Source organism: Telmatherina bonti, assembly GCF_933228915.1.
Source record: "Telmatherina bonti genome assembly, chromosome: 10".
NCBI lineage: Eukaryota > Metazoa > Chordata > Actinopteri > Atheriniformes > Telmatherinidae > Telmatherina > Telmatherina bonti.
Genome location: NC_136628.1, coordinates 22,981,627 through 23,125,805, shown reverse-complemented (window position 1 = coordinate 23,125,805; position 144,179 = coordinate 22,981,627). Strand labels below are relative to the sequence as shown.

The 144,179-nt window shown below is 37.8% G+C and overlaps 6 protein-coding genes across 8 annotated transcripts in view; 2 read left to right on the top strand and 4 right to left on the bottom strand.

Moving 5' to 3' along the window:
* The window catches only part of LOC306761627 (uncharacterized protein), a 17,802-nt gene extending 13,802 nt beyond the window's left edge, over positions 1 to 4,000 (bottom strand). Inside the window, exons 1-2 of the mRNA XM_079247876.1 lie at positions 3,918 to 4,000; positions 2,668 to 3,208 (exon numbers count right to left, since the gene is read on the bottom strand). Of these exons, the coding sequence (XP_079104002.1) occupies positions 2,668 to 2,854 (187 nt within the window). The 5' untranslated portion in view covers positions 2,855 to 3,208; positions 3,918 to 4,000. The remainder of the gene's footprint in view (positions 1 to 2,667; positions 3,209 to 3,917) is intronic.
* Positions 4,001 to 6,096: 2,096 nt separating this feature from the next.
* On the bottom strand, positions 6,097 to 13,942 carry puraa (purine-rich element binding protein Aa). The gene is made up of 2 exons (XM_079247114.1): positions 13,807 to 13,942; positions 6,097 to 10,146 (listed from the first exon to the last, which is right to left on the bottom strand). The coding sequence occupies exon 2, from the start codon at positions 10,065 to 10,067 to the stop codon at positions 9,210 to 9,212; it is 858 nt and encodes a 285-aa protein (XP_079103240.1). The 5' UTR covers positions 10,068 to 10,146; positions 13,807 to 13,942; the 3' UTR covers positions 6,097 to 9,209.
* A 22,212-nt stretch (positions 13,943 to 36,154) lies between these two features.
* Positions 36,155 to 81,367, top strand: nrg2a (neuregulin 2a). 3 transcript variants are annotated; one of them, XM_079248112.1, is made up of 11 exons: positions 36,155 to 36,300; positions 45,103 to 45,268; positions 46,438 to 46,556; positions 65,883 to 66,003; positions 69,147 to 69,205; positions 72,556 to 72,579; positions 74,160 to 74,262; positions 74,501 to 74,624; positions 74,765 to 74,892; positions 75,944 to 76,165; positions 80,506 to 81,367. In XM_079248112.1, exons 1-11 carry the CDS (start codon positions 36,213 to 36,215, stop codon positions 81,158 to 81,160), a joined length of 1,809 nt encoding a protein of 602 aa, XP_079104238.1. In that variant the 5' UTR covers positions 36,155 to 36,212; the 3' UTR covers positions 81,161 to 81,367. The 3 variants fall into 3 exon arrangements, with proteins under 3 accessions (XP_079104238.1, XP_079104240.1, XP_079104239.1); XM_079248114.1 differs by lacking the exon at positions 69,147 to 69,205 and adding an exon at positions 68,649 to 68,725; XM_079248113.1 differs by lacking the exon at positions 72,556 to 72,579.
* Positions 81,368 to 86,218: 4,851 nt separating this feature from the next.
* slc22a6l (solute carrier family 22 member 6, like) lies at positions 86,219 to 90,742 on the bottom strand (the record flags this gene model as incomplete). The annotated part of the gene is made up of 9 exons (XM_079247865.1): positions 86,219 to 86,426; positions 88,123 to 88,231; positions 88,353 to 88,567; positions 88,664 to 88,779; positions 88,904 to 89,027; positions 89,337 to 89,505; positions 89,825 to 89,979; positions 90,112 to 90,215; positions 90,338 to 90,742. The coding sequence occupies 9 exons, from the start codon at positions 90,740 to 90,742 to the stop codon at positions 86,219 to 86,221; spliced, it is 1,605 nt and encodes a 534-aa protein (XP_079103991.1).
* A 5,451-nt stretch (positions 90,743 to 96,193) lies between these two features.
* On the bottom strand, positions 96,194 to 106,534 carry pygma (phosphorylase, glycogen, muscle A). Its single transcript, XM_079247628.1, has 20 exons — positions 106,213 to 106,534; positions 103,936 to 104,037; positions 103,724 to 103,802; positions 103,495 to 103,598; positions 103,158 to 103,289; positions 102,949 to 103,060; positions 102,782 to 102,864; positions 101,607 to 101,750; positions 101,301 to 101,393; positions 100,960 to 101,106; positions 100,104 to 100,267; positions 99,792 to 99,906; positions 99,581 to 99,682; positions 98,483 to 98,630; positions 98,319 to 98,377; positions 98,104 to 98,245; positions 97,806 to 98,013; positions 97,107 to 97,241; positions 96,854 to 96,920; positions 96,194 to 96,724 (listed from the first exon to the last, which is right to left on the bottom strand). Exons 1-20 carry the CDS (start codon positions 106,453 to 106,455, stop codon positions 96,578 to 96,580), a joined length of 2,526 nt encoding a protein of 841 aa, XP_079103754.1. The 5' UTR covers positions 106,456 to 106,534; the 3' UTR covers positions 96,194 to 96,577.
* A 34,670-nt stretch (positions 106,535 to 141,204) lies between these two features.
* The window catches only part of nrxn2a (neurexin 2a), a gene marked incomplete at both ends in the record, with an annotated part of 106,316 nt that continues 103,341 nt past the window's right edge, over positions 141,205 to 144,179 (top strand). Inside the window, 2 exons of the mRNA XM_079247408.1 lie at positions 141,205 to 141,907; positions 143,901 to 143,921. Of these exons, the coding sequence (XP_079103534.1) occupies positions 141,205 to 141,907; positions 143,901 to 143,921 (724 nt within the window). The remainder of the gene's footprint in view (positions 141,908 to 143,900; positions 143,922 to 144,179) is intronic.

Here is a 144,179-nt window from a genome sequence, read left to right as displayed (position 1 = left end):
TTTTATTGTCATTTTTGATCATCGTTGTTGCCTTCTTGAATGCTTTCTTTGCACCATCTGTATTGCTTTTAATAGTTTATGTAAAGGACTTTGAATAGACTTGTACATAAAATGTGATATACAAATAAATTTTCATGCCTTTTTATCCACTTTTATTCTGCCTCATCCGGCCGGTATTTGGGTCCTGCCTCCACACACGTGTAACCAAGTCGTTCTAGTTATTTGCACCACACTATTCAATTCGTCAAAATTTTTGAAACAATGACTTTACTTCTCTGGGTTTCTTTTTTAAAAAAAAGTAAAGTCACCTTGTTAAATTCACAATGTTAGCGTCACCAAAACTTCACGCAGTGGCTTTGTAACTGTCTAGTAAATATGATTTTCTTTTCTTTCATGGACAAACTCCATTTTCCTGAAATGGTCTTTTATGTTTAATATTTTTGTGTAGGTCAACTATTCACTTATTTTTTGTCTAGTTTAAACAAAAAGTTTGTTCCAAATGCAGCCCAGACTCCCCAGTGCCAGTTTTCTTAACAGATGTGCCTAAATCTATTCCTGTATCTTTCGAGCCTTGTCATATTCAGAAAACTCTCAAGGCCTCTGACCAACCTCTCATCCAAAGGTTCCTGTGACAACAATGTCGTCAGCAGCTGATCATCATCAGAGACTTAAGCAAACTTGTTTCCACATCTTTTATGATTAAAAATTAACTTGGAAATTTCTATAATGCAGATGTTCCCAATTCCTAATATGAAGACTGTTGGACAATATTTCAACAGTGTTTTCAGATAATAATATTTTAGCTTGCTGTAGAACTACACGAAACAGAAGGTAAATAAGTGTTTCTTTAGGGTCTTGGGGGAAAAAACATTGTTCTATCAGTATGTAGTCGCAGTTAATTGAGAAAGGTCCTGAATTGATCCGCCAGCTTTCTGTCTATCTTTGAGTTTTTGGCAAATTAATGTACTTAAAATCCTCTATATGTATATATCAAAGTCATGGGGATCAGCCTTTTTGACATCAGAGTGATGTCATCAACACCTTTGACTCCGCCCCACTGTTCTGTCTGACCCAGTGCTGGCACTGGCCGACAGATGCAGCAAGTTAATCCATTAGGAACATAATGGAATCAGAACCGGAATATTGATTTTACTGACACTGCACAAGGTTCATTCAGTAAAACACCAGTCATACCAACACACACACAAATCCACACACACACAAACAAACAAAAAAGAAGAACATTTAATGTGGGTGCCAGTGTTATGAGTACTAGTCACACAAATTACGATCAATTTGTCCGGAATGCTTAGACCAAAATGCGATTCTGATGTGTATTAAACTTGCCACCATTTAAGTTTTGATCACACTGGGGTAAAATAAAAAACACATCCATGCTGTCCTGAAAACCTTCTGGTTCTGATTGTTGAAGAAGTATTTTTGATACAACTCATTCTCCATCTTACACACACACACACACACCATACATACTGTAGGTGTTTCTGTATGTCAGACAGTCTGTCACAGCACCTCCCTAACATTCAATAGGACCTTTACTATCATCACAGGTGCTCCATCTCTATAAAACGACTGTCCCACTGGGACGCGGGGAGTAGCTGCATTTGCACACATCAAAATTTCTTCTGAAACTTTCTAGTTTGAAAATACAAAATAGAATTATACTATAATTATTATTATTATTATTTTTTTTCACATCAGAGTCGTCACACAATGCATGCTTAGATGAGAACTAGTCTTAGGACACACAAGAGAAAATGTAGACAGACGACATTCTATTATGTACGTCAAACCAGCCCCAAGATAGGTTTGTGACATCCTGAGTTTCAGGCTGCTTTGTTTGATTGCCCAAAACACACTGTCAACTCCAACTGTTGCTCTTGAGCAGTAGCCAATCTCCAATACGCAAGTTCCCCATTCACAGTGTTTACAAGTTTCCCGTTTGCTGGGACTTTTTGTTTTTTTGCAGCCTATGTGTGTCATGCCAATGTTATCATCTGGCATCTATTTCCCATAACCTTCCACACATAAGTGGAATCTCTTAGCCTTTCCTGTTACTCTAAGGCTGACATTGCATTGTGTGACCGGGCAAAAAATGACCTAAGTTAAGGGGGCTGAAAATGAAATGTTTCCTTGTCAACACTGCCCATAGTTTCGACTATCCTAAGCGCTCTACTTTAACATGATCAATATGCTGCATGACCCTTATAAAACAATGACTAATGGGTATTTCTAGTTTTTCTCATTGATTTAATTTGTCTGACGTTATTGCTTTATCAGCATCATTATTCAGCAATACTTGTTGAGGACTTAAAATATAAATCATATTTCATGTTTAAATGTTCTGTGCATGAGATGAGGGACAACATTAGTTAAAGAAAACAGCACTTCAATGCACATATGTCTCAACAGTCCTGTTTTCCAGCTGTGTAAGTCTTTCAGGTGACTCACAGGACACTGTGCAAATATCTAGACAAAAAGGATTCAAAATGCAGCTCTGCTAAAGTAAAATAATCTGTCTTAAGCTTTGGTAAACGCGTGACAGTTTGTATGCTTGAAGAACCAGAAGTTACACCCTGTCAGTCTGGATTGACAGGAAGAAGTAAAGTTAACAAAGGTGATGTGGAGGTGATGGGAAAGCATGCTTACCTTTTCTTGGCTTTGTTCTCTTAGACTCAGCGTCCCCACCTTCCCTCTCCAGTTTCTCCTCTCGCTCTTTCCAGCGCCGTACCTGCTCCTCGCGCATTTTCAGGAAAAGAGTCTTTTTCTGCTCCTCATTAAGAGCATTGAGCACATCAGGATCGATGTACATGTCCTTTAGGATCTGTTGCAGCATGTTGGCAACTCAGTGGCAGGTCAAGTTGGTACCACCAAGCCAAACTGTGAGCGGCGCGATGGAGGAGGTAGTGTCCTCCAGCCAGCAGCTTCTTGCAATGGACAACTTATCTTGATTTATAGCCTCATGTTTCTTGAGCCTCCTGGTTTCTTTATATTGTTTTTCACCTAACTAGAGTTATCACTGTGAATCAGTGTGAATACTCATTCTCATTCACCTCTGGACATATTGTACAATTTCACAAAGACACGCACACTGGCAAACACACAAAATCCTGTTTCCTTTCTGTGTTGGGCTTCCCGCCCCACTACGATGTCAGTTTACTTTGACTTTGGAGGCCATCTTTGGGTTAATCTGCGAGAAAACACACAGAGACATTTGAAAGATTATGCCTTGCCCCTTTAATAATCTGTAATGTCGTATATATTTCTAGATCCACCTTCATCACAGAAACTTGTTTTTGCTTGTGCTCATTCCTACAAATATGTTTTGTCATCTTGTTTTTCCTTTCACAGACAAGGAAGAGCCTGAAGCCTGTTCCTGAACTGACAGACTGTGGTCAAGAATGGGAGGAGATTCCAAAGATATGGGACTGTTTCTGTCATCAGAAGCCGACTTCACTCCTTCCCTTCCCCTCCCCACCTCACATCCCTTCAAAAATCCATGTTCCTTTCTTCCCCTTAGCTCCACAAGATCATGGCTTTTTTCCCCCCGGCTCTATATGTTTAGTGGCAGATTTTAGGGGAAAAAAAGGAAAAAGGATAATTCGGTCAAAGCTTTTAAAAGTGTGAAGCAGTTTCTGTAACAAGGCTAACAGAAGTGAGCTCCTCTGGCTTCACTGGTAAGTTAAACAATGGCTACCGCATAAGCAGCACTTGGAGGGAAGGAAAGCTTGTCTCAGACTATCAGTAGTAGTGGGATAGAGATCTTTGTCTGCCACACACTGAAGGATGCAGAGAAAGAAACCCGAGAAAAAGGGAGGAAAGTGATTGGAGAAAGTGAAGGATACGAAACGAAAATGGAGTCACAATAAAAAAGGGGGAGAATATGTTGAAGTACTCACAGTGGGATGTAGGCAGCCGCTCCACAGCAGTGTGTGCTAACTAAGCTGAGAGTCAGAGAGCCTGTGGGTCCTCCTTGTCTTTGTGTGTATTTGTGTGTGTGTGAGACTGCGCTGATGACATCACAGCATTCCATGGTTCACTCCCTGCCCTCCTCTCTCTCTCTCTCTCTCACACACACACATACACACACACACACACCGATGAACCCACACTTCACTTAAAAAATGGGAAGAGTGCAATTCAGGAAGTTGATCTCACATCTCAAATACGTTGCAAATATACTTATAGACTATCAGTATGTATGGTGGCCCTAAGGGGTCAAACTCACCAACATTGATTAAAACTATAAACCAAAAACACACATCTAAGGGGAAAAGCTTGTTTAGTGAACTTTTTTTTTTTTTTTTGCTTTAAGGAAACAACAAAATTTCCTAAATTTATTTATGGAATCTCACATGTTGTGAAATCTTGTGTTTTTCCAATTTGTCATTTAATTTTCCCCTTCTGTCAGTGTGTTACTTATCATTTAAATGCACTCTATCCAAATTCTGTGAAACATTATACACATATTCTTGAAAACTTTTATATCTTAGGGAAATCATAAATGCGAGGCAAGGATTACACCTCCACCTTCAGGCATAAAGTGTTGTTTTAAAAACTTACTAATCGTACTGTAAGTTTCTTTTCAGCTTTTGGATTCACTATTTTCTTTTTTTTAACCTGTTCATTAAATATTAAAACAATAAAAACTAAATTTAAAAATAAACAGCAGCATCTGCATATTTGTCATCTCTTAAACTTGCTGTTTACTCTCATAGTGACAAAAAAAAAAAAAAAAATCAAGTTTCAGCTTCTTCCTTTTGCTCTGAACCAGTCATTTGTTAGTTTAGAGCATCATCTAGTGGCTGCAGTCAGAGCTCTCCACAGTGAATTACGTCACCTCCACAGCCTCTACTGGACTACCTCAGACCATTCCAATGAATTAAAGTTGAATGAAATACCAGCGACATACGAGCAGAACAAAGCATTCTCACACATATGTTCCCACCTTATCTCCACATAAAGCTCAGCACCTTACACCACAAACAAATATATATTCAGGTGTTTTGTGATCAGAGGGCAAAAACTGTTACAGGCTATTTGTTGTGTGCTGTGCTATGAGAGTGGTCAGACGATTGTTGTCTTGTTAAAATTTGCGCTAGACCATTGTAGACAAATACAGCATACCAGCATAGATTGTACTATTCTGGGTTTTGGGTTCGGACTCTTGTGCTGCAAAAAACAATCCTTTATTTTGGATAAAAAGGCATGACAGAGTTGGCATCTGGCTACACTCCATTTAAGCTTTGCACACCACCTGCAGTTTTTATTTTTCTTCTATCTTTCTTCCTGGACAACAAGACCATTAACTTTTCTATCAAACCAAAGATGTGCATATGTCCAGCAGAAATTACTGTGAGCATGACTAAATGGTTCAAACAACCAGTTAGAAGAGTTCATGTTGCGTCTTTACAACATGGCTTCTTCTAGCAGGTGATTAGGAAGAACCTAGGTGAGTTTTCCATGGTTAAAGTATGAATTTTTTCTTTTTCAGTTTGCTTAGACGAGAATGTTTCACATCATTTTATCATCATATACTAAACAGTTAATCTGCATTATTAAACGTTAGGTAAATTAACAGGGAAAAGCTAACATAAAAAGAATAGGAAGCAGATTTTCTTATTCAAGTTACTGACAAACTAAAAACGAGTGAAAGAGAGAAAACACTTCTTGACAGTTTGCAGAATCTGTTGGGTCATGATCAATAAGCTCTATTTTCTTTCAACAGTAAAACTCAGAAAAGCAACTGAGGCCACCAGATAATCACAGACTGCATAGGCGGGATGATTAAATAAAAAAGTAATGCTTTATTTTACAGCCTGACATTTATTACATATGCAGTACTAATGTAGAAATGTTCAAGAAGACATTAGTGATCAAATAATTGTCACTGCAAGGTTTGCATTTTGGAGGCTGTAAAATGAAGCTTTAGTTATTAGTCTCATTGCAAATGTAGAGTTAGAACTCAAGGACAACACTACATCAAAATTAAAAATGTATTTTTCTTTAAAGAACTGTAAGTCCCCTCTCCCCAACAAGAAATGAAACATGACAGACGTGTACATTTTAAATGTCGATTTTCCCTCATCGGGTAAATTAAATTTATTTTTTTTTAATTTGTCAAATGTACATAAATTATATTTAATGCATCAAAACCAAATGAACAAATAAAAAATAAACTTAAAAAAAAATAAAAGAAAGAAAAAGAGGCGACATTAGAGAGAACGACATTCTTTGTTGAGATCACTTTAAACAAGTATTGGTCAGGCATTTCATTAACCTGGGAAAGCAACGTGCTACACACAACAACCATTGAAGACAGTTCATCATACACCTTAATGAGAATTGGACTGAAGCACCTTTTCTTAGCTTAAAGCTAAAATAGAAATTTCTTTTTTTTATTTCTTTTCACAAAAACTCTAGTAAGTTTAGTCTGGCTTCAACAAACCATAAGCCAAGTTGGCCCTTTTCTTGAAGAGGGGCATACTTGCAGTGACAATTTTCTGTTTCAAGTGAAAGTACATATGTGAACTGTTTGACCCAACAGGCTGCAAAGACCTCAGTTAGCCATATTTTTCTCCAGGGTGGAGCTTTGAGTGCAAATAAAGGTGTGCATCTCCTTCACAAGGAAAAAAAACAAAAAAACAACAAAAAAAACAACAACATGGAATTCAGCCACATGCTTTCAAATAGTACTCATATATTTAATTGATATACATATATTGCCACCATTGGCACATACGATATTGCACACAGTGATGAAATGTTGCACAAAAAAGGAACCGATATATTTTTTTTTTGTGGGCGAACACATTCCAGAATCACAAATAATGTGGAATAATGCTGGAAAGGTAAAACTGCATTTAAAAAAAATAACAAAAAAAAGGAAAAACAAACAAAAACAAGACATGCTTGCTACTCCCCATTAATTGAGCGACTTACGTTACTCTAGCCAGAAAAGGAGCAGATCCAGAGAGGCTGACCAACAAGAACGCATCGACTGAAGCCAGTACTAATGTTCTCCATCAGCTTCTGCTCTCCCTGCTAATGCTTTTGGCTAGTAAAGAGCCAACTCTTCTGCATCATCTTGCATCTAGGTGACCACCCCCTTCCATGTTTACATGTAGGCCGATACCTGGATGGCTGGAGAATGAGGATGGCAATGAGGTTAGGGAAGAAGAAAGGCAGCAGAAAAATAAAAATGTTAATAATTCTGCTCCTGTTTTCCTTAAAAGGTTTGTACCAAACCTTTTTAGCACCACGAGTTGTGCGCTAGCACAAAAAGGGGCTGAGACGCAAAAATGGAAGAAAGAAGAAACTGAAGAGAAAGAGGAAGCCAAACTGCGATCCAAAGCACCAGGCCAGCGTGTAAGCATGCGGAGTGTGTAAGGCACCAGGTTGTTTATATGCTGAAGAGGATGCTCCAAATCAGGTATAATTTAGGCTGTACCAGAGGCTCCAAAAATAGGTGGTCAAGGCCAGTCTAGTTTGCTGGTTTCCAGTCAATCTAAACATGGGAGCAATCGTTTAATTTAATGCTGAGGTAAATCTGACATAATCTGATTGTTGCCAGTTTCTCTGGAGTTTAGAGTTTATAAAACTGCTTTCACACATCTATGAGATGCGACTGAACTGGATTCGAACCAGTTGTTTTCCGTGTGGCAGCCCAAATATTTACAATTAGACCAAAACAGAATCTCAACACCACCAGGTAAGTAAATGGACATACAAATCTAAAGTAGAGTGGCAAATGTGCATCCGAAATGGCCTCACTGAGTTTAATGCCTTCACATCTTAAGCTTTTAAAGATGGGCACATCCGGTGACATAATAGAGACCTATCAACAGGGGAACTGAACTCCCTTCACCTCATCTGTGCAAGCCTTACCCCTCTGCGGCCCTTCTTATAAAGGTGATATTTTGATTGCTGTTTACATGGTCACTCGTTTTACAATCACGCTTTAGAAACAACTTCCAGTAGTTTTACCACAGCCTTCGAATGGAAATCATTCAGTACTCCAAATGGAGATTTTGTTTAATATAGGCAGATACACATGGAAGGGTCCTTGAGCCGATATTTTGGGAGACCAACGGAATCTAACATAGTGCAGGTTAACATGCAGCAACAGCACTCCTTGGCACCAATTAGACTTAGGACTAAACAAGAGCAGAAAAGGTTGCTGTTTCAGATACACTAACCAACAATACTCCTCAGAATTTAACTATGCCAATCAACACAGTACCTGGAGGGCGTTTTGTCTCATCAGATCATCTGCAATTCAGGCCATTTGCTACATGTCGTCACTGCATTTCCTCTATCATATACACATTTAGTACCTTTAAAATGAACACATTGCATTAACAACGAGACACAAAGGTAGTCTATAATATATCCATCTGCATGGCAATAATTTAAACTGAAACAAAAAATTACAATATTAATATTTCTTTGAATGCCTCTGGCAAAAGGTCATCATGTCAACATCCATTGACCAGTTAAATATAATTGATTTTTATGCAATGCATATTGCACAACAAATATAGCACTTATTTCATTTCATGAAAATGCCTATATATTCCTTTTTTTTTTTTTTTTTAAGACTGCATTACATCTAACCAGTTTCCAAAGCAGGCCTAGCCCTCATATGCTTTATGTGTAAACACATCTCTACTCACAGGTAAAGGTAAATAGGATGGCAAGTACATGTGACAACCTTTTACAAAGTTTTTTTGAATTTTGGTTTAAAAATGATAACATCTGATTTGTGCTGAAGTCATTAGCTCACATGTAAAGGAAACTTTTTTCCTCTGAACTCGGCAATAATTCCATTTGAACATTGCAAACACTTTTTTGTTTTTTTTTAACAATAGCTTTAACTGGTACAAAAGTTCTCTGTTAATAAGGGAAATAAACACTCAGTTCAATATCGTTTGTCAAGTAGGAAACCATGTTCAAATATAATGTTATTACTTTGTTTAGCAGCCTGTTACTGTATTAATGTGGATAAGTGGAGTAACATCCAGCGATGAGTGACAACATGTCATAACTGTCAGGTTGTGGAGGTTTCTTATATGGAGAGTGATGCTCCCTTGGAGTTAAACCTTTACAGTTAAATCTTTAGATTTCTTTCTTTATACAGTAGAGTTTGAATAATAATTCTCTTGTTATTTTCATTATCCTTGCTCTCTTTATCAATCCTCATCTCCATCGTCCGCCTGCATCTCCTCTTGTTGCTGCAGCTCGCATGCCCTTTTCTCCCGCTGTTTTTCCTGGATCTTCTTCATTTCCTCGGCGTATTTACAGAAAGTATTCCCAAATTTGGACCAAACTTTGTAGGGTACCGTAATTGAATTACGGTATGTTGGCTTCACTTCGCTTACCCTCATAAACACACCATACTTATTGGATCCAACGTCGAAGAAAAAGCGTTTGTTGTCCACAGTCAATGATGACCCTTCAGGCAACTCTGCAGGTTCGTCCTCTACACCATAATCGTCAATAAGTTTAGCCAAAGCGTCACGAAACTCAATTAGTCCCTGGGCAGGCAAAGCAATCGTTTGGCCTTGCGTGGATCCCAAACCGGGCCCCCGGTTGACGGTCTGTCGGATCCTCAGAAAGCGTCCTCTCTGGTTCTCTTTCAGATCCATGTAGTATTTGCGATTTTCTCGGACCAGGAACTCGCTTTTCAGCGCTCTCCTGGGTTCGTCTTGTACCATTCCCGGGTTGCTTGGACCCAGCTGGGCATAATGTTCGATGAAGTCCCCCAAGTAGTCTCGGAACTCGACTGCCACGGACATGGAGAGAGTAAGACGGCTCTTGTTTCCACCGGCCCCGACTTCAGCTATCTTTAAGAAGCGGCCCTTGGCGTTCTGCTTAACGTCCAAATAAAAGCGTTTGTTTTGGATGTCAACCCTCTTCGACGCCAGTTCTTGTGTCTCATGCTGGAGCCCGGAAGCCGAGCCCGCCCCTCCTGTCGCGAGGTGCACAGAACCAAAGCCTGGGCCCGTTGCTGCTCCTCCCTGCTCACTTCCACTGTCTCTGTCCGCCATGATGCTGCCTGCCTGCCTTCTCCCTCTGTCTGCTGCAAAGCCACGGCCAACCAAGGCACCGCCGGAGCTCTCGCGATATCTACAGGAAGGTAGAAAACAGCAAGGAGAGCGTGAATGCAGATCCGACACTGCTTTGTCTTGGTGTGTCCAATCGTCAGTTTCGTTTAGTTAGAAGTGAAAGTTCCGAAGAACTTTATAAATGTTTTATTTTGACTGCACAGCTTCTTGAAATACGGATTCTTTCTTTACATGGAAAGCCCCGAGCCTTCCAGTTCAGAATCAGGAGAAAGAAGGGAAAAAAAAGGGAGAAAAAAAATTAAAAAAAAAAAAAAGTATATATATATATATATATATATATATATATATATATATATATATATATATATATGTGTGTGTGTGTGTGTGCGCGTGTGTTTGTATATACAATAAGATTAGGATTAGTTGGCCAAGTAGTTCTGAGATTAAAACAGATAAAACGACATTTCTAAAACTGACAGCTGTATCCTTATTTAACTGAGCCACGTTAATCAGCACCATTCACTTATTTCAAAGTGACTGATTAAAATACATTGTTATAAATTATTCTCAGCCAACTAGGTTTTGATTTTCTTTCTCTGTTTAACTCAATTAATGAATCCGACAAAGGAGTAGATACAGTTCAACCTCTGTTTAAACGAACAGCCCCCCAAAAAAGAAACTTACATGCCAGCTGTAGAGCGTCATTATTAAAAAAAAAAAAAAAAAAAAAAAAAAAAGGTTGCTCTTTCCACTCCTCCACTTGAGCTGTCATCAAGTAATTTAAAACTTTTTGGGAAATATTTTTGAGAGACATACAACGGAGGATAAAAAACAAAAAACAAACAAACAAGCAAAGGCACTAAATCTTTTAAACCGCTAGGTAGGCCTACATGAACAGTTACTGCAGTTTTATTCATGTTTCACGTTCATGTTTTATTGACCTTTGGACGACAATGTGGTATTTTAGGACGATATTTCCAGAGACTTTACTTCTCACTTTGATTAAAGTGCACATTTAAAAAAAAAACCCTGTTCAGCAGATATCCACATTTGAAATTAAAGTTGAGTTGTAGCTGGAAGTTTCTCCTTAATATTTCAGCACGCAGGCCTCCCCATTCTCAGTTGGATTGTTCATTGGGGTAATTATATGTTAAATTAAATGACAATATGTACCAGTTTTAATAGGTCTTTAAATCCGTAACATGTGGTCGTTATTAGACAATACAGGCCCTTAACACCCAAAGGCCGTTGTGAACTATAGTTCAAACTGAAATAAGCTACATGCTGAGCGCCTGGCCTATGCTGGAAATATCGGAGCATTCAGTACATTTTTTTAAAATTTTAATTTCTCTTTATAAAAATGGAGAAAAATTCCGATAATGTACTTAAACGGTTGCAATGTCGTTGACGGATGTTTTGTCCAAAGTCATTCATCCTGTTAACCTGCAATAAATAAATAAAACACGATGCATTAGGTTAGATCTTTTTCATCTAAACAAATCCATCTGCAAGAATATCCGCGACAATGTTATAGACCACATACTGATGACCCTTACGGCCTCCATCCTTTATTTGACTTATTTCAAACGATACATGTTGAAGACGTTCTTTACAGGATAAACGTTTCAATGTGATCTCCTTTTTAACATTTTAATGTCAGGAGTGTTTTTTGGGCTGATTATTAATTAATCATTTCCCTAAATTTTCTGCACTTCACAAATGTTCCTCTTCATTAAGAATGCATTTACAGGCTTTGAACTTTAAACAGGCCACTCAAGGTGAATTTCATTTAAGTTGCCATTTCCCATCTTTTTTCAATTTTATCTTGCAAATCATTGCGACTTGTATTTTCCAATAATTTTTCTAATTAGGAAAAGAAAAGGGGGAGGCGTGGATGGGTACCATCTGTTAACAGAGGTAAAGAATCCACAGCCCGGATTGTTTGTCAACAATAACATCGACGGATAAAAGGCCTTTCTGGACTTCCGCTAGACGACAAAGGTAATCTGATAACCTGCTCACATTAATACATGTTTATTATTTTATTTATTTTTATTATTATTATTTTTAATATCTTATTATTTCGTGTTTTTTTGTTTCATTAAAAAAAATATTTGGCCATATCATATTATTTTATATTTGAAATGTTAGATTTGATTGTTGGAAAAAATAACAAAAACCTGTCTAAACGTCCATTTTATGCTTTTAATTTTTAGACAAAAAAATAAAACCTAGAGTAAAAATTCTGCTTAAAAGAATTAAAATATAGGTGTATTTATTTGCTGGACATATGATAAATAGTTTAAGCCATATGCGATTATATAATCTATTAAGGGCTTGAACATTTTTTTCTTTTTAAATAATAAAAACAAATAAATAAATAAAATAAATTGCCCAAAAATTCACATTGGGCTAAAACAGTCTGTAGCCACCGACGCGTCACGGTTCTTATCTTTCTTTTTCTTTTTTTTTTTTTTTTTTTTTTTTTTTTTTTAAAGAGCTGCAAGTGTATGAGGCAGGGTGAGATGAACATGTCGGTCTATTAAACTTTCTTAGTTTCTTTTTTATCTAAAAAAAATATTTACATGGCCCACTCATCTTATCAAAAATATATAGAAAGTTAAACTTAAATATTATTTAGCTGCACCGCAACATGCCCATCATGATGAGAGAAGCTAAATAAATAAATAAATTTAAAGAATAACACGGATTACAGTTATTGTTAGGCAACTTGTGTCATGACAATCCGCAATGGGCCTATAGACATATTTGATAGCCCTTTAGAAATTTAGACCGTCCCTGAACTTCCTTTTAAGTTTATTTTCCATAAAACTCTGTTAGGATATAAGCTTATAATTCCTAACAATAATTTACGTGCTATTGTTAAAACAAAGCGGACATGAATCTTAACATCTGCGGTGTTTAATAAATGCGTTCATGTTGTTCTCAACCAAGTAAATGAATGTAGTACTACTCTGGATGTAGAAATATGAATTATGTCCCAGATTTGTGAAGAACTTGTCATTTTGAGATTCACTTTCAGATTTAAGAAAGCATTAGTCGGATATAAAATTGTATTTCACACCTAAACTTACACAGAAAGAGAGAGAGAGAGAGAGAGAGAGAGAGAGAGAGAGAGAGAGAGAGAGTAAGAGGAGAGACAGACAGAGAGAGAGAGAGAGAGAGAGAGAGAGAGAGAGAGAGACGGATTCCGATTTGATATCCTAAACCTTACATGTTGCATTTCTGTTCTACATCCACCCTTTTTTTTGTTTTCAAGTTTGCAAATAACCTTGTAAGTGACAGCCCTTAATAGTCAAGTGAAACCTATCAGCTTATTTTTCAGGCCAATTTCAGCCATGAATATGCATCATACAGGCTAAATGCAGCTCCTTTTGGATCAAGAAGTCACGTCCAAAGCATATTTCAGTCTCACAAGGTGCTGTCGCAGTTTGCAAAAGATATAGCGGCTGCTCACACCTCACAAAGTTTTGCCCTACATCCTAACATTGGAATGTTGTGGCGTCGCACCCAAATGCAGCTCCGTTTCTATATCAGATCTGACACACTACTGCGTGTTGCAGACTATGTGATGCTTCTGTAAACTCTGCCAGGCGATGTCATATGCTTGGCTGCACGTTTGGACACTTAACAGGACAGCAACTATCCATATGACATGTACATAAAACGTCATTCCACCAAGCGATCTCCCGCAACCTACCTTCCCCCGCTCGGTCTGCAGGCGGAGCACCTTACAGCCTCGACGGCGTGCCGCAGAAGACGAGACGAGACAAAATACTCATGTAAATACGCACGGAGGCCTTTATGACAGCACAGTCGACCGCATCTGCTTGCTCTACAAGATGGACAAGAAACGGCAAGTCGTGGCACGGCGAGCTCCACACGCACAAGTTCAACGCTGCACGTTCCGCCTCTGATGTCAACACGCAATGTTGGTGAACGAGCGCCCCCATTTGGTGCAAATGAAGAGTTGCAGCTGTGCTTGCTCATGGTAACAGGTAGGGCATTTTTATTTTGCCCAACTGCTCTGGATGGCATCGTCGAGAGGTAATAGAGCAGTGCAAAAAAAAAAAAAAAAAAAAAAAAAATTGGGGTAAAATTTCTATATGATCTTTGTCTTAAAACATTTCGGAGAGGGCTGTCACCCACCCATTTGCAGAGGATGTGATCATTGTTTGTTAAGGATGTTTTAAAGAGTGAATGCACTTATAAGAGATCTATGTTTCACACATATTTACTACAGTGTGTAATGGGGACAATATTATTACGACTTTAGCTTTAATTTGGTCAATTTAAGTACCACAGAGAGCTGCAGCGTCTGTACCAGTAATGGCACTACTAACTTTATTACATTTAAGGGTTTAAACATATTACCAAAAGTTCAATCTTAGCTGAGAACATTTGGCTTCTTACTTACTTCTTGAAATAGCGTATAATCACTCATTGCCCAGAACAATGTGGTGCAGATGGATTTTTTTCCCCCCCCACGTTGGAAAGTTGTCACACTGTGCAGATTTTACTTAACAGAGTTTAAAATTTTAATCGTGTTGCTGACTTAGTTAATTAGGTCACTGTCTGATTAAAATCAGCCTTTACATTTAGTTTCTATGTGGACATTGCTCTTTAGTCCATTGCAAAGTGGTCAGCAGATGTCGCTCTTTGTGAATACTATTACTTTTACAGCCCGTATCCGCATTCTATTTGACATTTAAACCAAATATTTACTGTAGTAAGTCAAGTTGCATTGTCAGTGACAGCAATGAAACGTGACCCCTGCAAGGTCGTTTGCGTTACTGTCTGTAGTTTTTGCTCAAGTGTTCACTTATAACTTTGTTATTATATGAAAAATATTAAATTCAAACAATAAAAACGTAAAAAGAAGCACTTCATAGTGATTTTTCTCACTTACAGTGTTTACATTTTTATTTTATTTTATTTCTGCACATGACCTCTAGTATGCAGCTGATTTAGCTGTATAGATTTAATGCGGTTCTTCAACATCAGTTTTTTTTAGAGGCAGAGCAGCGAATGTGACCTGAATGCAGGGCATGACTTAATAGGATGAGACGCAAAACTCATTCAAAACAGCCTCTTGAAGACTCTGAAACGCTTTCGCAGCCTTAGTCATCGCAGCCGTATGATTTCTCCAGGCTCACCGGACTGTAAACAGCAGCATTTTTTCAGCAAAAACCTATTTCATTTTTTTGGAGAAATGCCTTGGCTACAGTAGGATGCGATTTTAAGGAGGGGAGAGCCATGGATTTAGAATTTTGTTTGTTTTATTATAACAGCAGATCAACGCCGATGAACACAATGGAGTGAGTGGCATGCAGTAACGGGGTTTTGGGAGTGAGGAGATCGACCCTGTGGTCCATCGGCTTGCTTTTATCTAAGTGACATCCTGTGTATTTGTTGACGGAGCCCCTTGGCAATCGGCGTTATTTTCTTACCGTCTGTGGCTGCTTGGGGAGGCGGAGAGAGAGCCGCGGTGGAAGGCGGCGTTTTAGCGTTGTGGCTGCTGATCAGAAATCATTGTTCTTTTATTATTTTTTACTGGGAATGAAACGCTTCTTTTGTTTTATGATCGGACTACACAACTTGTGCTTTACTGCAGCATTTTGTGTCTTTTCTCACCGCTGCAGATGATACAGAAAAGCCATCATAGCAGCACCTTACCACTGCAATTTTTTGGGGCAAAGATAAGAGTGGCGTCGTCTTGCAGTTACGGCTACTATGGCAGCATAGAAGGTATCTTCTGGAGGGGAGAATCCGCCAATTCCTTGCTTTGCCTGTCTACAATGTCTTATTAGCAGAAAAGCAGTGACTGGATTTGAAACCCAGCGTCCTCCCCGCGGTTTTACACCCCCCCCACCCCACCCCCCCCATCGTTTCAAAGCTGCTGTTTACCCACTGAAAATCATTCGGAAAAAAAAAGCAGCGGATCCCGATGGCATGGACACTTATGCAAGGTCTGCCGCGCTGCCGTGCTACTGGAGCCTACTTGCTGTCTCTTTATTTAACCCAGCTCCATCGCCATCGCCCCGCAGCCGAGAGAGCCCTGCCGCAACGCGACCAGCGACCACCGAGCCAAAGCAGGCGGCATGAGGCTTGATTCAGTACATTTATCCATGCTGGTCATCGGGGTCTCATTCGCCTGCTACTCCCCGAGTTTGAATTCCCTGCAGGACCAGGCTTACAAATCCGCTGTGGTGATCGAGGGCAAGGTGCAGTCTACGCCTGTGAACGTCTCTGCGGAGCCGTATCGCGTGAATGTCAAAGTGCTGGATGTTTGGCCCCTGAACAGCGGGGGTCTGGAGCGAGAACAGCTCGTCACTGTCGGGGAATTTGGATCTGAGGCTCCGTGCACCAAAGTGAAGAAGAATCATAAGTACATATTTTTCATGGACCCCACTGACGAGCCCTTGGTTTTCAAGGCATCGTTTGCGCCGGTTGACACGAGTGGAAAGAACCTCAAAAAGGATGTTGGGAAGATCTTGTGCGAGGACTGCGGTAAGTTAATGTAGCCTATTGTGGATTACCGGTGAAGTCTAACCCGGAAGAATGAACAGTGTGGTAACAGCCCCTTGCTTTAGAGGTTTTGCTAACAGGCATGCCGAGGAATGAGGGTTATATGGTCACAGCATGGCTTGGAGTCATTGGCTACCAGATAGGTGCCAAAGGGGCGTCTATGCAGCAATTTTCGACAACTCTCGCAGGCTCCTATAGCCCACATGATCAATCAAACTCTCTTTCTCTCTCATTCTCTCTCCCTAAACTGCATTAGCCCAGGCATGCGCCTCGCACTGATGCTTGTGAGAAATTGCACTTTTATGTGTGTCGATCTGCATCCAGCAAGCCAGCATTATTCTTTAAACGTTTTATTCTCCTTTTATAGGATCGTTTACATTCCCGGGACCCAGATCTTGATTTCTCTTTGCCAGATTTTTTATGGCCTCTTTTATGAACACCTAGCAGATACATTTAATGGACCGAATATAATTTCAGCACCAGGGACAGCGGCCTGTGTCGCCGGTAGCTATCACGTGTGGAAAATCGCGCTGCCCTGAGCGAATTGGTTCCTAGGCTATATTTAGGCCCATGCACAGCTTTAATGCTTTAATACAGCTTGATTTTGCAATATTAAAGTGTAAGTCTTTCTTATGCATCTATCTATTAATATGGTAGCAATGTTTACTTGCTTGCTTGGTGTTTTTGTTGAAATAGCAAAAATCAACTTTACCACAGTTGTAGTGTGACGTTTTCATATCCACGTTCAAGTATTTTTTAGGATAGATTTTGAATAGTACGTTCTGTTTTTATTAGCAATAATTATCTAAGTGTTTGTGTAGACCTGACACACATTTAACTAGATATTTATGCAATGTTTAGGCTAAATTCACTGGAGTAACTTATCAGCAGCTAAAAAAAAAAAAAAAAAAAACAGAAACAAGTTTTTTTTTTTTTTTTTTTACTTTCCCATGACCATGGCTGACATGTTTACACAGTTTTAATGGTAAAGTGATTGACTTAATACTTCTCAGTGCTTACGCTTAACATTCTGCAACTAATGTCTCTTGTTGATCAACTACAGTAGGTCAAAATATGAAAAACTCATTTTAAACTCTGAACACTGTTAATGCTTTGAACAGAATAGAGTATTTGTATTTGTCATATTAATATAAAAAAGATTCATTGCACAGTATGCACACAGTAAATTGAGAATTTTGTCCAAGAACATGAGATGTGCACTGCACTATTTTCTTTAATCCTCATAGGTTGAATCAATTCCTGGGTTCCCTAAACAGCCCCAAAAGATTGTAAGTGACTTGATCCAACAGGCATGGCTACCTATTATGTTACAAAGTGTGCCACACCCAGTTTATTGATAGTTTAGTCAGATTGCACAACAAATGAATGAATGGATGGATGGATGAATGGATGAATGGATGAATGAATGGATGAAAGAAAGCATTTTTTATGCTCTTTCACAATTCCTCAGAGTTTGGACTTTGTCCCAGACATTAAGCCCAGGTCCACTTTACAAACAAACTAAACACACTTTGTATTCCTCTGGTTAAATGTTACCTGAAAATGTCTGAAACAGGGACTTTATGTATGTACTGTATTACTCTCAGTTGTTGTCTTCTAATTCTTAATTGCTGTATGAAACTCAGACTTCTAACAGCACTTAGCACCTGCATCCCTTCCTTGAGACTTGGTCAGCTGGGAAATCTGGGTTCCTGCCAGAGAACAAAAGAAAACAACAAATAATTCTCTTCTGATGCGGATCACATCGAACACATGCGAGCAAAAGTACATGTTAAGATACCGGATCAGGCTTAATTCTGGCAGTCTGTGTTTTATGCATATCTGTGAAGTTGTCTCTGGCATTACTCTGCTGTAAAGAAGTACCATGAGCCATTAACATGTTAGACAAGTAATGTATTATAGAATTAATGCACAACAGCACAGTGAAGTCTAGTGCTGCTCAGTGAAAAGTTGTCAATTATGTCAAAACAGTGTTTTCTTTGAGAGAACCCAGCAGTAAATATATTTGGCAGTGCTGTTTAGCAGAGTGGGGTGGTGCACATTGGATCTTACAAGTTCAACTGCAGGCACCAGAAATGTCAAAAGGAGTGCACACTTTTTTTTTTTTTTTTTTTTTTTTTTTTTTTTTTACTATATTAACTCCTCTTTATGACTGAAAACATTAGTACTAAACCTGGGGGATTTTTCTCAGGAATACACTCTGAGTATGGTTTTTTTTTTTTTTTTTTGGCTGATATGGTTGGCAGTTGGTATGAATGTATCATGGTTGTCTTGTGATAGACTGGGGAACAGTCCAGGTTGCACAGTGTTTATGCTGTCAGCCGGGATAGGCTCAGTCACTCAGGCCAAATTGGTAACATAAAGAAAAAGTGGATGAAATTGAAAAAATGTTTTTTTTTTTTGTTTTTTTTTTTTAACTTATATTTTTTTTAGATTGCATTTCCTATCTTACTTGTTATACATAACTAAGCTTTTTTGAAAATACATTTAATACTGTGCTCACATAGAAATACAATTCTAATTTCTGTACCATAAGGTACAGGTCTAATAAAAGTACTCTGTATGGTACACATGTTTTACAAATACTGCAAAGCTTGGTTTAAATCTTAAGGTTAAAACAAACAAACAATATCTTTATATATAATATATATAAATAAAATACAAATATATCTTTTGATCCTCTTGAAGTTAGGACATTTGGAAAAGTGAAATTCTTTGGTTTGCAGTGATTACAGTCTGCATTTACGGTTTGATTGTTAATTCTGTACCTCTGTGGGTTTACTCCAGCCTCCTAAACATGAATTTTATCTAAATTCACATGGTAAATATAAATTAACTGCATGTAGCTTGATTAAAATTCAGCAAAAGAATGTAAAGGAATATTTACCTTTAAATTGAATGGGTATAGTTTTCTTGTTGAATATAAAAACATGCATAACTTTGTTGTTGAATAAATAAGTATGCATAGTTTTCTTGTGGTTATGTGTTGAAAAACATTTTTAGATAAACTGACAGTAAAGAAACAACTTCCACCTCAATGAAACTTACGTTTTTATTAGTAAGGAAGTTGGCATTGTTGTACTTTGAAGTCTAATTTTGGGTCTATCACATTTGCGTTATAACTTTTATTAGTTAGCATAGCAGTTGCGAACTGTCCCTTGTCACTCAGCCTGAATCAAAAGCTTCAATAATGGAGGCCTCTAACTTTTTGTCTAGCCATCGACTCCACTGATGAGACCTACATAAGGCATTTTGTTTATGCATATGTGTGGGTGTATTCAGCCTGTTGGAAGAACTGAATCAGGAAAAATGTTTTACAAATCAGTGCAGCTGAGTTAAGGAGTTGCTTTTCCTCACACAAATGCCTTCACATGTTAAAAGAACAAGAGTGTAGATTATTTTAATTTGAGTGGTTATTCAATTATTGCTTATTAGCTGGCTTATTTTGTTATGTAGATTATTGTAGTGAATGCTGTCATGAATGCACATACTCACTCTTACCAATCTGTTGCTGTTAAATTGTACTATTCAGGTCACAGCTGCTGCATTGAGGTAAGGTGGTAGACAGGCAGAATTGTGCCCCAAGCTATGCATCTTTCTGTGAACTGGAAGAGCTGCTTAGAAGAGCTAGACATAGAGCATGAGTGACAGCTGCTGATGGCTACTGGGTTCTGCTCCTGCCTCCCAAGTTTATCTGGTGGTGGCGCGAATCAACATGCATCTACAGATGAATGATTACACCCAAGCTGTTTACTCAAGAGCCATTTAACACCCAATATAATAATTGTGCTCACTTACTGTTTTAACCCACCAGAATTATTGCCTGATGTTACCGGTTGTGTATTTGTTTAAAAAAGATGTGCTGCGCTCAGTGAAAGCCTGCATTAATTTCAGGTGGTACTGCATGTTAGATTGTATTTTATGTTTATGGAGCCATTGATGCAGACATCATGCCCTTCTAACCCCCTTTGTCTACTCTGTGCTGAAAAAAATAGCCTGATGTATATTTATAAGATGTGTGGACAAAAAAAGGATGTGGTCATTTTCAGTAATTGGCCACTCATTTTCCTGTCCATTAGGCGCTTTCTTGTAATCACTCAGACTTTAACTCTACATTTTCAAAGCAAGAATTTTACAAGCAATTATTATGACAGTGTGAGGACACTGGCTCTCAATCTTTTGCGACTGCAGAAATTACAATCTTCTGGTGGCAGATCATCCATCAAGGTTTACTGATACCTGTGTGCACAACACTGCCAGTAACAATGTGATTCTATCTATCTATCTATCTATCTATCTATCTATCTATCTATCTATCTATCTATCTATCTATCTATCTATCTATCTATCTATCTATCTATCTATCTATCTATCTATCTATCTATCTATCTGTCTGTCTGTCTGTCTGTCTGTCTGTCTATCTGTCTATATGTCTATATGTCTATCTATCTATATCTATATCTGTGTGTGTGTGTGTGTGTGCATAGATATCAGGGTTGTGACTGTTTGCCAAAATCAAACTTTGTTATGTACTTTTGTTTTAAGGTCAGTAAATTCAGACTGAATGAAAATTCCTAATATAATTAACAGTATGGCATAAATAGGTATCTACCTGCTCCATATTAATGGGCAGTATGTGTAAATGAGGGAGCAAGTTATGTTTCAAGCAAAAAAATAAATATAAATTACTTAAACTTGTACAATGTTTTTTTTTTTTTTTTTAAGTAAAACTTTTATCACATTTAAGCTGTAAAAGTTTAAGAAACACAATTCGTTGCATGACTGACATGTTTGGACAATGAGACATTGTTTAAATGAGCCCATATTCTTCAAAGTGAAGACTCTTCTGCCGCTTTACATGTTTCATTTTTTTTTCAGTCAAGTCAAGTCAAATAATTTTATTGATTATTGTTGGACAGGTTTTCACAATATCAAAACAAAACAACAAAAGTTGTCTCAAAGTTTTCAGCATTTACTTGTAAGAAAGTCCCTTTTAATATGACTTTTAAAAAGACACAGCTGAACGGTTTGCGCAACCTACATTTTGAAAATACACAATTCAAAAGACATGTCATCATCCAGTCATTTACAACATGCCTGTTACAATGATAGGATAGTGTTTTGTTTTTAAAAAAAAAAAAAATCTTGTCCATTCCACGTGTTACTAGGTTGCGATTCTTCAGTGAAAGTGCAACTATCAACATGTGAAATGTATCTCAAACACAACTTGCCACGATAGAGGCAGACTGCTTTTCCATAAAAAAAAAATCACCCTGTCCACTCGTCTTTGTCCATTTACATACTTCACTAGGAAGCCAAAGTGCTGCCAAACAAGAGACAGAAGTCTTCAAGCTCTGGTTATTCCTTAAAGCCATAAGATGCCAGATGCTGTAGCAATAAGGCAGTTTGACTTCTTTTCGGGAACTTGGTACATAGCTGTTCTAGCTGAAAGACTTTCGATGAACATATCCAGTTTGTGATAACGTCATGGATCAAATCATTAGCACCTGACCGTGACAAAGTTCCAGAATAATCCTTTCAAAGGTTGTTATAAGAACAGTCATTATAATCTAGAAAAAAGAAATTAAGCATGTTCCATTTTTCGTCTTCCAAGTTGTAAAAGTTCATAATAAGTATTAATACATTTGATCATTTTCAATTACTTATTTTTTTTCTTTTGCTTTTCAGAATTGTGTCATTACAAATGCACTTTGAAGTGAAAGAATTCTAAAATCAGAATATGTTTGTTGGGCGATTATAAGGATTATCATCCTGAAAGACCTGCAAAAGTGAGAAAGCTGTTTTGTGTAGGATACAGCAAGTCCTGAAAATAACTAAGGTTTGACTGTAGTTAATCATACCACAACAAAGATTTACCCCTTGACACACTCCATTTAATGTGCCAAACCACTGTTTATGTTTCGTGATGCTCTGTGCGTAACATAAACATGAGTTCTTATCACTTTTTAACACTGCTCTGATGTGATGCGGTACAAACCTTAAGTCATCCAGGCTCAGTTCTATATGAGCCATCTAACAACTTCACCGTGCCAGACGTTTTGCAAAGTTTTGAGTGAGTATTTACCACGCTCTGCAATTGCACACGCACACACACTGAAACAATACTTTGGATGATTATACCGATCCGTGCAGTAATACAGAATTATGTCTGGGATCTTGGAGAACAATGAGCTTACTCTAAGTTAATCTAATTACGAACTAAGAGAACAAGTCCAAAATGTAGTGCAGGTTAAGACTTTGAATTCTACAAAAAAAAAAAAAAAAAAAAAAAAGAAAGAGTCAGAGCCATTAATAACAGCAAACTTTTTATTTGTGACAGTAGCAGTTTTCTCAGTGAGTAAGGAAAAGGTGTGGAAGGAATTACCTGCAACGTGACATGTCAGGACTCACTTGTTTAGGCCTGTATGGGAAAAATAAACCCTACTTTTACAGATATATATTTTCTTGTCATATATTTTTCTTTATCACCAAATAGTAAATGTAGAAATATTTACAAAATATCTCTTTAAGATATGGTACATGCATTATACCATAACAACATGAGAATAGCATTGAGAGCAGACATGCTTTCTTTATTCTTCTGCAATTTGAGAGCGCTTTCTGTCAACTCATAAGTATTTTGCATGAGATGGAAAATATGAATGTTGCATAAATAGCAGTAAATTTCTTTCTGAAACTCTTGCTATATGTCTCATAACTGCTGTACTGCAAACAGCTGAAATCAGACAGGATTGGGTAGGTTAACAGTGTGAATGCAGATTAGTGTTGCTGTTGGTACCTAATCTCCAAACAAATAATCTCTGTTAATCTCTTGCCTGAACTCATATACAGGGATCAAAAACAGCCTTTGGAAAAGGAAAACTATTAAGATCAGAATGTTATTATTTTCAGTGATGACAATTTGGTTCAGTATTAAGCCATGAGGTTGGATGATACAAATATGCAAGTCTACTTTAGATTCACGAAGATGAAGGGAAGAATTTACTTTCTAACACAGTGATGAAATATAGGTTTGAGCTGCTATCATAAGCAGCATAAGAGATAATACATCATATGACAAGAAGCATGTATGTCTTGAAATGTTTAAACAGACTTGCAATCCTAGGTTTTAAAAAAAAAAAAAGAAGAAAGAAAAAAAACACCACCCTGCACAATAAACATTTCTATAATCTGTTTTAACTGACTCTTAGACTCTTAAGACTTTGCCTCTTTGCTTATTCCTCACTTGGGATTTTTGAGACGATTGAAAAATATTGACTTCACCACAATGAGGCAGTATATGATCAGGATCAGGAAGCAGGAGAAACACTGAAAAGTTGAAAGGAATGAGTCCGTTGGGAATGTCACAGCAGTTGTTAGACTCACTGCCCCTGCAGCTGGAACAATGTCAAAAACATTCAAAAGCTCCCAGTCCCCGCTCGGTCCGGAAGATATGTCCAGTACAACAACTGTGAAAGTAACTGGCATGTGGATTTCAGTTTGACCACAGGAGAAAGCCAACTTTATAGTGTTACAGTAGATCAATGCTGTTAAATCTGCAGCCAGCTATGAGCGGATATATTATTTTGACCAAAGTAACCATTAATGTGTCTCTCGGGGAAAGACAATCCTGTGTAGTGTTAGACTGTGGAGGAAAAAACAGCCAGTAGCAGCTCCATGCTCCTGAATATTCCCAACACACAAGGAATCACTTGCTTTTAAACAATGCTGATCTTTCACAAACAGGACAACTTGAAGCTTGTGTCTTAAAAAACACATCTGTCCAACTGTCTTATGAAATGGGAAAAAAAAACAAACACGAGGGATAAAAATGCGTCATATTATGGCATGAATTTATGTTTAAACACCTAATGTAAGTATTTAATGTTTTCTTATCTGCTTGTGTTATATGACTTGTATCCTACCGGTTTGTGAAGGCAGTTAAAGTTTACCCAGCCTTTTGAATCATTCAGTAATTTGCAGCTATCTTGGGCTGCAATATTCTTCCTTCACAGGCCGCAGCCAGTGCATGTAATTAAATATTTAAAACTTTTTTTCTGTGCACAGCAGGAAAGGTTGTCATTAAAATGAACCCCTTATGCTCAAAACTCACGACAGTATTGAGGGAGAAATGAAGTCCCAGTTTACAAGGAAAGAACTTGTCATCAGATATGACATTTTTATGTACAATACACAACATGTTTATAAAATTTTTTTAATGGTTCTTGTGTGTTTGTGTTGAAAAACATGTGGATATTTATGGTAACTTTAGCATTAATGGTGAGCGGATTGATACAAATATAGATAATATTGATACACATATTGGCTGACACTACTGCAATAACATCAATACTTCAGTTTCAGTTCCTCTCCTCTATGCAGTATTGCTGCTACATTTCCTTGAGTAAAGTACCTTCCTTTTTTTTTCTTGTGTGTCTAAAATACCTCCCCTGCACAGACACTTGCCAGTTGGGCACAAACTGGTGAAGAGTGCAGACCACAATGTCAGAGGTGATGGCTGGGTGGTTAATTGTGTGATATATTGTGTGATATATGACATGGGTCATCTTGCAGCAATCCTTTAAATATAATTTTCAAAACTATAAGGAGGATAAATAAATAAGGAGGATGTAGTGGTTTTTGGTAAATTCAGTTCACTGTTGAGACGAAGCAGAAGCAGTCCCGAAATAAGCTTCTCTAGCCAAGATAATGCCAAATATGGATTTTTAATATGGCATGAGTAATAACTTACTTGATTATGTAATTAAAAATTAATGCATTAGTTCTGCAGATTAATATCTTTGCATCAATGCATTCATTTTGACTGTGTTCCTAAAATGTATTGGTATATATAATTCTGCTCCTTCATTTACTTGGTACCAGACTGATCCTGAATCTTGCAGTATCACACACCACCATTTAGCACATCTTAAATTTGAAGAATGATATATTGTGATACAGCTTATACAACGGACTGATAAATACTTGGATATTATAAAAAGACCACAAATTGTGTTTTCTATGCACTTGAATTTGTTTACATCAGCGCCTATATTAACCTAGGTAAAAATCTGGATCAAAGCAGAACTCAGCAGCTCATTTTCAAGTGATCTCAAACCTGTTTAACTTGCTTGGCTTGCTATAATATCAAATTGATTATCTTGGCATAAAAATCTGCTCCTCCATACTTATACTGCTTTGAATGAACTTGATCTTAACCAAAGGGAGCATCAAAATCACGCAAATGAAAGCTGAAGCCAACACTGTTTTGACATGCGGATAAAGCTGGCCGCAGCAGGTCTCCGTATTTGTTGGCTTGCAGATCTATGAAGCTGTTGGCACGCCACTGAAGAAAACAAGTTCTATATTTAATAAAGTGTTTTATGGATGACATTAATGTTTCTTAATCACAAATCACCACTAGATTTTCAAAGAGCTTTGGGTTTTTTAGAGTCATCATTAGCATGAATTATTTTGAGTCGAAGAATCCTACAAACTGAACAAAAGAGATTATGTGTATTGTCATTTTTTGTTCTTGCTGGTGTGGAGGACTGCAACGCTAGACAAGTGGTTTTCAAACTGAGGTTTGGGACCCTCACGGGGGTCACAAGACAAATTCATAGGGTTTCCAGATAATCACAAAAAATATGTAACCTTCATATATAATATAAATTTGGGACTTTTAAAAAAAAAATTAAACGATAAATGTAGAGATAACTCTATGAATTTTGCATCTTTATTTATGGATTGCACACGTAAACAACAAACTAAGTTCACCTGCCATATTTAAAATCTGAATTTGACATTATCTCAGTGAAAGTAGCTGACTTTGGTGTTGTTGATGCCTTGTCACCAGTGGGTAATTCCAACCAATAAAAGTTCTTTCTGGAATCAATACAGTTTACTATAACATATTTCTTATGATCTCTCCAAGTTGAAAGAGGCAGACTGAGTCGTCTAGGCAATGCTCCTCTCTGGATGTGTTTGGCCTGTGGGGCTAAATTAGATAAGTTCAAAGGTCTAAAGGTTTTAAAAGTTCATAAAGGCCATTGTTAAGTTTATGCAGCTTGGAGAATTGAAATTTCACAGCACCCTGGACAAAAACAGGCTTGTTGTTTACCTCTGTGGTTTAAGGTACCTCTTCATTGCAACATCTCCTCACCTAAGGGTCAGCTCGATTCACAGGAAGTAACATGACACTGAAGGATAATGCTAGTGATAACCTTTTGGTGCAGACTCCCTCCTTGGCATTTATTCAACATGAGCCCCAGGCCACAGTTTCACTCTCACCAAGCATCAGTTTCCAGTCCTCTCCTGGTCTTATCTGTAGAGTTTAACCTGTTTTGTTACGTCATGATTAAATGACAGGAGCAACTGAGTTTACTTGTTGTTATAACACACGGAGCATCACAGCTTGGAAAATGTCACCTGAAGTATAATACAAAAGCTCGAAGGCTTTATTTACTTTTTGTTAGAGTTTAATAGTTCAACTGTTTTCATCTAAAGCAAATACTCTTTAAAAAAATCTTTTTTTTTTTTTTTTTGCATGAAGTTTAGAGTTTAATAAGGATAAAAAGCCAATTAAGTAATTTGTTCCCAGGTCTCTGCTCCTGCTTGTTTTTGCTTGTGTGTAATTCTTTATGTACTTGTCTGAATTTCTATAAAGTAGATTTGCTATAATTCTTACCTGGCAAGCATATGCATGCTTTCGTGCATCAGCAAAAAAAAAAGCTACTTTCAGAAACTTGCTTTTGTCCAGTGATTAAGGCTTGATTTGTTTCATACAGTCCCAATGCCATATAACTAAAGTGAGCCTTCATCCAGAAGTGTAATAAAACTGTCAGTTATAAACGTCCATAGAAAGCTGACAGTGTCCATGACAGGAACTTCAACAAAACGATAGGGAACAAAAGGACCATGGGAAGGGCAACTGTGTTTGTGTGCAGCGTGCCGAAGTGTTGAAAAGAGGGGCTGCTGGCACTCCTGCTGGGCGCCTCCCGGTGTGTTTAAGGGACGTGTCCAGCCATGTTCACCCCACACACACAGCGCATATCCTGAGAGAAGGTTTGTTTCCTCAGGTATGTTGTAGGTGTGGATTGATGTGTGTCTTAACATGAAAAGACTTTACACAGAATGGAATGGCTTGTGAGCAGTGTTTGGAAGTGGACCAGGAGAAAATCATGTTTCCCTCAACAGGGGTCTCTTGCAATGAGACAGAGGTTTATTTCAGCAGGATTTAAGAGCACATATGCAGAGCAGAGCATAAACGAGTTGCTTAATTCCATGTTCTGATTTAATGTCAGTGTGAGGAGGCGCTGATAAAAGATTGTGACACCGCTGACTCACAGAGGAACAGCTTGTCAACAACTCAACACAGGCCTTTCTTCAGTATTTACTGGGTTAATGCTCATATTTAGACACATTAAAGTTTACTATCGTCCCACTAAAAGATGAATAAATACACACAGTGCTCACGTAGGCCGTGTTTCTTCTGTGACGCAATCAAGTTGTAAATTCTGGAAGTTCTCCAGTGTTAATGATTTGTGAAAGGAAGCAAAAGCAAATAAATCTTCAAAGGCTTGCACTCATGTGGAAATTTTTCTCAAAGTTCTCAAAAGGAAACATCAATTAACAAATGACTCATTTTTGGAGTTAAATTATAGCGCAAATTGAGTTGCAAATTTAGATGACTGCTTCATTGCTATAAAGCTGTAAAGATAACAGATAAGAGAATGCATGTCTGTCTGTGATTACTCATGTGTGTATGATGTGTGTGGGGTGTGTGTTTTGGTTGTAGGCTGTTCCTCTGTCCTTTACCCTTGCTTTCTTCTGACCTTCAACCAGTGCTCCTGCTCATTATTGTGTTGCTCTAATCAGGAGGGGACAGGACTGGGTGCAGAAGTGTATTTATCTTCCTGCACAAATAGGACCTCTTTCCGTCTGGTCTCTGCTCAGCTTGTTGTTGAAAGATAGCGAGGAACGTAAAGCAAGCGTCAGTATGTGCATGGTGTGTGCGGGTGCGTGGGGTGAACTGAGATGTGTCCCAGCTGGCCCACAGTCCAGCACACTAACCATCACCTCACTGCAGCAAATGCAGACAAAAGAGGAATATATCTCCCTTGTGATATTGATACCCTTTAACTCTGGGGGTGTTTTACCCTTAAATGAGAAAGCAACATTCCTCACAGAGGTCTGTTGTACTTGTAAAAGCTAAAAAGATCAGTGTTACAGAAAGTCCCCATAGTGTGAGGCCTGTAGCTCTGTTTCCGCTTTTTCCCCACCACATCTGTTGAGATGTGTACTTTTGCTCTGCATTGTCTAGGCATGTTTCTTTTCATTCGCTTGTTGTCTTCATGACATGAGGCTTACAAACCTACCTAAAATGGCCAAGAGCCAGGAAACCTCTGTAGGAGAGCCAGCATTACAAAACAATGAAAAATGACACAACGAATACCTAATCTTTCCACAGTATTCAACTTCTGCGAGATCCTTCTGATAAGACTGTGGAAATTTCAATCACCATAATTTAGCTTTGTCAAGCAGACTCCGATGTATGTTTCCATGTCGGATAGCTTCATTCACATGAACATGCTTTTGTATGGTACATAGTTTTTTAAGCAACATTAGTGCCCTCTTGGCTTAAACTGAACAATTATATTTCAGGCTAAAGCTTTGGTTCTGCACCTCCCTCACTAAGCTGCTCACGGTGGTGGTAGCTTGCCTCATAGAACTACTGTATTACAGCTTTAGCGAGCCTTGACCTCCTTTTTAGTCCCATGGTTCTCCGTCACTGTTGCATTTGGCCATGGATTTAACTACTTGTAGAGGGTTTTTGTGCGCCTGTGCAGTCATCTCGTCATTTTGAGATGACCTGGCCTCCTGTGAGCCACATCTGGCTTGCCAGAGTACTGTGTTAGGCCGTCTTGGCTTTATCATGTGGGCCTCTCTCTTGCCCACTTATCAAGCTCTCTTAATTTGAGTCCGCCTTGATCTGGGCTTATGCCTCCAAGGCATGACCTAAGCTTACACATGCGTACTGGCCTGTTTTCCAGGAAAAGCCTACATTGGTGAAAAACAAACAAAGAGATAAGACATACTTTTGATAAGCCCAAGCTCAGCCACGAGAGGCACAAGCAGAAATACAAATGACTTGACCAAGATGCTGGCTTGACTCTGTGTGAAACACCTCGTAGTGTCCTCATCATGACATGTTTGTGTTGTTCTAAAAGCACATTCTGGAGATAAAGGACAAGTGCAGAGCTCAAAAGGAATTTCATTTGACACGAAGAATGCAAAGCAGAGAGCGGATGCTCTTATGTTTTTGGAGGGGGGGGGGGGGGGGATGCTGATAAGAGCACAACCTTCCCATGTTTTCCCTCGTGTAAATGAACATCTCTGTCTCTTGTAAATGCATGAAAAGTTTATTGATACATGCACAGCACTTTGGTGATGTCTACCAAGTATTCACGCAAAATCCAAAGCTTTTGTCTTTATTTGTTAGTATCCCGAGTTTAAACTAAATAATGATGATTAAAAAATTACTTTTGAGCTCAACTTTGGTCAGTAAAAACAATCAAATTTAAATCTATGCTGATGTTTTGAACTTTTAAAAACTTTGCCAAAGTCAAAATGTGTGCGCAATGGAAAATACCCAGAACTTGTAATATCCTGTGATTCACAAGTGATGTTTTAAAAGTCCATTTGGTAAATGCAGTATGCTGTCATGCAGGCGAATAGTTTATATTTGCTACACTATGACTGGAAAAAGCTCCATTTTGAACGCATCCCTGACCCTGAGCTTCCTCTACAGTATTTACATGTGGATGCACCTGTGTGTTTGCAGGGGTGTATGTGCGTGTTTAAGAGGGTATGTTTGTATTTGAGTGTGACAGTGTATACTTTGTCAGCCTGAGGACACTTAGATTGAGTGCGTGTTGTTCTCTGCGGTGAGAGCGCACATATGTGTTTGCGTGAAGACCTGGTTCCATGTGGGTGTGTGTTTGATAAACTGTGAGAGCATGTGGGAGACTGTTTGTCTATTCATCTGGGCGAGAGCGGGAGAGAAAGAGCAGAATGAGGAGGTGGAGGAGATCTGCTTCAGCCTCTATCTTCATTACAATCTGCTCACAGTCGCACAAACCTCTTTGTCTCTTCTTTAGACAGGAGGAAGGGAGACGGGCTGAAAGACAGACAGGACACACTCAAAATAAATACATTGAAAAGCAGGAGAAAATACAGATGGAAGGAGACAGAGATTCAATCAAACAGCCTTAAGAAGATAGAGTGGATTTTTGTGTAAGAGGATCAAAGTCTAGCTCTCAGCATCTGTCATTAAAGATATTTGTTCTGTTTAAATGTCTTAACAATGCATCTCTTCAGTCAAATTTAGAGGCCTCTTGTCATTGGAAAATGTTTAATATTGGATTTATATCTGTAAATACATAAGCTCTGATAGTAGCTTTTGTCATAAGTGGTAACTTTGTTTTAAAGAGGAGCCTGAGGGGCGACTTGAACCTTTTCCGCCCACATTCACATACATGGTACAAGTGTTGTCTTTTTCACTCACACAAAAACCCACTCTCCATCACATGACCATGACAGATGCTGAAGATAGACAACAGTTTTCTGTCATAAAGCAAGTAAAAGCACACAGTCGTATCTGTGTGTAGCTGCATGTTTGTCTGAACAAGCATTAAGAGAAAAACCAAAAAGCAAAAAAAAAAAAGAAAAAGGAACAGAGAAACCGCCATCAGCTTAATTGCAAGTTGGACACAAATGTATCCCGGTCATTCACCTCTCAGCTGCGGTATCCATCCAGATAAAGAGGATGGTCAGTTAGAGTTTGAAGGCACAGAGATCACATCTGGTTGCAGGCCTGTGTGTGTGTGTGTGCGTGTGTGTGTGTGTGTCAGTGTGCTGCCCTGTTGTAGTATCATGCCCCATTGGCTGATGAGTTGCTATGCTCATCTCTTGTTCCTCTCAGCCCCAATCAGACCTGTCACAATATGAGTCAGCGTGGCCATAAGAAGGAAAGATGCCTCTTGCAATTAGATCAATCACCTATCAGACACATCAATCACTTTCTGTCCAGTGTGGGGCCACATCTGAAGTAGAGACCGGGTGTGGCGGTGTCATGTGCTTATCAAAGTATATAGTTTTAGCGGTAGATGGAGACTCGGGTAGAGTTGGAGAACTAAACAAACTAACAGCCTAAAGAGCTAAAATCTCATTTTCTCTCTGGCCTTGAGAGTGGAGCATGCTCAGTGCTGCTGTTTGTCATCTCTCCCTCTCTGAGATGCTACTGCAGTGCTTCCCAGCAGGCTTGGCACAGGCTTACTCATGGACATCTCTCTTATTGGAGCGATACAGTGCCCAGGCTGCAGCTGCACAGTAGATACCTCTCTCTGCGTTTCACTGTCTGTTTCTTGCTGTCTGGCTCATCTCTCCTTGCTGCATCCCGGTCTTGCCTTTCCTTTATTTCTGCTTTTCCCACTCTTCCCCACAGCATATTTCTTACACATTATCCCCCACTTTTCTCACTCGCATCCCCTTTTGTTCATCCTCACCCCACCCTCCACATCTCTCTCACACATTCAAGTTACTACCCTTAAGACTGTGGTTACCATGGTGACAGCTATGTGCTGCGGAAACGTCAAAGAGCAGAATCCACCCAGGATCACTTCCTTGTCTAACACTTTGAATCTTTCTTGTTGTGTCCCTTTATTTCCGGCAGCTCACTGTAAATACCAAGAAGCCATGTTTGCTTTGCATTCATTCACCTGCTTTCTCTGTTGTTGATAAGGAGGATTTCACCGATCCAGATCTCAGTTATCAGTGGGAGGAGTGACGAGTAACACTCAGATTTGGAACACTCAGTTCACCTTGGCACAACCGACCTTGAGAAAGCAGTCCCTTCCTCAGGCCTCCAGATGTCACTGACATTGATCTGTGTTATGTCTGTCCTAAAGGGGGCCACATCAGCCCACACACTGACATAAGTCCTCAGAGTCTCATCACATGCTTCTCATCTTTTTATCAGTCATTCACACATTTACGCTTACGCTGACACTTACAGTACATGCATAGAAACACACATGGAAAGCATCAAGAATGTCAACATCAGCTTGATCATATGTGCGCTGAGAATTGTGTGTTTTTCACATTCTCCTTTGTCTCTGCTAAAACACACACACTACACACTACTGAATGTGTGGGATTTCAGCACAGCCGTCAGACCACCTATATTTTGTTTTGTTACAACAGCACACCTCAGTGCACGGTCAGCTGAGGAAGCAGATGCACGTTTAGAGGGTGGATATCAGCAGGTGGGGCTGTTTTCTGTCATCTGATTAAGTCAACATTATTATACTCTTAAATCCCCTGTCATACTTTTTAACCCCCCCCCCCCCCCCCCCCACACACACACACACACACACACACACTTTCCATTTATTCTCTCTTTCATTTCCATCTCTCCACAAGGTTTTGTCCTTGTTCTCCCATGGTCCTTGCCTAATTTCAAAGAACTGAAATCACAGATGAGTTAAAGCAGCCACTATAAACTACCTTATCCCACCCAATCTCCCCCACACACACCCACACCCATGTCTACATTGCTGGTAAAAAAAAAAAAAAAGAAAAAAAAAAGAAAAAAGAAAAACAGACAGATGTAAACAACATAACATAATGGCTGTTTAAAGCCATTATGTCCAGAAAGATAAACTCTCATGCCTCTGAAAGGGTAGGAGTGCTGTTCTGCAGTATCAGTGTGACGATGTGCAGGTATGCTGGTGTTATGAGGGAGCTGCTAAACTCCATCATACAGAAGAGCTGTCTCCCCTTTTCTGGGAGCAGCAGGGAGGACTCAGGAGACAGGAATAGATGAGCCGGAGTCTGTGGAGCATTTATGAGCAAGAAATACAGAACACCCCTATCCATTTATTTTGAATGATTAGGTGCATGTTCATACATAGGACAGACTCGAGAACTTCGGGGAACTGACTCATTTTATTTAATGAAATGTCATTTTATTTTATTTGGATTTTTTTTTTTTGGAAATGGTTTTAAAGTTAGGCTCCTCCCACTTGGTCATCTGTGCCCCTCCACCCCAAAATCCTGGTCCAAGGACAGCCCACGACTTGAAAAACAGCAGATGCTTTCAGGTTGTGTGGAAAAAAAGAAGAGTAAGACATTTAGACATTTAGTCTATGGCCATATTTGTGTCTGGGTGTAAAAAATGTTCTTAAGTTTAGAAGTTTGAATCTTATTATGCCCCAATATGTCCAATATGAGGATCAGTCTTTTCCTTTTTTCTTCTAAATGTTCATGCAGCTATTACATATTTTATTCAACCCTGCAATATGGGGCAATATCGAGGTAACGGCTGATTTGACAACTTTTATATCAATGTTGCTAAGTGCTGCAAATTTCAGAATCTGTTGATAGTCCAACTAATTTGGGCAGGTTTGCTGAATCAGTATCACAAGACCTGCATATTAATATCCAAGGGTAATACGCTGCAAAATCTCTTTCAGTTGAGCACATTTTTTTTCTCATCATTCATCTCAATTAAGGTTGTTTTAATATGCATTGTGTGGGGCTCTGCTTGAAGACACACATGAGGTCTTGATAGAAGAAAAAAAAAACTTTTTGAAGAGGGAAATCTTGATCCAGATCTAAACCACAATGAAATTCACATCTTTCTTTGTCCTGACGTCACTTAAACTCACATTTCTGACACATCTATAAACCTTCTGTTCACACACAGACGTACCAGCCTGGATACGAGTCCCATCTTGTTGAACAGTGGTGGAGGAAGTGAGTCCAAAGATTGGGGAAGATAGGGTGGTGTACGGCGGTAGGAGAAGCTCCCTGTCGCACCAGTGCCTGCCAGTGTTCAGTTACTTCTGCTGACAGATTATATCATGAAGAACAAGCACTTGGGAGCAGACTCAGGGAAAGGAAAGAGCAATTTGCTTTTGAACCAGGAAAAGCCCTATATTGAAGGTTTTTTTGCGTGTCAAACCTTGGCCCTGATTTGACCTCTCTTGCCTACAAATGAGGCTTATACTATTGAGTGCAGTGACCTGTTAAGACATGACCCTTGTGCTGCCCCTTTCAATCCCTGCAGCCGCCGCCTACTCCCAAGAAACATCATGAATCCTCTAAGGGCTTGACAGAGACAAACCCCGGGATGGCCTCACAGATGACTCATCAACGAGTTTCATTGAGTCACTGCAGTTGTTTCAATCTTTTTTATGCCACTTAACAGAGGAGTTGAGTAAGCATGGTATTAAAACATGTTGCTATGATATAGTGGCTTGAAAAAAATGTTGAAAATGCGGTTACATTTTTAATGTGAAAGTAACTGCAGTATTCATGTGGAAGTTCATATTATTACACAAGAATATTCAGGAAGTCGATTGTCTTTGTTTGTAAGGTTTTATTCTGTTTTTGTCTGTTCCTGCTGGTTTTTATCTTTGTTCTGTCCTACTTTAATCTCATGCTACTACATTGCCCTATTTGTAATTATACTTTGAAGCTATTTTAGCAGATTAACAAAGGTATAAAAGGTGGATTTACCTACCTATTCTTTTTAAATGAAAAAAAAAAGTTATTCACAGAAATATTAATAGTCAATGAGAAGCTTGTTCTATTGGTTCTGGATCTTTACTCCTGCATGGACATTGACATCTGGCTAACAGCGACAGTGAAGGGAGAACGACGGCCACGGACATGCTGAAACTCGCCTTTAGAACCTAGAGAGGTACTGACAGACGAGAGAGGTGAAAAAGGGGAGCAACTCTGGAAAGCCAGGGATGATTTTGTGTAATTTTTGCACAGTCTGTCAGAGATTGTGATCTGACATTCGTCAACTCACAAATGCATATCCATAGAATCTGTGCTCAGCAAATGTAAAACAGATGTGAGGTTCTCTGGCACCCCAACATCAACCTGGCAATGGTAGGTCTCCGCCTGACTTTATCTGGGTGGGATCAGCAGTGCAAAGGGGACAGTTTAGCTGGTCTCATATCACTTTTGCATGGCTCATTAGAAAGGAGAGGATGCTGCTGGAGCAGGCGGTGTACAATTGGCAGCAAGTGTGGCCATGAAGCTGGAGATTTTTTTTTTTTACAATGTTTTTATGGAGACTCCATGGGATCAGTTTCCTTCTGTCCTCAGTTGTGACTGTAGGGCCTGGAAGAGTCACTGCTTATCTGAGAGATCCAGTGAGGGAAGAGTTGATTACCATAATGAAATGGGAAATGCCTTTTTTGTTCCCTCCTACTTTTTTCCCTCCCTCTTGTCTTCTGTTGCAACTCCCCTCTTTCCTCCTCTCCCTACCTTTTCTCCATGCTCCGTCCCTCCCTCTCTTTGCTTCTGCCCTGCTGTGAGTAGGTGGTTCCTCTGTGTACTTGATTGGGCAGAGTCTATATAGGAGGAGAGACGCTCTAACAGGCTCAGAGTCTGGTGGTGCCCACTTGCCACACGTTCCCAAAAGGACTACCATTTTTTTTTCCTGTCTATTCCGGAGAGGATTTACTTTATTCTGACAGCATGACGGAGAACAAGAAGAAAGATAAGAAAGGAAGAAAGAAGGGGGGAAAGAAAGGACAAAAGGAAAAAGAGGGAGATCCTGCTGCAGGTAAAATGATATTATTTCGTTTCTTTGTAAAATATTACTTGTGAATGTGGGATAGAAGCAGAGAAAGAGAGCTAGACTAAAAGAAACGATGGAGTGAGATGAAGTTTGTGTTAGTGTATTACACGGAAGTGTGGGGCAAAGTAAGTATACCCTAGTCTTGTCTAAACTTGCTGCCATGTTTTTGACTTGAATTGATCTTCCTGTGGTCAGCATAAAGGAAGTACATCTGGTTTTGGCAGCATTTCTGTTCTGTGTTGGAGTCAGACATGTGTACAAACTTTTGAAAGGAAGCTGATCTCAGAGCCAAAGTACAGTTTGTGTATGAGTTATCTGAAAATGTGTAACTGGCTGCAACCTTGCTTGTCAAGTCCCTATTGCTAATTCACTAATTCATGTGTACTGTCACACATCACAGGTTTGGAAAACAGGTTTAATAGGAAAGTGATGTGTGTCAGAAAACCATGTGGCGCTATGCAGTCTTTGACAGGGTTAATAATTCAAGGGCTGCTACAGTATTTTCACAGCTCATTTTATTTCTGAGCGTGCAGTGAGTCATCCAGCATGTTTTTTGCTAGAAGGCACTAATATTGGAATAAAATGGGAGTTGTTTGTCTTTCATATTCACAGAGGTAGCAATGTGCTTGCTCAGTAGTGGATCTTACAAGCTTCAGCATGTCACTGTAGTTTGACCTCAGGTCATGGGGGTTGGGGGGGTGACATTGTAGACCCCGATTTTAGTGACACTTAAGGACAAAAGTTTGACTATAAGCGCACTTCCTATATATCATTCCTGAGTTTATCAGCCCCCACATCTTAGACACTTCATCACCGTGATCTCGATAAGCATTTGTTCTTCATGATGTCACCCACATCAGCCTCCAGTAGAAAAACATCCAGACTGGTTATAATGCTCTAAACAAATAGTTTTTTTTTTTTTTTTGGCATCTTGGATACTTTAATGTTCCTTCTTTCCATGTCAAATAACCTAATGTAGTTGTTTTTGTTTAATGTTTGCATTTGTAGTTTATATAATTGTTTTGAATGAATGTAAAGTTGATATGTAATTAAATACTTGCACTTATTCCAAGTTTAATCGTGATCCATAAACATGTAAGATAAACAACTCGCAAAACTACACTGGACATAAAGTGCTTGAGGAATATTTTGTTGGTGTCATTCATCAGCAAAATTTCTAAACACAGTGAACGCAGCTGTGTGTAATTTTCTTATTCTGGTTTATTTTCTCTTATCTGTCCCAAAATTACACAAGTGAAAATAAACTGTTTGCTTGTTTTTATAACCTGGAAGACATATGTCACGTCAAATATATGATTGATTTAACCACAGAGCAAAGAGAATAGACAATCTGTGTGAAAGTATGTGGAACTTTTAAAAGTAAGTCAGATAGAAGTGACTGATCATAGGGCCTGAAACTCTAAAATAGAAGGAAAGAAACGTAACAGCTTTAGACATCAAGCTGCTGTTAGTTTAGTTAGTTTAGAAACAAAATAATACATTTTTGCTTTTAAATGCCCATAAATTTTCAGGATGGGGTTTATCAACTGTTCAAATGAGCCCAATAAGTATAAATGTTTTATGGTTATAGCATCACATCAGTTAAATAGATCCTTGTTTACCTTTTTCGTTGTATTTTCAAAAGTTGATCTCTCAACTTGTTTTGTTGTCCCTTGTCCTTGTAATGTGGTAAAAACAGAAAAAAGGGGGGATATGCTATCATATACAGTACATTTAATATATAATGTACATGTAATGATCTAATGTAGACAGTTGTGCCTTAATGCTACAATCTTTTTAGCATCTGCAGTCATGTTTTCAATATGACTTGATGCATACATACAAGAGTAATGATAACACAATGTTATACAACATGCTCTTCATGTGCATGTATACACGTGCCTGTCTGGATTAGGTGTGTCAGATTTTAATTGGATTTAAATAAGAGCTATCTGCTGAAACTCAGAGACAAAAACAGAGTTAAAGACAGGTTATGTGTCTTTTCTCTCACACATCTCAGTTTTGCACGATAGTTTAAAAGTTTATCTCACAATGGGCATTGCTCAGTTAAAATAGCCTTTAAACTGGCTATGACGTCTTGAAGATTAGGAAGACAGACATTTTTAAAGTGTTGATTTCGATCATACTGCTGCCATACTGTTACATGATAATTTTCTTTCTCATTTCCTTTTCTTTTCTTTTAAGCTGCGTGCATTGTGGCCGTAAGTTGATACCCTTTAGAGAAAGTTGCATGACTTCTACCGAAACAGGCCCAGGGTTAGAACAGGACCCCTTCTGCAGAACTTGACAAACACATTTTATGCCAAAATGCTGAAAAACGTTGACACCCTGGGAAGGGTAAAGTTGTGTAGCAACTTTGTTGTAGTAGTACTATTGTAATTAGATATCTCTGTCAGCCTGGCCTACATAAATTTACCGCTGCCATTGATGATAATTCATAAACTTGCACCTCCCTCTCATTTTATTTCAAGACGAAACAGGACAAGTTCTTTTCTGCGTGGATGGGTTTGCGTGCATAGTGAGAATGGTAATAATTAGTTGGTAAAGAGTTGACTTCCTTGTTTTGTGCAGGATGCTTTTGTCACGTACTCACACCTACCTCACCTTTAAAATAAAAAATGTGACTTTTAAATAATAGAGCAACAATATATGTTATGTATTTCAGTAATCAGATGAGGCAGTGATAAGGACTTCAACCATTTCAGGTGTGAATTTACTTCTTGCTATTGCTCTTACAATGAATGATATCACATCTTATATGATGCAATGGAAACAGAAACTTCTCCAAAAAGCCGGCTCACTCAGTTACCTAGAATCTGTGGCACCGAGGTGACATTGTTATATTTATACATACACAAAGGCTGGATAATAAAGAGAATTCATTTAAAACAATAGTAATAATAATATTTATTTTCATTCTAAGACAATCTCCAGATGAATATAACAAGTTCAACTTGAATCATTGTGAGGTTCTGCGCGTGTTAGCCAACTGCATAGGATTTCCTCAATCCATCAGCCATCCCCTTTTCTTCTAGGAAACATAATTTAGTATCAGAGTATTAAGAAAATGAGGAAAATAGCAGATAGACACAAATCAATATAGTGACCTGAAATGGTGCAATGTCACATCTAGCAAAAACAAAGAAATATGGGTATATCACTGATTTTCCGCAGTTATCTGCCTGAGATAGGATATATATTTTTAATTGTCATAATATTCCTATTTTTTTATTTAAACTATTTTAATCTAATTTAATATTTCTTCAATATTGAAAAAATCCATGTGACTTAGATTTTTTTAGGTTAATTTATTATGTCATGTCATTTGTCAAGCTTTATAGTGCCATTGTGCTTCTCTGTCGAATCAGAAGCTTTAACAGAGGCAGTCCTGCTCTTAAATATGACCTCATAGAAACTTGTTCATGCAAGGAAAACTACCTATAACTATATGTGAAAAATACACAAGCTCTAGTCAGAGAGCTGCTATGTGTAAATTTAAAATAATGATAAACTAAAATAATGGTTATGCTATAACTAAATAATTTTTAAAAAAGCTTTCAACAAAACTTCCACAGAAAAGGAGTTCATTTTATTATGGTTAAATTTACATACCTTTGTGTGTGGGAGCAGGACTAAACCGGTAAAACCAGTATACTGTTTTTATCTCAAACTTGTGAGAGCTGCAAAATTGTGATTACCAAACTGTCCTTTTTGCTAGGTGTTCACAATTTCCAAACAATCAACATTTTGTTGGTTACTATGGGTTACACCTGTTGGTTAAACCTGTGGCTCCCAAAGTCGTCAGTGCAGTTGCTTGTGCTATTAAGCTATATATTTGTGCATAAATCTTTACAAAAGGAATTGCAAAAACAACACTGTTGTCTTTCATCTTTTTTTTTCTCCATTGGCTTTCAGTTTAATTTTCCAAAAAATGTCAAATGACATCTTTGACGACCTTTGTTGAAGCGTTTTAGAATTTGCCTCAAATACTTTTTGTGACCAGGACATTAGAAAACTTAAGTTGCTCAAAGGGTTAACAGGCTATTCAGAGGGATCTAATTTAATTGGTATGATGAGAAATATAATGCAATTCACAAGCAATTTACAAAATGATCATGGTGGTCATGGGTTGATCACAAGTAAGCTGTTCAGGCTACCAAGTAGTCAAGGTACTATACTAAAATATTGTTAAATGTCATGCAGGTTTCTGTACCAAACCTGTACAAACTTATCATTGTTTTGAGCCACTGCTATCTGAATGTAACTAATGCCAAGCGCTGACATACAGTAAGGGAATGGGAAAAAAATATAACAAATGACGAGGTTTTTGCATTAAGCACAAACAAGTTTCTCCACACGTCAGCAACTATAACTGTTTGTGCTTCTTTGTACTTCTAATCCGAATGGATGTAAAAACCTTTACATTTTAACTTCTTCTGCTCACTTCTTTAGTTTTTACAGGATCGTTGATCCCTTTTCTTTCGAGCAATCTTTCACCTTCACCTCTATTTCTGTAAAGTCTTTTATGTTCTGTTGTGTAAAGTGACAGAAAATCCAAATGACAAATTTAGTTTGATTCCTAATACATTCAAATTACAGTTAGGATTTCATCAAGTCTCTCTTCTGACTTTTCATGTAATTTATGTGTTGTAAACATTTTAACTGAACTTAACTAAGCACTTAGGAAAATAGAATTTGCCTACTCTTAGTTCAGGACTCAAACTAGGCCCCCATGCTGAAAATCTCTATAATTTTAATCAGTACCCTGTGATTCTAAATGGAAACACAGTCTTTTGAAATGTGGAACTTTTTGTTTTCTGATTGGTTATCAGTAAAGATCAAGTTGGGAGAATTGAGAATATTTGCATTTGTTCTACTTCTATGCCTGTTTTGAATACATAATACATGCGCAAACGCTAATAAACATCTGGTGTCAGTGACGGATTGTTTGAAATTGCCCTAGACATGAGAAGCAATACAACTTGAAATTCCTGTTTGAAAATTGTCATAATGACTGCCATTTCCATGAAATTATGCTCATAAAATTCTTGCAGACAAAGTGCTGATAAAAGAAAATTGTAAAGAGTTTTAGTCCCCTGGATGGTAAGAAAAATCTAAATGTTTGTGCATGTAACAATTCTAAGAATGTGCCAGATAATTATTTGATGAAAGTGTATTGGATGTGGTGGGAAGCCATTGAAGTGATCTCTTTGAACAGATGTTTTGTTACAGTGAGTAGCGTGTATTGTCTGAAGTTCATTCCCACATGCAAAACCAATTTCTCTGGCTGCCTCACTATGCAATCTGTCTTTTGACAACGTGCAGTGAGGTGACATAACACCCCAGTAATCAGGGATACTTTGTCTAGAAGAAACACAAAGGCATGCCTTAGATTCCTTTTCTAAGCTCCTGGAAATGAAACAGAAATGTTAGCTCAATAATAAGAGCAATGCATTGTTAATTCATCAAGCAACTTTGTTTTTGAACGGCTCTGTGGGTTGAGGTCTCCAACTGTTACCCAAGGCATGAGCTGTTGACATGCCAGATAGGCCTCTATTCTCAAATTGGGTTTTTATAGTCCATGTCTGCAGCTGCCCCTGCGCTTCAAGAAAGAGAGAATCAGGCTGTTGTTGAGGCGAGGGTTTATCATTACTGCTGAACACTTTTTCCACTGTGGGTAATGGAAAATGAGCCAACCAGTTGTCTGCAAGAAATTATTATATTTACAGCTCTAACTCAAATCAGTGAAACTAACATGCAGTATGAACTTGCACTATATAGTCAAAAGAGTTCTTCAGTACAGACAAAAGTATTAATCTAGTCATGTACGAGATGTTACAATCAAACATCTCAAAGCTTTATTCTTTATCAGAGCTGCATGTTGTGTAGATGGAGCAGAAACCTCTTGCACATCTGGCTCTCTGGGCTGATGAAAAGTGCTGTGCCGTGTTTCTGTTACTTCTCCAGTCAAGGACAACGCTTGTTTAATTTGCTTGGCAAGGACAGTCTTGTGTCTAAACATTTTTCTATACGCTCGGTTCAGCCTCATTCCCGCAGCCCTCTGACTATGACTGACAAGGTTTTCCTCAGGCTGTGTGCATGGGTTTAGTCTGGCAGAGTTAAGTGTGTGTGGAAATCATGTGCAGAAGTTCAGTTATACAGATTTCAGAGCGTGGGCTAATGTATGCTTTGGGAAGATCTGGTCTGCATCTTTTTAAGTCATTAGAGAAATAGACAATAATTTTCTTACTAGATTGAAATGAAGTGTTCATGACAGTATCTGGGGAAGCTGCTTATCGAGCATGACACATGCACAATTTGGTGTTAGTACAGTAAAACTGATACAGTGTTTGTAATTTTCCATTTGAGAGTGTAATGTGAAAATTAGCTCTATGTGAAACAGTAGTTTCGACCAATGGATACTGTGTGCTGTTTAGCATCAAGTCCCATGTAGAACATTTCATTGTTAAACAGCTGAAAATGTTTAATGATGCACATCTGGAAGTTCTGGAGTCTAAAACACTCAGTATTTGGTCTTGCTGCAGGCTTTCAATAAACCCACACCACTTCCAGAGCTAATGTCAAAAGGCAATATGAAGTATATTCAGTCTATATAATGTTATAACTTTCAGCAGAGCCACATTTATGCCCAGCTACATAAATGGGAGGTTTATTCTCCTATGCTCTTGGGACACTAAAATCTTGGAGTAACAGCTTGAGCAGTTGCTGCACTGGTCTCCATCTTGAAGCTAAAAACCAATCAAAGTTACTAAATACCACATTGCAACACCATATCTGCCTCACCATGCATGTCACGATTTTTGCTATTATTTCCAAATATAATCAGTCATTTACAACAACGATGTCATTCAAAGTTTAAAGTATCCTCTTTCCAGAAACAGGATCAATTTAGTAACAAATTTTACCTGTTCAACCAAAAATCTCTACCTTTCTATTGATTTGTAAGCTAATTTAAATTTGACATTTTGCTATGATTTTTTTTTAAGAAACCGGTGTGTACTTTTAACAGAATATATTTTATAGGGTGGCACCATTATGCCTACTTAAAACATAATCTGCTGATCAATTATTAACCTCCAAATTGGTCATTTTTAAGCTGCTCTAGATGCAAAAATCAATGTCATCTCATAAGTGGGCAACAAAGTCAATAAATGTCCTGCTGTGAACGATTACCTAAAGACTGTTGTACAAATCATGTTAATTACATCAATTGCAAATATTTCTGAAACATTTTAATGGCATACGTTAGATAAGACTATATATCATATACAACAGCTGAAAGGTTGATCTTTTCCTTTACCAAATAAATACACTAAGAGTTACGATCTCTGACTCAGAAGCAATTGTGCCAAGTGACCAGAAAAGGCAAAACATAGCATTGGTGGTCTGAGGATACTTTGTTAGATGGATGACATACTCACAAACCTGGTTACCAAAGGCAGAGCTTCTCATTATCGATATCTGCCAACAGTCTGTGTGTAAATGCTTGTGTTAGCAGATCAATAACAGAACAGGGAGCTTTGCAGAACTCCTGATTCTTTCAAACGCTGCAAATTATGATCGCCCCGAATTTTTCAATAACTTATTCAAGTTTTTTAAAATAGTCATAAGCAAATGAATCTTTGGATGCAATCTGAGCTGTGCCCCATATTCATCGACAAATGAACTTAAGAACTGCAGCATCACTGGGGTTTGTCTTTCTGTGCAGACAAGTCGTCTTTACCAGGTCAGTGAAGTAGGACAGTCACTCAAAAAAAAAAACAAAAAAAAAAGAGGACAACAGGGGATAAATTTGGTGCGCCGCTATTTTGATGTTTAATTGAAGTCGTTACCTATGTGCACTTCATTTCGCTTGTCATGCTTTGTTTGTCTTCATTCAGCTGTCATCCTTTAGAGGTGATGCACAGCGAACAGCTGTAATTTGTGGGACAGCTCAGTTCAGCATATGCATGAAATTGTGAATGTTACACATGGAGAGAAAGAGTGTGCATTCCTGTGTGTTGGAGGGTAGGGTTGGGGGTTTGGGGGTGTCTTGGCCAGCCGCTGACTGACCACTGCTCACCCCCTTTTCTCTTGCTCCTCCCTGGATGAGTCTTCTCTTAAAGATGTGTGCAGCTGTCATCTGGAAAGTGTGTGTGTGTGTGTGTGTATGTACAGTATGTGTGTCTGGATGCGGATCATTTATACATTTCAGTTAAAACATGTTCCTACTGATGACAGCTGGAATAAATAAATAAACATAATAGATAATAAGGCAAAGTTTAGGAGCACATTATTAAGCCTATAAGAAATCACTGCATGTTTATGTTAGAAGTTATTAAGTTTTGCAAAGAGCTGCTTGTATTTTCTTGACTTTTTTACTCTCCTATACACAAAGTGGCTGTTGCAGTATTATGATGTGTTACTCCTTTTCTTGTTTACAGGATACCTTTAATTGTGAACAGGTTAATGGTTGCAGATTTTCTTCATGAGCTGGTGGATGTTTACCAAATATTGCTTCAGGTGTTGTTATAGCCGCAAAGACAGAGTGAACACGAGCTTGTTTATTAGTCTGAGGTGAAGTTGATGATGTCTCCAGTGACCACATCTGGAGGTTACATGAGAGAGCTGTCGGCTCAGTCCATTGAGATGGTTCCTGGCTCATGCTCTTGTGGTCCTATTTGTCTTCTCCTAAAAGTCACTATACATAACAACCCAAAATATGCACTGACTTTTTGTCCTTGTTTTTTTTTTTTCTTCTTTTAGCTGCAGCTCCAAGGTTAAAACCGATCAAGAATCCAATAATAGTGGACGAGGGAAGCAAGCTCATAGTGAAGTGTGAGGCCACAGGAAACCCTGTTCCTCGATACACATGGTTCAAAGATGGCAACGAACTGAAAAAGAGCAAAAAAGTCAAAATAAGGAGCACCCAGTAAGTATAAAACACTCATGTCTTCCAAATGTAACACAAGGAGTGTCAGACTGATAAAAAGAAAGGCTGATGTCTTCATCAGAATCCACCTTAATCATTTTTATTTATATGTTGGGAATTTTTTAACTGACATGTTGTGTCATCATTCAGTGGTTATATTAATTTGCTGCCCTTTCTTACTTTTTACTAATTATGTTGCACATCATATGCACTAAATTATGAGCATCAACTCTTTAATTTAGCAAAACTGTACATTTCTGTAAATCAATTTTCTTTTGGTTGAGTTCAACACAAGACTAAGAGGCACTTAGTCACAAAGCACAATGTTGTGAAAATTTTTTTTTTTAAAAAAAAGATCAAATTTCTGATGTATTATTTATTCCCATTTTCAAGTTTACTGCCCCACTGTTTTTTAAAGCAAGTTTTCTGAAATTTTATTTAATAGCATTTATTATGATTATTATTCTTTGTATTTTTCTAATTTTTGTTTTGTTTTTCACTTTAGGACCGTTGTACACAATGTTTATGTAAAGCACACTTCATTGTGTAAGGTCATTTTGATGAGTTTGTCTCAAGCTGTTCTGCAGCTACACAGCATTTTTTTCATATTTTGCTCTAAGATAAAAGTATTCAATCGCAACACTTCAGCTAGCAAAAGTACAAATGAAAATGCAGTCGCTGTTATCGACTCTGCCAGTTTTTTAAAGTTTGACATTGTTATTACAAAACTAATCTGAAAAATTAATAAGATCTTGTCCTTTTTTTTCTCATACCTTAGGCCTGTGCACATCTCTGACCCTACAATGTTATCATGATATAAAATGTAGAAGTCCTGCAGACAGTTTTACAGATGCTTATTTTCTGATAGGACTCGTTTTTTGGTTAATGATAATGATAATGCTGAAACCAGCACTTAAGGATGTGCAAGAAGATAAAAATCTATGTAACTCGTGCAAACGGTTCAAAGCAATGCTTTCACTTTGTAAGAAATCCTACCACCCCCACAAGTAATCAATCCTGTTCCTCTATCAGAGTAGAGTTGATGCCATGCTGCTGCTTGCCCTGTTTTTCCCTCTTAGTCCCCCATGTTTCCACTTGTTGCGTTTCCATGCTGTTTCCTCCCTGCCTTGATTCCCCTGACTTAGCTGTGTGAGTGTTGTCACCCACAGGAAATCCTCCAGAGTCCAGATCAACAAAGCAAAACTGGAGGATTCTGGGAATTACACATGTGTGGTGGAGAACTCACTGGGGAAGGACAATTCCACTGGCACTGTTAACGTCCAAAGCAGTGAGTATTGACTCCTAAGCAACAAGTCAAGTGACACAGATGAACCGGCATTGTTGTTGTTATGATTGTTCTCTTGCCAATCCAGTGGTCTAAATGAGCCATCACAAACAGGCATGCAGAAAGTTACACACCTGACGAACAACTGTCCACATCAGGCCCTGGCAAATTAATCAGCAGGATGGTTTGGCAGGAGAATGGATTTTAAATTCACTGGAGAGGTTGTGATTTATTCAAGGTCGGTGGCAATATGAGGTCCTATGAAACTACTTTGTTGATCACACAAGAAGAGCAGAACTATAGCATTGGAATATCAAACTCATCCCAACAGAATATTAAAGATACCAACAAAAAAAAAAGTCTTCCCAGTGTGTGATAGAACTGAACAGGTTTCTCGAGCAGCTAGTGTGTGTGCATTGCAGATTATTGCGAAGCACTGTAGCAGATGAAAGAGTTTTGATAACAGCTGCTTCCATTTGGTGAGGTGGTGAGTTTGTGTTTGTTCTTTGCGGAGCGGGTAGTGAGTTTGTAGCCACTTGTTGTTTTGAGTGGCTGGACCCAGAATAAAAAAAAGTTTTAAGGACCTTCCATGCTTCTGCATCTTTTTTAAGATTTGCTGAATAACGAATCAATATTGTCCAAATAAGATGCTCTGGTGACCTTCTTGAGAGAGTTGGCCAATGGTTATGCTATTGGAGGCTAACCATGTCTCAGTTAACTTTCTTCATATATCTGCAGTACTTTCACCGTTTCTAAATGAGTGGCACTTTGAGAGTTTCCTCATGTCACACCAGGAAAGGTTGTCATTCTCACTTCTGACCTTGAAAGCTGGTAGATTTTTGTGGATATCCCAGACAGAAAAAACTGCTGAGGTCAAAGGAGGGTCTTGAGTTTTATTCTGTGTCCTTGTGTTCACATTCAGGCATGGTAACCACTTCCTGTTCTTTCTTTACATTTGTCAAGGCCACCTGAGCAATTGTTTACTGGTAGCAGACTTAAGCTGAGCTATATTAGTTGCAGTTCTTTTCAAATAAAGAAAGGCCCCATTGTGTTTGGAAATGCAGAGATTCGTAGCGGTTCTTGCATGCAAGTTTAATAACAAGCAAACACTTTTGCAGAAAAAAAAGCCATCAACCTTGCATTTGAAATGTTTGCTGCATTTTCACATGCCTGTTTCATTTCCATGAAATCTAGAAGATTTAAGTTGATTTTTACCGGCAGATGGTGTGACTTCTACTGCATGCTTGTTTTAGCATTCGGCTGTTTATCAGTGTAGTGACACAGTTCTTTTTACTCATGAGCTTGCAATATTTATAGGGTCAGTGATGCATGTTTCAAACACATACAAATTATGTATAATGGCAATGATACAAAATAGGTTAAATCGTGCTCGACACCCAGGAAAAGGTTGGGGAATCCCTGGTGGTTGCACCTGTTTTCCTGAGTATTTATTGGAAGCTTATCAACATGTGACTGGTGGTCCATGAAACTGTATATGATGATCTTAGCAGGCCAAAGCGCTGATAATGCAGAAATATCAAAGAAAATATAATATTACAAAGCAGGGAGCAAGTGGGCTGATTCACACAGTAGCCTTAATGGATAAAACATGACTAGGCAATGATACGGTACAGTGTTTTCACTTGCGGCACACTCTGTTTAACATAAGTGGAACATGATATCCTTAAATCTGGTGCCAAATATGGAGTTTCTTTGGTAAAAGTTCATGTTAAAGTACATTTATTCCTGTTCCTGCCAATTGCCTTGAAAGTCACTCACTTTTTTGTTGATGCCTTTTTGTCTAAATGCCTGCTTGTGTGTTCTTCATGTGCACGCTTGTCAGCACAGACATTTCCTTAAATCACTCCTGGATACTTTAACAATGCCATGACTGTATTTCTTCACGTGTGTACTGATCACTAGATGTCTGTCACTGTGTGTGTTGTTTGTGCATATGTGGATATGTTGGTTCGTTGTTCAATAAAAAGTCTCATTGTGTTCCAACAGCACGCCCACTTCTGTCATGCTCCAGGGGAAAAGGCAAGAATCTGGGGTGATATGTCTATAGACAGGAGGAGGGCTACACTGAAAATAAATATGTTATTAAAAGGAGTTGGCAGCCAGCGGATGTTTCTCTGATTACTATATGCTGAGGAAAGGTTGACATAAGTTGATGCTGAAAGAAAGACTTGTTGCATGTGCAGGGAATGTGATGAGAGAGGGCTATTTCCTGTCTGTGACAACTATTTTACTTTTAAAACATCAGTTTGAATCAAATGGATTTTAATGCAGAGGACATTTAATTGATTTTGACCGAAAGCTATGTTGTGTCCTAAGGTCATGGAAGAAATGGCTGTTATAGGCCTGCAGTGGAGTAAAGTTTCCTGCTGCAGTGTGTTGCCAAAGCAGCTTGTAGCTGCAGTAATTATCTGTGTATGTTTGCTTCTAGGGAGGGAGAGCAAAAGAAGGGGTGCAGATGGAGACAGACAGTGAGAACCAAAAAATAACAAACAAACAAACAAAACCACAAATGCATGGATAAACATAGAAAAATATCAAATGAGGGCATGTCTGACAGAAAACAAAGATATTGGTGAGAGCAAGGCAGAGATACAGCTAGTAGGAAGAGAGACAGTGAGGTAGAAAAGTATGAAGAGATGGAAGACACAAGCCTGCTGTGTTGCAGAGGGGACTTTCACACCTATTTTAGAATGCAGTTAGTGCTTGCAAGCCTTTTTCAGGACAGCTTTCTACTGTATCTGATGTTTATATTCAGGTGTGTTGGTGGCATTTTCTGTCTGCGGTGCGTCTGTAACAGTAGCCTACCTCTCACCCAAGCTAGCTAACATTGTTTATCAGGGTGTCTGATGGAAAAATGAGAACACATATGGGGGTAAATACTTAGAAAAAGATAAAATCAAATAGCAGCTCAGCACAAGAACGTCAATATAACCCTCACACTTACTTGTAGTGAAGCACATGGCTGTGCTTGTTGTAGGAAACCAGCACTCAGCTCCACCACATGGTGAATACAGGCACCGCAACCTAGCTCAGCACCTTGCACAGACTTCTGCACTGTGCAGGACTCTGATCTGGCTCATTGTTGCATTTGTACGAGATAGATGAGAAAAGATGGTGCGGTCATTGCTAAATTATTATTTACCTTTTTACCTTTCATTTGGTCGTTTCTGCATTTATGGATGGGTGCAAGTAAACAACAGTTCAATGTTGAACCAAACTTAAGAAAAAATATGTTATCTGGAAGTCTGTTTAAGTTTTTTTGCCTAGCATAAATGATGCCAGCAGTGAAAGACAAAGCTGATGTGTAGCTTTGAGGTGTGGTTACATACAAGCTGCCTAAACATGGCTCAGTTTAGCACAGAATTATCCTGCAAAGAATCACTCCCTTTTTACCTATTAAAGCAAATACATTTAAGTCTTGTTGCAATCACTTCACAGCTCTTCACGGCTCAGACAAGTCTATATTTACATTTGTGTATAAAAACGTGCAACATCCATGGTTAATTGCATTGAAAAAGAAAAAAAAAAATCTGCCAGTGTGTTTAGAGCTGAACCTTTCCTCAAAATGAACCTCTCTCAGCATTCTTAGGCATGCAGTACGTCGTGGCCTCATGCCAGTTACAGAGTTTGCCAGTAACATTGATTGATTGGACTTGTGTGCAGATTTTACTCATGTTGTTTTGTTGGAGCAGTAGAAGAGAAACACACACTGATTAAGTGCCAGTTACTGTATAATCATTCAGCACAGATGGTTGGATGTTCTGCTGAGTTGAGTGTTTAAGTTTTGTGTTATCAATGTTTCGGCCTTAAAATCCATTTAATACTCTCTCCCTCTCTTTGGCTGCTCTGGCTCTGGTTTAGCTTCGTGGGAGATTTGAAACATGGGATTCAGACAGTGCAGCATTCGCATTCTTTTCTGAGTCCACAGGACCTTTCTCCATGTTTTATCATTTGGAATTTTACCAATTTTGGCATGTGGAAGAAGAAAACCTTCCAAAACCAAACAAAAATAAAGCACTTTGTGACTGTGTATTTTCTGACATTTTGGAAAATCTTACGTCTTTCAAAGCTGTCTCGGTAACAATTGCTGCTTTTTAGCGAATAGTGGTATTAGCTCCATGCCCAACCCCCAGTGTGGCCTCCCAGGGACCATTTGTTGTCCATGTGGTCTGACCTCTACCCTGTAATCAGTCTGGCATGGGGAGACCTGCTGGCCTTCTGCAGCATGGTGTAGTATATCATCAACTGTTTTCTATAAGGCCAGCTTGAAGGAGCAACACCAGTCAAAGTTTGCTTGTCTCCACGTGGCTTCAGATTAAGGCCTCCCATTATCCTGTGTTGTGATAAGCGCTTGTGAGGCAGCCATGTGTCTGCAGGCTGCAGGTCACATCCTTGGGGGGTGCTGTGTGCAGCTCCACTGAGAGAGTGTGTGAGCGTCCAGGAATGTGTTGATGGAAATCACAGCTGAACATATGATTGCTCCAACCTCAGCAGTCATGTTGAGGCCCACCAGCAACACTTTTGCACATGCATGCACAGCAAACCTCCCCTTCCCAAATCATACACGCAAATGCATCTGCACTAAGGCATATATATCTTGATGGGTTTTCACTTTCAATCCTAAAGTTACATACAGTCCTGCTGCTGTCAGAGTAGACATGATTATCAAACTCATAATGTCCTAATAACTCCATAAATGAGGGTATGCAGCATCTTTGTGACATCCTTATGTGGTCACAGCAACATTGTTTTGCATCCATGTGTCTTATGAAAAATTATATGTAATCAGATGTATTCAGAGGTTGAAAATGAGCTTAAAATATTAAGCCATCGAACAAGCCCTTTGAAATTACCTTTTTTTTATTTTATTTTTAAATATGAGGGACATACAAGTGGAAAAAATAGGATCAGTCAAAGTTTTAGATGTTTCTTCAGAAACGTTTTGTATGGTGAGACTGATTTGTGTGCTTGGACAACCCTTCCCTTGAAACAGAAATCTATTTTTGTCATAGCCATCAAACTCAATGTAAAAACATAATTTACACAAATAAAACAACATCAAACAAACAAAAAAAAAAAAAAACTCCCACTCTTTTTTTCTGTTTTCTTCCAGTAAGCCACAATATCTGGCTTACGTAAGTAAATTAGTAAGCACTTTGCTCAAGACAAACAACAACTTCCTTCACTCCTTCTATCGCTTCGGTCCTCATATTGAAAAACAAAACTTACTCCTACTATGCAAGTGACAAGATAAACTCATCTCCAGTGACGCACAGGATGTTAGTTGTGGCTTTTGGCTGAACATAGAGTATCTGTGAGCCAGTCAATTCTATTGATTGCTGTGGGTAAGCAGCAGAGGCAGAAGCAGCCATGTCTGAGAAGAACAGGCCTTTACATTTGCCAAGTGTTCTGTATTTACAGGCCACTGGAGAACAGCTTGTCAGGCTCTGAGGATCAAGCTGCTGTGCTATTAGTCATGCCCAGTTTTTCAAAAAGATCCTGAGTCCAGGGGTCTGGGCAGGAATTCCTCTGAGGTGGCCCTCTGCCTGAGCCAAAATCCCAGGTCTTTTCAACCAGTGACTTTGACCACAGATTCAAGATCATGTCCAGGCTCTGTAGAGCCAGCAGGATGTTGTAATCTAAAAGACATGTACAGCAGTGAGTGCATTTTCAGAGAGGCCACTACGCTCAAGAAAGGCATTTAAAATGTGCCTCTTTAAATAAGTAAAACACAAGGAATTTATCCTAATCTTGGTCTTTGAAGTCACCCGGATGCATAAAAACAAGAGCAGGATCTGCACTTCTCCTCTTAAAGCCGCTTTAAAAATAGTTCTCTCAGCTTCTTTGGAATAGTTTGTTTTTCTGTCAGACATTGTGACATGGCAGTTTAAGCATGTCATAGTTAAAGGTCTTATTTTCCGGAGCTGCTCTGAAAATCAAAGTTTCACTCACGCAGCAGTTTGTTTTTGTTTACTGATGTGGCCTTTCCGTGTTTGTCGGCAGCATCCGGCAGAGTGGGAAGATCCAGAGTAGATGGAAGTGTTTATGTCATGAGCCGATAAACACCTACACAATATCGTAAGGGCACGTCATACGCCAGTGGAGAAACTCTGAGCCATCGGGACATGACGTTGGATGATGTAAAAGTCTAAAACTCAACTTATTGGAACTTAAACAAATGTTTGTGCTTATTTCCAGTAGTTATAAATGGAAAGGAAAGCCATTGTATGAATAATAAATAAAAGAAATCCTTTGAATGGCCCAATGCTTTTTAGATTATTCTTACATGTCCAATTACTTTTTTTTTTTTTAGAATTATATTTCCAAACAGTTTATTCTCTATAACCTGAGGTATGATGCGCTTTCTAGCAATGCCAAATACCTCAATTTAATCTGACAGAAGACTGGTAATGTTTGACTCATAAAACATAAATCAGCTCTCTAATATGTCTGTAATTCATTGCTTTTTGACAGGGACTATGCATGGTATGAGTTGCTGGCTTTTATGCTCTGTATTTGTTAATGTGTTCGAGAAGATCCAGCTGTTGAATCATATCATTGGCAGAATCTGAGAGAAATCAGGGAAAGACATCGAATGAAGCAAGTTTCTCTACAGACCACTCCATTTTTTTGCTTGCTATCTAAAAATCTGTTTAATCCTGTTCAACCCTACGTTGTAAGTGGACACTCTTAATCAAGTCTTTGCAGAACAGCTTAATTTTAAAAAATCAAATCACATACCCCTTCATGTGATATCCATTAATCTCTCTGTGTTATGTGGGACAGTTAAGCCATCAGTGTGAATGGATGAGGATCTCGCTATGAATGAGGAAGGAAGCAGCTGTTACACTTGAAAAGCTGAGTGATGTGAGCAGGAGGTGACATGAGGTTTTGCTGTGTGCGGGGCTTTGTTAACTCTTCGAGTACTCTCGCACTGAACGTATCAGGGACTCAATTTGATAGCATAATAAAAGAATCCCTCTCAGCTGTCCTGGTGGTCTCTCCCCGTTGGTGACCCCAGCTGTGGATTACTGTGCATGGTTCTGTTTTAACATGCCAAATAAGCAACAAACACTGCTGTGTTTGTTTCTGCTTTCAACAAGGAGAAATTATTGCTTAAAATGTTTCATTGCATCATAAAGGCTTGTTTGTACTAAGTCAGTAATAATTCACAGTTGCTTGAAAGTTTTGTGAACAGGGCCAGGACGATGAAAAGGGTTTTGCCAGCAAGCTATTGTTCCCTCACATCAAACGAAATCCATGCTGCTCTTATTACCTTGCATTTTTCAGAAAAGGCCATGACTAATTCTAGGTGTCTTTGCTCTTTGTAAAGTTTGAGCACAAGAGGAACATATACTTACCATTCCATTGCTTAAAGCTCAAAAGCTCAGTGGTATAGTTTGGTTGCCACAGCTGTCTCTTATCTTAAACCTTCCATTACTCCATCATGCTGCTTCCTTTTGTTGGTGATTTGGCAACTGTATTCATCACATCATGTCTGCTGGGGTGCCTTCGTTCTTTCTCAGGGATTCTTCATGACCATGAAGTGCAGAATTACTGTAAGCAGTCTTTAAACAATGCCTTCAGTGAGTAGGCGCAAATTGGGAATCAAATTTTGATACACTCATAGTGAACTCATCCTTTAGGATGTAGATAATCGACAGTCTAACAAAACACCCCCCCTGCTCCATTACCCATTATGAGGACATGCAGCAATTGTGTTGTGTGTATGTGAGTGCATTTGTGGGTGATGTAGTGCTGCAGCACACACATACAAGCAGGCTGAGAGCTTTCTGGCTTTCGGGGAATAGAAGTCGGAAAACCTTTGGTCCTAGCAGCTGGCCACTACTGTGACTGTAAGCACAAGACCCTAATATGGAGCTGTGGTATATGTTTCCAGTATCTGGTACAAGGCTGCAAAGTCTGCCCTTCCCCAACAAAGAGGGGCAGCTGTCAGAACTGAATACTTGACTTGAATACTGTAAATACAGTATTCAAGTCATAAACAGAAGCTTGAAAGCCAATATTTGGTATGACATCTTCATTAACACAGCCTGAACTTTCTTTTTGTAATTTCCCCCCCAGAGATGCCTTTCAGTGGTAAAGCTTTTATGTATTTTCTTTAAATAGTTTTCAGGAGTATGTTTCCAGGCTTTTTTCAATGTCAAATCTCCCTGTTGGATGTTCATGGCTTTTTGGTCTGATTTTTGTTCATATTATCACACCCTGCTTTAATAATATTGAAGTTCAGACTCTAAGGGGGATGCATCGCTCCATAAGACCTGCTGCCACTGATTTTCAGTCCAGTTCTTGTGTAATTTAGCATACCTAAGCTTTTTTCCATGTTTCCATTCTTCTTGTCAGCCACCCTTCCACAGATGCACATGAGAATTTCTGATGAGGCTTCATTGAACTGTACATGGGTCAAATGAGGGTTTCTTTCAGTTCTGTTCTAAGGACCTTACTAGCTTTCTCTGTTAAAGACTTAAATTTTACTTTTGTAAAAATAGAAAAATATGTGTTATGTACACTTTCCCAAACAAGCCACCTTTGATGCTTCATAACAGTAAAGTGGTCATTTAAATTTGAATAAACAATTTGCAGTCTAAGATGCCTCAGGTTGCCCTCTTCACCCTTGTTTCACTTAATGTTGACAGCAAATATTGAGTCAAAAGCAGGTCTACCACATTTAGTGTGACCGCTAATGTTTATACAACACGCTAGATACCAAGCTTCCCTGTGAGTATAGATAGTGGTCTGGCCAGTGATCAGGTGGCCCTGGCCACATGAATGCTGTCCAATGGGAAATGAGCTATTTATACATCCTAAACTGTAAAGAAATCATGTGAAAATGTGAAACTGGCACATTTTGCAAAAATGAAGTGGCTTAAAGTGTGCACCTTTCATGAAAGAATTTGAGAAAATAGGCAAAAAGCAATGAATTCTCAATCACAAATAATAATAACAATAATTTCACAAATTAAGGCAAAACCTTTTTAATATTACTATGCTTTCTGGGCAACAATCATATTCCCACATCTTTCTTTTGAAATGATATTTTGCCTATAGTTCAGTCACTAAATTAAATTGTCTCTCTCAGTGAATAGTCCCTCGACTGACTCTGGTTGCAACAGATGGTTTCACTGTCACACCCTGTGCACGTTTCGTAGGACTGAGGACTGAATTGAATTCAAGGTTCAATGCAATCCATTGGTCTTTCTTATCTTGGCAGTTATTGTTGTAAATTGGCTTGTATGAATATGGTTATTATAAATTGTACTAATGTGGATATATGGCTCACAATAAATTGCCTGGACTGATTATGTCTGTAAAGTGTCTTGAAACGACTTTGCTGTAAACCGGCACTAAACAAACAAATAAACCTGAACTTAACTGAACTGCTAATTTTTTTTTTTTTAATTATTTATTTTTTCAGACTACAAAAAGCAACATGCAGTGAAATGTTAACATCTCACAATTTCTGGGACTTTAATGAGGCAAAGTCTGGACCCCAAATTGTTTAGGAGCCAGTGCTTTGCCTCAATCAATGGAATTAATATAAAGGAGGGTTTTAATATAAATGTAATCATTCCATGTTAATAATTAGTATAAACATTTTTCACTTTCTCTTATAATTATTATCTTTAATATAATCTTTTAGGTGATAATTTTCTGCAGCCTGTAGTAACAATCGATTTGAAACTGATGGCAGTTGGTGCGCAATAAAAAAAAAAAAACTCAACAGCACCTCCTCCTGGTGAGGCAGAGAAGCTGCAAAATTCACCCTTGAGCTCTGCGTTGAGGTCGTAGCCACAGTACTGCACCAGCTTTTTTCTGTCATAATGTGTGTTGGCACGTGACCAATCCTTTCCCCAATATAAAATCATTTACATAAAAAGGCAGATTGCTACTTTTTACATTGCTTCACTATGCCAATGAGCTACATACATTCAAACAGATTAGTGAATTGGTGCTTCGCTCTCAAACTTGGTTGATGTGCTCACAGGAGGGATGACCTAGAAAGGCTTAAACAATTTTTGTATTTTTCTTTTGAGGAAAAACATCAACACATCTGGTCGTCCGGACATACAAAGCTGAATAGTCTGGAAACTGCTATTGAATCATTTAGCTAGCTTTGAACTTTTTAATGGTGTCCTACAATCATGATTGTGTTAGATTAAGCAAGCACTTATCTGCCCACACATCTAAATGATCATTTGTGTGTCTAGCACAATTTGCGACTATGCCTACCTAACCCTAGAGCTCACGGCACGTGCCTGGTGTCCACTTGCTCCCTCTCACCTTTTTGTTGACCTTTGACTGCAGTGGTCATACCTATCATCTGGAAAAGATTGAAACTCAAGGATGCAGTAATAGATCCTGAAGTCAGAGTGGAAAAATACAAATAGCATGCATGTTCACTCTTCGAACATGCAAGTAGCTTGAACACCACTTTCTGAAAGACATAGCAGGAAGCAGCCCTGCCTGGAACTTTGTTGCCGAAAACACCATTTGTCACCTTGTTGCCAACTGCAAACCCACCAATGGCCATACCAACACCCACTCCACGCCTCCCCTTCGAAGCGCGCTATGTCTTTTTGCAGTGTACGAACAGCTGTTGTGCAATCACATACAAGGTTGCTCTTTGATTTCCCTTCAGTGCTGAGACGATTGAGGCAGGCAAGACCAGGCATATCAGCTATGTGACTGAAAAATGGTAATAGGAGACAAGAATATAAAAGAAGACGCACTGGTTGTGGCAGTGGCGGTCTTGCAGATGAGTGGGTGGTAGATTAATGTGCTTGGCAGGTTCCATTTTGTTCGTTTCTAAACATTTCTTTTTCATTTTGGAGCTGTTTGAATTGTGGATAATTTTCTATTGGAAAAAAGCTTGAAGTGCACTCTCATTCATAATAGCTTCTTTCGTGCATCATACTTAAAGTAAATAGTAATTTAATTCCTTTGGGTATTTGACGTGAGATCTCTTTTGCTTATTTAAATCTGTTCAAAGTGCTTGAAGGCACGGATGCTGCATGTAGCCATTGATTGGGTGTGTCCATATTCAATATGTGGAAGTAACATGCTTGGTTTTTGTTGGTTTTGGCAAGCTGAAATATTTTCCTCATGATCCTGTCAACAAACCTTTTCTCTGCCCTCCTCTGCCCTGCATTAGTTCTGTATACAGCTTTTTTTCTCCATTCTTATCTTTGTATTTTTTCCTTGCTGGAAAAAAATTTGGCTGTACTTGAACTCCTGTCAAAAATTTGTTGTGGTTTTAAAATTGAAAATGAAATGTCTATCACGTGTCCTTTAATATTCAATTAACTGATTTAAAAAAAAAAAAAAAAAAAAAAAAAGCATCTGTCTTTTACAAAAGCTAACATGCACAAAGCAGATCTCTCATGTATCCTGTAGAACATCAGCAAGCAAGGTCCAGACTTTTTTTTTTTTTTTTTTGCTTTGTTCAAGCTGTCATTTGTCTACAGCTGCACCAACTATACAACTGTAATACCGCTATTCATTTCTTTATATAACATAAATAGTTTAACTTCATAAATAAAGTATTTTATTTTTCTGTCATGCATGCATTATCTTAAACCTCATCGCAGATCCTCTGTCACCACATCAGACCCAGCTGTCAGCAGCTTTATACAGAAACAAAACCACACTTTCCAGGTATCTGTTTATCTTATTTATTCATGGCATTTAAAATAGACAGTCAATGCAGAATTGCACAAAGGAATATAATTAAGTGCACACAAATGTAGCTAAAAGGCTTGCAATATGAACTGGAATTCAAATAAAAGATCTTGGTCCCAGCTGTAACAGGAGTCATGTCAGACATTCCCTTCCAAAAGCAGGGAGGTGAATGGAGGTGAATGGAGGAGTGAGCAAGAGAGAGAGAAAGAGAGAGATAGAGAAGGAGAGAGAAGAAGGGATGGGGGTAGCAGCTTTTTTTGTGGTACATAAAACTGACTTGTGGAAAAGCTTGTCTGAGTGGCAGAGATATTACAGGTACCACCACCCTCTTTATGTGTCTGTTTAAGTCTCTGTCCTTAAAGCATTTATTACTTTCCCTACTGATGTCCTTAAGTACCTTGAATCATAATTTCAGATGAAGATGACATGATTTAAAAAGAGTTGACCCTGTTTTTTATTTTTTATTTTGCAGTATAAGACTTTATATTTACCATAACTAGTTACCTTCGTGTCTATTCATCTACTGAGCTTCACTACAAAATGGTTTTGACTAAATGAAGCTCTACACACTGTTGTCATTTAATGACACACTCCCAAATAGACAACATAATTTATACATTTTATCCTGATAACACTGCTTTTAAGAGCAAAAAATAAAAATCCATAACAAAGTCCAGATGGACGAGGTCCACCACTGTTTGAATAAGTGTCTTGGCTTTCTTGCTGCACAGTCAGGCTCTGCCATATGTTTTGAGATGCCTTTCAATGTTCAATAGTAGAGCAGAAGTGGAAAAGATTAAGCCAGGCTGAAGTAAATTATCAACATTTGTCATGAATTAGGGGGACATGTGTGTAACTGCAGCACAGTCAGGCCAACTGAACATGTATTTGATTACACAATTCAGTATTTTGCACTGGCTTGTGAGGTGCAGTGCAGGGCTATGATTCAGTACGAGCGCTTTTCTGCTTGCTGAATATTCACGGGTGCCTCAAGAGGAAAAGAGTGTGCAAAAGGGACCTCTCTTTTCATTTTTACGATTTTCCTAGAATCCTTTGGAGAGCGTGGAAAGACAGGCATGTTTATGAAGGTTTCCAGATGGTCCTCCTTGCACCCCCAGCTTTCCTTTTCAGTTCTTTGGCCATGAAGGATTAATCAAAGTCAGTGGCAAGAGCTGATGGCTAAACGCTGCTGCTCTCGCTAACCCAGAGGAAACCTTTCGTCAACTTTCTTCAACTCAGATGCAGGCCCCAGGCTACAATACTGAGGAAAGTCAAAACCCAAGGGGAAAAACCAAGCAAACTTAACAAAACCTTGGTTCTGTAAGAGCAGATAAACAAACTTTGCCACCAACTCTGGTTAGCAAAGCCAAAGGAACTCATCCACAGCTTCCACCCAGACGTTAACCTCAATGAACACACCTGAACTCCCAACACCTTCATGGGAAGGGGCTTGTGCTACACCACTTAACACAGACAGCAAAGTAAAGCATAACAGGAAGGAAAAAGAAAAAATTTAGACATGACATTTAGACATTTTCTATTAGCCTAAATGTTTTATTTCAGGTAATGTGTTTTGTTTTTTGAGTCATTTTACTCCAATTAATTTGTCAGAATTCAAAGCATTGTCACTGAAATGTTGGAGAACAAGAAAGGATTTCAGATCTTATGGTCAGGATATGGTCTTTTAGCATCCATTTTTAGCCTTACCATCTATCTCGAGCTTAGATGCAGATTAAAGTCCTGTCTCTAATAGAAGGGTGTCAGCCATTTAATCAAAGTTACATAAATACTGTTCATTTCTAAATAAGAAAAAGCTATTTTTGCTAATAGAGCTGCTGCTGTCATCCTCCTCTTAATGATCACTTCAGACACAAAAGAGGGGAAGAATCCTTCAGCTGACAGGAATAACACGGGCATTTGGAACAGAGTACCTCTCAGTGACTAAATAAGTGTGTACTCTGGTTTGTAAAAAAAAAAAAAAGACTGCATTTACTACAACATATTTTACAGATAGAACATTTCTTCATTAGACATGTGTGGAGCACATGAATCCGGCTCAACAGCTGTTCTGCATTTCACAGAGGGACTTGTACAACATTGGCAGCACATTATCAAACCAACTGTCAGCAAATATTGCTGTGGTCTGTTAACAGCAGCCTTGACAAGTCCACATCAGATTAGTTTTTCCTTGTCAGTGCTGCTCATTTACAACATTTAAAATATGTTTGGCCAATATTTTAAGAAGGATTTAGTCCACTCAAACGGAATCTCGCTGAGAGGAAAAACACACTTGATTCATGTGATATTGACACGCTTTAATGCAATTACAGAATGAAATTCAAACACACACAAATAGAGACAAATGCAAACACACAGATGAATGACCGCTCAACATTATGAACCAAATAACCTACTGCACTCTTCCTACGCTTTAATCAATGGATATGAAGGTAAACTATTTCCACTTCACAACTTGTACTGGAGCAGACACCCCTGTTATTGTGCTTGTTAAAGCCGTCTGTGTGTCAGACTGTACAGCCAAAGATCTGTGGTAGTGTACTATCGTTAATGTTCATCCTGAGGAAGTGTTCTCTGATCAAAAGTTACCTCTAAGGGCTTGTAATCATGCTGCAATTGTACACTGATTTCCATTAAAAAATATATATTAAACTACATCACACACCCTCATCTGAGATATTTAATTGTTGTGTTAATGTGTACCTCTAGCCATGTCAATAAATTCTTCGGCCTTGTCAAGAGTTTTAATCTCGAGTAAACATGAATTGCAGCCTGCATAAACATTGTTTTGGCACAACCTGATCAGGTTAGAAAGAAAGCGCTGTTATTTTTTTCCTCTTAGATAGGGTCTGTGTGCATCTCTCCTTTTATGGGTTTACCAGCAAGTGGGTTCGTTTCTACCTGCAAGCTGCAGCGTTATAGTACATTCAGATTTAAGTCAAGGGAGAAAAGGGAGCTTTACAGGTCACAGTTTTAGTTGCTCCTGCCATCCTTAGAATGTGCCAGAACCTTATACTTACAGTTTTCTCTCACTCAAAGACTTTTCACTTTCAGAAATTGCAATGTGGATTGTTTTGATGGGGTTTTAAAATACATTTTGAAGTCATTGTGTTGATAAAACTCTCCTTGTTTTGGAAGATTTGAATCTCATGTGCCTTGCAGTTAGAAGAACAAGTTTTGTCACTCTCAAGTGATTTCATGAACCTTTAGCTTCAGGTTCACTTTGCTATAAATGCTACAATCGAGCATTGTCTGCCAAATGAAGTTTGAGTACAAAACTTTTACTGTTGCTGTTTTGATTGTGTTGCTAAGCAAACTATCTTGTGGTGTTAGAAGCATCACATTTATTCATTGCACTAAACAATGAAGTTTCACAATTACAGAGAAAGGAAAACAGCAATTTAATCTCCCAAATGCTCTGAAATCAGTCAAAATACTTAAGCAACTTTCCACTGAAATGGGCTTCTGCCAGTTGCATTGGGTATACAGGAATAGTGGCTTTCCGATAAACTGCCTGCAGATTCACAAGAGTAAAGAACTGGGTTTCAAGTGAATCCCTCTTTTACTTGGCATTTAAGAAGTTGCTAGGTGAATAAAACAGATTTAATCAAACACAAACCTATGTATATGAGACTTCACAGTTGATCAAGTTAGTTAAAATAAAGTCAAGATACTGGACTATTAAGAAATGAGAATGAAACTGACACAAAAAATAGACTTGGTCACAGTCACAGTAGGTGCAATAGACAGAAAAAAGCAACAGGAAAAACTTTCTGACTTACTTCACTCCCACCTTTTCATACATGTCACTCATTCGTAGGTTAGGCTTGTTTCCCCTCCACGGTTTTTTTCCAGCTAAACAGATGTAATGCTGTGGGAATAGGAGCAGGCTAAAGTTTCCCAAAAGTCACATGACAAAAGTCTATGAAAGCCAAAACCCTGCAACCTGAAGAAAATAACTATTTGGCTACAAATCCTAACAGCATGCAGGAAAGCAGGAGCTGTGAGTTGTCTTGTTAGCAGCATCCTCACAGCCACAACAGATCCATGCTGTAATCATTTTGTTGGAATGTTTTATTAAAATTTTTTACCTTAAGAAGGTAGTTAATGAAATGTCTGAATATTAATTTAAATATCCTGGTGTAGTTGTCCATGTATGATTTATGGCAGCCTAGAGCTTTAGTGTAGCTGCAGCTCCTTAGGTTTTGTACTTAGTATGTTAATCTGAGACATTTTTTCTAACTTGCTAAATACATCAGACATTTTTTTTTTTGCCTACATAGGCTGTTTACTGGGATTTTTTTTCCACCCTATCTGATGTCATGTCTAGTCGTTTTATCATTTGCCAATGTTGTCTTCAGTTTTTAAGTTTCTTTAAGTATTTGAATGATTGAGTATTTGTAAGTTTTCTGTCAAACATGTGCTGAAACGGCACATTTTTGTAACTTGTCAGTAGCCCCTAATTACTTTGTTTGCTTTGAGAGAGGTAACGTGGGGATACAAGGAAGCGAGGGGAGGTCAGCAGAGACAGGGAGGAGATTAGGACAAAACTAGGACACTTACTATGCACTGTCATAGATTGGATATCAGTTGTTAACTGAAAACATGCAGGGACTCACAAATTATTTAGTTTAATTTATTAATTTATTGTTTTGAGATATGACACTGGAAACAGTGTCACTTAATTCAAAAGCCTAAAAATCATGTGAAAATCCTTTAAAAAGTCCTCTTGTGTTTTGAAAATGTACAGTTCCTCCAGTCCCACCATTATAGGGTTACATTACATATAAATTAGCTCTTGTAAGAAGCCAATTTTCTCTCAATTTACAGCTGATTTACATGCACTGTAATGTTTGCATTTCGCCCTTTAACAACATACTGTTTGTTTTTTGCCAGTCTAATACACTTGAATAAACTTGAATAAACTTTGATAGGTTTATTGCAAATAATTTGTCATTTGGAAGTATTTCCAGATTTGCAGCCAATGACAGTACTGATCTAGCATCTACCTTTTAATGAAAAGGTGTTAGCTTTTTTAATTGTCCAAGAAGGCTTATAATTCTTTAAATAATGCGAGTAAATGTCCACAGGTATGTGTTTATTGGCTCCTTCAAAAAGCTCTTAAATACAGACAGATGGTGTTTGGTGTTTGAAATGAACCTTGTTGAAGCAGAGATGTGTGGGCTCCACCTGGAAGCATACAGCTGGATGTCAACCAGCCTGGTGTTGTAGCTGTTTACAGATAAACGTTCTTGACAAATTGAAACTATCCATTCTATATCATTAAAAAATAAGGACTTTAGAGTTGGGTATGTGTTCTGTATGCTTTAATTTCAGTTAGCATGAATCAGAGTAACCATCTCTGCAAATTATATGAGTACAGCTGGCTAAAAATAACACCACTGATACATTTTTAAATGTTTATATTTGGTTACATCTTGAAAATATGTGTAAACCCAGATCTGATGCAGATGTAAGGAGAAAGTAACTGTTGGCCAGTAGGCATTAAGGAGTTTTTAGAGATTAATGTGCAAATGCATTAAATCATGTAGCAGTTGTTTAATGAAAACAAAGTATCAATTTGTTTATGAACTTATTTAGAGTAATAACACATTAATAAACTAACTAGTAGGTACCAAATTCTAACAAAAACAATAAAAAATTGGAAAAATGATAACACAGGGAGGATGATGGGGTTCAACCAGTAGCTAACTGAACTTTGACAACACAGTTCAAAAAACAGCCTTGATCTTTTCTCTGTAAAGTTTACATGTCCCCCAACACCCCACCCCTACCCCCTGTGTGTGTTTGAGTTTTCACTCACAATGCACCCACATGTGAGCCAGGTGGACTTGAAAATTATTAGTGCATATGTGTGTGGTTTGTCCACCCACCCTGCAGAGGACTGGTGATTTGTCCAGGATCTTCCCCTCGCTTCCATCAATGCATTCTGGGACATGCTGCTGCCCTATATAGAGATTCATCCAGCTTGTTGTGCAGCCTTTCTGTGTCATGTTTTACAGTTGAACTCTGCACAAGGTTCTATTTTGAGCATAGAAGGGATTTATAATGTCTTGAGCTCCCTTCATCTTGACAGCTTTGTCTGATCTTTTTATGAGGTGTTTTACATGCCAGCGCGCCAAGAGTGTAGTCAGGTCAAGATGAAGTAGTTTTGATTAGCGGCCAAATGTGAAAATGGTTTTGGAAAATATGGAAATGACAAGAAGCACTGTAGGTGTAGCATTGTTTTGATAGCATTATTTCATGCTATTGAACTCTGGCAGAATAATAACAGAACACCTCTCATGAGTAAAGCCCAAATGTGATTTACATTAACTTTATATATTAGATGTCAGTTATAAATCAAACTTAACTGAAGCTTAATTTCTGTCTCTATAATAATCAGTTGTAAATGTACAGTGTGTTTTGGTCAATTTTTCAGATGGATGGTCTTTAGTTTAAAGCTTCTTGTCTACCAGTGTGGTCTGGGCTCTGGTTTTTATATTGAAAATAAACTCTATGCTATTCTGCAAAACAATGACACCCTATTTTTGGAATGAATTGCTCGTATATTACAAGATTAAGAGATTGCCGAACAAGATTGTGTTTGTGTGGGTGTTGTAAAGAGGAAATTTATCTATGTTCTTTACAAACTGTGACTTACAACAGAAGTATTTATTAATGTCATCTGCTTGCTTTGTTTTGGTAACCAGCAAAGGAATTAACTTTTGTAGTTTTTGCCAAAATAAATAAATACATAAATAAAGTTGTGTGCTTCTGATTAAAGAAGCACATTAGAAGTAAAAGTTATCCTATGGCTCAAGAAAAAGAAAGAAAGAAAAAAGAAGTTATAAAACCTAGTTGTCCTGGAAACGCAGCACTTGTCAGAGCCAGAGGTCCAACTGAATAAAATCTTCTGGCAGTTTAATATGACAACACTCTGCACCATTCGAGCATCAAGCTGCCGAAACTCTGGATGTTTTGTAGCTGTAAAGGTTTCTAAAATGAAAGTACACCAGCAAACTGTGGCGTCTGACAACAGATACACAGTTGCAATTGCATGCCAACATCTCACATGTAAGGCACACTCTTCTCTCCTCAAGCCCAGTCCTGCCTCGTCCTCTCGGCATATGTTCATACCTGTGTTCTGATAAGCAAACTTTATCCCAAACATGCTATATCTATTCAATCAGGGGGGATTAAGTTCAGACACATGACATTTTAGACCATTCCAAGAACCTGAGTCAGTGCATAAACAACTCCTACGCGAAGTCAGGACAATATTTATCTTTGCTCATAGAACTTCTTGGGATAGTGTCAACACTGCTTAAAGACACAATTACAATTGTGGATGGAAAACTAAGGGTCCTTGTAGAGATCCAATGTATAATAAGGGCAGATCACAGAATGTCCAATGACACAGGAGGCTATAATCTTAACATATTAAATAAAAATCCTGATCACCATCTATCAAGTTTCCTCATTTGGGGTTTAAATTATAATTTATTAATCCGACTGGCACCAATAAGGCAAAAGACACTTGACTTAATGAAAAGATCTCCTGTAAGTATTTCTTCTTCTTTTTTACAGTAACCACAACGCTATCTCCAGGCTCAGGCCATGCCAGAAAATGCAACGACACAGAAAAGTCCTACTGTGTGAATGGCGGCGACTGTTACTTCATCCATGGTATAAATGAGCTTTCCTGCAAGTAAGTTATTCTCCTCCTAAATTCTCCTGACTTTTGATCCTCATTATCATTGTGTAACATTAATTTTTGAGATGTTTAATCTTACCATGTTTGTAAAAAAAAATACTATTTCTTTAACTAGAACTCTATGTGTCTGTGTGTGTGTAATATGTCTTGATTCCCTCACTTCTTTCTGTAAGCAGCAGCAGCAACACATCACAGGAAAATCCTGCCAGTTTTCCTGCCCAGCCACCTGTTGTGTATTTTATCACTAATAATGGAGTGAGGCAGTGATGTTCTCATCCTTTTAAGTCATGTTTAGTGTACAGGATGGCTGCACATTAAAAGCCTTTTCAAAATGTCATGAGTCACTGGTTTAGTGAGCAAATATTTATGCCTGTTGGAGGCCCCCAATGAGGTAAATAGAATCATTGCTTACATTTGGCAGAGGGGATCAAGACCCATGTGTAAAGTGTGCTGGAGGAACCATGTATCTCTGCTTTTCAGGAGGAAAACAGGTTGACATTTTCCAAGAAACAACCTTTCTTTTCTTTTTTTCTTATCTTTGACATTTACAGTTTAGTTTGTGTTAGACTTAAGGTCAAGAAACATTAGTGGGAATGATGTTCAGGACATGTTTACATAAACATGTAGTTTTCTTTGATGTATCAGTTACTCAGAAAAAAACGTCATCTTTATTAATGAAGACGCAGCAAAGAGTCAGCTCCTCATTCAGCTGATAGTTGAAAAAAAAAAAAAAAACTAAACAAAAACAAAAGAAAATTCAATAGGTACATCTGCACAATCTTTAGTTTTAAATGTTTTTATTTTTAATTCTATGAAAGAAAAAAGTGATGTAAAAATCAAGAAATTGGTCATTTTCATTTGATTATGAAATCAAGATCATATCATTCAAAAACCAAAAGTCTACATATCGACATGTGAGTCCTGCAGTCTTTTTGATATAGAGCTGAAATATTAGCATGGCTTTTGTGCCCAGTTGGCCAAAGGAGAAATGCTTGACAAGCAGCGAGGACATGGCTGCAACAGCCGTTCGATAGGCTGTGTACAAATTGGAGGCAGCAATAACTCAATTGCTGCAGCTAATACACTCACAGCTGGGGCATGGGTCCAGAAAAGTTGGATAATGCAGTGAAGGCCTGCAGGGATTTGTTGCCCCTCAGCCATCTCATTCAATCCAAGCCAGGCTTCACTGGATGTTGCTCACTGGCTAAACAAGTCTCACACAGTCAGCTGACCCTACATTTTAACCCGACTCCCTCACACTAACGTTCAAACTTTGTAGAGCTACAGGTAATACATAAGCTAAAGTAAGCTATTTCCTGGTAACTTGTTACTATTTCCCAGAAGAATATATTTAGATTTCATCATTTTGTGAAATCAGCAGCTCAAAATGAAAAGAGTTTCCATTTTAGGGAAACTACGAGCATGCAATGATTGGCATTTTTGCTCGAAAAACAAAGATTGCATCTGTTTGTCCCCATGCTATAAAAGTGAATAGAAATTACATTTTTTATGTAATAGAAAAATACATAATAATAACTAGAGAAAAAAACGTCAAATTGTCACGTCTCTCTGGGACTTATAGGAATAGAAAGACTTGCATAAGTATGCGAAATATTTTCAAGACCAGTCCTGCCAGATGCCTCCTAACACATGGCAAAATGCTTACTTCTTCCTAAATGTCACATGTTTATTTTCTTCACTAATGTCGACATTTGGATGTGGATCCTCTGATTTTTAAATCATGCAGTGATAGTTTATTTCTGTCATCTTTCAGCCAAGTTTCCTCTGTGTATAGGTGGTGCTATTCCCCAGTTACACACCATCGCTCAGGATGAGTAATTTAATGCTGAATGTTATGGTGCTCCTGGGAGGCGTTGTGTGAAACCAGTAAATCATGAGCAATGACCTTTGTCGGATTGGTTGTCTAGTTGTTCCTGTGAGTGGAATGTTGGTGGCTCTAAAAAAACCAACTGCTCATCCTAATGGCGTTATAATGAGGAAATACAGTCATTCCCAACACCCTTGATGGTGATGATAGTCTGTCTTCATTTACACAAATATCAACATCCACTTTCTCTCAAAACTGCAAGTAAGGAAATTGTCCTGAAATGTTTCTCTGACAAGCGCTGATATTATTCACCGTCTGTTCTTTTTGATCTCCAAATAGAAACTTGTGTTTCCATTTCCACCTGACAGTGTTATGGTTGTAGTTATAAAAGTGTCACATTTGCAGGTTGTGAACACATCTGCTGGGATTCCAACAGGCTCCAAGGGAAGAAACCACATTTACCCATTTTCAGCTTTTTTACAAAGCGTTCCTTGGATTTGTTTATTGAACAGCTATCAAGAGGTTCAGAAGAAGGAGAAAGGGGGACATTCTTTGCCTTTGCAGAATCTACTGAAGTTTAGATTTAATAGAACAATGGGAACTCAGGTGTTCTTGAAAACTTGTTGTTTAATGACGGTTTTTTAATTACCTGCCATGTGATTAACGCTTTATTTGTTGTGTCTGTTATTGTCTTTTTTTTTTTATAGCATATATATGAAGTGTGGCGCCAAGGGATTTAAACCCATGAAGTTTACAATGCACCTCACTTCCTGTGTTTTTCTTTTCATAACACACGTCTGCTCCTTCCCAGATGTCCGGATGGATACTTCGGCCGACGATGCTTACAGACTGAGCCACTGCGGTCGTACATGCCCAAACCTTTCAAAAGTATGTTCACTTGACATGAGCAGCTGAGAACAGAGACAGTTGTCAATGGAGTGGGATCCTGACCCCCCCTCCCACACTCTTCCCCATCACTCCCCAGTTCTATTCCACTTTCTCCTCCTCTATTTCATTCTCAGGTCAACTCGCAATGAGCTGTGCGCCACACCATGCACACGGTGGTGTCATCCACGGGAACACTCTGCTTCTGCTGTCTGCAGTTGTGCTGTTGTTCTAATTCTGTGTCTCTCTCCCTCCCTCCTTCCACCCCATCCTTCTGTTCCCCCCCCCCTCACTTTTTCTTTTGCTTACTTTCGTTTTCACTCCACCCTTGCTCTCTGTCCCTGTTTTCTTTCTTTCTCCTCACTCATCCACCACCCTCCTCCTCCTCGTCCCTCTTCCTGTGGCTGTTTTTTCTTTCCATCAGGTGTCCAAATGACTTTACTGGTGATCGCTGTCAAAACTACGTTATGGCCAGTTTCTACCGTATGTCAACTTCCTCTTCTGTCACTGTGTCAAACTGTCCACGTCTCATGTGTGCATGCTGAGTCTAGAGAGACTGCATTCATTTCCTGTTATTACCTAATAGCTGTGTCTGTGTTTCCTTTGGTGACTCACATTCAAGCTGGCATAGATTAGTAGAGTCTGTTATTGTGTTTGGTCTGCATGTGATATTGTGTGTTCTGACAGTTAACTCACAGAGCATTGCATGTGCATTCTCAGACTAGGCGCTTACAGCAAATCTGCCAGTAAGGAGTTGTGGTCTGAATTTAGATGCTTTGTGGAAGTTGATTTGCACATAGTGAACTAGATGTGAAAACATGGTCTAATGGCAAAATAATTTCTAAAACACTTAACGTGGCTCACTAATGACGCCTCCTTGTGCAATCGGTTGGAGACATGCAAGCATGTGTAATCGTACTGGAGCTGATGAATGAAAAACCAGGCCTGAGCAATTAGCATCAACTAATAGGCATGACAAATGACATATTTGATAGGTGGTGCACAGCTTAATTAACAAAGAGATTTTTGTTGAGAGCCATCACTTGAAAGAATCTAATCAGCTGAAGCTCAAAATGTGATTGCTCTTGAATAAAATGTAAACTTCTATTATAAATTCCAGTCTTAACACAATGTGGGATTTTCTCTTATTCACAAAGTTCATAGTGTGATTGTTCCAATAATACAGATCATTTGTAGAAGTATAAGTACTGCCATGCAAGCCCATTGGTACACAAAAACAAACCGGCCAAGATGACTTGATTGGTATAAAATCAACACGCAATGAGAATTGAAACAAACTCCTTAAATATGAAGCAAATAAACTTTACTCAGTCTTCAAATCATAGTTGGATCCATATTCCCTCAAAGGATTTCTTCTTTTAAAGTGTACAAAACAGAACATGCTAACTACTACACAACTACATATTTAGAAAATTCTTGCTTCTGATAAAAGGAAAAAAAAAGAGAACACTTTTTATTAACTACTTAATCCCAAGAAGCCCATTTATCCCAACAAACAGCAGTGTTTTGGATATTTGTAAACTCTGTCAATCGAATATGTATCAGAGAAGCTGTCTAATAAGAGTATGAACATATTTAGGTATTTTATCAAGCATCTGTTGGTTTGACTGAAAGCAAACACTTTGAGACGCAGTTCTTGCCTCACAGAAGCTTTCAGAGAAGCTGATAACATACCTTATTCGCAGCAAAAGAAGAAAAAATCCCTGTGAACATTCTTCTTTGGCTACACTTAAATATTCTTCAAAATAAACAGATATTGCTTCAGAAGAAAAGATGGTCTCAGAGTGCTTGTTCTCGGTGTAGAGATCATTCCCAGTGTCATGTCAAACAGCTCTGCTACCCTGGGGTGGGACAAGTTAACCTTGCTCAGCCCCACATGGCAAAAAAATTAATCATCTGCAGAATTATACTAAGATTAGAAGATGTTTTTTTGTTGAAGACTTGCTTGATAGATCCTGCCCTTAAGACATTTCACTTTTATGATAGTACACATGGTCTACAGACACATTTCTTTAACACAGTCCTTGCTGGTTGATTATTTTAAAAGCATTTCCAGAAATCTGAATAAATGTTATTTAAAGATATGAGTGACAGTATTATTACAGTAATAAAACATAAAAAATAAAAAAAAACTGAGATTAGGTATTTCTTAACCCTGAGTGCATACAAAGGTGAAGTTAGTTTGTTATGACAGGAGAATATTTTATCTTGGGTTGGAGCAAAAAATCTCCTTCTATCTTACTGCATCATACTTGCCAGCATCATATCTTTGCAAGCTCATGTGGTTGAATTCAAAGTTACATTTAGAAAGTTACAAATTGCATCTGCTGTTTGAGCTGCTTTATGAGCTGCCTTACACAGACGCATCTCTGTAGTCTTGACTCACAGAGCTCACACATGCTGTTTGTTGTATGCTGGCACTGAGAACATTGCAACCCCCCCACACCCCTTATTCTTAACTACAAGTAATTTCATCTCACATTAAGTTGTAATGCACTGTGCTGAAATTACTGGTCTTTTTGGCGGAGTAGACAGCAGTGTGTGGGAGTGCTTTTTTCTACCCTCCCTCGCTTTTTCTGCATTCTGTTTCACTTCGGTGCAGCTGTGCATCTGCATCAAGGACAGCATTTATTTCCTGTTCTCATCCTGCCTAGTGAAGAAGGCCCAGCCATTAATTATTTATTTATTTATTATTTGTTTGCATGGGTATATGCTCAAATGATAGTAGACAGGCCTAAGGGGAAGACAAAACAGTAAAAGAACTCCAATAGAGAGACTTTCTTAATGCCAAGTACGTGTGATACCTGTTAACATAAATACTACAAAGAAATCAGAAATAAGTGGTCTTTATCAATGGCAGCTGTTTAAACATACAGTTAGGGTGAAAAAACAACATTTTGTTATGTTTTGAAGAAGAGGGCCTTTTGCAAACACATGTTCATTACATACTTGAAAAACCGCGTCCTGGACGGCGCCTCCCATCCTCAGGAGATACCAGAGAGAAAGAGGATGGCTTCTGCTTAGCCATAAGTGCTTGGATTAATAAGAGCATGTTGTCATAAGAACAGCTGGGACTTGACTTAGCCCAAGTACAGCAAGTGAGCTGCCAGAGTTATGGACTGTGCTCGTTGGTACAACATCCCCACGGCCCTACTCTGCCAGAGAATATAAAGTCTAGCTATAATTCTTCATATTCAGCAATATTACTCCTGCACAGCACAGATACCCACTTCGTAACTTGCCTGTTCATGTGATGGGTGTGGCTGGGAACTGACAGTGTAGCAGTTTCAGAGAGCAGAAAACTGAAAGCAAAGGTAAACTTCTCAGATGACGCATATTTTGCCCACACAGCTGTAAATAAATTCACTATACACCCAACAATCTATTCACATTAGGATGTTTTCCTTGCTTATCTGAGCTTTATAAATGGAAGCCTTTCGCTGAAAAATAAGCTTTAAAGGAAACAAAATTTAAACTCCATGTTTTCCAGAAATAAATAGTGTGTTTACACATAAGGCAAATTGAAATTTGACCTAGAATTCTCTTTTTTTTAACGAAGCTGTGTTGCCATGCACATGCTGTGACAATCTAGATTTGTGCGGCTACGTGTAGTGTGGTTTGAAGGGTGTGTTGCATGCTTTTGTCTCGTCTTACTCAAATACTGACAAGTATTTGTTGTCTCAGATGCCGAAATGCCAATTTGTGTTTACGCCACTGTTTGATAGAAGGTGCCACCATCTTAATCTGGTCTTCTGTTTCTCCTTTTTTGTTGTTGTTTTCTTCTTCCAACTCTCAACCCTCTGCCATGGCAGAGCATCTTGGGATTGAATTTATGGGTATGAAACAATCCATTTTGATTCTCAGTCCTAGCTTAGCTACTGCGTTGTCCTTCATTTTGACATTCCACTGTTCCGTCTGTGGTGTGATTTGTGAGTCATATTGTCCTTTGATTAACCGATCAATCTCTTCAGTGATCATACCATAACTTATTAAAATGAGAAACTCAGTCGATGCATCTCGTCGTCCATCCAACATTATTAACATGGATGCGTTCGCCGCTACCTTTCATTTCTGTGATTGGAAAAGTTCTCTTAACCAAAAGTACTGATCATGACAGCATATTTTTCTCTTTTAAATCTTTTCTCATTTAATCTGTGGCATGGTCTATCATGTTTGAGCTACCAGACGGCTCTTCTTGATGTTCAGCTAAATCTTTCCGAGCCATTTAGTCTTCTTCTTTGATATGCCATTTTCCTTTTGATTTACATGTGATTTTCTCCATATGTCTGACATTACCCATCATTACTGTAACAGAAATTCAAAACTAAAGTTCTGAAATACCTTCGTGGTTTGAATTATCCTTTCTCATGTAAGCATGCTATGCTGTTGTGTGTTTACAATTTCCAGTTCTCCTCCTATTGGCCATTTTCTTCCAACTTTTTTTTTTCTTTCACTATTAGTTTTTGCCTTTTGCTACTTTTTCCAGAAAAGGGCTTCACTGTATGAGAGTATAAGATACGGGCTACAGGCATCTTTTCAGAGATCATTCATGCACTGAAGCAGGGGAACATTGCAGTCTTGTAAAAACACCAGTATCATTTCCTCTGTTTAAAGTCATTATGAGTGGATGGCATGCGGTATGAAATATTACCCAGTATAGATAAACGGAGTTTGGTGATTTATTTATGGTGTCAGAAAATTGACACAGATTGGTATGTTGATGTAAAATGGCTGCTGGTGAAAAAAAGGAGGAGCGCTCAGATGGAAGGAGATATACAAATCCAATTCCTTTTTATTACTACATTATTTATCAAGGACCTCCTTGTTCCATGATATTTCTTGGGAGAAACAGAGAGTAACCTAAATCTCTCACAAGCCCTTTTCTAGAAAAGCAAAGGCACCAATCATATTTCAAGGAAATTACATTTTGTTTTTTCAAAAATCACTATTATAATTAACTAGCGAAACAATTAGATCCCATGCTTATAGTTAACAAATGCACAATTTTATGAATAGATTTAGAAGTGTGTTAGATTCTTGAACAGTCAGGCATTAGACATCAGAAGAACTAGTTGTTCAGTACAAGAACTGCATATTTATAATACTTGTGTACACTTTGCAGATTCTATTGGTCAATTTTTTCAGACCTAAGTTGTAACTTTAAAATATCTAGTATATTACAGCTCTAGCTATAAAGTTATCTACGCTGCGTTACAGTAGCTGTTGAATTAATGATTACATGGCAGGAAATGTTTGATTATGCCGTGAGAAGTAAGGAAGGGCAGGATGGAGCTTTTTTTTAGACAAAGAAAAAATGGGTAACATCACCTCCTTGAAAATGCTAATTGTTTTCTGTCATTTCTTTCTCTTTTTATGTGTGGGTGTGTGTTCGTATCTTTGGGTGTGATGTTGACAGAGGCAGAGGAACTCTACCAGAAAAGAGTCCTGACAATCACGGGTATTTGTGTGGCTCTGTTGGTGGTGGGCATCGTGTGTGTGGTTGCCTACTGTAAAACCAAGTAAGTCCTTTCATATATACAAAAGTTTTCCTTTTGTTCTGTGTTTTTTTTTTTTTGTTTTAATTCAATTTACTCTATAACCAAGCCCTCGGTATACTGATGGCTTGTGATAATTTAGCACAAGTGAAAATAAGCAATTTTACGTATGTTTAATTGTGGATTTTATTTCAAGTTTGAAAAATTGCTTAATGTTGAATCAGCAAAGAGGAAAAAGGAATAACCAGTAAACGTTCAACAGGAAACAAAGAAAGAACATGCACAATCATCTGCGACAGAACATGTGTCCAGAACATCCCAATCGTAACCTTGCTAATGGACCCAATCACCCAGGACCTGGCCCGGAGGAAATCCCCATGGTAGATGTATGTTGTGGATAAAAATCCTTCACAGTATTAGATTATAAATGCACTAATGTACACCAAATGTATTTATCATTATATAATAAAACTGTTCTTTTTTTTATTTACTTCTCTGTCTGTCACATCGATTTATTTTGACACAGTACATATCAAAGAATATTCCTGCAACTGAACGAGTCATACGGCCTGCAACAGAGGGATCGTTCCCAGCCAGCCATGCCTCTTCCAGATCTCACAACTCTTCCACGCGAGCCCATTCATCAACTCACAGGTAAGCATACACCATATGTTTCGTCATATGTCCCATACCTTTTTTTTTTTTTTTTTTTTTTTTTGTGTGTGTCTTTGTGTTTGTGTCGTCTGGATGCTGTGTTCTGCTGAGCAAATTTACTTTGCCAAGGAAAACTTTGTAGATATATTGATCCCCTTGACTTTCAGAATTTTTATTTTATTTCTATATTTATTTTGCATTATTGTTTGAACTGTAGAGTTTGTACTGCTGGACCGGAGAGGACAGAAGAAAGCCAGAAAGAGAAAGAAGAGAAAACACTTCATATTAAAAAAGTGAAAGAGATAAAGAGAGAGGGAAAAAAAACAACCCAAACACAAGAAACCCAAAAAAACCTATATATATATATATATATATATATATATATATATATATATATATATATATATATATATATATATATATATATATATATATATAGGTTTTATATATATATATATATGTATATATATATATATATATATATATATATATATATATATATATATATATATATATATATAAATATATATATATATATAAATATATATATATAAATATAAATATAAATATATATAAATATAAATATATATATATATATATATATATATATATATATAAATATATATATATATATAAATATATATATATAAATATAAATATATATATATATATATATATATATATATATATATATATATATATGTATGTATATATATATATATATACATACATATCTGTACACACACACACACACACACACACACATACATATATGTCCCATATCAACACAGAGTCACGCACAAAGTGAAAAAATCTATTATTATTAGATTATTAGAAACAGATTGCTCTAGATGATGCGTTTTGATGAAAGGGCGTGTTACAGCGAGTATGAAACAAGACATAAGACATAACCATGTACCTGGGAGCTATAAAGTATTGTCTGGTGCTTCTTTAAGTAAGTGGAAAAGCCGTACATCTTCTCTAAATGAAAAAAAAAGTCCCTCTGGGACACTGGGGTGTGTGCATGTTAACACCTCTTTTTATTTGTCAGACATGAGGAACGGACATGGAGCCTGGAACGTTCTGACAGTATCCTCTCTGACTCGCCGGGAATGATGTCATCATCCGTGGGGACCAGTAAATGCAGCAGTCCTGCGTGCATGGAGGCACGGGCACGGCGAGCTGCACACTGTGGTTACTCTGACCCCCATCGGCCAGGGCTACAGTACGGGGATTCATTCGACTCACTGGGAGATTCCCCACACAGTGACAGGTAAGAAGCAGGCCTCAATAGTAAACTTGTCATGAGGTTTTTCATGATCATTTGAAGTTGTTTTTATCTCTTTTGTGGTTCCTGAGAGTTCAACAATGATACTGTAAGAGACCTAATGGCATTTGACAAATAGCAGCCATGATGAGGATACACACAAAAGCGTGAGTGTCGGAAACAGCACTTATTTAAAAAGCAACAACTGTGTACAGCTCTTGTCACATATTTCCCTGATCAGTTTGTAATGGTGAATGGTTGCTTTCGCCCTTTTCATATATACCTGTCTTCCTAAACATTCAGATAGATAACTGTGTCAAGTACTGTTTGATTTCTTGCTTGTGTTGTTCTCACTCTCAGATGTAAGTCGCTTTGGAGAAAAGCATCCGCAAAATAACTGTAGACTAGACTAGAATAGAGTAGACTAGACTAGACTAGAATAGAATAGAATAGAATAGAATAGAATAGAATAGAATAGAATAGTGATGTTAAGTCTATGTAAGCAATAAGAAGAAAGAATATGTCTGACGTCATGGAAATAAGCCTTCCATGAACTTTACAACATACTATATTTATCACACACACTTTTCTGTACTGGAGGCAGATATCTCAATCCTGTCATGTGCCTTGGGGGAAGACAGATATATCTTACAAAATCTTGGACTGTGCCTTTAACGTGAACTGAAACATGTCAGCTCAAACACTATTGGCTCTATCGAAAAAAGTATGCCCTCATGTCTTCCACATCGCCATTGTTCAAACAGTTTGTCTGTAGTACTCAATTCAAGTCATGACCTGAACTTGTTCCAGCTCTTTAAATGCTGAAGATATAGTCCTTGATTTTCTGATGTCAGTGTGTGATAGTGGCCACACTTAAATCCCCAAATTCCCTCCTTACTCACTGCGGATGCTCGGAATTCTAATACTGTTCACAGTTGAGAATCCGTCAGTCAACAAGCTTGCATTAGTGGTGAGCCTGGAGGAAATGTAAGGATTTAGAAATGTGATTGGGGTCTACTACTTTAACCCATCACCCAAAAGAAGATTTTTAAAAGATAAAAGAATCCACTTTTTAAGTTTAAAGCTTTCAAGCTGTTTACTATTTACTTTACTGTGTTTCGTCATAGGTTGATGATGCTGATTTAAAACTCAGGCTTAGGCCATATACTAAAATGACACAAACCTTGTGTTTGCATTGGCAAAATAAAATAAATGAAATGAAATAAAATGAAAAATGAATTGAAAAATACTTTATTAATCCCCAAAGGGAAATTCAATATTGTTAACTTGAGGAGGTCTTGTTCTGGAGGCTGCTGGCTGCTGGCAGGAATGATCTTCTGTATCTTTCCGTCTTACATTGGACCTGACATGATGCCAATTTTCCACAGACAAAATGTAGAAATGAATTTTAGAACATACAACGGAGTATATATATATATATATATATATATATATATATATATATATATATATATATATATATATATATATATATATATATATATATATATATATATATAGATATATATAGATATAGATAGATAGATAGATAGATAGATAGATAGATAGATAGATAGATAGATAGATAGACTAAAGCAAAGGTACAATGGGATATGTAATATGCTGTTCATTTGAATCAGCTGCACAACTAACCAGAAACCATTTCGTGTTCTAGATCTCTGTCATTAAGTTTGAATGATACTGCAAATAACGTTTTGATGCACGTGAAGTCTCTTTGGAAAGTGCCTTGTAGTTACTGCAAAATGTAGGGAGCACCAGAAGGAGGTGCTGTGTATGAAAAGCATTAAATGCCATCAGATTCAAATTGACAGGAATTACAGGCTATAGAAAATTATCATCTGAAAGATTATTTTAAGGTATGAATTATAAAATAAAGAGAATATATATGAATTTCTTTTCTAAATGGAATGATTATATTTATTTCCTTATGTCTTGGGTCAGCACCGCCTACCTTGCCCACCCAGACTGCACTCCACTGACTCAGGGGTATCACCACCTCCACGTCACCAAGCTCTAAGCATGTAAATAAGAAAAAAAAAATGTTAGGGGCATTCACCAACAAAACCTGAAAGGGAAAATAAATACACAAAGAAAACAAGAACAATGTATACATATATACACCATCATTTCTTGACTGCACTGCTACTTTTAATTATTTTAAAGGTCTGATATAAAACCTGTGCTGGATTTAACAATTTGGCTTAAATAAACGTAATGATCCTAAAAGCCTCTTAAAGCAGCTGGAACTATTTAATATGATAGGTTATGAAACAAATTGAGCCTCTGCTTGTTTCTTCTTATTTTTGCTTCATATTTTTGGCTGAGCTGAGTTCTAAATCATTGTAAACGGATCTATAAACAATCAGCTGTGACTGCATTATATTAGTATTCTTGAGCCAAAGCAGCTGCCTGAAAATCCCTGATTAGTTGGGATTTTGATTGACTGTGTGGTCCAAGAGTAAGTCAGTGGTGGTTTAAATGTCCAAAAGGGAGAGAGCAATAAAACAAACAAAAGAAAAACAAGAAAAAAATAGGAAACACTCAGACCACGGACCTCTATCAAGCCATTGTGGTCATTTATTTATTTTTTCAGTTATTACTGGAATTACAATAGACTTGGCATTTTTAATCATAAAGAATGTTTTCCCATGTTTCATCCTTCATAAAGAACTGATGCAGACGTCAGTAACTGTTCACATGTCAAGAAGAAAGCTAAAATTCTGAAAATATGTCTACTTGTAATCTGTGGTTGGACCACAGATCTACTATTCTGCAACTTTTAGATGCAGCCTTTCTTCAACACATCTGAATTCTCTCATCTGCATGTCATTCTGCTCTGCTAAGGCCTGAGAAAGAGCCATTCAGGCCATTCAGGAAAGTATCATCTAAATCTGCAGGATAGAAGATCTTGAGGACCAGACCCTCTGGGCCCCTCTGGGTTAGACCCTCTAGTTCCACTCACATCCAACTGTGCCAACACTGAGTTAGTGGGTGATACTTTTCAAGAAACATCATAAAGTTATGGATGGTCCAACTGCAGCTCTTTACTATGTGTAATAAGAAGCTACTGAAATGATGTACCTTGATGTTACAAAATTATGAGCATATAGTTATACTATTGGTTTTAACATTGTAAAATATTATATATTGTTTGTGTATGAAGGGATAGTGCAGCAATGTTAACAAAACATTGATGCAATGTGCCAGGAGGTGGACTAAGAAAAGATTTCTGGAGAACACCTTTCACAGATTGGATAATGGTATTTTAAATTTGAAATACTTGAGGAGACAAGATGCACCCCTTTGAAAGATGCTCAACATGTTACACAAGGAAAAGTCACTGATAATAAATATGAGGTAAATTCAAACAAGTGAAAACTCAAATCCTAGGTCCATTTGACAAAACCTATTTACAATTCTTCCTGTTGTTTTGTGAACAACAGGAACAAGAATCTACAAATGACTATAGAATATTCAAGGTTGAAACATTACAATAATGTCTATTGATGAGACCAGTCATGTCAATACTCTGCACAGATGTTCACAGGAATGTTAATGTGACGTAATGGCCACCACGTTTCATGGGGGACATGACATGCTGCTACATTCATTTACACTTTTTAACTTGTCAATTAACACTTGGGCCCACCAAACGACATTAACACATTAACACAAAATATATTATTGCTGCATAAATTATAGCTTTGGGGATTTTTAGTGGTGTGCTGACTTTAAAAACACGAAAGAAATATGTGGATGAATGAAAACCAAAACCATGTGTTTCTCTTCCCAGTTTTTCCTCTGAGCCAAAGGAGGTGGGGTCCCTCACCCCAAGAAATCTGGGTGCAACACCCCTTTGACTCAGTGGTTGCTTTTTTTCTTACCTTTTCCAGAAAGCAAAGTTATCTCCTTCTCAGACTTTTAAAGTAATATGTCACTTTGGTTTCCCAGTTAACTCTGAAACGTTTTGCTTATTACACCCAGCAAGATACATATTAAGTTCATCTATTCCTAAATGCTTCTAATAAACAAAAACAAAATCCTAAACACCAATGTGATTTCGCTTCTTGAGGTTATCACACACACATCTGCACTTACAGCTGCTTTCCTAAAAAAAAAAAAAAAAAAGAAACGAAGCTAAATGTATCTATGGAAAAAGTGCCTACTCCTACTGAAAACTTAAGTCCACACACAGCTTACCAGTTAGGGTGTGATGTTTATTCAGTGAACAAAATACATTCAAACAGCTTTTTATGCGCTCCTCTTTCTTAGCTCTTTTCTTTGTCCTTTAATTAACTGTAACCTCCTCTCTGTATTTTCCACAGATATGTGTCAGCCCTGACAACACCAGCACGCCTCTCCCCGGTGGATTTCCATTACTCATTGCCCCCGCAGGTGCCTACCTTCCAGATCACATCCCCCAATGCCAGCCACGCCATGTCGCTCCCTCCTGCTGTCCACAATCCCTATCCTTTGGAGGATGACCAGCCTCTTCTGCGCCGCTATCAGGTGCCCCTACATGACACCCAGTGCCAGGAGCCCTATCGGCAGCAGCGCCGTACCTATCTAAATGACAGCAGGGGTAGCCTGCCCTCCAGCCCCTACCGGCTGGCTGAGGATGAAGACTATGAGACCACCCAGGAGTATCTCTCCTCTCGGGAGCAACCAAAGAGAAGTGGGTCCGGTGGAACTGGTAGTCGGCGTTGGCGAAGATCCAGACTGAACGGCCATGTGGCCCCACGTGGATATGAGGCATCTCGGGACTATGGGTCTCGGAGCTGCCTAACAGATAGTGAGTCAGAGGAGGATGGTGAGAGCACACCTTTCCTCAGTATGCAGAACATGAATGCCGAGCCCTCCACCATCTACAGGCCGGTGGACAGTCGGACTTCTCACACGTCAGGGCGGCACAGTGGGCACGGAAACATGCATACAAGACTCACGCACTCACGTTCCAAACCGGACAATACACCCCATTAAAGAGTGATAATGAACCAACAAAAATCAATATAGTATAGACCTGCATCTATAAGAAATATTTTTATTTTATATAACTGACAGATATTCTAAACAAATGAAATATTTATTTTCATTTTAGCAAAAGTTGTCTACTAGTTAACAGCAAAGACTTTTTTATAGGGAAAACTCTATTTATATGTACATTTTGATTTACAGCATAAAAAGATGTGCCAGTTTTTTCACAACGTAAAAAAAAAAAAAAAAAAAAAAAATAGAGTAATATTGTGGTGCCTTTTGCTGTTTGCCGATGCCAGAGGGCCAGTGGAGGTTTTTGTAGCCTTTCTTATATGGACGCCTCATTTTTTATACACATTTATGTTATTTTGTCTTCTGATTTCCTGTCTCACTTCCTTTCCAAATGGCATTCTCTGAGAAGTCTTTCCCCACTGGAGCATAACCCTTTCCATATCACGCAATATAAACCATTTCAACATAAAGTGTATGTTTACATTAATATGATTCGCCTGTAGGGTTATGATTTGGGTTGTAATTGAATGCCTGATAAAAAAAAAACAATGTAGATTATTTTTGCCCTCTGACTAATGTGTACAAGAGAAAGAGAAAAAGAAGAGAGCGAGAGATTGTTTTCGGTTCAGTGTGTGCGTAAATGCTGTTGTGTGTGCACATGTCAGTTTGCTTGCATGCATTTGTGATTGTAAGAAGAATTTCATCGTTGCGGTAACATCAAACATGTAGGTCTGCTGGTGTCTCAGGAGAGCTGAGCAGAACAGATCAGAACCCCCTCCCTTCCCACCGCCCGCCTCCCCCAATGTAGGTGGACAGGTAAGGCTGCTGTAGGGTTGTATGTTATAGAGGTCATTGCTTGATATGTTTACAGCTATGCTGCCCCTCCCAAACCTGCCCCAGTTCTGTCCTTTATATTTCCCAGCAGGTTTTTTCCTCATGTTAGTCAAGTATGAGGCCAACAAGCACTTAACCACTTGGCTCGGAGGGAATCCTACCATCAGAGGCTAAACAAAAAAGATTGCATCTGTTTTCACTCAATTCCACCCCAGCTCCCACATCTCATTATCCTTCTGTGTCCATTCTGTTTCTGTGGCTTGTGTTAAAGGCCACACAGTGTCTCAGGATTTCCACATGCTCCCTCTTCACCTCTCTTCATCCACTTCCTTAATGTAAGGTCTACCTAAGACTATGGTTCTCAAATGTTGAGGACTTCAATGTAAACATACAGTCTACCAGTTCCCTGAACACTCTCACACAAAGACAAGGAAAGCCAGGTGGAAGCAGCTAAGTGGATAAGAGTATAGATCATATTAGACATTATAAATGGAATAGCTGTGAAACTATGGAGGATCATACAATGCAAAAATATGCAAACTTTCTATTTTGCTGTTTGATTATATCATTTTCTAAGAGGTGACTGTAGCGTGTTGTGTGTGCAAAACCTATGTGATGCCTATAGTGTAGAATGAAATAACATGAGACAAATGGATAATTAACTGAATTGTTTTTAAAGCCATTATTCAGCCATCTATCCATTTGTCAGCCTTCTCTTTCACTTGTTCATCGAATGACTGTGTCCACGACTTCTTGGTTTTAGACCTATCTAATTTACATGCACACTTCCAAATAATGTCAGCAAACATCCAAAAGTACTGTGCACTGCATTGTTTTGTTTACAGATCTAGTCATTGCAAGTTAAGTCTTTAAATGATAAAAATTCATATAAGCTATTTTTCTTCCATATATTTATATATTTCAAGCAAAGTCATATCATCAAAACTGACACAGTGAGAAAGGATAGCTGATGACGTTTGATAACTGTTGGGGTGTTTCTACTCATAAAAAAAACAAAAAGAAACAACAACAAATCAATGCTGAATTTTCTGATAATTATTCATTAAAAAAAAAGAGGGTTGATCTTAAAGCCCAATTCCTATATGGTAAATGCACAGTGGTATTGTCAGAAAGAATGGCCTATGGTCACACCTCAGTCACACACGTTGCTAATATTTCATCAAGTTTCTCACCTCTGGGTCTAATTTTGTATGTTGGAAAAAGGTGAAAGAAGACACTGCACCTCTCATATAAATACAATGCCGCTTCACTTTGCCAGTCCTCCCACCCAACTGAGATGCTACCAGGCATGTCCTGCCAGTCTCTTCCGTTTTATTTTACAATCCCCACCCCGCCTACCCCACCCTGGCTTGAAATGTTTGAACACCTCTCCTCTGCATGTCCTTGTGGTCAAGGTTAGATGGGTGCATGGTTAAAAGAAAAAAACAAAGAAAATGATAAAAAAGCAGCAGACAATTCTTTTCCAGTCAGTGAAAATGTATTTCATTTAACATTCAGCAATAAAAAGAACCTTTCCCCATGTCATTCCTGAAATATGCTAGAAAAAAAAAAGAAAAAATGCGAGATTGTCATAGATTGTAAAATAAAATGAAAAATGAATCCACCTGTTCATATGAAAAATAAATCTTTATTCATAACGTTTTATGTTGCAGTTTTTTTTTTCAGTAGAAAGCCTTACTCTGCATTCTGAGTCATTTTTTGATCCTGGCTGAGGGTTGGGCTTGTCAGGCACAATACACAGCGTGTCTCAGGGTGCACACATAAAATCTCACGCTGAAATAAAATCGGTTTAATATGGTGGTTGGGGGTTTATAAATTTAAACAAAATTTTACATTTCCAGACATATAAAACGCAGACACGTACACACAGCTTGTGTGAAAGTTAAACAGGGCAAAATCTAATAGATATCAAAACGATTATCAGGCTATCCTCATATAGTGAACATGTATTATTAGATCAAAAATAGAGACCGGTTTCTCTTGTGATTGCTTATCCAAAAATCATTCAATTCTCAGCTGTTTCCAAAGTGTTACTATACATTTAAAAGAAATGTGATCATAAAAAAAAAAAAGAAATAAATAAAAATTTAAGAGAATTTTATATTAAAACTCAAATCATACATTATTTGTGTTTGCTGTTTTGTTTCATTTTGTATTTATTCTGTCATATTTATCTTAAAATCATTACAAAAGACACTCTAAAAACAAATATCATCCACGATCTTATTGTTGCTCATAAAAGCAACCATATCAATTTGGTCAATATTTCTTGTCACTGTACTACTGTGTGTGGTCATATACAGATGTTTGAGCTTTTAAGTTCTGCCCCTGCACTAGCACAAACTGGCCACCAGATGGGGATATAAACGAAAGAAGAAGAAGTCTCCAAACGGAAACAGTTCACTTTTTGTTTGGTGGAAGTTGACTCTGTATTGTATCCAGTAGTTTTGTGATACACTGACTCTTTATACTGACTTTTATTCATGATATAAATTTATATGATTATCAGCCACAGTTTATCAACTACTGTCTAGTTTATTTTCTGTATTCATATAACATGTAAAAAGTTAGGTTTTGTATATTTACTGCTGTACAAACAAACAACTCAACCAAATATCGTGGCTTAAATAGCACATTACTTTCAGCACAATTGTTCTTTCTCATTTAAAGGAGAAAAATAATGCTAAATATCCGAGTTTGGGGTAAAATGTCAAGGCAAGATCTCATTATTTAAGAGTAGTACATGGTGTATGATAAAAAAAAAAAAAGGTAGTGAAAAAGAAGAAGGAGGGAAAGGGAAAGGAAGGAACATAAAAGTAAAGTGACATGATGCAACATAACATATGTGTGCTACTCTATTCTACAAACCTGACACTTTAGGGTGAAACATGCAACATTGACCCAACCTTAAAAAGAATGTTTTAATGAGCCTAAAGCTCCTCAACACAGCTGCTCCACGCTTGAAACCCAGCCTGGGGCACTTATCCCATTGCCATTTTTTTTTTTTTTTTTTACCCCTTACCTGTGGCCATTGGAACCCTAAAATCCATCTAGAAAAACATCAACAAAGAAAAAACAACACTGTCTAATAGCAGTTGTCATTAGCTAAATGATGTTGTAATGGTTATTGAGTCATGCCCTGTGATGGACTGGCGATGGATGGATGTATGGAGAGTAATTCAGTTACATATCCAAACTTGACCATGCCAGTTTATGATTGATCTTAATTAACACATTTCCTAAGTCAGAAAGTAATTCCCTTTTAAACAGAAAAATTTCAGTATTTTAAAATGAGGGTCATTTTTAACACTTTTATTTGGTACAACATCTTGTACAGTCAAAGTTAAGAAGTAAAGAAACTTAAAAAGAAGAATGTTTGCTATTTATTTATTGACATCCTTGAAGAGACATGACTTTTGATTATCATTTCTCTTCTTTTTTGTTCAACTGGAAAACAAATATCACCAATGTAAAATAAAACACACAAAAATAAACATTTCTTTGTGAACAGTTTGACTCAAGAACATTAAAACCAAAATATGAATCAGCACAGTGATGGTTTTAATGAATAAAAATGTTTACAAATACAGTGTTACATGGTAAATATTGTAAAGCTAAAGCTTCAGTGAATTCTGTTTCTGCTGAAGGCTTTAAAAAATGTTTATCCTACAAAGAATTTTTACATATAAAACAAACTTTGTTCAAAGTGAGCCTAAAAGCTGCTACAATATCCTATCAAGAAACATCTGATTGCTGATTGCATCTGATTAATTTCATTAATCTATCTAAAATGTAATGATGCTAATCCACTTGACCAGCAGTAATTAGATGAACTAAACTGTGGAAATCAAATGTACAAGTGAGAAAATAATTACTCTACACTACTTTCAGTATCATATCAACAAATACAGCAACAGTACAGTAAAGTGGTTTCAAACGGGCTGCTTGAGGAGATTGGATTGTGTGTCTTTCAAGATCTTTGCTTCCTTTGGTGACATCTTGGAGCTGTGTTCAGATCCCCTGTGATCAAGAAAAAAATTAAGCCATGAATTTTTGTTCTGTATCTCAAACATTTTCTTTAATTAAACCATGATAATGAACAAATTTTTGTTTTTTATTTATTGTTGCAAGCATCACTTTGAGAGTTTTCTGAACGGAAATGACTGTTTAGGCTTGGGATGTGTTGAGAGATTGCCTTTACCTATCCTCCACATCTTGTATTGTGTCAGGAAGGGGTTTGCCAAGAGTTTCTGGAAGAAACACTGCAGCCACTCCAGAGAGGATTGGAGCTCCTCCGTAGATTAAGCCTGGTAGCCAAGGAATGTAGTCCCCAGTAAGAAGCACCATTGGGGCCACCATGGCTCCCACACGGGCCATCATGGACGCCCATCCCATGCCATTTTGACTGAAAGGGGGAAAGTCAAACAGCCAGAACTTCACAATTAAATTGTAGTTAGAGTTAAACCAGACTGATTACTAGTACTGATCAAGTGAAATGCTATGATTCTGTCTGTGCTTGCCATTTTCTTCAGGGTTAAGTGTGTTATGTAACCATTGTATGCAGCTTTTCCTTTGTTCCTTTTTTCTGCATGGTTCAAAGTTCAAAATCCACATTAAAAGACGTTTGTGAATTCATTGGCAGTCCAAGTTTTCTTCCATTACATAACCAAATCACAATTGAACTAACTTGTATAATGTTTGCCAAGCAGCTGGTGGAGTAAATCAGAGCAGCTATCTCATGCAGAATATTGCTTTGACTAATCAGAAAATTGTTGATTTTATTTCTAAACATGGTCAATTTGAAACCAGTAAAAATTCAATCTGTGCAATAAAGTGTCTTTATGGGTTTTAAATACTAAAATATTCAACCATAAGGTAGATGGAGATTATTAAATTTGGCTCATAAATGTGTGTGTGGGAAAGCCTTTAATATTCTATGTTTGAGGGGCTCGATTCTCTGCTCCACCATCCCTTCCGCTTGGAAACACTTTGCCAGGGAAACTTAACTAAAACACTGTGATAGTCATGTTAATCCCATAGCAAATATTGTTCATGGATAAAAATTCTTTTATTAAAAACTTGTTCAGAAATATTGGCAACCTGAACTATAAGCACTATAAAAAAATAAAGACTTGAAATGAATCAAATAATTTGTATTTGCAATATCTGGTTGTGGCCATCACAATGCTTTAAAAATTTGACTGCATGTGGGTTTTGTTTTGTTTTTGTTTTTTTTGCATTGGCATATGCATTTGCAATATCAAGTTTGTTCAAAGGTTTTCATCAGGGGTTTAAGAGAGGTCTCAGTCTTGAACAGTTTTTAAACACATTAACAATTGGCATGAAAATGTTTTTTGTGTGCTTCTGGCTGTCATCCTGCTGAAAAGTTTTGATTAATTCAGTGACATCAATGTGAGAGACAGTAAAGCAGTCTCACAGCATTATGCTTCTGTTATGTTTTACTGTAGATGCACTGATGTTTACTTTGTGTGTCTCCTTTTCGTTTTTTGGCAAACAAATTGATGCTCTTCAACCCCACAGAGCTTGACAAACATTGTGAAACTTTGTACCAATTTACACATTTTTTCAAAGAAAACTTTTTCTAAGTTTCCTCTTGACCAACAGATGCATCAGCAGCTCAGTGACTTGCAACTTTTTAACAGTATTTCGACTGTTTCAACTGAAACAACGATTAACTTTAAAACTGGCGTGTGATAGTGAACAGTGCGAGAAGCTGCAAAGAGAAGTTGTTTCAGAGATCTCAGCACTAAATACTGAATCTATATGGTAGAAATCAGGTTCTGAAAATAAAAAGTGCATCTACTTGTTGCAAAACAAGTAATAGTCACTCATTTAACCCCAGTTTAATTCTTATGCCAGCTCTGTGTGCCATTGTTAATCTTTATCTGTTTATCTGCCCTATGAACTCTGATACTTCTTTCTCTCTCTCTCTCTCCGTCTCTCTTTTTTCATTTTTTTTTTTTTTTTTTTTAGTTATGATGTTTACAGGATTTGGACCATTAAAAAAATTCTTAAGAAATGAACTCAGATTCTCTTTGTTTGAACCAGATAGGTAGATGTGATTGCCTGTGAAGACTTACCGAATGATTGTTGGGTACAGCTCTCCGGAGTAAAGATAACAGCAGTTGAAGGATGCGGCGAGGCAACCTTTGCCCAGCACTGCCAAGCAGGTGCGTACCGTCTGTTTATCTGCACAAAACAGTAAAGTATCCATCAGACTGATCATTTGTTTCTGCAAAGGATCACAGCAGTATGGTGATGATATACAAGTGTTTTTTTTCCTCAGCCATAACCACTCATTAAAACATACCATAAGGCACCAGCAGGTTGATCAAAATAGTTACTCCGGCGACGATGAGGGCACCACATTGTGATGGCCGGCGTCCAATAAAACTCATGCACACAGTTACAACAACTTTAGCAGGGATGTCAACGGCTCCAAAGATGACTTGTATCAAGTATATGTCCACCCCAAATTTCTGAAGATCCATGGCAAGACCATAGTAGGCAAAGCTGGTTGATAACCTAAAATATGTAAAAACATCAAAGGTTTTGTAGATCGATCAAAGATATTATAGAAATCTTTCATCATTAATCCTTCTGTTGTTATAGGCAATGTACCAGACAGCGCTGAGACAGATGGTCATATTGCGCATTTTGTGTGTACGGAACAGATCTAGAACAGAGTAGGTTCCATGAGAACAGGACATTTCTTTCTTCATCGACTCTTGCAGCATCTGTGCATAAAAAAGATTTTAAAAAGATTATCTATGAATATATATACATACATACATACACATATATATATATACACACACACACACACATATATATATATATATATATAGCCAACAAACTTACTTTAACGTCAATCTTTTCAGCCTCTTCATGTCGTCCATTAAATCTAGCCACACTTTTAAGCGTCTTGACTGCCTGTTCAGGCTTATTATTTAGTGCTAGCCATCTAGAGGATTCATGAAACCACCTAATAGTAATAACAGATAAAAAATTATGTTAAGTTGATTCATTTGATCACAAAGTATTTACAACATAGAGCAGGGCTCTCCAACTCTGGTCCTCATGAGCTACCATCCTGCATGTTTTAGTGTTTCCCTGCTGTTTCACACTTGACCTAAATCAATTAAAAGCCAGGTGCAGGAGATGACTGAAGAACCTTTTCATTTGTATCATGTGTGTTGTACCAGAGAAACATCAAAACCTGCAGGAAAGTAGCTCACGTGGACCGGAGTTGGAAACCTCTGACATTGAGCAGTCAGCATGAGTGGTATCTCACCATGCGATAAGGAAGAAAACATAGAAGGGCAATGACACAGCTAGGGTCAACCACCTCCAGTCCCTGATGAAGTAGGCCACTGCTGCAAGGATCAATTGACCTAATGTGTAACAGTAACCTGTTATCGTCCCTGTGACAGTCCGCACACGTGTTGGGATCCATTCCACAACTAGAAAAAAAGAAAAAAAAAAAACATTACTCAATGACAGATATTTCAGCTGTAACCTTTAAAACTTTGGGTCACAAAATCATTGATAAATATTAAAAAAATCAAATGAAGAATAATTACATTAAATATTTATAATAGATTATAATAAACTTCCTTTCCTTCACCTTTTTCTTTGTTATCACATCTATTTATGATTCATCTTCATGATTCTGCATTAACTTTCCAAGTTTCCATCCAATTTCTGAGTTAAGTATTCTTTCTTTAGAGTAGTCCTTTTGGAAATTGCTCTCATTATCATTTTCTTTGCAGAATATCTTACTGAGTGAGAAAGTGTTGAGTCCCAGACCAGACAGAGCCATACCACAACCAAAGCGGAACAGGCAGAAGAGCGGGAAGGAGGATGAGAAAGCTGCACATGTTCCCGACACTGCCATGAGCAGGTTGGAGAGGAGCAGGAGGATGCGCCGGCCATATCTTCAAGAGAAGAGTTATGTTTGAATTATAGATAAAAATGTTGAACAAAACAGTTTTAGACTTAAAATATACAGAATTTATTAGACTTTAGAAATAAATGCAGCAGAAAGATTCAAAGAGTTAAATTTTTACCTGTCTGAAAGACCTCCAAAGACAATTGCCCCCACAAGAACACCTCCCATGTAGACAGTTTGTCCCATTTGCTTCAAAGAACGCAGGTCACACACTAAATGCCACTAGTAAAGATATTTATTCAAAAGGTAAAGCATTAAAACAACATGAAAACTTTCATGAAAATTAAAAGTAAAAAATTGACAAAGATGCTTCTGAAAGCAGAAGTGGAAACTTGCATCCGTACATCAGATATAATTGTGGAAGTCATCTCCGTCATGTTGTAGGACCATCCATCTGTGCATTCCTGCAGAGTAACATCAAAATCATCCCAGTCCGCTCCTTGCTCCCTTGCATCTGAGCTCCCATTCCTAGCCAGGAGGTGCCACTGTGGGGTAAGATATCGCTGGCACCTGTGGGGCTTCCCTGCGTGGTCGAGTGGCACTGTGATGAGCAAAGCTTCCTCTGAGCTCAGCTTCAACTGGGAGATATTAGAATGGGCACTGCAGTAATGTGGAGGCACCACGGCCACAAAGTTTTGCAGCAGGTTGTGACTGGCCATCATCAGGACAGGTATGGAGAGGAGGGTCACATGCAGGATCTGGAAGCGTCCTGTGCTGCCCACCTGTTCTAGAAGGTCTCCAAAAGCCATTTTTTGATGTAAAGAAAACACTGAATGGTGACTTAAGAGTAATGACGCTTGATTCTGTTTTTTGGTTCCTAGATTCCCTCAGAGTTTTCTGATGTGCAACAGCATCTGTGACAACACTGAACAAAGCAACAGTTGTGAGAATTCCCCCAACAAGCCGTTTAACTTGTAAATGTTGAACGATAGAAAAGTGACTCACCTTCTCAATTAGTTTGTCTTCATTACATCAGATTTCCCAACATACACTGAATTGTACAAAACTGCTAAAACAACTACTACAGCATCCATTCAAATGAAATCAGAGCTCCAAAGATAGTCCTTTAAAATCTGTTTTCTTTTTCAAAATATAAAACAAATAAAAATAATAATAATGAAAGTTGCCTTGTTGCTGCAGCGTACTTCAGTGAGTAATCCGCTCTCAAATTCCACCAGCTTGTCTGAACTTTGGAATATTTGACGTATATTGAAACCTCTTGAGGAATTAGTAGCTTTTTCTCTGAACACTAAGGTAAAGTGCTAAGTCTTAGCTCCGCAGAACCCCGCTAAAGTATCTCAGTGCAAGTGAGCTTCAGCATCAAGAGGACTCCCTGAACTTTTCTGGGTTGCTGCTTACTTAATATGGAAAAAACTGTGCGTGTGTGTGTGTGTGTGTGTGTGTGTGTGTGTGTGTGTGTGTGTGTGGATGTGAGCAAATGTGTGTGTTAGAGGGAGAGAATAAGCGTGTGCAAGAGTCACATGTATACACGTGAGGTCAACAAAATGTTTTGGTTTTTTTTCTCTTTGTCATTTTCTTTATTATTATTTTTTAACTAAGTTTGTTCAGAATAAATGCAAAGAATAATTTTCTGCTTTAAAGGTCATTTTAAAAGCAGTGATCTAAAAAACCAAACAAACATAAAAAGAAAACAATGTGTAAGTGATTGACATAAATTGCAACAGATACTGATCAATGGTCAACTGTTCAAATGCACTTTAACACTGTGACCTTTTCTCCTTCTCTCTGAAATCTCTTGTTATGAAACAGTATATTTAGTGAATAAGTGACTGTGCATTGACTTTTTAATTAGCAAGAACTGGAAGTGTTGTAAAAGCTGTGCTTTGCAGAAAAAAAATGGAACAAACTGTACCAAAAAAAAAAAAAAAAAAAGAATAGTCCAGTGATTTTCTTTTGCTACAATATGTACATGTTTGCATAATTATTTTATACTTCTTTGATTTCGAACTTATAGAGCATCTGTAACTTAAATCTGATCATTTCCTGGCTGGTTTTCTTTCCTGGTGATTAGTTGTGAGGAATGTGTGCACTTGTGTAAGGATCAGCGTGAGATGCCAAGGCGAATGAAGCTGCAGGTGCACCCAAGCAAAACAATAAACTCTAGGTTTTCTCAGCTGTGGGACGAAAGATTGAGCTTTTAGATTCTTCCTTCCTTGACTTTTTGTTTGTAGTTTCAGCCCCGAAAGTACAGGTTTTTGACAGGATTTATAAAAATATGTACTAAAAAAGTACAACATCCCTACAACACACACACACACACACATTTATGCAAACAAATAAAGACTTATACAACCTAAACTTAGACACATGTAATCAAAAGAGTGTAAACTGTGGCTGAGATAGTAAGTACCAAGAAGTCCCAATTTGTCCCAGTTTGGAAAAAAAAACATAAAGCAAAAATAAGTAAATCTAATAATACAATAACAAATTAATAAGGAAATACATAAAAATGGGGATTGACCTTTGAAAATATAAAAAAATACAAAATAATAAATAATAAAAAAATGAAAATGCATGAATGCAAACAGTGAATGAAAAATAAAAGATAAATAATAACAAAACATAAAGGAACATTCAATAGATTCAGCACAATCGTCAACAGTCACTGAAAACATGTCTCAGCTGGTTTGTGAAGTCTTTTGGAACATGGCAGGATACTGTGACTGGATTGTGTGGATTAGTAACTTGATGAGGACCCACCGTGGAAATTATTATTTATCTACAAGCCCGTATGTTTTAGCGTTGAAATGTCCTGTCTTGTCTTCATCGTGGGACAGTGGGAAACATCGTTGTGATTCCATTGTATGTCTTGTACATCCTGTACATGTGAAGAAAATGCCAATAAAGCTCATTTATTTAGCCAGAAGAATTTTTGGCCTTACCACTTACCAAAACTACTAATTATTAACTGCATTAGATTTACATTTAAATGCTCCTCTATAAACAAATCTCTTTCAGAGCTTTGCTCTAGAGTTATGTCTCTTTTTTGTCTCCTAAATTGAACTACATGTATACAGAAAAAAAAAAAAAAACTATACAGTTGCAGTAAAAATTAACTACAAATTAGGTTTATTGGTGAAATGTACAAATAGCAGCTATTTGCAATAAACAAATCAAATAACAACTATTTAAATATCTACACAACTAATATAAGTGGCTTCTCCAAATTCAACAGAAAATGTTCCTTTCAATGACGGTTCTGGTCTCAAAATGATCAAACCCCTTTGTGGCAAGTTTTTATAATACTTAATAAAGGTGGCTTTAGCTTTTATGACCTGCTGCAAATGTGATGCATGGTCAGACACCAGCTTGGCAGTGTTTTTGTGGAATCTTTGCCCAGTCCTCATGGGCAAAGGTCTCCAGTTCATTGATGTTCTTGGGTTGGCATGCTGCAACTCTCTTTGTCAAATCTCACCAAAAATTTTTAATGGGGTTCAAGTCAGGCTAGTGTGATGGCCTGTTATCTTACAGGACTTCTTCTAAAACCAAGCTTTGGTGGACATTGAGTTATGCTTGGAAACATTGTTTTGTTGGAAGGTCCAATGAGGCCCAAGCTTCATCTTCCTTACAGATGACATTATATCTTTTTCCCAGGAATTTCCTGATACTTGATCAAATTCATCTTGTTCTCCAAATGCTGTAGGTTTCCAGTGCCAGAGGAAGCAAAGCAACCCCAGAGCATAATGGAGCCACAGCAATGCTTCAATGTAGGTGTTCTTTTCAGCTTCCCTTTTGCTCCCTCTGACACACTACTGATCTATAGGCCCAAAACTTCCAGTTTTGTTTCATCACTCCACAGAACAGCATCCCAAAACCTCTTTGGCTCAGTTGTGTATAGTTGAGCAAACTGGAGATGACTTTGCTCGTACTTTTGTGTCTTGCTGCAGGTCTTTTGCAGTCAGTCAAGGGTTTTTGACCACCAGCTTCCTCAGAAATCTGTTAGCAGCCATTGATTATCTCCTCTTTCTGCAACATTCAGGTTCTGTTCCTTGGACTCAAAACTTACACAGCATACTTCTAGCTGTAACTCTATGAACATTTATCGGTTTGGCTGTCTTTTTGTATCCTTTTCCTTGTTTATGCAAGGTAATGATGTCCCCTCTGAAAGCTATGGACTCATGTCTAACATGATGTCCAACATCACAGTCAACTGTCTGGTATTTGAGGTGCTTCATCTCAAGCATACCTGATGCAACTAATGAAATACAACAAATGATTGGTTGTCTCAGGTGCTTCAGACAACACCTCATTTGCTAATGGGGACTTCCTTTCAGGGAACTGAATAATTTTGAGACTCTAGTCATCATTGAAAGTGTCATTTTCTGTCAAATTTGAAGAAACCATTTATGATATTAGTTTTGTTTACTTTTTTTAATGTTTCTTGTTTTATTTGGTTTTTGCAAACAGCTGCTAGCTTCCACATTTTGCCAGTAAACCTAATTTGCAGTGGGGTTGGAATCATTTTGACAGGAACTGTAGACTGATTTACAGAAAGTAATCAGCTGAGGTTTAAATACAGCTTTAATGTTTTACAAAGGACAGTTTGTAACAGTCTGTAGGACCTTTTCAGATTTGCCTGACCACCCACAAAACAGAGTACACATAAATATTATCCAAAAGATGTCCATGTGCTTGAAATTTAGACGTTGCAATGTAGACACTTGGTTGTTTAAGAACTCAGAAATGTGCATAATTTGAAGAAAATGAATGGAAATATCTCATTAAAAAATGCAAATGTTTGGTTGCTTATTTTCTGGGTGGAGCAAACAAATAAAACAGAAAAATTTATTTAATCTTCAGATTACAAGACAGGTTTATTAAAGGACACTATGTTCCTGCAAGTCTAAAAACAATATATAACACCCTGACTGGTTGAAAATATCAAGTTAAAGTTAACTATATCTTCTTTCAACGACATTAATCAGTGATATCAAATGGATAAAAATAAATCCAAACATGGTTTGCAGCCAAAGCTTTGGGTAGCAGCATCACGGTCACTACAGATGATAAAACTTACCAATTTCCTGGTTGGATTTAGTACAAACTAGTCCAAACCAAAATACGTTTTAAAGAAAATATTTATTTAGCTGTTTTAATTCCACTCCTATCGAACATTCTGCTTTTTTTTTCTTTTTACTATATTTTTACTTTGCAGTTTCTTACAGATGCTCATTTGAATGGTAAGACCAATGATACTGTCTGAACTGTAACACCTACCATACTGTCTCTTTAGAGAGGCTTTTTTTTTTAACTCTGCAAACAACACCTCATTGCAAGACAGATCATTGTGTTTACTCATACTGATGCCAGTTATACCTTGTTCCCTGCTGTTTTCTGCCTCGTGTTTGATGTCATCATTTGCCAGACTTGTATTCATGTCCCTATACATCCTTTTCTCCTAATGATACCTTTTTAAAGCATCTTAAGTTATGAAACCAAAACATTTTAATCAATAAAGGTTGCTGAACCAGTATGATGGGGCTTTCCATCCATCATTTACAGCTGAATCCTGCAAAGGCTGGACAGCAAAAAATCAAAATGAATAAACAAACTGAACCCCTAACTTCTACTTTAATACAACTGATGTAATTTTGCTTCATGTTTTGCTTTCTTTACTTATGCTTTACTTGCATTTTGTGTGTGTTTCATTCCAAAACTAATACTTCATTTAATCACATGTCAATAATTTATCCCTCACACCTATCCAAAATTGTCTTCATTTTGGGATGGAAAACTCACATATTAAGCAAAAACTGCCTGTAGTTGAACTTTAAAATTGTTAAATCATTTTAGAATTCATATCGAGATGGACAGTTTGTAAAATAGGGACATCTAGAGGCTAAATTGAACATTACAACCAGCCAAATGCTTCCTGCATATTCGTGAACAGCTTGTTTCCATTTTGTCCTATGGTGGTTTTTGTTTAAATATGGGTTCATTTGTTGCTGAGCTGTATTTAACCTATTGTTATACTAATTCTTATTTTAATTTTTTAAAAGTATACCCAAAAATCATTGATAACCCTTAAAATATTCTGTTGGTCATTATAGAGTACCCTAACTGTCTTCGTAATAAGAATAATGAAAATAAAATCTGTAAAAGATAAAGTGTAAATACCTATATATATATAATGAGCGTCTTTGCCTGAAAAAAAAACAAAAAACAAAAAAAAAACGTCATTTTTTGGAAGATTTTTAAGACTAATTTTATTGAGAATGGGTCTGACTGGAAATACAGGAATTTATAGTTTTGAATAAAAAAAAGGCTTTTACCAACAATTTTACAAGGCCCACCACATTTTTTAATCTACTTTACATCAGCAAAGTGACAGTTCTCACATCCATGATAATGACTGCAAAGTTATTACGACACAAGCCTGTAACCCTGGTTTTTAAGTATGCAGAAATTTAAAATGTAAACGTTCCAAAAGTTTTGCAATGTTACTGCTGTGTATGTGTTTGTGGGGGCATCTTGCGAAACATTACAGAATCTCATCGTAGAATCTGAAGGTGTTTAAGCCTGTGGGAAAAGTTGGCTGTGCTGACTGTCAGGTGGACAGTTTATTACTTGTCATCAGGGGCAGGCAGTTTCTCAAGCGTGGGCTCCATGCCCCAGATCTCACGAGCGTACTGAGCAATAGTACGATCACTGGAGAACTTGCCACATCCAGCAATGTTGTAAATCACCTTCTTGGTCCATTCCTTAGGGTTCTGGAGGACAAAATGATTAATTAGTGACAAACAAGATTGATCATTGTTAGTGTGATGCCCCTCATGATTTAGTAACGACAATGAACATAATTCTACGAAAGGCATTCACTATTTCTTTTGAATGCATACCTTGTAGAGAGCATTGACTTTCTCCTGGCATTTAATGTAGTCTTCATAGTCAGCGAAGACCTTAAACCTGTGTTTAAGAAAAACATAATTAATTGAATGAATAAAGATTTCAATTTCAGATAAAATATCTGAAGGTGGTAGTATGAGATTAATTTTTTCTGTTGCTCTGGCACGCATGTTCATTTACATATTTTATTTGTATGCGTGAGTGAATGTTTGCGCCTCAGGCTGCTAATGTTAGATGTGTCTGTACCTGTCATGATGCATCAGCATGTTGACAATTTCTTTAAACAGGTCAGGCTGCTTTGGGCTAAAGAAGCCTCCAGCAATCTGGTCGATAGCCTGCTTCAGCTCAGGCAGCCGGTTGTAGTAATCTTCCGCATGGTATCTTAACAGGACAGGAAATAAATGATAAACTGATTCAGAAAATTGAGGCACAAGCATTTTGCTGCTGTAACCGGTACAATCATTCGGGAGAAGAAGCCAGTGCAGAAACCAAAATAACACATTCTCCCCAGGGTCACACCTTTTAGCGTGGAAAATCTCAGCATGTGTGGATAAAACACCCGAGTCCGGGAGCACCAGTGGGCAAAGAGCAAGAGATCATTACCAAAACCTGTGCAAAGACTGCATAGCAGCTGGATGGCCAGGGCACATGAAGCTCTCTGCATTGATTTTAAAAAGTCTTGACAGTTGGCTTATCTTCAAGGTATTCCCCCGAATGGATCTCACACCAGTGGTTTGTATGCAAATATGGAACAAGCTGTAGTAGCAGCAGTAAAAAATACCAGAATGAATCTTTCTTTCCTGAATCTGCTGGCTGGAATTTATCCTCCATGAGATGATGTTGGGGTCAGATCATTTGTAAGCTTATATGGGACTATTGTGGGATTTTGAGATGTATATTAAATTAAATCAAAGTAAAAGGTAAAAACTGGGGTTAATTCTTTACCCTTTCTTGTCAAGTGCATCGACGTCATCTACCCGCATGCCAAAGATGAAGAGGTTCTCTTCCCCTGCCTCTTCTGCCATCTCAACATTGGCTCCATCCATGGTACCAATGGTCAGAGCGCCGTTCAACATAAACTTCATGTTGCCAGTGCCAGAAGCCTCAGTGCCAGCTGTTGAAATCTGCTCTGACAGGTCTGCTGCCGGGATTGCTGCAAGATGACAGAAGAAACGGGTTCATAACCTTAACTTGCATTTTGTGTGTGTGCCTTTTGAATACTGTGCAAAGATTTAGAAACTACCTTTCTCTGCCAGTGTGACTCTGTAGTTTTCCAAAAAGATGACCTTCAGACGGTCTCCAACCACAGGATCATTGTTGACCACCTCCCCAATAGCCGTGATCAAACGGATAATCATCTTGGCAGTGTGGTACCCTGGAGCAGCCTGTAAGGAAGGTCATGTCAGAGACATGAAATTAAATACATTACATCGCTGCCTGTTTTATTGATATACAAACCTTTCCTCCAATCATGACTGTTCTTGGAGTCCAGTGCTTGTTGGGATCCTTCTTGATGCCTGATGGAAAGATGAACAGATTGCAAACCTGAGATGTACAGAAAAATCCCTCGCAATCTGCATGAATAGAATACAAACTAATTGGACTATTAAATGGACACTTACGGTTGTAATAGGTGATGATGTGCAAGCAGTTAAGGAGCTGCCTCTTGTACTCGTGAATTCTCTTTACTTGGATGTCAAACATGGAGTTTGGGTTGATCTTCACCTTGTAGTGCTCCTCCAAGTGCACAGCAAACTTCAGTTTGTTCTCCTACATGTTCAAAACAATTCATTTTATGTGTGAGAGAAACAAATGCCATTGCTTCAATCTATGATTTCATCTGCATTTGCTGCCAAAAGATGCATACTTTTATTTTTTTAGTTAAACAATGAATGCTGTGGGATTCAAGGATTTGAGAAAATGGACGAGCAATATGTGCAAAATGAGAGGAGAAATTCATTCCAGATCTTTCTTTAACTGTCACTGCACCTTTCTACACTGATTGCTGGCTGTCAGGCTTTATGATGACTTTGGGCCATGGATGTATCAATCATAATTGCTTTTTAATTACAGGGAGAGACGGAGGTAATAACAGTGAATCACGACTGTGACATAGAGGAAAAGCATCCAAAGGGAAGTGTTCTGTACTTGCAAAACGAGAACTCGTTTTTTTCAGATTACAGTCTCTAAACGGAGTGAAATCACAGTTAAAATATCATGTGCAGTTGAACTGTGTGGAGCTGAGTTTGGGGTCTGAGGATCAGGTTTTCTTATGGGGCAGATGTCAGAAAAACATGGTGTTTGAGGCCCACAGTCTAATGCCAGACTCGCACCCAGATGATGCTCATCTCTTACCGGGCGCTGTCAATAATTTCTCAAAGCCTCAAAGACAACACACAGTGAAAGGATTAACTAAATTAAAATTTTCCCAATCTGGAAACAGTGACAATTTGTTGTCAAAAAGGGCTGAGGCATTTGTTGAAATTATTAAAGCAAAATTTGAGGTTGATCGATTAGGAACAAGCAGCTCTGCAAAGTATCTCTGTTGCTGCATGACTAATGTGGCAACAAAACTATTCCCTGCAATTCATTAACAAATTATTCAATACATACAGTATCATATACAAAGTAAGTACACATATCAGTTTATCTTCTCACAAACACAAGTATTAATGCTCATCTTGAACATCAAATTCAGACAAAAAAAACACATTATTCACCTGTTTCACTTTGGCGATATCCCGAATGAAGGCCTCATCGTTCACAAACTGCCGAAGAGCCTGGAGTTGGTCAAGATCGCGGATGAAGTCCTCACCAATTTTCTGATAAACAAAACAACAAACTAAATGAAAACAAGCTGCGACACTCTTAAGCCTGCGGTGTGACCTAAATATTATTTGCGAGTTGTTTGTGAAATGGAGCACAGCTGACCTCAGCAATGACCTCAGCCAGCCCGGGGTTGCACATAACCAACCAGCGGCGAGGAGTGATGCCATTGGTCTTGTTTTGGAACTTATGTGGCTCCATTTCATAGAAGTCCTTGAAACTGCAGGCAGAGGGAATCATCACAAATACCAAGAACACATAGATCATGAGTTGCTTATGAAACAACAGAGGCTGGGAATTTATGATGTCAGGTCAGCTACATATACATTTAATCTGGGTTCTGTTGTTTAGTTTTAATTATGATTTACTACTGTGGAGAATTACAGGAAACTTGTTGTCTATTTTGGGGGGACTTACACAGTGGCTTTGAGGATATCAGAGTGTATCTGGGCCACGCCGTTGACAGCATGGGAACCCACAATGCACAAATGGGCCATGTTGATCCTCTTCTGTCCGCCTTCCTCTATGAGGGACATGCGGCGAAGGCGATCAACATCTCCTGGAAACTTGGCAGCGACTCGCTGTAAAATTAAGCAGCATACGCGATTAAAAATTAATTTTTATGTTAGAATGAGTCATTCTTCTTGCTATATCAGACCCGATCTTTGTACGTACACATCACAAGGGGTCAGCATGGCTATTCTACTATCAGGCTACCACCAGCAGTAGGTTTTCCTTCAGTTGGGAAGCAGATGAAAGTCTTGAGATCAAAGTGTATTTATCGTACATATCTGCCCACCACTTCATGTCAGAAATATTTTTCTCTCCTTTCAGCTTGGGAGCGTGGGAGTTTATTCCTGACAGATGTTGAAAATAAAATCCAAGAGGCAGTATTTTGTTGTCTGACTTCTACTTACATGCCAATCTTAAAAGTCCCTTTTTTTTGCATTTAAACTTGTTTTTCTGTTGTCTCTTTGCACAAATGTCAGTCTAAATGCGATTCATAGGCAAGACAGTATGTGCATCAAACAAAGATTTTGCACACGCTGTCGTTTCTTTGGGTGTGTGTTATTCTTTTATCATCTGGGTTTATTTATTTATTGCAGTGCAATGTTATTCTATGATCACCTTGCATCATATTTTCCTACCAAGCACAAAAAAGCAGAGATAATAATATTATTACTTCATGTTAGGGAACATTTATGTGTTCGGCTCTACATAATGAGGAGGGTCTCCATGTATACAACAGCATGTTGCAATGTGCAGCATTAACCTCCAGGTGGCGACGATTGATCTCATAGACAATTTCCAGGTGACGTGGGAGGAGATGAGCGAACAGGTCGACTGGCCAGCGCTCCAGAGCTTCAGGAAGGACTGTGTGATTAGTGTAGGCACAGGTGCGCACGCAGATGTCCCAGGCCTAAACATCAGAAAGAGAAAACATGTTAAGATCGATGCTTTGCTATGTTTAACCTATTTTATCTTTAAATGTGATAACAATATAAAGAAAAGCAGAGAAGTGATAAATAAATTAGAAAATGTAATGGAAAAAAAAAAAACAATTAAGGATTTTTTTTTAAAGTGCTTTATTGATATGTATTTGCTCTTTCTTACTTTTTCCCATGGAAGCTTCTCTTCATCAACAAGTACCCTCATCAGCTCAGGAATAGCCATGGCTGGGTGAGTGTCATTGAGCTGGATTGCAACCTAGATGTGCAGAAAAAATAATTAAAAAGCCTGTAAAGAAAATTATGTTCCAAAAACTATGAAACAATAGTCTTCACCAAAGCCCAAATAAAACCCTACTACAATGTGTTCAACACACTGACAACAACAGCTCAATAGCGAATCTGAGAGATCATCATGAAACAAATATATTAACTTTTGACAGACATGACTTTGTTGGATTTTTCAATTCACCTTGTCAGGCAGTTTGCTGAAGTCTGTGCGAGCAATCTCTCTGGAGCCAAACTTGGAGACCTTGAAACGACGAATGATGTCTTGCAGGGTGGCAGACACCACGAAGTATTCCTGCTTCAGGCGGAGTTCTTTCCCTTCAAAGAACTGAGGAGAAAGACAAATATTTGTTCTGCAGGCAAATTTCAAATGTTTTTTTTTGTTGTTGTTGTTCATAATGCACAGCCTTGCTATATAAGTGATCTTTAGGCTGTGTAAAAAGATTACTGGAGCCTTATGTGGAAAAAAAAACAGCTTCAGTAGCTTTGCTCTGCTTCTAATGCTTGTAAAATATCTATTATGCAAACATACATCTATAACTACTTTAATCGAAATAGCTGTGCAGTTCCATTATAGTATAAGATAACCTTGTAGAAGCTGTTCACTGTGATATTGTTGGAATTATATAATTCTTAAAAATGAGATCTGTTAGATATTGTTTTCTCTTTTTTCATGCAATATTTAAATCCACATGTATTAAAAAATGGTAATTACTATTTTAAGAGATAGTTTTTGTCATCATTTAAATCACTGTGTATGTGATTATGATGTATTTATCAGAGCGGTAGTCAAAAGAAAGGATCGAGCTGATTGTTATAGTTGTTGTTATAATTGTTATAATTGTTCATAATTAACTGGCCATACTTTGGTTAAGTAAGAGAAATTATAACTGTTGAGTTTGCCTAAAAAGCATTGAGATTCTTATGATTGTATGTACACACAACATTATAGAACTGCACTAACTAAACCATCAGGTCCACTAGAGTGTCTGTTCTCACATGAACAGACATAAATTACTAGACCTACAATGAGGTATAGTTCCAGCTAGATGCTGTCTCCTAAATCCTCTTCTATGACCCTTTGGGAAGTCAGTGCACAGTGGTCAGGTCTTAAGTCAGATTTAAAAAGCAGCTTGAGTAAAGAGTCTGCGATAGCACATGATGACTCACATTGTTGAGTCCATCTCTCAGCAGATAATCCCTATCATGTCAGAGAGGAGCTATACTTTCTGCAGCTCATCTACCCAAAATATAGCACTGACATTCCTCTAGCTCCTATCATCCAAGTTATAAGGTGGTTTGTCAATCATTAAGTACAGTTATGGTTGACTAGAAAGCAGTATAGTTGTATTTTCTTACATTATCGTTGGGATAAAGCACACGGGAGATGTTCTCAGCCAAGTTCCTGTCCAGCACAGCTTGGATGTAGCCACCAACATTAACTATGAAGAAAAGAATCCAATAGATCCAGTCAATTCTCATTTAACAGCTGACTTAAAAAAGGTTGATCACTGCCAGACACGTACAGTCTTTAAGGTTGAACTCGCAGGGTGCCTTGGCAGACCACAGCCTCATGGTGTTGACAATGTTGTTTCTATAACCAGGTACAGGTGTGTCATACGGCAGGGCCAACACTACCTGCCAATACCACCATATGAGAAGACATCAGTCTTATAAGAATATAAAACAATATTATGCAAGCTTTATCGTTGTTAAAATCAAACTGTATTTTCACCTGAGTATCCACCCATTTGACACCATCAGGTTGATGTTCGGTCCTGCCATAGAAGTGAACTGGGCGCATGTACTCAGGACGTGCCTTCTCCCAGGGGTTGCCATGGCGCAGCCAATCATCAGCCTCCTCCACCTGGGTAGTAGCATACATTTTTATGAAGGAACAATGTGTTCATCATGCGAAGGGGCATCTAAGCTCAGCTAGAGAAAACAATTACGTCATGATAATGTCTGAAGAAACTTGTCTTTAAGATGGAAAAAAATCACTAAGCACTAATACCCCACACCGAATCCTGAGTAGAAAAGTCTGAATTTAAACTAAATTAGTTTTCGCATACCTGCCAGCCATTGACTATTTTCTGATTGAAGATGCCAAATTCATAGCGGATGCCATAACCATAGGCAGCCAGGCCCAAAGAGGCCATGGAGTCCAAGAAACAGGCTGTAAGCACAGAAGAGAAGCGGTGCATATTATAGCTGTTATAGAAAAATAATGCCATGTTAGTCAGCCAATAACTGAATAATTGTGACAATGACATCAAATATGAGGGATAAAAAGTTGCTCACCAGCGAGTCGACCCAGTCCGCCATTTCCCAGACCAGCATCTTCCTCCATGTCCTCCAACTCCTCCATGTCTAGACCCAACTAAAGAAAAACGAAAAAACATAATTATAATCCCAGGTTTTGGGTTGTTTTTTTTTTTTGTCTTTTCTTGGAATCACCTCCCGATTTTTCAACATTTCACATGTTCAAGAGGATTAAACTATTTTTGTCTCACCTGATACATGGCTTCATCACAGGCATTCTCCAGTGCGAGGTTCACCATGGTGTTCTGGAGGGTGCGGCCCATGTAGAACTCCAAGGAGATGTAGTACACACGCTACAATTTGGGAGGACAGGAAGATAATCTTTCATCTTTGTCAAACCTAGCAAGTGAGGAGCCTAAAACTGTTGAACTGATGAAGGCTAGTGAGGATTTTTTAGTGACATTGGATTGTCAGGGTTGCAGAAAGCTCTTCACAGCCTCATGATGAGTACAGATTTGGCATTGAAACCATAAACCTGTGAAATCATATGCCAAATGTCACAATACCACCCACCCCAGACTGTCAAAGAAATCTTCAAGTTTCATGATTTAGCTTCATGGTTGGGAGCGCATGTAAATGTGCCACCTGAGCCAGTGTTTAGCCTTTGCCATTTAGATGTTTCCCTTTTTTTTCCCCTCCTCTGACACGGAAGGACGGGCACAGGCAGGGGAGGCAAGGCACAGGAGAGGGAGCGTATTGGGGGACAGATTGCTTTGGGTGTTGCGTAACACCAACAATTTGGGCTGGGCAAAAAATAGCTCCTGTAGAGGTCGCTGTAAAGGTCAACTACAGCCAGATAACCTTTCATTGTCGAGTTCAAGTTCAGGAAGAAGCAGACGCTTCAGATAGAAGTGGAAAATAAAAATGAATAGAACTGTCAGAGCCTCATAACTAAGCTGCAAAAAGTATCTCTTGAATCATACATGACTAACTTTCAAAATGCATCTGACTCTGGTGCTTGTTTCATCTGATCAAACTGCTCTGCCTTTATGTTCAAGAATTCCTTCAACTGTGAGTGCTTTTTTTTTTTTTTACAATGACGACTTTTTTAATGGTGAAATACTCTGGTTTCAGCCTGGATTTCATCCTTGCTTCTTATTTCCTGTGAGAGCAGTATGCTATTCACCTTTGACCTTTCAGTTCGGAACACCCGTGCAAGGTGTCAGATTGTCTCTGAGTTATTAGTTGTATCCCATCACTCTTTGATAAAACATTTTCACACAATTACAGTGTTGTGAAAGTCTTACTCTTGAATTGAATGCTTTAGCACTTATGTTACAGAATTAAACCATTCTAACGGTGAGCTGAGTGGAGAAGGGAGAGTTTCCTTCTCTGTTAGGAAAAGAATAATTACTCTCTGCTTTATTCAGCAGGGTTATTAATGATCCTGCAAAGAACATTTTCCCTCACAGTGAAAAGATTGGAGCTTTATTCAGCTTCTGAACCCTAAACTCTAATTACACACAATTTTGTGTGACATTTTCAAGCAATAATGTGGTACAGTTTGCAGCTTTACTTCTTCATATCACCAAGCCAGCTTTTTCTTCTTTTTCTTTTTAATCTAAGCTTTCACAGTGGCTGTTGGTTAATGACAGCGTAGTATTTGAGGTGCAGCTTCAATATATATGCTTTAAAATGAACTCAAATGCCCTTCAAGGCATGAGCTCTTGTGTTCTTGAGTGAGAGCTACGTGCTCTACGGTCAGACAGGACTGGAGCAAAAGGTCTCATGGACGTTTAATGTTTCAACACACTGTAAGTAGGACGACATACCAGCAGAGTGCTAAGACCCCTCAGTCAAGTTTAAATGTCATGACTTGGCATTATCCTTGCATCAGTGTGTTAAAAGTGCAGTTGACCATAAGGATGTTGGTGTTAGAGGAAGTATTCGGATTGTTAACACGTTCAAGCACTGACACTGATGCACTCACAATAGTAATTTTTTAGCTAATCGCTAAATTATGATATAAAAGTGGTAAAAAAAAAAGTCTAGAAAAGAAAAATGCTCATTGTACAAAAATATTTCTCATGCATACTGTTTATTAATTTATAGTGGTCCAGGAGGGCTTGTTTTATCTATGTGCAAACAAAGTCATTAAATAGCTTATTATATAGATATGAAGGACTAATGATGACTATTTACACTAATTTGAGTAATTATTTGTTAATGTAGTCTGTTTTGACCTTGAATGAATGTGTAAGAAGATTAAATATATGTAGGAACATTATGCCTTTGAGTGCTTAAATATGTCCTTTAATTAATAAAATATTCCATGGAATTGTTTAAGAGCAAAGCAGTTCTTAGATCAACTATTCCTTATTTTCCAGTTGATAACACTAGAACCACTTAATTTTTTATACAGATTCAATCTGTAACGCTATCCAAACAAGTCGGATTATAACTATTATTTCCAGTTAATAAATATGCAATATTTTTATTTTTTTGATCCAGTGAATGGGAGAACTTACTTTGGGATCTTTCTCATAGTAGTGCTGCTGGGTTCTGATCCACCTGCCAACTAGATGATCTCGCACTGTGTGGGCAAGAGCAAAGTAGTAATCCCTTTTAGTTGCCACATTTCTGTCCTTGACCAGTGTAAAGTGGAGATGTCTGTTGAAGTTCTGCTTCAGGTCCGAGACATTTTCGACACCGGCGAGGCCTTTCACTGAAATCTGTTTCTTCCTATCATGGTCAGACAAAGGCTTCGACATGGTGGCACAAGTTGCAGCAGCTCAACACTTTGAGTCTGGGAGAATGTAAACAGTAAGGCCCAGATACACCGCAAGAGAGATGCCCACGCAGCAGACTTGGGATCAGCATTTTAAAGACACAATTATGAATATTAAACAGAAGGTGGAGCAGGTTGTATATATTGGGAAAAAGGTGGGGCATGTGCTGAAGCCGGGGGATGTCACTTCTGAGACCTATTACATGTCCCCAGCAAAGGAACACAGTATCTACTAGCATGATTATATCATATACAGTTTGAGCGGTTATAATAAAAAAAAGAGGAAGCTTTCATAACTGTCCAATCTATTCATAAAATCATATTCAGTTAATCCATCAAAGCAAAAGAAATAATGTATCTAAAGTGGAAATTTTTGAATTTCCCTAGTTTTATAAAAATGACATCAGAAAGCTGATGTGACTTTTTTTCAGAGATCCAGCTCAATTATCACCAAAAAGCAAAGTATTCAAACACTTGTAATGCCATTCAGGGGGCTCTATTTTTTCCGAGACACCAAATGAGAGAGCAGCTTTTAATAGCATTTTCATTTTGCAGTTAACACAACAAACACTAGCTCAGGTGTCACTTTGACCTTACCCTGATCACAAACAGCACTGGAGTTTTACGTTTTCATGCTACTGTATCACTACACAACATGGTGGCAATCTAAGTAGTTATAAAGGAGTAGCCCAGTGTATGTGTGTCTGTGTCTGTGTGTGTGGGTGGGTGGGTGTGTATATCACATCTGTTCAAGAGCCCGGAGCAATGACAGACACAAAATCAGCTGCAGTGAAGCAACTAAGACCCACTCTATTCTCAGTTATCACTCTGGCGAGCCACACTATCATAAAGTCTTGACCTTCTATAAATAGTTACTCTGACCCAGTCCCAAAGGCCATGATATTTGAAAGGCATATCTTGTTAATGTCAGCAAGAGCCGGCAGACAACACTAGTATATTACTATCAGTTGGAACACAGCGTAAGGTTGAGAATAGTGTTTACTAAGCCGTTCTCGGTGGGGCTAAGTGTCGGATGATTATAATTTTCATGTTTAAAGAGAGGTTTTACCTTTTGACTGAAATTGCTTAAAAGCTGCTTGAAAGAGTGACTTTAACTCCAATGTCAAGACTCTGTGGATCGCATGGCACTTTAAATGAATGCTGACAGGAAAAGTATTAAAGATAAAATTATCTTGTCTCTCCTCGCTCGAGATGAAAAAAAAATAAATAAAACAAAATCGGCTGTCAAGCACTACAATAGTGAATCAACAGATAATAGAAATGAACTGCCAAATGGTGGAGGTGTTTGGCAGTGCTTCACAACCTTGTTTCCATTTTCTGAGGCGTTCTTATTACCTGCACAGTATAGAAGTACGATCTGCACCATTTACTCACCCATGGCGCATCTCCCCTGGGTGGGGTGGATGGCTGTTCATCTCCAGCTTGGTTCCTCCACCAGAGGTCTGGGAGCTTAGAGGACCTGCAGACTGAGATGCCTGATGCCCAAGTGTGGGGACACGATTCCCAGTGCTCTGAGGGACACATGTACTAATGTAGCCTTTGCATTCAAGTTTTTCTTAAGCTCTTCCTTTAACCCTTTCGATTTCTCCAATGTCGCTAATATTGCATATATATATATATATATATATATATATATATATATATATATATATATATATATATATATATATATATATATATATATATATATATATATATATATAAATATATATATATGTATATATACATATATATATATATATATATATATATATATATATATATATATGTATATATGTGTATATATATATATATATATATATATATATATATATATATATATATATATATATATATATAAATGTGTGTGTGTGTGTGTGTGTGTGTGTGTCTGTTTATGTTTATATGCAACACTCATTTCAGTGTTCCTCGATGTTGTCAAATGACCAGCAGTAGAGAGGAACCACCATACAACAAGTGATGGAGATTGAAGTTGGCGTGTCCCTGATTTGTCCAGTGTGATGAGCAAATTATGGTCTTACATGTCTACTGGCTGTTCTGTCAAATGGTACATCAAGCACCTCACAACTAAGCTGAATAAATGCTGTGCCCCAACTGTAACTGAAAAATCCCTTTTTTGTAAGACAAATCATTTATATTGAAATTAATTTCTGACCACAAAGTCAGCACTGCTCTACACAATGTGACAATTTTGAAAATCTCTCTGCTTGCCCTGATAATCATTTCGCTGCTGGTTATGGTTCTCCACAATATATATTTAGGAATGAGCGCTGAAATTTTAAATAGATTACAATAACTTTGATTGAAGTTTTATTATATAAGAAAAATAAAGCAATTGTGGTAGTACTTTACATTACAGATCAATAATTATTTTGTAATTGTGTGGTAAGTTCATAGAAACAAAGAAGAAATAACTTAGTAATTACAGATGATACGCAGTAATTACTTGTAGAAATTACCAGGTAAATTCCCAGCAACAACACAGGATAGGCTATATATAATAGTAGTAACACTGGAAACATCATGGCGACAAGAGACATGAGCTGGTGTTAACTAGGTAATAAGGTGCCAGTTACACAAAGCAAAAGGAGGGTAACATATTTCACAAGAATGTGAACCTATGTGGTATTGTATTAATATTGTGGTATTTACTTAGTAGCTGGCCGGAAATGTAATCAAATATCTATATGTGCTTAAAGAAAAGAATAATTATGCTGAGATAATATCATTGTTAGCTAATTATAAGAGGTTGGTTTCGATGTAATAACCACAAACCAAGGCTGTGAAAATATGCATCAAATGTTTCCATAGTAACATTACATTACAGCAGCGACATTAACCTGGAAACTGTATCAGTAGTTTCGATGTTAACAACCAGGAATAGGGCTGTAAAGTAAAGCATGACTTGTTTCTGTGTTATTACATAGTAATATTACATTACAACAGACCTCCTCATTTAAAAACAATAACCAAGAAACAACATCAGTAGTTTCTATGTAATAACCAGGATTTCCAAAAACTTGAACTTGTATTCTTGTGACTGGGTGAACAAGAAAGTCTGATTATCTACTTGTTAATGTATCTGCATAGTTGTCTTAATGTGGGATTTGGCCTCCAATGGTCACACTTAGTAGTACTTGCAGTCTAAAATATCTTTGTATTGAGCAGCAGTCCTCCATCATTCAGTGTACGAGCAAATTTGAACTTCAAACAGTTCTGCAAACCTCAGTGTCTTCTCATTCAAGCTGCAACAAGTTGCCCTCAAACAAACTGCAATAGAAACAAGGACAAAAAAAAAGTATTACATAACTGGCAGCTATCTGAGCAACAGTCTTGCTGTCATCAAGATTACATTAAAAATGGACAACTCTTATTCAGGTGTAGCACCAGTCCCACCTAACTCTGAGTTAGGTTAGGTTAGGTTAATTTACAGATTATATGACACTGTTGAAAGAATCTTGGCCACTTGGTTTGTGTTTTTATCTTGTACAATTACCATCATGACTGATGGTTTGAAGTGTATGTCTTTAAATAAAAGTTGGTGTCGCCACTGTGAATATATGCAAATTTTTGTTTCTTTGGTTCACTTTTTAAATGATAAAACTGGGTTCCAAACAAAAGCCATTTTAACACAGTTGTAAACATGTCAGAAAGCTGTCACATGAAATGATTTGCTACATTTGCAGGTGCAATATTTGTCTCGCACCTCCATGTCTTAAACAACATGTTTCTCTGCAGCCTTTCACAAGCATTCAAGTTGTCCATTGATTCGTGTGTCTTCTGTTTTTTTCTCCTTTCCTTTGCCTTGTGCTCCTACTTGTGTTTTTCCTTGTCTCAGGTGAACGAACAGCTTATCTTACCCAAAAAAAAGGCCTTTTCACACTTTTTTTTCTTTTGGTATACTTGACTTGTTAATATAAAGGGGTTTTATATAGTTGTCATTGGGCAATTGTCATTGCTGATATTATCATTATTATCCATTCATTTTCTATGTCACTTATTCCAATTCAAGGCTGCGGTGAAGCTGGAACCTATCCCATCAATTAGCAGGTAAGAGGCAGGGCACACTCTGGACAAGTCACCTCCCAGGTCAGACAAAGACAGACAAATAACAGTTCATGCTCACACTCACTTTTAAGGAGAATTTAAACAATTAACTTAACATGACTTGACTGTAACCCTGCCTTTCGCCTAAAGACTGCATTCATGAATTTGAGGGGACGACATGCAAATTCTGCACAGAAAGACCCCTATTTAAACCTAACCCTCCAAGTCAAGGGCCAAAGCAGTAATCTTGTTATGAAGCCATGGTACTCACCACCACACCAATGTGTAACTATATTATTTTTTATTCTTATTCTTATTCTTATTCTTATTCTTATACTTATTCTTATTCTTATTCTTATTCTTATTCTTATTCTTATTCCTATTCTTATTCCTATTCTTATCCTCACAGATAGATAGAATGACTGATAGAACTTGCTTGATTAATTTTCATCCACCATAAATACAATATGCCGCAATGTGTCGTAGTAATAATCCATATTGTGTGTGTTCATTATCCTGGTATGTTATTGATGGTTTTTTTTTTAAAAAAGCATGTAATTGTATTCACAGCTTATATTTCTGTTTTCTAGAGTTAAAATTATTTGATTTGCATCAGATTCTTTTTATGCTGAGCAATAAAGCACAGATTTAATTCACGAGTACTTAATAAAATTGCAGCATGTTTTACTCACTTTTTTCATAAAGTCTGCCTGTGAAGCTGTCGGCATGACACCAATGCAGAGTAGAAGGAATACTGTCACCTGGTGGTAACTCGGGTAATATCTCAGTGAAAACCACCAGGTTAGATCTGCAGCAAGTAGAGTGAGGAGGATCAGGAAGAGGGGGCATTTGCTCCAATCATTAGTTTCAGTTAATAAAAAATGTTTACTTACTAACATAATTATAATTTCTTCTTTGGTATAACAAATGACTGTGTGCCTTTTATTATATATATATATAAAAAAACTCACTGAGAAATGTTTGGAAATGAAAAAACTATATGTAAGGTTTTAAAAAGAAAAACGCTTTAGCTTTAATTCAACCCACTGACATCATGATAAGATCCCTGCCTGAGCAACACCTCTTTCACTTACCTGTTGTACCTGGTAATGCAGAGGCCTGACTAACCTTATATCCCTTAGATAAATGCATTATGCTGTTGAAGATTGTGAAAGAAAGAAAAATACATTTTCAGAGATGCAGTTGCATGTGAAGAATGGAAGATTTTATGAAAATAATCTACAAGTTGTATTTCAAGTTTTTTTCTTCTGTTTCAAATTAAAATGAATTCTGATTAAAGCTCCCAGGCGCAAAAATGAATAAACAACGGTCCAAACTTGGAAGATAAACAATCGCACCTACTGATTACAGACTGTATGTGTTTCATCATCTGGCAGAAAACAGTAGTTACCAACTTATTTGGTCTCTTATTTTCTTTAGCAGATTGGGTCTGAACAAATGTGCATAGACAGCTAAATATGTTGTAAACCAATTAAATGGACTAGCAACCCCTCTGGAAGATAAAATTACTGAGGAAATGACTGCTTACCTGGTTTTGGGTTATTTAATATAATTTATTGTACATTGCATTCTCTGATTCTTCAGAAAACTGTCAGCCAGGTATCGTTAGCTTAGTTAGATGTCCCCAGCTGTTGTTAGTGAAATACAGGTTACTGCTATCATGACATTGTGTTATCTGTTGATACCGAGAAGCATATCTATAATACCTTTTCTTTAACTAGGTTATCTGTAACATTGTTAACCTGTCATATGTGATTAACAGCTGTAGTAGACCAAACCAGATGAACTATGAGAGGGGATGAATTTCGATATGCAGCAAATTAAACATTTTGTTAGCAGGAAATGTACATTTCTATCCATGTCTGAACTTAGCAGGAGTGTAATTATAGCAACCCCTGTGTGGGTGTGCAATGATTTTTACCTATTTTCATATGCAAATATAAGCCACCACAATTGTATTAATTTCAGCATATTTGATTTTTTTTTATGTTATATTGTATTAATGTTTTTTGGCCTGCAAAAGAAATAATATAAGCATCTTTTTTTACCTCAAGCATGTATCAAATATAAAAAATAAACATATGTGCGTGATATATACATATAAAGAGTGAAAAGATAAAAATGCTTCCTGCTAAAAGACCTGTTGATTTTTTGTCAATAATATCATATAATGACTGAAGCTTTAGTTAGAAAAATCATAACATGTGTGATACGCCCATAGAGCATTATCATTAATATCATTAATATCATTAATACTTGAATGTAAGAATTTGGCAGCTACTTTAAGATTCACATTTTCGCTCATATCTCATGAGATTAAGTAATCTGGTTTATTTCCTTCTGACTACAGAAAGCACATATACATTGTCAGCTGGTATTTCAGTGTTCTGTGTACTTGTACTGCAGAGGAATCCCAAATAGCTCAACGCTCAATATCGTGCATGCTTTACCTAAGTCCTGAGGGTTTTCTCTTAATATGGGCATTTCAATATTTTATTGCAATAGTAGCTCTCTGTGCAGCAGATGAGCACCTCCATTTCCTCATTGAGGCTACAGAGCTTCACTCTGACTCACACCAGAACAAAAATCAATAATTGCCCTTGACAGGTCACTAAAACACATAAACAGCTGTTTGGTAAGATGTTCTGGGGTAAACTATGGTTGTTTAATAAAAGATTGTAATGGTCTCAAACATAGAAAAAGGAATATCAGCTGGGGGATTAAAGATGAAAATGACATTGTGTATTAAAATAAGCATCTTTTTTTGTTGGATTTATATTATCTCTTCATTACTTAATTTGTACAACATTTCTGTTTGAAAGCTTTGGGTACAAACACATTTTGTTTCCAACTATAAAAGACCTGATATGATGCTGTGCTACTGCCACGTCAGTTCACTCAAACTAAAAATAAAAAGCAGACACTGATCAGTCACAACAATAACACCAGGCACCTTGTGTTACTGCCACCCAGTGTGGCCACTGGGATCCAACCTCTCTCAGCATCCTTCTGATCCTGTGGATGTTATGAGGAGCACACAGATTAGGCCTGTTAAATAGGAAATGGTCTGCACCTATGCTGGATCTTTAGTGTGTATGTAGTACAATACACATTTTTTCCATTCACTTATTCCCACAAATGCTAACATGGAGCTCTTAATGAAACACTTACCGGCTGAACAATTTGTTTGTTTCTGTTGTTAGTCACGGATGCTTAAAATCTGGGTAGCTTGGTTAAGATCTGAGTAGTTTGGAAGCTGTAGAAACATTGTGAAGCTTTTGTTGCGATACTTTTCCGAGGCTGTTTTCATTATGTGGAAGTATGTCATGTCCTGCTGGGGGGAAGCCACGACTGTCATGGACTAACACTGACAATGGTGACAACAATTTGTGTTTGTCAACGTTTTTTCATGCATTTAAATAAAGTAGTTTTTAATGTTTTGGCAGATTGTGTTTGCAACTGCAAAACAAAGCCTTTGTATAGGCTATGCTGCACTCTGCCCTGCCACAGCTAAAAATGACAACTCAGTCATCATGCAGATATTAAAACTCAGAAGACTGCGAGGAAATGCTGGAGGTAAGATAAGATGATAACTACACCGGAAATTGATAACAGCTTCATGCCAAGCAATGCCAGAAAAGTATCCATGGCGATTTGATCTCTAATATCTGTGTTCAAAAGGAGAGTTTGAAACAATCATATGTGGATGAAGCAGACGCTGTTTGGACCCCAGTGCTCATATCACTTCTCCACTATGTGACTGGAAGGCAGATGTGTTACTTCGGACTCCATTTAGTTGACTTTCTGATTTCCAGACTGTTGCCATGGTATACTGGTATGTGTAACTTTTCTTTGTCTTACAAGTATATGAAATCCTTAAAAAGACGGATATATATTATCGTACATATTTCCTATTAAACTACTTATCTCTTCATACTAGTATGCATATACTACTAAATACAGCACTAAAATTAAAGTAGATGACTCAAATCCCATATGTATTTAATGATTTAGTTTTTAGAAATGAAGACTTTAAAATGTTAAGATTTCTATGTTGTGTACTTAGTCTGACTGAATTGTTTCACAGTAAAACCAAAAAATCTGTGTAATTTATTATTCATACATCACCCTCAGATCCAAGATTGTTTTGATTTTATCTGTTTCATAAAGTAAGGCTTAGATCCACACGGGCACACTGTAACAGGCTTTTAGAGGTTTATACGAGTGAGTCAGCCATCACTGATAAGTCAAATATTCTGCACCGACTTCCTAGCATGCTGCATGGTGCTTGAATAGGGGCCGTGAATACAAAATCAGTGTTTTCAAAAAATAATATGTTGGAGCTGTCTTTTAACATACAAATGCTTTCAGAGTTGACTCAGGTCGTCTGGTAGCAGTACACCTCTCAGAATCCAAACCTGACATGAGAAAGCAGCAATATTTTCACACAGCAGGAAGGACCATTTTAAGAAAAGAAAAGTAAAAGAAAAAAAAAAAGTGAGCTCGAGTTCTCTCAAATAGAAAAAGGTGAAAGTTCTTCACAGCATCCAGTCCGTCCCAAGATTAGCACATCCTGAAGAAAAACATCCTGATTTTACATCTATTTAATTCCAAATAGGAAGACAATTCATTGCATGAACATTACTCTGGATTTAATAACACTTGAAATTAAGGATGAGGAGCAAAAATTGTTTAGGCAAATTTTTCCTGGGATAACGCATCAAGTGAGAAGTCCTGTAATATTTTAATCTGCTTCTGTACATTTATTTGGACCCAAATAAGTTGCCTCCTGTTGGCCAGAAAAACCAACGCAGTTTCAATGCATCGCCACAGTGACTTTGTTTTTCAGACCAGGGATCTCTATGAATCTTTGATACACAGATCACGCACTAAACTTAAAGATTTCTGCTTCTATGGTAGATTTAATTTTAAAAAATGAAGCTTCCAAACAAAGGAGAAACACATCTTATAACATGTATCTGTTGAAAACAACATGTTTTCATGTTGCAAGCAAGTAATTTATACTTCCTGATTAAGATTTGAAACGGTTGAGAGTTGTCAAAGGCGAAAGTAACTTCATTTTCATTTCACCTGTCGCTCATCTTGTCAGCTGTGTCCCTGCTCGCTACTCTACTTGGCATGCCTCTTTTCTGTTACAGAGTGTAGCTACATTATTTATGAGTAGCGTATGAGACACATACAAATCAGATAAAGATTTTAAAGACAGCTGCAAAATCAACAAGGGACTTGGAATATGAGCTGAGATCAGGGCTCATTAATGAAAATTAACCTTAGATGCTTAAAAAAAAAGCATTGAGCAATGTCATGCTACTTCTGTACTAATCTTGCGCTGAATCACCTGCTCTGAGGTGGCAGGATGGGTCCTTGGGTTTGTTATGTCTATAAGCCTGCAGATTTGAATCTACATTTTCAAGGCTGCAATTGGATCACCGTCGTTCCAAGGTGGAAACTCTTCACCATGGTGTGGACTTCTTATTTGTGCTTATTTTGTTTCTTCAGGCTTATAAGGATGGAAAAGAGGGGGAGCAGAATTGGGGGTGGGGGCAGTGCACTTGAGCATGTTTACAAGGTCCAGAACTTGATTTTCACCGCAGGTGGTCTTTCATCATTTATGTTCTCAACCCCAAAGCTTGTGCTAACATGTGCCAATTATGAGATGACCTTTTTTTTCTTTCTGTGTCCTAGATTAGATGTGTGTGTGTGTGTGTGTTTTTTCTTTTCATTTCATTTCTCGTTTTATGAGGTGTGATTAATAAAAATTGCAAAGTATGCTGACTTGCGTTTGTGTAAGAAATCTAGGTTACTATATAGAGCATCTAACCTTTACTTGAAACATGTATAAATTGCACAGTATGGTACATGCGCCTTTACACTAAAATCTAGCACATTTTACCATCTGAGAGTTCACATTTTACTTGCTTGTCTGCATAATGGTAAACCCAATTCTCCAACAAGAATGAAGTTATTTGTTCAAATCCTAATCTGGTCCCATATGGGAAAAGAATACCTAAGGATGGCTCAGCACTTTAGATACATTAATCAGGGCCTGACTCTGTATCTATTCACCTGGGCTTTCTGGGATGTTACCGGCTAGATACTAGATTTTCCTGATGTTTGAATGAAAACAAACACATTTTTGAGTAACTTCCTGTGAGATAAGATGAATAAGGAGGCTGAATAAGCTAAGTAAGAGAGACTATCACTGTGGAAATGACATGAGCGTGAGTTGTGTTACATGATATGAAATAAAGATGGCAACTGGATGAGTAAGCAGCTCACATAATGAACACACAGATGGGGGAAAAAAAAAAAGTAAAATATCACTTCACTATAAAAATTAAATAACGGGAATATTTCCTATGCGTAGGATAGACAAAGAATTACATTTTGAAGGCTTTAAAAAAAAAAAAAAAAGAATCCAGTGTGAGTCCTATGCCTTGCTCAAGGACACTGGAAGAATAAGGAGAGAGGGCAGGATGGGGTCTCTGAAAGGGGGTTTGATCCGCTCGTCCCTTACAGTAAGATGAGATGCTCTCTGTGTTATGATACTTAAGGTAAAATAAAAACCTACCTGCTTTAACACCTGAGGTGTGTGTGGTTAAACGCCTCTTCAGTCCTAACGCTTAGGTTAGTTTGATGGGGAGAGTGATTGGTCAACAGCAGCTGACCGCGCCCTCAACCCATCTGAGCTACCTACCAAACTATTACCATCAAGTGTCGGGGGGGCGATGACGGCTCTGCTGCTGCTGCTGCTGCTGCTGCTGCCCTCAGTGCGGCGGAGGAGAGAAAGCATCTTTGTCTGCACACAGAGGCTCCGGGCTTCCCTGCCTGCCTACTTCCATCGACACAGCAACATCTAAAGATAAGAAGACTATCCTTTCCGAAGACAGAGGTCGCATATTCATCTATCGCATTAATCTCAGCTCAGTTTGGGATCTTTGCCCGCTTTCTCCATTGTGTTTGCTGTTTGCCTGGCTGGAATAATCAAACCCTCCCCGTATCCATGTGTCGGATCGCTGGATGATGTACAGGTAAATGACACCGCACACCTCCTACACAGAAACGACCTTATGGACGGCTGTAATTGGTTTTTAAAGCGCGCTGCGGTAGGAAAGCACCAGATAAACCTCGCTGGAGTTATCTGTGGATGAGGTTTTTTTTTCTTCTTCTTCTTCTTTTTTTTACAGGCTCTTCTGTTTGTCTGTACAATGCCAGTGAATTGTTTGTGTTGCAATTTGGAGATGTTGGGGTTCTGCTCCACAATTACAGAGACTTCACATGGGGTGTATTTTTCTGGAGATTCCGCGTAATATAGCCAGAGGTGACTGGATTTAAAGCAGTCCCTGTTGTTTTCCTTACTGTGTTTACACTCAGTTAAGGTGGGTGGAGGTGATGCATGGTTTCCAAATTCAACACGGTTGCGGATGAGGTCGCTTAATTGCATGCCGGAAGACATGCCCTGTGGTTTGGCTACATGCAGCACATGCAGAGGGGCTTTTTTTATTTATTTTTTTCTTTTGAAAAGAGGGGGGGGAGACTGCAGCTCATGTTGAAATAAATGAACTGGGCTGTAAAACCTATTGTTTGATTTCATCAGATGCCACATGCCGAGCTGGCTGCTGTAGGTGTACATTTTTTATTCATATATATAAAAAGTGAAGTTGAGGTGGTCTTTGAGTACAGCAGCACGCAGGGCCCTTGTCTCTAAAATGCTGGAGGTAGCCTATTTATTATTGAGAGAGATTTCGTGTTTTTCTGCCAGAGGACTGGCTAGTTTAAAGACAGGAGAGAGAGAGGGAGAAAGAGAGACACTAAAACATAAGCAGCTGCCATCATTTGCATCAAAGAAAGCTTTATGTTCAGCTTGATATATGATCCTTAAATGAAAGGAAAGTTGGAATTGAGAGATTTAGCTGCTATACCTACCTGTGTGATAAGACAGGCTTTGTGGAAAACTGCAATCCGGAGTCTATACCTCCATACAGTTGGAAGCTTCTGCCTCCATAAAGGAGATTATACAGCTCCAAATTAGGGGGGGTTGAGTACTGAGAGGGTGCTGTAGGTTAAATTACAGCTTGTGTTCATAGCTATTTTCAAAAACACACATTTTACCCAATTCTATATGCACTGCATGGTATATGTGGATGATTTCGACTAAGCACAGGGAGGTAGTTGACTTAATCATCATCTATTGTTCACTGGATTGCATGAATTGTTGTGATCCAGTCTGTTTTCTGTGTGTCTCTGATGCTGGTAATTAAAGTGGCGGTGAGTCGGGTCACAGTTTGATATTTCCCTGAATAATTAGATTAATTTACCCCAAAATTGAGGGGAGGTGCCCAAGACTGCTGCTGCTCATCTCGCAGGAGTGCTGCTGCCCTTCCTGCACCTCCTGCAAACCGATTTGCTTTGCAAATTCTGCCTCAACTGTAACTCGTCACATTTTGATACTGCGTTCCCTAAAATGAAGACAAGAGTATTTGGTTTCAGGGGAAAAAATTGTCTTTTTTTTTTTTTAACCTAAACTGGGAAATTCCCCTCTGATTGGTGTATGCATTCTTTCAGAACTTTGCTTGTGGACAGTGCCCAAGTGTTGCATCACAGATTTCACATTTTCACCTCAACACTTTAACCCACCCTTGCTCTCCTTGAGTTAATAGTCATTTAAATCAGATTTTGTTGGTAGTGCACTTGGTTTCCTGAACTGGAACCACACAGACTCCAAGACTTGCATCGCTTCTACATTAACAATGGATTTATGCAAGTCCTGACCTTCTGTGCATGTTCTGTTAGGATATTTTCAGGCTGTAAAATATTAAGGCTTTTTTTTCTTCTCTTGGCTATATTTCCTCATGATTGGAGCTAAAATATTGAATTTACATGTGTATTTTTATTTCCCAGTGGCTCTATTTTGACACAATGTGCTATTGCCAAGATTTTCCTCATCATTCAGTAGCTATATTTGGGGCCTCCAGTCCATTTTTGCCACACTTTTGTTGCTGTGATCTGACTCAGAAGACATCTGCCATCAATGCTACTTCCAATGTGATTTAAAGGTTTGGGCAGACCTAGCATTTTATAAAAGGAAATTTGTGTTACTGCTTCAACAACAGCAAATCTCATGCTTTTCTAAATAATATTATAAATTATTTTATAGCTCCTAATAGTATTAAGCTGCATGGCACATCACAACACTTCACATTCAGCTTAATGTTTGAATTTATTTGAGCCATTATCTCTTCAAGCTGCACTTACTTTATGTTTCCTTTAAATTAGTGTGACAGCTGTTGAGCATGAAAAGGAAATGTAGAATTAAGATATCAGACACAAAGCACCAGCCAGTATGCAAAGAGAGATGGATGACAAGGCAGAAGAGACTGCTGGAAATAACAAGAGGGCAGAGTTGACATGGGGTGTGTATGTATTTGTGTGCATGTGTGTCACAGCTCAATAGCTTCAACGTGCATACTGGGGAAGTGGAAGGTTACAGATATTGTGTGGCATTGCGAATTGTGTCGCTTCCTCTCTATCATACCCCATCAAGGTCATATCCACAGACTGAAAGTGGTGGCCCTGGCCTTTTCCACTCCTGGCTCTGGCAGAGAAATGGGGCCCCCGGACCACTGCTACTTCTAATCAGGGCTGACGTGTGACTCAGTTGCATGCCAGCTGCAGAGCCAAACAGGGATTAAGTCCCTTGATAGTGAAGACAAAAAAAAAAGAAAACCAAAAAAGGTCAATGTAGTGACCCTTGTTTCTCTGCAGCATTGGGGAGTTTGGGTTATTTAGTTATTGGTGCATTATTTCTAATGAACTGGTTTCAAATGGCTGAAACAAAGTAAAGAAATAAAACCAAAATACAAATTATGGAACCAGAGGCCATGTAGTTGGAGTTATTATACCAGCAGCAAATTGTTGGTTAAATTACATTCTGGGTCATTGTGCCACTTGGATTGTCGCTGCAAGGATGTAAAATACTACAGCACAGTTGAGATTTTACCCGAGTACCTGCCAATCCCTTTTTCAAGGAAAATGGGACTGTTGTCCCCATCGGCATTTTTGTGTAAATATAACCATTTGATATTGAATTGCATATTATGGATGTTAAGTATTTGTTTAAATTAGAAATGAGAGAAAAAAAAATCCTTTCATAGCTTTGAAAAAATTGAATTTGACTCCTGTGCCTCACAATGGTTTGGTCCAACAACTAGTTTTCTTACTCAGAACAGTCTGGTCTGATATGAAACATCTCTTCATAAATTGGTCAGAGGTAGCTAATTGCTATTTTGTGGAGCTATTACAACGACAAAAGTAATACATGTTTATTTAAATATATCACAAAAAAGTAAGCCTCATTATGACGAATATTATATTTTCTTTCCTCTGTTACCTCGTTGCATCCCCTTTATAAGAGCCATATATAAGAGCAATAATCCACAATTAAAGTCAGACACTCCCCAGATGACTATTTAATAAAACCAGTTACCAGTTAAATTTTAAGGTAATTTTGCACACTAAAACACTTATTATTTCCACTGGTTGTTACACCTCTCATGCCCTGAAATCTTAGCCTGAAGTCATGGCTCATGCTGTTAAAGGCCAGTTATGGACACAACAATACTTATAAAGAAAAAAGCCAGCAAAAGTTATCTGCATGTGCAGTGGCAACAGATTGAAAAGCTTGACTGATCTCGGCGTATATCTGTGAAATAATAGATGGTGAAATTGCCTGTTATTTTCACCACAGGTGGTACAGTAGGTGGAAAGAAGTCTATAATTTTCTGTAAGTAGAATGTTACTTAGGATTCAGCAAAGGTCATTATCGGAGCCTGTCAAACTTGGAGACGCGCTGACAAAAATGTCTTTTAAAAGATCAGGCATAGCTCATTAAACATGTGCATGACAGAAATGCACCAAATCACATTTCATGCTGACATGAGGAAGGTGGATTTACGTATATATATATATATATATATATATATATATATATATATATATATATATATATATATATATATATATATATATATGTAGGGTTGCTGTAATACTATTACATTGAGATTTCAACAAAAAAAAAGACCATAAATTTAGATCTCTTTCTGGCTATTTTAGGGTGACTACACCTCAGGAGAACTCCAGCATGTGATTTATTATCAGTTAAGAAGTCTTAATCATCACTATGAGGTATTAGCTGATTTTGGATTTCTCTCAGGATTATCATTACCTTTTTTTTGTTGCCGCTTAACGGAACAAAAGTATTTCCTCCCACCTGGTAGAGCAGCCAAAATTTGTTGCTGATGGCCTTCTAAGGTTGACTCCACAGTCTCCAATCAGCCTCTGGTTTTGATTAAGAGGCTATTGTTAGCCGGTAATAACAAAGAGCAGATGGAGTAATGTAAGTGCTCATAATCAATCTATTGAACTTTGAGTTCTGAAGTAATTCAACCAAACCATTACAAAAAATGATGAATTCGGAGGTTTCTGATCAGAGCCTATGAAGTCGACTTTATATATATATATATATATATATATATATATATATATATATATATATATATATATATATATATATATATATATATATATATATATATATATATATATATATACACACATATATATATATATATATATATATATATATATATATATATATATATATATATATATATATATATATATATATATATATATATATACATATATAAATTATTCTGCAGGTAAAACAAAGCAGTTTGATCCCTTTTCCTCCATTTGGGACTCTTGTGCTCATTCAGGGGTGTTGCATTACATTGCAGATGTAAGTATTCGAGCTTGTCCATCCTTGCTCCTGTGTGACAGTGGGAGTAAAGCTGCACTGTTAACCAAAATGTGCCTAGGCAGCATAATCAGTGCCCTTAGAGATATAAAACACAATATCAACCTGTCACTATATACATTATGCAGTTAGACTACTCAAAGCATGGCAATACAACAAGGCCCAAATCCACTACCCAGTACTGATAGGGACAATGTACATGAGGTGAAGAACAGATACATCTCTTTTGTTGTAATTGCTTCTTTGTTTTGAATAAGTACTTTAATGTCTAGAGAGTTGGCCTAGCATTTTTATTGTCATACTTGTAATATGATGATGGAGGTTGTGTGTGCTGTCCTGATCATAAAAATTAAATTACAGTCTAGTGTTTAGAAGTGGGGAGCTAATTGACTGTAAAGTGCCAGACCCTTTCAGAGATTTCTTCACGTTTCTGTATATTTTTACATTGTTCAGCAATGTGATCCTTGGGTTTTGGAAGTGTCAAGTCTTTTAGTAAAGAATGCTACTGTAGGGAAACGAACAGATCGATTGAATTATTCAACGCCATCTTGCAAGAAACGTGAAAGCCCCTTTCTTCTGTTAAAACAATGATGACACGAGGAAGGTTAAACATTCACCTTGACTGCATGATAATATGCACCATCTATATCACCTCAGCAGCTATTATCTTTGGATGGAAAATAATAATCCTGAGTACATTTTAGGTTGTTGAAAATATTTTGATTGAGCTTGCATCGGACATTTCATCTGCACGTGATTCTCACACGGAGGAGTTGGAAAGATTTCAGCAGAAAACATGGTCAGCCCCTGCAAACTGCATTATAAGACCTGAGCCTATAAAACCTGAGTTTTGCAAGTATTTTCGTTTTTTCCTTCCTTATCACATCACATCAGGGCGAAGGGCAGATCTATGTGAATGCAGGTGATCAGTTCGTGGCATGCAGGGCACGATTTTAAAGATTCTCAACAGCTGTCAGACTGTCCATCCATCGCTCTGATCCAGTCACAGTTAGATGACCCACAGACTGCAGCACGGGGGGGTGGCTTAGTGAATGCCAGTACCGTCGTTTATTTCAATTCCAGCTGTGTCTTCAAGCATCTCTCACGGGGAGCAGATTCATGCTCATTTGTTACAGTATGCATTGGAAATCTCATCTAATGCTGCATTGTAAAATCAATCTTATCCTTGCCCAGGGCGGCTTCATCTATAAAGGCGTTTGTCTCATGTGTCCTACCTGCATGAGGGTGGGGGGGGGGGGGGGGGGGGGGGGGGGGGGGGGGCTTCATGCCATATCAATGTCAGGATTCGTTTGGTTTCAGTGGAGCTTTCTGATCCTGGCCAATAAGCTGTTACCCTAGATTAACCAAGGCTGTTCTAGCTGCTGTAAAGGAAACAATTGTGTGTTCGTGTTTGTCTGTGTATGTGTGTGAAAAGAAAAGACTCAGTGAGCGGGGTTCTTGCATGTTCCCGCTCTCAGTTTTGTCTGGTGGCGTCCTCCTCAGGATGAGATGTGACAGCGCTGGATCATCTAATCATGGATGTCACAGCATAGCTGCTTATTATCTGAGATTTCAAGGGCAAACATTTCCATCATGAGGAGCTGGTTTACTGTATAAATGGGTGACCTCCACGAAGAAGCACGGAACTGAATTATGGCTCCTGGTAATGTCACCGGAGCGGAGGAGGGACTAGTTGTCTCATTAAAATTTTTAGTGCATATATTTCTGGAAGTGTCTTTGTGAGAAGGTAATTTATAAAACTGATATGAGGTGTTTCACCAGAGGATGAGATCTCTCCAGCAATTATGACGTACTTCAGAGTTGAGAGCAAAGGTCTGTTGTTTACAAAAAAGAATTTATTATGATGACTGTATTTGTGTGTGTGTGTGTGTGTGTGTGTGTTTTTTGTTCCACATCAAGAGTGCTGAAGACGCACTCTGAATGAATGTATGACGTTTCAGCTAAAGAAGAGCGCTTCATTGATCTGAGATATGTACTGTAAAAGGGAACTCCCTCACAGTGTTTTTTTCTTTCTTTGATTATTTTGGATCAGTCTATGTTTTGACAAATCAAATCTATATTTAAAAGCCTCAACTACATAATTTATTTATTTGTTATTTATTTATTTTGCATGAATGTGAGCACAGTTGCAAGGATGCTTAAGTTCATCTTTCAGAAGCTTTAATTTATTCTTCATTAAAGCAGAGAACTGAGATTCTCTGTGTTGTTTATTATCAGCTTTGCCGATACAGAAAATTCACGTAGCTCACTTTCTTTGTCCAGCAACTTTATTGTCAGAGAGTTACTTTTGCTAACGATATAATAGTAAGCAGTCGTATTACTTTTAGAATATAACAAATTTCCTTTTTTTTTCTTTAAACTTTAAAATGGCTTTAATGAAAGACGTTAACCAGACTTGCAAAATATGTTCTTTTAGTATTTTATAGTAAACAATACACATTTTTCCATCAAAGACTTTAGTAGTCTGAACCATTTCTAAGAAAGATTCCTTTGGTGCTGGTACTGTAATATTTGAGTCTCAGAGCAAATGGTGCCACGGCCCCAAACAAACTGAATATTAGCAACAAATGAATGTCCTTTCTGACTCCTGTTTGACACCATACACTTGTTACATACTGTGTTGTGTTTTCTGCTCTGCTGTCGCAGGGTTATGTTTACAAAAACTAATTGGCCAGAATTCGAAAAAAGATTATGAATTAATTTAATATAAACTCTTTCAAATTCATTGTAACATTAACTTCTTCTTTACATGCACCCCCTGCACAAGGGTCAGCATGAGATATGTGGAGCACACAAGGTCTTTGCACACCCGAGAAAGTGCCAGCACTATCATGCAGCAATAGAAAATCACGGGGAGAGACTCACATAAAAGACTTCACCAACCAGGCATCCAAATGAAACGCATTTCAAAATCAAAGCAGTTATTTGGGAAATGTAACAAAACACAAATAAGGCAGTTTCTGCTAATTTCTCTGCTCAAAGTAAACAGCTAACCACACAGACAAGGTGTCATATGAGAGCAGAGGCTCTGCTAAAAAAAAAAAAAAAAGGCTGTCTTATCATTGTGTGACAAAAACTTTGTGAGAGAAACAAAAAAAGAAAAAAATAAAGTTGCTTAATAATAACTCATGTCTTACTTTTGCTATTTGTGGTTAAAAAGTTTGGTCTCCCTATGACAGCATGTGTTTAAAACACCCTGGTGTTTAACATGAAGATGAAAGAGGTTTTATAAAAAACTATCTGCTCTATAACATACTTACTTAGGATTCACTTCTTTGTGAATCCTCATGATGTTTAGAGGGTTCATTTGTGAGTTATCACATGATTCTCCTGACTTTGACCTTTGATAGATGTATCAATTCGCAAAATCAGCTGATGGGTTTCTGAAATATTCTCCTCTGCTAAAATATCTTTAAAATTCCACAGGTTAACCTTGTTTAATTTGTATTAGTTACAGTTACCCATTAGCCATTACTTTTTTATTTCCTAGATGAATTGGGCAAATATTCTGTCTTTTTTTTTCCTTGAAAGTAATGTGATTTTCTTTTAGAAGCAGAAAACCATTAAAATCTTCTACTGTGCTCCAGTGAAATTTATTCTGACACAATAACACATATCTCGAGTCTGACAGTATATGCGTTGTAATCTCACATGTCTCAGCTTTCCCTTGAAATGAAGATCATGCTTACAGCCATTGTGGTTGTGAAGATATACTTAATTTATTTTGGGTATGTCATTTCAGACAGGAGGAAGAAAAACTAGGCCTTGTGAAGAGGAGGTTAACCCTGTACATTAACAAAACATGAAAGCTTTATTCCAACACACTTAAAGCTTTCACAAGGTTTTCATTCACTGTTATGAAAGCATCAGTAATCTCTGATATGCCAGCAAACCTTCTGCTCTGTTATTTTCTGGTCTGCAATTTTCTTTAAGTATCTTGAAAAACAAAAGTCTGAGGCTGCGTACAATTACCAAAGCTGAATACAAATATCCTGGCACTAAATCAAAAGGTAATCAATGCTTAGTTGGGTCATGCTCCACTAGACAAATAGCCAACGTTCTTTGAAGTTTTTCCAATTTTCTGCTTAACTGTGATTGATTGAGTCTATATATGAAAAGTTGATGGTTGAGATTATGGGTTTGAAAATGCATGGTTAGGTTTATAACCTGAAAAATACATGATGCTGGTTCACCATCACATGAACACAGCTTGCCATGAAATGTACAGAGTGAAAGCAAAGTGCTTCATGTGGTATATCTTTAAATAAATAATTTTTCAAAAGTGGTCACACACCTGATAGACCCAACTCCTCACTTATCTATTTCCTTCCATTACTGGTTCAGTTAAGTCAGGCTGCAGCGGGAAAATGGCTGGGGAATTTGGTCCCACATGCCGTGCATTTTCCGGACATTTGGAAGGAGGGGAGGGTGGTTTAAAGGGGGTCTAGGTCTTTGGAGACATTTCTATGCAAGTATACTACTTGAAATGATCCATTAAAATGCGGTTTCCAATATTAGACCACCGTTTTGCTCTTGCAAAGTAACCCGATGAGTTAAATAGGATAAATTAACTACAGAGCACAAAGAAGTTCAATTATAATGACTGCGCGTGCATCTGTGATTTAAATGTTAATAGATCATTGACATAATACAAATTGGATCCATCTATTTGCTGGAGTCTGCTACGCACATGGAATAATAGAAGAATAAGGTATTTTGTGCAGATAGTAGCTGCGAACGGTCAGAAATAAGTTCTGTATTGCTCTCTAAGACAATTAAATAAAAATAATAATCTTATTTAGCCATCTTAATCTACTCATATCTCAGTGTTTGTCATTGAAAAGAAAGGAGGCTTAAAAAACTACCATCAGCTATTTTATGACAGAAACCGAGAGCTGCTGTGCTTGCATGTTCTTATTTAACAAAGTTTTCTTGTGATAATTTGACAACTTATCTTGGGAAATGAGTTTAACATGCCTGTCTTTGGACTGTTGGAGGAAGCCCAGACAGATCACATGCATACATGGTAAGAAATGCAAACTCCACATTCAGTCGGTTCCCCAAGAAAACTTTTTAAACAGCAAATGAACCAAAGAAATCTTAAGTTTCTGTAGGTACAAATGTAACTGCGATGAAGTTGGTTCAGTATTTGACAAATTTGACCTTCACTGTGTTGTAAATGTAAGCTATGAGGGATGACAGTTTAAGTGTTACTGAAAACAAACTTTATCATTAAATAGCAATGTTTTCTTACTGTAACTGTAAAGAAAACTCCTAAAAGCCTAAAAGCGTTGAAGTTTTACACCCAGTATATGTGTGTGTGTGTGTGTGTGTGTGTGTGTGTGTGTGTGTGTGTGTACATATATATATATATACATATATATATATATATATATATATATATATATATATATATATATATATATATATATATATATATATATATATATATATATGTGTGATAAGGGTGGTGCTCTGATCCTGCTGGGTTGGACACAGACAGTGAAGCAGGCTCATTTGCAGCATGCATGTGAATAAGCTGGATGATGCTTGCCATCTTGTCATTTAAATCTTTTTTTTTTCCTTTTGCTGTTGGAATCCATCCAAACTGCATTTCTGAGGAGCGCATTTCAATTGGCACAGTTACAGCTACGCACCAAGCAGATGTGCATGCATTTTGTCATTACTACACCTCCACTTAATGAGAGCACTGTGCACAATACCGTGTTTACGCTTGTAGCTACTGTTACGTAGTTAGTTACCTAATTACCTGGCTTGCTGGTTTGTGAAAATGTCAGCTGTTATACTGCCTTGTACTGGAGAGAAAATGGAAGCTTGTTCTATTGACATGCACTCATTATGTATGGCCTGCTCAAGATTCCAACGTAGATAGATATTTTATATTGATTGTTCTGCCTGCCACAAAACCATATCTGTCCTTATCCATCGCACTAAACCTACAGATCCAGTAAAAAAAAACAGAGTTTTTATGTCTGCGCTTGCATGTGCGGAAGCTCTCTCAGCAAGACAAATTGGTCGTGTGTGAAGTTAAAGAAAGGAACACCAACAGCGTGACCACAGATGTTGTGAAAATGGTAGACATGATTGTTTACAATTAAAATCAATATTCCTAAATAGCTGCTTTCCTTCTGACTTAAAGAGAACACTGCAACAAATATTCTTCTTTTAGCAGAACAGACATAAGAAGTGTTTGATGTCTTTTTAGATTTTGAAACATAAATCGTTATTACGACTAATGTAGACATGTGACTAACATAGACATATATTAACAGCCAAAAGGAGGATCAAGTGGCTGATAAGGAGGATAATGATGACTTTATTTATGCAGAAGACTATATGCCTGATGGTAAGGATGGTGATAGTGTTGATGCATATGTCGATAAGGGACTTGATTATACTTCATAACCCTGCAGCTGAAAGAGTATCAGATGAATCTAAGCAGTGCAGAATATGCAGCGAGTATCACAAGTGGTAAAACACAATGTTAACAGCTGGGTTTGGTTTTGCAGTTTGCACATGTCAGCCATTAGTTTGGTAATAACACCAAAACCGACTAGTCAGTAATAATCAGAGTGAATTTTAAAATGTGCTTCCTCAAGAAAACATTTTCTTTTCACAGAATAAGCTTAAGTCCCAAAGCAGCTCAAAACAGGAAAAAAAAGTTCAAGCCTTTGAAAAATGCTTTGCCTATTTGCTGTCGTGCTGAGAGTTAGATGAGACGACTGATAACACTCTCATGTCTGTACGGTAGATATGAAGCTACTGCCAGCAGCCAGCAAACTTATCTTCTCTTAGAGAGTGGAGGCAGGGGACACAGCTACACTGCATCTGTCTACAGGTAACCAAATCAGTCCACCCATGCCTATAATGCACCTAACTGACATGTTATATAGAAACTGTACAAGGAGTGAAAAATAGAAAAAACAAAATCGCTCTTTTACAGGGACCAGTGGGACTCCAGGAAGACACTGCTGACATATTTTACAGTCTTTAGCTTAGTTAGGTGCTTGATGGCTGAATAGCATCACATTTACCATGCAGGCATTAGAGCTCTGTCTGTTTTCTCATTTAACTCTCAGGCAGAAGAGAATAAGGGTGCATTCACATCAGCCTTTTTGATTAGAGTCCTAGTCCGTTTGCTCGAAAAGTTCGCTTCATTTGGGGAAATGTGGATGCATCAAATGAATACTGATCTGGACTCAGTCCGCCTACAAACGCAGGTCTCAGTCTGTTTCAAGCGGACCAAATACAGGAAGCGGACTACAAAGTCACAAAAAAAGTAAATTCCTGCATTTGGCGTGGTTTTGCATTATGGGTCACATTCAGGGTCCTCTGCATCATCTGTTGTTCATACTGCACCCATTGTTGCAGTGTGTCTCTGCAGTATACTTCCATAAGACAAAATAAAAACCCCCAAAACAGCGATAGTTTCTTTCTCCATGTTTAGCTCGCAAGTGGAGTTTTCTTCTTCACACCAGTCTTGTCTTTTCTTTTGCTAAATACGAGTGCAGTCCAAGGGTCGCAGGGAAGCTGGAGCCTATCTCAGCAGTCTTTGGGTAAAAGGCAGGGTACACTCTGGACAGCTCGCCAGTCCCTCGCAGGGCAGAATGGGGATATATTATGCCAAAGTTCAATATGAAGACAATTTTTTTCATTTTTGTTTAAAATGATTTATCTTTTGTTTGACAGTAGTTAGCATTGAACAGTTACAGTTGTCAACTGAATATAGTTCACCTGGGATATTGATGCTATTTAACAGTAACAAAGTATAGCCAGTCCTGCTGTGCAGATAAAATATACCAGCTCCTATCCTCTTCCTACCTTCTGAAGGAGGTACATTCCCATCCAAAAAAGCAAAAGAAAAGAGAAAAAAGATACAAGATGTCATGTATCAGTAATTAAAGTTTCAAGTTACACCCGCCACTATAGATGAGAGCAGGCCCGTCATAAAAGATTGAGTTACTCCAATGAAGTCGACTCCAAAAAAAGACTGAGCACCGAGGAAAAAGCAAAAGGAATAAAATGTAAGATTCATAAAGCTGGGAGAGGACCGGAGAGTGTTGTTTGCAACATGACATACATTTGAAGTCGGGACACTGTCATGTCCCGTGAAAACTCTGAATACTAAGACTAATACTGATAGCAGTACAGCTGCATGCAAACAGCATGAAACAACATTAGTAATTACGCCATGTGCTGCATGATAATGTTTGCTTTCATGTTAGGTGTGGAAAAACAACCTGTGCCGACTGAGTGAATCACTGACAAGAGGTGGCACATGAAGACAAATAGCAATCACCTCAGCGTCTTATGCACGCTGCAGAGAAGAAAACCATTGTTAATTGGATGACACCAGATTAAAGAGGGGTTGTTAACACTCTTTTAGTTAATAAACTGCATTACATTTGAGCATCTAATGCTTGTATAGCTATGCTCCTTTGCATTTTGTTGTGAAGAATTTCAAACAAGTGATGTATGGAATATAAAGCAACAGCATTTATTCACTTACCTTAGGACTTACTTTGGGACTTGAAGCATGCAAGTACTCCTCCATCCAGACATGAACAAAATTCTGTCATCATGGGAATGGAAATGCAAATAATTTATACTGTCCTCTGACTCATGAGGGTGGAAGAGGTAAACACAATGTCTGAAAATGTACTTAAATATAAATCCATTAAGCAAAGCTTTACAAATAGAAAAAAAGAAGCTGTAGTGGAGCTATTTACGCTCCAAAAATGCAAATTATTGTCTTCTCATATTACATAAAATTACACTTAAATTTAGTCTTTGTTCTTCCTGAACCATAAAACACTCACTTTCTGTTCCATTTAAGATTTAATTTGAGAACAATGTGGCAAATGTTTACATAAACATATTCGGACAGCCTGACTTTCATTGTTATGCACTTCAGTCTTATTCTGTAGATGCAGCAGAAAATAGGAAAATAGAAATGGGTAAACAAACAGCAGTCTTGTAAAATTACTGCTTGGCATGCTTTGCAAAATAACCAGGACTGACTACCGATGTTGTAAATTACTTCAAAGTGACCTTTGAAGAAATAAATCTGCTATTAGCCATGAAGTCGGAGGTGATTCAAATTCAAACACTGAACTACTCAGCTTTTAGCTCATGGTCTGCTACAGTACATTACCATGCAGTAAACTGAAGTGGCCAGGATTTCAAAAGAAAAGAACAATAGCTCATCTTAATAAGTATTAAGCTATGGTGAATGATGCTGGAAAAAACTGACAGTGTGATTTTTCTCCAGCCCTATATTGCAAGAAAAAAAAAAGAAAAAATACAAGAATATTCAACAGATGACTTGAATAGTACTTTAAGTTATGCTGTACTCCTGCCATCTTTTTGATCTTAACTCTTTTTGTAAATGTCACGGATATGATTTTTGTCTGTGTTTAAGAGTAATTATCTCTTCTTGTTTAATTTTTATCACTGCTGCGAAAAAATACCCTTGTGTGTAAGGTTCCCTTGAAATTGATGAGAACATCACGTTCATTTGCCTCCTTCATTGCAGGACCTGCGATGTGGCTATTGACCATGCCTACATTGCTCAAACAGTATATTGTGTAGCTCTAACAAAACAGAACTTTTTATGTTTGCAGTTCCTTTTAAAAACCTGTAGTTTTACCATATAATTCATTGTGTGTGACTTACATATACTCTTACGCTTCATTGTGCACACATTTCACTTGTCATTTCTCAGCATTTGGTTGTGTTCCATGTTATGTTGAATGATACGCAAAATGGTCAGAGTAAGGATGAAAGTTCATTCTTTAATCTTACATTATGCCAATGGATGCATAATTTACACAAAGTAAGTCAATTTTTTTGGGATATCACTCCTCACAGAAGGAATTTAGTCAAAGTTATTCATGTTATTTTTCTATTTCTTGAAACCAGTAGCATCTTAAATTTTACATTTACAATTATGCAAATATTTCTCAGCTTCTGATTTATGTTTGGCCTTATGTAATCTTGCCCTTATCTTTTGTTGGGTTTTAGTAGGAGCAAGTCTAATTATTAGCCATTAATAAGTGTCTATGGGCAATTATTCTTATTAAATAAATGTATCACTATAAAGATTGAGAGGAGTTGTTGGGGTTTTTCCTGATCTTTGAGAGAGTTGGTGGCAGTAATCACCTGGAAGGCTTTGTTAGCAGGTTAGCTTCACAGTAGCACAGTAAAATGCTACCACCCTTTCATTTGTCAAGAATTAACAGATGTATTAATGGAAGCTGTATTTCATGTCCGGTAATGGTTCTACTGCTACTTCACTGTCATGGATTAATAGGGAATACCCCAAAAAAGGCTTTAATATAAAATACTTTTTGATTTGTTATATATTGCTGATTAAGTCGTATTGAAAATTCCCCTTTGTTCATTTTGGCAAAGTAAAAAATTTGCTTCCTAACAGTTTTAACAACAAAGTGCATTGAAATAGTTGTCATTTGTTTTCACAAGAAACAAAATCGTATCTAGTTATGTGGCAGTGGTGTGGTGAAATATAATGTTTTAGCCTAACCTTTGGGGTTTTTCCTAAAGAAAAACAAAATAAATGGATTAAACCACAGAACTGAAGTCTGGCAGCCAAAAGTGTTCCTTAGATTTTTCTGCCATCCATGCCATGCTCTGACAGAATGAACAAAAAGCCCACTGGTCAGAGGATTTATTTAATCATTAGTCATAATAGATGTACTTAACCTGCACAAAAACACTTAATGTTAACATACCTGGAAGGCAAGTTTTGCCATTTACATTTATTGTCCCATGACAGGCAAGAATACCAAAAGAACATCAAACATCACTTAAGACAAATAAAAACAAACAAACAATGAAATCATATAAATACACTTAACTTAAAGTGATCATATAATATGTTTGTTTCAGATGAAAAGAAGAAAAGAAGGTAAATTACAAAATTCCCTGCTCAAAGGGGAGGGGGGGGGGGGGGGGGGGGGGGGGGGGGTATTTCAGTATTTAATTGCATGTTCTGACAGTGTAGCCTGTCAGTATCCCATGTGACCCACTGTAGTCAATTCACAATACATAGTCTTTTTTACAATCCTTCCACAAAACAACAATATATTGTTGAATCTGTAAAGAAGTACATACTTGTTGCTGATAATTAATAGCTCTACTCCTAATAGATTACAGTTTTCTCAGTAAAATGTGCCTAATTAAATTCAGAAGGAAGTATCATTTAGTGCAGATTATTAATAAATAAATTAAACTTTAAAGGGTTTAACCCATTCAGATCTGTAATAGGCTATAAATGTATAAATTGGTAGATTTATTTGCCGAATTTGTTCCGATATATTTATTTAAATACCGTTTTAAGTATTACACAAATAGCTTTGCATCACAAAGAGAATTCGCTTAACAAAATGATCTTTAGGGTAACATGCACAGGATGTACGGATTAGAATTCTGTAAAAATGACTATTTTTTTTTCAGCATATTTGAGGAAATCTGTGGAATGACTCAGCCCGTTTGATCTACTCAGAGGTATTCTGCCTTGAAATGTATAAAGAGAACCTTGTTATACAGACAGATCAGTCAAATACATTTCTTATGTCACTATTGTGTGGATGAAAGCACACCATTTTATTAAAATGAAACAAATCGCAACTCAGATTTTTTGCACATTTATACAGAGCTGTCAGAACATGAAATTGCATTGTTTCTTTTATCATCATTATAATGTGATCATGTACAACACTGTGCACAAGTTATAAGCTTTAAAAGTAACTAAGAACACATTTAGTGATGATATTTAATGATCACACAAAATATAGCGATTTTCTCTGCTTATTTGCATAAGACATATTGCAATACATATAAAAATAATCTAATAGGTTGAAGGAAAATAAGATGTTTAATGCCCTATGATTCAATAAAATAAAGAAACCCTTGTAAGGCTGGTAGGGATTTTCTAAGGCCCCACTCGCCTGAGGAGACAGGAAGAATTTATTCCAATCCAAGCCACAACAGCCCACTAAGGCTGCTTTTATGGGCACCCAGTAAACAAAGTAAAAAGCTTCAGCTGGGCCAGACTGAGGTAGCAGCTTGTTAGAGCGACCCCACACAGCTGAGCAGCCTTCTGTGGCTTCGTCCTGGGTGCTGCAGGGTGGAGGGCGGGTGCTGTCCTTGTAACTTTGCTGTTGCTCCCCAGGCAATATCAGTGCCTGAGTGACAGTCCCCCATCCCTCCCCCCAGCTGCTTTTTGCTTGCTCATATTTGCATGCATATCCTATTTATAAACTTTAATTTCAGTGCCGCAGAGTTCACGCTTCCATTCTTTTCTTTTTTTTCAAACAGCCACAAAATCCTTCAGTTTACATAAAGATTCATCATTATTTATGATTTGCACCCACATGTCCACATAACTATGTACAAATGTCCACATATTTGTGAAAGCACCTTAATTATATTCTGTTTAATGTCTCAGTATTGTGTGCTGACATGTGACCTGGTTTTATGGCCCACTGATGACATATTGGCCTGTGATGTGCTAGTTGAGGGTTCGGATCATGTTTTTGGCTTCATCTGGTTAAAATTTGCAGTGTTTTATTATAAAATGTTGATGCAAGTCATGCATATTTATCCATTCATCTGTAGTGTATACGTATATCTTGTATGTAAATAATTCACCAGTAAGAGATTTGACTCAATTATTTGTAATTTAACATTATTTTTTATTTTTATTTTTTAGTGTTATTATTATTATTATTATTATTATTATTATTATTATTATTATTATTATTATTATTATTATTATTATTATTATTATTATTATTATCAGACTGAAAATGATGAGGCCAAAGTAGAAATGAAAAATCTATGTCTAAGGGTTATTTGAAGAAATCAAAGTGCTGTCTTGCAAACAAGCAAAGACATTTTGTCTCTCATCATCTTGTGTTACCAAAAGTTTATCTTAAAAGCACAAAAGGAAAAGCAATTAACAGCAATGTGGCTTAAAAAGACACTTAAGCTCCGAGACGAAAGTTATGAGATGTATTTAATTTCTAATCCATAGTTTGCATCAAAGAAATTGTCCCATCATATGTAGGTCAAAGCCGTCTTTGTTCCGCACTATGCCAGATTAGATTATATTCCAAACTGATTAATCAGCTGTGCAGAGAAAGCAGAACCTATGAAGTCATTGTTTCCCTCCATGATTAAAAGTAATAATTCTTGCTATAATGCAGAGTGATTCAGCAGACTGTTCCGTCTGAGATGATTCACCCAAAAAGATACTTCTCCTCCATTTAAATAAAACTAAAAGCTCACTCTTTCTTAAGAAGTTTAAAATGGAAGAGCTATATGACATTGAGGATTTCTCCATCCATAAGAGGAAAGCAGGATGAGCTTACTGTGAATGTCAGCGGTTATGATATTTGGGCTTTCCACCTGCTGTAGTTTTTCACAAAATAACATCTTCAGAGTAAGTCAGGAGATGTCAGTGTAACGCCCCCAACGAGAGGTTGCTTCTAGAACATTGGCTCATGGTGGAATTACTCTCCCACTTTCAGAGAATCTTGCTCTGAAATGTGGCCCCCAAATCTTATAAATACTTCATTAGATGTTTGTGATGCATGTTAGTAATTAATATCCAAAGATATGCCCTATTTTGCTTCCAGCATCAGTCAGACTGTGAGCCTTAAGATTGAAAAGGTAAAATATTATAGAGGTGTGGAGAGAAGCCATTACTTGCCGCACAACTTTCACTTAGTGCATAGACGCATGACACACCCATACCTCTAGTAGATTGGGTGTGAATATTGAGTGCAGTCTTCCTTAAGCTTGCTCCTATTGGCCTATCTGAAAATGCATTCATAGTCTTGCAGGCCCCATTTAGAGAATGGCGTGATATTCAGCCTCCTCTGGTCCTTTAATAGAAAAAATGATGGATGAAAAGAGCAGTGCTAAACAGCTTGAGAAAAATAGCCATGAGGTACATTGGTTGCAAATGCTGCATTCTTCTTACTGGAAGCCTAGCGTGCTTGGATAAACTGTAGTTAAAAGGAATAACTTCAGAAGGCTCACAGATTATTGAAGCATTAAACAGAAACCACTGCATGCAAAGGAGGCATGCTGCGAGACAAGGAGACCTTGAGCTCTGTCTCCTACATACACTGTCTATATAACAAGGCAGTAAGATGCCTCTCTGACAAGCGGTCGCAGATGCCATATATGATTAAATCAAACATACTGCTGCATTTTAAACAGTATTAGAGCATTGCATGCATATGGCGGGTGCTGCAACAGAGAAAATGGAAACCCCCATCTCTCCCACAGCAAATATGTTTGCTGTGGGAGAAACATAAATGTGAGGATCACATGATTTTTATTTCTGTTATGAGCATCTTTTAGCAGTTAAGTAAGCGGGTTATTTTAGTTTCTTCCATCCACCTCTGCTTTGCTCTATAACCTGTTTACTCAGTATTTGCAGAGCAAGTCCTTAGGATCAACACTGTGTTTACTGACACGTTACTGAGTATCACACCACGATTCCTGTTGTTTGAATCGAGAAAAATGGCTCAGTCCCGTTCCCTGCTATGTTTACTCTGTGGGATATCTACACATGTACAGTCAGTAATTGTTGAACCTTCAGCCCATTCAGATCATCTGTTCTAAATCTTTTCAGCTGTTCTGGAAAATGCTGGTCTGATACTTAAATGTTCCACTTAAAAGAACATATTGATCAGCCGGGTATATATTGACAAAAATGGTATCAAATGGCAACCCTGCAGTTCTCTTTTCAGTGGCCAGTCCCAGCACCATACAATAAATGGTACTTGTAGGAGAGCAGCATTCAATTCCAACCATTTAAATAAAAGTGTCTTGTTAGTCATCCATATTACATGCGGATAAAGGACACAAAAAAGTGGTGAGTACATCATCATAAAAAGACAGAAAATTGTAAAGCAGATAGACTGTGGGGAGTATTTTGCTCATGAATGAGGCCAGTTTTCATACCATTAAAGTCCAGCTGTGTGCAGCTGTGCAGAGACACCATGCAGGATTTGAAAATTTCCCAAACTGCCTTTACTGTTTTACATTCATTGCTTAACTGTTTCTGTCTCTTTATATTAACTGTCAAGTGAACAGTGTGAATGAACTCCACAAGCGGCTGTCTGAAAATATTGCCATTAGCCCCGATTTTAAATGGTATCAGGTCTCTAGAAAGTACATCGGCAGGCTTTTCACATCACTGTCCATTGCAGTCAGTAAAAAAAATTAAAACAAAATTAAGAACACATATAAAGTCTGAGCTGAAACAACTCAGTGCTCAGACAGTATTTGCTATTTTTTAAAATCATCTTTAGTCATCTTTGTGTCTTCATATTATAATTGATATTCTTAAAATACTGATATGTTCTATTAGTTTGTATACATGTCAGCTGTTTCTTGTTATGCTTTGTCATTTTAATCTAAGATAAGGCAGGCAAAATGGATCAACTTTATCAAAGAAGACATTTTTCATGTCTGAGGACAGACGTGCATTAGTGCTGTAGGGGTTGGTTCAGGCCTCTACATAAATTAGATTAATTTACAACCCTCGGTGGTTTCTAGACCAGTTTCTGTCCGTCATTTGTTATTGGCTTTTTGCTTTTAATGAACACAGCGCCTGTCAACCAGTGTGGAAAGATATTAAATGAACAGAAAATCCAGGTTCATTTTGCAAAGTAAACTGTAAACATCTTAAAAATGAAGCAATTGTAGCGTGATTACTGTGGCTGACCCTTGTCCATCACAATTAAGAACCCCAATTTGAGATTTCTGTAAACATCATCTTTTGAACAATTCTAAGATTTCTTTTAGTGTCTTTCTTTTTTATATTACATTACATTGGTACATTGAAGTATCAATGCAACAAGCTGGTCAGTTCTTTCTTAGACTGTTTAAAAAAAAGGATTATTATCGCTAGCTTAGTGAATCTACTTTACATCATCCTAAAACAGCATAAATTCTTCAATGTTACTTTAAGCAATCTTGGAGAGAAATCTCAATATTATTAGAGGTTCAAAGCAAATTCCCTCTAAAACATCATGACAGGACCTACATTTATATGTCAGGAGGCAAGCTGAATCAGCTTTAAAGTTTTTACAAGCGCGGTGAAATCACATTGCCCAACTTGCATCTCAAAGCCCATGCGGGAAATAAGCACTTGTATGTTTCATCTGCACCTCTCTGTGTTGGCCTATCTGTGCCTCGGTGTTGATAAAACTGTGTGAATGAAGAGAGAGGGTTATTGCTGAGGAAATGTCAAAGAAATGTCAACAAGAAAGATAAAAAAGCACAAACAGGATGCAAACAAAACACTTCCACAAGCCCATATTTGTACTAAGGCTTATATATATATGTGTGTGTGTGTGTGTGTGTGTGTGTGTGTGTGTGTGTGTGTGTGTGTGTGTGTGTGTGTGTGTGTGTGTGTGTATGTGTAATTTATGATCAATATTCAAATCAGAGATAAATGTAATTTGTCTCTGATTTGAATCTATGTAACCCTTTCTAGCAACATAGCTCCAGTAAGATCTACAAATAGCAATACCTTTTCAGTTGTTTTATATGCTGCATGTTCTGTAAGTATACTTAGCAGAAAACATACATTTGTATTATTCTTTCCCATATTTGCTTTTGTTCATGTCTTATGATAGCTTCTTGCTTCTATTATTGTAAATTGGATCTGCTGGAAATCAGTCTTCATGTTTTGATGCCACAAAGCTGAAGAGCTCCTACCTTTCGTGTCTGTATGTACAAAAATACTAATGTCTGACTTGCAAAAATCACTAAAACTGCAGCTGATCAAACAGCCCCAGAAGAATCTGAGAACTGTCTCTCACACCATACCTGACCCTGGCAAACTGCAATTCATCCTGTGAGGAAAGTGTCACTTTTTATGACCTTCCAGGACACGGCTATTCCCATGATAAAACCGTCTATCAGAAGGGTTTTCGTCCAGCCTGCAGCCTTCTGATACTTTGGGGGAAACTGATTTATTTGTTGGGATAAACTCTGTCTTGTGACATCTACCTTTAGCAAATAAACCCACCCGTCGCAGGCTATCGTCGGCAGGATACCCAACAGAGGCTGTGACTCAAACCAGATTAATCATGTTATATTTCTCTTTGTGGCGGGGACAAACTTGCCTGAAATACCTTTGCCCCTTGTCATGAAAAAACCTTCAAATAGGAAAAAGCTCAGTTTGACTTCACAAAGATTTTTGCTCTCAGGCTTAGCTGTTGTTTCTTTATGTATAGCTGTAAATCTAGAGCTTTAACTCCACCAGTTATTGGGAGCAGCCTGTATTTGTTATTGTCTAATTGATTAGGCCAGAGCAGATCAGTACCTCGTAACTTAGGTGCTACATCTCTCTTTGGCACAAATTATAGTTAATAGGGCCGCTGATTTTGGTTTTGATCACTCAGTTTGACCACATAATAGTTCTCTTTTCATGTGCATACAGTGTAGTATAATTTGGGTGGCAGTGACATCTTTTGCAAAAAGATGTGCCAAGCTGTGTGTATGCTTGTCTGTAGAATGGATTCAATGTTGGTTTGGTTAAAATAAAATTAAAGCAGCAAATTTTAGCTAAAGATGAGTTTCTCCTTTCAAAAATGGTGTCATTTCTTGCAATATCATTACAGTTTTACACCAGGTCCTTTAGCCTGAATGGCTGTAGTGTATCAATGCACACTCCCAAGTCACCCAAAGCCTGTCGCAAAAGTTTGTTTGTGTACTCAAGCCTGTGAGACACACCCTCATTTGGTGCCACAAAGTATTGAATTTTTTGTTTTCTTGTTTGTTTATAACATAACATAACAGATCTCTTCCTTCCGTTTAGTTGTAGCGTCTTAGTTTAAGTCCAGGGAGCGCTGAGGGCTTAAGGGGCTCAACGCCACTGAAGTTAGTGAGGCCCAGGCCTTCGGCAAAACATCTTTGGGGGTGCTTATGAAGCAGGCTTTTCCCAACAGCTTCTTCGAAATCAGCACAGGTTTCAGACTAGGTTTTTTTTTGCCTGCATGCTGAGACTTCAGATGGGGTGCCAGGCTTAAGATGCTACTTCACCAAAGCATCATGTTTGAGGGGCTGTTGCAAAAATCTTTTTGATAGTTGCTTAAAGCAGCCTGTTAAAATATTGCTATTCTGCTGAATGCAGACTTTGGAATCTATTACCCTCATCCCCATAATTCCCTCCTTAAGTATTTGTCAGATTTTGTAATTCATTTGCCATTTTATTCATAATGAATGTAGATTATTTACCTTTATGTGCAATCAGTGGTTTAAAAGGCTTTCAGCTGTTGATAACACTTTATTCTTTTTTTTGTAGGATGTTTGGGATGCCGACAAGAGTGGACCTAGGCTGCATGCCTAGCCAACCCATGGAGAACTGATAGGAACAGTGCTGGATGGAGGCCAAGACACTGGATGGCGAAGACGAGGAAGCACACTGTATTGTGGATCAGTTGTCTTGTTTGTTCTCATTCTCAGTCCATCCAAAGTAGATGCAAACCATTCTGCAATGTGCCTCAATTGCTAAGAGATGGCCAAAAGAATCAAGATAGACAGTCAAGGATAAACAAACTCTTGTACTGCACATGAGAGTTGCAGTCTTGTTTCTGCTGATTTTGCAGTAACTAAAACAAAAAAAAAAAGAAAACAATTATAGACTCTACACAGCTTCTGATAGAATTAGAGACCACACAGCCTAACTTTAGATAGCAGATAGCAACCATCATGGGTAGCAGTAAAAGCACAGTTTGCTGGATTTTGTTCTTAGCAGGACTGGTGCTAACAGGAATAGCTTTGGAATATGAGGGAGTTCCTGGTCAGTGGACACGTTATGGTCAGTGGGACGCTAAGACAACAGGGAAGCTTAGCTTTATCATAAAAACCAACATCAGCAAAGCCCTGGTGCTCTATCTAGATGACGGGGGAAACTGCGACTTCTTGGAGCTCTTGATTGTAGATGGGAGAGTCCAGATACGCTTCACCATCCATTGTGCAGAACCAGCCACCCTCCGCACAGAGACACATATCAATGACCAACGCTGGCACAGAGTCCTTCTTGCTCGTAACTACAGGGAGACCAGACTGGTGGTGGACAATGAGGAGAAAGTCGCTGAGGTGAAGTCCAAAAGGAAAGAAATGGTTGTGGCCAGTGACCTCTACGTTGGGGGGATTTCACCTGATGTGCGCCTCTCTGCACTTACTTCTAGCACAGTAAAATACGAGCCACCATTTCAGGGCTTTATAGCTAATTTGAAAGTGGGGGAGGCGCTACCAGTTCTGCTGGATGGTCAAGCTGTGCATAATGATTTGGAGTACATATGTGGCACAAACTCTCCCTGCAGCAACAAAGGCCTTTGCTCTGTCAGCCAAGGAGAAATCCTCTGCGACTGTATCAATACCAGCTACAGGGGAAGGTACTGCCATGAAGGTAAGGAATGTATCATCCCTCTGCTAGAAATATCATTTATATTTACTTTTGCAAAGATTTACACTCTGTGTTTTATTCTATCAATGAAGGCCTTTATTTTGTGTATTTATAGTAACAGGAGCGTTAAATTGTAGGCAACACAGTTTTCAAAGAGACTTGATGTTATGCAGTTTAACATTGCTAAATCAAAGCTCACCATTAGTAAATAATGAGTTATAAATTAGTAAGAATCCACCTAAAACTCATAAACAATAGTCACTCAAGCTAAATGGTCAAACAGGACAATGAACATGCTATTTCATTGTAAGTGTCAGCCAACAACATGACTTGATCAGATCAAAAGCATTTAACAGACTCTGGTATGACAAGGATATATTATTTCAATTCGATTGGACAGTTTATGAAATGTACTCTTTAGGGAATATTTTGTAGTTTAAAAATGCCTTTTTAATTTGACTGCTATCAGCTACTGCAAATGTTTGGCCTATTAAAAAGGTTCAAATGTGTTATTAATTTCTCGTTCTAAACATATAGTCCATACTGTCATTGCGCTCCAGAGCATGATCAATAATGCCTACTTAACAGCAATCAAAGACAAATATGCTCCAACAGTGCTTACAGGTTGTTCAACAAAGCAGTTATTCCCACAAGATGGAGAGAAAGGAGGTTTTTAATGTGTTAGGTGTTTGCATGCCTCGTAACTCTGACACATCTATAAGATACCAAGGAAATGTCATGTTATTATTCTGAGAAATTTCCTAAACAACAACAAAATCGTTCATTTAATGGAACAAAAAAAAAAAAAAAGGATCTATGCTTGGGATTGTCTTCACAACATTAATTGTCAAAATGCTGTCAGCATGTTGGCAAACTCATTTGTTTATTTTGAGTCACATGGTGTGTTATTGTGCATTTGCAGCACAGTAACACACCATGTGACTTCAATGACACCGTAAATGTTAGGGTTAGCTCAGTTTAGACTGTGAGGTCAAACACGGTGGCTTTACTAAGAGATTAAAACAAAAAAAGCAAACCTATTGCCTCAAATGAAGTTTAAGAAACTTGAGTTACCTTGAAACAATTTGAATATGTAATATGAAATTAATTTGGTAAGAGTCACAATGTTGTAAGTATATGAAGTTGTGCAAGGAACTTATTGTTTTATATTATCACTTGTTGATGTGGCTTGAAAAATGAAAACATGGAATTCAAGTTAATTGAAAAAATTTATTGAAATCCTACTTTTTCAAACAAATTAATCAGCATTGCTACACGTAAACTATATTTCTGTTTGTAACATTGTGCCTATTCACTATAACTGTAGTAATCAGCGTATTGCAACTAATCAGCTACTGGTTAATATGTTTTACTTTCTATTATTCATCCAGCATAATTGTGTGTTATTCCTTATAACAGTAAAAATCAAGTAGAAAAAATAAACAAGTGCTAACTTTTGGAGACATTTTTTGTTTTTAAAACGAAACTCTTATAAATTTTTTGGAACATTTGAATTATTGATCAACCAAATCAAGAAAGGTACTTTCCATTGAAGAATTAAAAACCCTGTTAAGACAATGAACTAAAATGCAAAGATTCATACAATAAATGACCTCTAAGATGTCCTTAAATTGAGGTATACGTCATTGTGCTACAAATGTTTTGTACTCCAAAGTACATATGACTCATTTAAGATGGGTGTTAAGAAGGAATAAAAATTATTTAAATGAAGTCCTATCCCCTGAATAGATTTTAATAAATCCAATGTTAGAATTTACTGAGTAAGTATAGAGACAGAAAAGAAATTGCCACCCACGCAGGCTGAATTGCATCACTCAGCATGTATATCGTTACAAGAAGAGGCAGACGTTGGAGCAAAACATGAGGAAAACATTAATGTTGCTGTAAAATGAAAGCAGATCACAGAGTGGTCACCGACTGATATCTTCTACTGTCAACATTAAAAACGATTTGTTTTTTCTTTGCTTTCCTGCAGCTATCCAGAGAGAAGTACAAGGTAAGATAATGCACTGGAGAATGAACATAACGAGGAGTATAATTTGTTTTGGTCATTCTTATACCTGCAAGAAATATGACCACGGTGCAGGTGTGTGAGAGTGTGTTTGGTTAATATAAGGTTGTTATTGTCAGTTTGGACTGCAGTTCCGACATCCAACAAATTAAGCCGAACGAAGATGTACTATCACTGGTCACAAGGTCACAAAGGGAAAAGCGACTAATGTGCTGAATGCTCATTGTATACATAATAAGTGTG

What these genes read in the sequence shown, in the direction of transcription:
- puraa (XM_079247114.1), bottom strand. Translation starts at nt 10,067, where the DNA reads ATGGCGGACAGAGACAGTGGAAGTGAGCAGGGAGGAGCAGCAACGGGC.
- nrg2a (XM_079248114.1), top strand. Translation starts at nt 36,213, where the DNA reads ATGACGGAGAACAAGAAGAAAGATAAGAAAGGAAGAAAGAAGGGGGGA. An exon ending in GCCCATTCATCAACTCACAG is followed by an intron (nt 74,893 to 75,943) that starts GTAAGCATACAC and finishes TTTATTTGTCAG; the next exon opens with ACATGAGGAACGGACATGGA. An exon ending in GATTCCCCACACAGTGACAG is followed by an intron (nt 76,166 to 80,505) that starts GTAAGAAGCAGG and finishes TATTTTCCACAG; the next exon opens with ATATGTGTCAGCCCTGACAA.
- pygma (XM_079247628.1), bottom strand. Translation starts at nt 106,455, where the DNA reads ATGTCGAAGCCTTTGTCTGACCATGATAGGAAGAAACAGATTTCAGTG. An exon ending in ACTATGAGAAAGATCCCAAA is followed by an intron (nt 104,038 to 106,212) that starts GTAAGTTCTCCC and finishes CCCAAATTGTAG; the next exon opens with CGTGTGTACTACATCTCCTT. An exon ending in AAGTCAATGCTCTCTACAAG is followed by an intron (nt 96,725 to 96,853) that starts GTATGCATTCAA and finishes TTTGTCCTCCAG; the next exon opens with AACCCTAAGGAATGGACCAA.